We start from the raw sequence: 144,179 nt of genomic DNA, 5'->3' as shown, positions 1-144,179 counted from the left end.
CTCTTCCACAACACATCCCTTTCTTCTCTTTTAATCAACTCCCTCTCTCATACCCCCAAACTCTCCTTTATCTGTCTCCATCTCCATCTCTCTCCCTTCTCTTTATCTCTGTTTCCTCTCTGGAAGCTCGTCTGAAGCACAGCTACGTCTCCGGGGACTGCAGGCCTCTCCGTCTCCATCAGCCTCTTCCCTGCTGTACGTCCTCCTCCTCCTCCCTGTCTTTCCTCTCAGAGTTGTCAAATCAGCAGAAAGAGCAAGCGGCTGCTCTGTTTGCCAAGTCGCACGTCCGCTATGTTGTGACCAGAGATTCATCACAGCGGTGACAAACGGCTGGAAATTACAGGATCCACTGCAGCAAGGTTCCGTGTTAAACCTCCAGTCGTTTCTTTCAGACGTTATTTGGTTGATTTGCAGTTGAGGAACAAACACCCAAAAAAAAGTAACCTGTTGATTAACTTAAATAACAAAATGTGAACGTCTTCACAATTCATTTAGCACATGGACCGTAAACCTCTGGCTCAGGTGGAACAGCGGGTCTTCCTCCAACCAGAAGGTTTTCCGTTCAAGCCCAGTCTTCCCCATTCCCCATATTTTGGTCCATGTCCCATCCACGAACATAGAGGAGGAGAGATGACCGATACTGCAGCCTGTGCTTCATTTCCATTTCCCTCACACTCTGTTTGCTCCTCGCACCTATTACGTCTGAATCAGTTTGACGGCTCCCAGCTTCACCCTGACTTTTATTTCACACACAGAAGAAGAACATCAGGATCGTTTCTGTGACGTTTCTAACATTTTAAAAATTCCACAAACTTCAACCCCGGCGCTGCTTCTGGTTAACTCTGAATAATTCATATGTGCTCGACACGGAGCGTTGCTTGTGTCTGGTCCTTGTCAGAGCAGGATGATAGAGATGGCACATAAAGGCAGTGGTGTGTGGAGAAATAAACCAATAGCCTGCCAGGAGGCAAAAAAGCCCCAGTGTCCAGGGAAACGCTTTCATCCAGTCCCGCTCATAAAGGACGATTTACAGCCGCCTGGGGCTTTGACCAAGGCTGAGGTGTGTTTGTGGCCATATGGGAGTCTGAGTATAGTTTTGTTCAGAGGGGTGTGACCAATGTGTCTTGTAAAATCAAAGTTGATTTGTTTGCTTGTCACCACACTCAGTCACTCACTCAGTCACTCACACACAGAAACACACTCAACACCTGACTCCCTTGTTAATATCTTTTTTTTTATATTTCACGTACAAACTTCATCCGATTGTTGAGAAAAATAAATCTTGTGTTTCAAACTACAGACTGAAAATGCTCTGCTCCTCGTGAAGTGTATTAAATATTAGAAATGGCGTCTCTCTGTCCTCGGGGCCACACTCTCAGCATCTTGATAAGACAATCGTCCTAAATCACCGGACCTCATGTTGTTCAGCAGCAGGTAGGAAGACACAGTGAAACAATAATAAGCTTTCTCACTATGAAATATATAATGATCATCCGTCAGGTGAACTAATGTTTGCCTTCGTCCACCAGTGTTACAGATGTGTTCATTACCTTAACATTAAAAAAACAAAGAATCTGAGTTGTGGCCTGCGGCAACACATCTCACACACGATGAACCACTTCCTCCGTTGTTTTCTGGGAACGTGCGAATCAGAGGATCAGGAATCACCCGAGAAAACCTGAACACGAGGAGAGAGAGAGAGAGAGAGAGAGAGAGAAAGAGAGAGAGGAGACGTGAACGCCACCTCTCTCTCTCCCCGAGCTGATAAACAGAACAGCTCTGTGGCTTTTTAAATAGAATACACAGACGTTCAGACACACACACTTACAGACGGGGGGGGGGGGGGGGGGGGGTGACTTGATGACAGGGTGAAAACCAGCGGACGGATATTTGTTCATTATCTCAAAACAGTGGTGACACAGAGCAAACCACGAAAGAGAAATGTTCCGACGCAGCAGTTTCACCTGACACATGCTGACACATGGTGAGTGACGTGATTACATTCAAAATTCTACTCATCACTTTTTTTTTTTTAACGCAATAAATGGCGTCAGTCCAAACTCCATCATGGATTTATTAACCCCCCTGCCCCCCACCGGTGTGTTCGCTATGGTTCCCAGTGACCACGCTTTTTTTTTGCTCGAGTCCCACGAACTGTGGAGCAGTTTGAGATCAGACCATAGACTGTAAATAAAGATGGAGGACGTGTCCCCACTCATTTGTTCGGTAGAGATTTTGTCTTTTTATTTGGTCCACTAACACGGAGGAGGCAGGGATTATTACCCATACTGCAGTTCACCAGCAGGGGGTGGTTGAGACACTTTGTCTACACTTTCCGGGGAGCTGTCATGTCGGCCATCTTTATGTACAGACTGCGGGACGGACAAGCGACGTCCTTACTGTCCTCAGAAGTTTTTCTTTCTGTTCAGCACTTTGCGACTTTGTCAGTAAAAGTTTAAGTTGAGGTTTAAGTTTATTATATAGTTAACTTCATAAAAAGATCTGATGTAGATTTTCAATCCTTCTTTCTTAAAGTTCAGGAGAACAAATCTACTGCTGTGATTTTAAAACTGCTGCTGTCCATGGTGCTGAATAAAAGACAGTTTTACAGTCACAGCGTCACAACTTCCACCTAGACTGTGTAAAGAAAGGTCTCTCTCTCTCTCTCTCTCTCTCCCTCCCTCCCCCTCCCTGCGCTCCACCAGCTGCATCCCATTCTACAAACAAGGCATCTGCAAATACCCAGCTCCACCACTGCCTCGCTGCTTCATCACTGGAGCTGCACAGTCCGTGTGCGTTCAAACCGTTCGCTCCTTCGGTCCCGTCTGCTCGGGTCCCTGTCTCCCACCATTCCCCTCCCCCTCACTTCACTCCCCTGCTCAAGTTCCAGTTCATTTATCCTCATTAGATATTCTGCCGTTCCTCTCCAGTCCTCCTCCCTCTCAGTGTTGCACTTGGTCTCATCTGCCTCGCCAAAACAAACATGACTAGTTCAGTGATCTGAAAGCTGTGTTATCGTATTTTACTACACATGGCAGCGCAAAGTCCAGAGTTTCTGACAACAAATATGACGATGGGGGAGGAGGTTGTAAACGGCAGCGGTCCATCTTAGCAACTCTCAAAGTTTCTCCTCACAAAGTTGTTGAAATGTCCCGTGTCCCTCTGTGGCGTCTTAACTTGTTAATGCCTAAATATAACTTGGTTAGTGTTACTGGCAAAGACAAAAAATAACCTGGTAGCTTTACACACTGTGCCTCATCTCTGGTTTTGGATCGTGACGAAGGCGACAATGAGACACTTTCAACAGGCTCAGAGTCACCAGCTGCTTCTCTTCTCCTGCCAGGAGCTTCAGTGTTCAGGTTTCTGTAGAGAAGAATCTGACTCTGACTCTCATTTAAAATGGAGATCAAATACGCCCCTTACACACCCAGTGGTTATAAATGCTGAAAGTCACTTTTATAATCATGCTGACTGAGATAAAGCCTCGGAGAAACACCTCCAGACTGATACCATGCTTCAGTTTTTATTAGAAGGAGAAGTTTATCTACCTCTCAGCCCGGCCGTCCCTCGCTCCAATCCCCTCGTCGGGGCAGCAGCAGAATGAAAATGGCATTGTGGGATTTAATTGGCGGCTGTGGATGTTGGGAAGGACCTGCACAAACACACAGACCTGCTGTCTCACACTAACAGGTAGAAGGACGATAGTGAGAGAGAAAGGAAGAAACTACAAAGCTCAAGTTGGTGCTTTTGCTTTGGTGTGTAGCCAAAATGATCTATTCTATTATTCCGTAGCAGACAACATATTTATACATGCTAATTTATGCAAACATTGACTCAAAGAGAAACATAAAGTAGAACGCAGCACATCCATAAAGTATTTTTACTATACACAGACACATGCACACGTAAGGACTGAGGCACCTGCTTCGAATGTTATCACTCCATTACGCATCCGTTATCGGTTTCATCTCCATAATTGAGCTTCAGAGGAGGAAATCTGCTCCTGTGGGTGGAACAGAAGGTGCATATAATCAACACTGTGTAGGTCACCTACCCAAGCAGCTTGTGATGACCCATAAGTACATTTTATAATTAGGCGACCTCCAGCAGCCATAATAATTATGAAGGGAGCAAAAGTCAGGTGACACTGGTCATGTCATACAAAGAGCGACAAAGTCAGAGGCAGGAGGGGTCGGGGGGGTGGACGGGTTCTTGGTCCAGTCGTAGATCCGTCGCTCTCCCTCGGTGGCAGGGTTGGTCCATTTCCAGATTTGGAAAATGGGCAGACGTCTTACTACGGAGTCCGATCTGACCAAATCTCTGAAGGTGTTAGAGGCTGTTTGAATGGTTCGAGGTTGTAAGTTATTAGTCCATGTGGATCATTTTCATTTTGGATTATAACTTGAAAATGTTTACATGCGCTGATGTTCAGAAAACCCATCACTTTCCTCAGACTGTCCTCTGCTGCAGCGCCTCTTTTCAGCCTCTGTCTGAAACGATGGGTTTTAGGTCCACATGTATAGACTGTATATAAAGATGGACGATGTGTCTCCACTTCCTCTTCACAGAAACAAGTAGGCAGAGGAGCGAGGCCCTGCAGATACACTTGCTCAACCAGTTGTGAGTCAGTTTCAGTTGTCAATCATAACATTTTCCCTCAAATTACTAATTAAAGACAAACTCTCTGACAACTTGTCGAACACGCGTGTAAACAGAGTGAACAACCTGAAAAAGTTATTAATTCGTTTGACTTGTAAATTGACTTTTTACTTCGGTCCATGTCCCATCTGCTAACAAGGAGAAGGGAAGTTTATTAACTACACTGCAGTGTAACATTATTATCACAGAACAACTTAGGTTTCTATTTAATTAGAAACGCAAGTCGACATTGATGTGTGTTGTTGTTGCTCACACACACGCACACACACACACACACACATCCACTGGGAGATGCTTCAAAGCTGTCGGCTGAACTGCTTTGTGTTTCATGTGTCCTCTATTTTTCCACCTATAGTGCCCTCCCTCCCTCCCCTCTCTCCCTCCCTCCCCTCTCTCCCTCTCCCCCATTGTTTATTAATGGCCCAGATGTGGCGATGGCACACAGGGAGCTCATTACACAGAAGACAACACACAGCAGTTGTTTCCATATTCAAACATTTCGGGAGGAGGTGCTTTGATGTAACATGGAACCGAACCAATGTTACAGAGTCTTAAACTAACAGTGTCGCTTGTCGACAGTTTCCACTCTGTGTTTGATTAAGTGAGAGAGAGGAAGAGGAGGAAGAAGAGGAGGAGGGTGAGGTGAGTTCATGCTTTATGTAACGTTAACGCAGCTGAGTTTCAGCTTTGTGTTTTAGGAAGAAGGAAGGAAAAGAGGAGGAAGAGGAGGAAGTAGGGAGGGGGAAAGGATGCACAGTGAAGGTGGACAAGGTGAGAAAGAGGTGAGTAAAATAAGGAGGGGAGAAGTTGGAGGTAAAGAAACAGAGGGGAAGAGGGAAGGAAGGAAAAGAAAGTGCAAAGAACAATGGTGTGAGGGTAGAAGAAGAGATGAAGATGGAGGAGATGTAAAGGGAGAAGAGTGGAGAAAAGAAAGGAGGACCAAAATAAAACAAGGTGAGAACGATCAGGAGGTGAGGAGGAAGACAAGGTGAGAGAGGTGGTGGAGGGGGCTGTACATGAGAGAGAGGTGAGGAGGGCTATATGGTGAAGAGGAAGAATAAAAGAGGTGAGGGTGAAGAAGAGGAGAAGGTGCAGAGGATGGAGGTGAGGAAGGGTGAAGACGACCAAGCTGCAAATCTAAAAAGAAGAGGAAGAAATGGAGGACAGGAACCTGAGAAGATGAGGGTGGTGGAGGAGAGAGGGTGAGAGTATAGGATGAGGCGAGGAAGGGGGAGAACAGGAAGGAAAGGAAGTGCAAGAAATGAGGAGGAAGAGTTGACGGAATTTGGAGAAGGGGTGAAAGAGAAGAGGATAGCGGAGAACAATAAAGGGCGAATAAACAAATGAGGTGAGAAGGAGGCTGACAGGAGAGAGAGGGGGGAGACTTTCTGAGTCACGCATTTGGGTCCGTCCAACTCTGAGCCGTGACACGATGGAGTGAAGAAAGAAGGGAGAAAGAGGGAAGTGAGGAAAAAGAGGTGAGGAGGAGGAGGAGGAGGAGGAGGGCGTCAGGAGTCAGACTCACTTTCATCACAGAAAATTTGTCGTGTTGATTGGATGTGTGAACTCAGCAAATCTGACAAATCTCTCTCAGACCAAAGACACGAGGCAACTGTGTGTGTGTGTGTGTGTGTGTGTGTGTGTGTGTGTGTGTGTGTGTGTGTGTGTGTGTGTGTGTGCGTCACACCCAGGGGGACAGTCAACCTTTCCAGAGAATAGTCTTTATCAGACTCATGTTTGGGTTTGTATCTCCGTCACATGATCTACGGACCAGAGATCCTCATCCATATTGTTATTTTCACCTCGCTGACGCTGACACGGTCTAATAACAACAGTCCTGCAGCAAAATCTACCTGCAGAGGTCAACATCGAGTTTAAAGTGTTGTAGCGAGCTGTGGGTTTTTATTTGGATCTGCAGTCTCCTACATTTGCCTGATTTCTCTCATTTAGATATCTCACGATGTTGAAAGTGATAAAAAACCTTTGTGGATCCACCCACTGCTCTGGATCCTCACCAGACTGTCATGGGTTCTTCCCTGAACCCCGACGTCTTGATTCCACCAAGTTCAGAGGTAATCTGTCTTTGTTGCAGAACGGAAGAAGAAAATCAACGAAACAAACAAACTAGAATTACAGTCAGTAGAACAAAGTCCCCTTCAACACAGTCGAACTATAACCAAGCTGCACACACTCTATATATAACTTCCCTAAATATGCCAAAATCTATCTAACCAATTATTTTCCTTTCCTGCTCCAGTTTTGTATTTCAGCGACTTGTTGTGTTGTGTTAAGAGCAGAGCTACAGGAACATGTGTCTGGAAACATACGCCTGCTGCTGCCTGGTGTTTTGGCTCCAATCAACACGAATCACTTTTGACCGATTTAAAGGAATAAATAGACATTTAACAGTTTGAACAGTTGAAGTCGTTAAATTGATCTAATTTGTTCATATAAAAATCTACATCGAGTCAAATTTAATTTTGTTTCAACGCTTTTTGCTTCATCTCATCTCCCTGTTTCCCATCGGCCACCTCGAGCTTCCACTGGCTTTGTTTAGGTGTTATGTGCGTGTGTGTGTGTGTGTGTGTGTGTGTGTGTGTGTGTGTGTGTAGTTGTGATGAGGGCCTCAGTGGCAGCCGCTGTATTATCAGCAGATATGAGCCGAGCAGATCTGCTTGTTTGTTCAATCTGTGGCTCCACCGCTTCAAATCAAATCTCCTGTAATTAGCTGCGTCATGTGTTCGAGTTCATGGTGTTCTCAGTTGGCTGCGTGTGTGTGTGTCTGCGTGTGTGTGTGTGTGTGTGTGTGTGTGTGTGTGTGTGTGTGTGTGTGTGTGTGTGTGTGTGTGTGTGATCAGAATAACCATATTCATGTGGTGCTCCTCTCGTCCCTCTGGAGGAATATCGACATCATGAGCGATGGAAAGCAGCGATGAGCAAACTTCCCTCAGACAGTGAAGATTGTTGCGTGTTGGTTGTGTGGAGATTTAAATAACGTGTGTGTCTAACTTTAGCAACAGATGCACTGAGAATGTTTTATTGACCTTTATTTCTTCTGTTCATTGTAAAAAAAGAGGATTCGTTGTTATTCTAACGTTTAAAATCTATTTTGTTAAATCTAATTTTCGGCTGTTTTTTCCGTCTCCTCTTATCCCGGGCTCATCAGAGCTGTGGCAGAGGCGTCTCTTACCAGCACATTCATGCAAAACACGAATGAGAAAAGCCACAACACAACAACACAACAACACAACAACACAAGTCTGGTGTGAGACGTCTCGGCCACAGTACATCAGTGAGACATGAGGCACTAACCTGTGAAGTGTTCGAGCTGCGGAGGAACACTTTTAGATTTCTTCCTCAAACCAACTCACTCACTTTCTACATTCAAACCCTCCCCAGAGTTCGGGCGGGGGGTGGGGGGGATTTAGATTCTGTGATCCTGCTTCCTCCTCCATTCTTTCCTCGTCTTTCCCGCCCCCTTTCCGTCTGTTTCTCTGTTCTCTCGTTCGCCGCCCCTGCACTCGTCTTGGCCTTGATATCAAATAAAGATGAAGGTGTCGCTCTAATCGACATTGTTGCCAATGAATCATTTAGCAGTGCTAGTCTAACATCCCAGATTCCAGGTCAGTGCGTCTCACTACACATCCCGCTGCCAGCAGGGTTTAGCCTGGTGCGTCCCGCCGGCTGCACACTGGCAGCGCCGCGTCTCCGCTGTTGCCAACCAGTAAACGCCAAAATGCTTTTTTCTTTTTTTCCCGCCCGGGCCATCCCCGGGGCACTGAGCCCTGATGTGTGCTGGCATTTCCCCACTGGAGGAGAAAAACTGCTGAGGGAGTGGAATATTTAACAGAGAAGAATTTTGCCCCTCAGCTCTGTTTGGGTCAGATTATTTACAAGATGTTGTACAAATCTGATCCCAAATTATTTCCGAGCGCACACACGAGATGATTTGGCCAGAACGTCAGACCACTCGGAAATGGAGTTTGGAGTTTCAGAGGATAATCAAACGTGGGGGAGGAGCAAACAGTGTTCTGTTTTGCAGCTAACAACAAAATAAGAGAAAAACTACGATGTATGAAGTCATAGATGAGAAGGCATGACTCGAGCTAAAGGTGAGTTGGAAACGTGTTGTTTTTATTCGCAGGTGTACAAGTACACAACAACCGGTTGTCACCTCGCTCTCGGTTTCGGTCAGAGCAGATTAATATTAAACATGTTTAGGTTTGAGGCTCCGACTCACTAAGATTATTTTTCTTCAGGATTATTTGAGCAGATAATCGGCACAGACTGACCTTGACCAAATTGTGTCTAAAACCGTCCCCATTGTCCTCGAGTGTGCAGCGGCCTGAAGCTGGACTTAATATCTGTCTTTCTGATCCTGCAGCTTGTTTTGTTCCTTGGCTCAGAACATTTATAATGTTGTTATCTTTTCTTCCTCTGTGTCTGTGGGGGAAGTTTTTGTTCATGTGGGAATTGTGTATTTAAGAACGTATGATTTTATATATGTGTGTCAGTGTGAGGTCTAGGTGTCTGTTGTTTGGACCCAAATCTGGTTACACACTCACATTATGGTGACTCGTCTTCCTCATGGGCTCGTCATAACATAAATCATTCAGTGGATCAATAACATGTTTTGAGGTTCGGCTAATGTTAGGTTTAGTTTAGGTGAAGGTCAGGGTTAGTAGTTATGGTTAAGGTTAGAATAAGTCTCGAATAATAAGTGTGTGTGTGTGTGTGTGTGTGTGTGTGCGTGTGTGTGTGTCTGTGTCTGTGTCTGTGTGTGTGTGTGTGTGTGTGTGTGTGTGTGTGTGTGGCAGCCAGTAAAAGTAGGTCAGGAGAGAAAGGCTCCGCTAGAAGACGATGTGAACTTGTCACCTTGAATCGCGTTAGAAGCTGCTGAGGGAAGAGCGAGGGAGAGACAGATGTGAGAAAGAGGAGGAGGAGGAGAGGAGAGGTAGAGGTAGGGTCCCGAAAGAAGGAGGAGAGGCTGAGAAGGAGGTGCGGAGCAGGAAGGAGTGAAAGGGGACAAACACACAAAAAATGAATGGCAGATGAAAAGTCACATGTTGTAGGTTCCATCAATGGCTTCATATAAGCTGCCGACAGACATTTAGAGAAGTCCCAACATTTTCCTGAAGTATTTGCGGAGGAGCTGTTCCTGTCAGTCTCGTGGGGAAATCTCCGAGTGGTTCCACGTGAGGATACAGTAACAGGAAAAGTTGAAAATAACCTTTTTCTGATATGAAAAGCAGAAATAACCCATCCATCGAAAACATCATCAGAGCCGAAACAACTGTGGGTAAACAGGGAGAATAATATATATAAACATTCAAGGTCATCATCGACATCTTTGAAAACCCTCGGTGAACCCTGACAGCACTGAGGGGTACAGGGATGAAGGAGAAACAGATGGAGGGATGAAGGGAGGTCGAGTGAGACGTTGACTCTCATCTTATCTCAAACCTACCGAGGACGCGGTCGAACCTTTCGCTGATGGGATGCGTCGTGTAAATATGTCACAGGAGTCACTCAGTCCTCGTGCACAGCTAACTAGGTTTTTTTTTTCATCTGGCTATGAACATGGTAAATCCATTAACATGAAGGTCACTGGGTGATGGACACACAGGAGAGCTCGAACACTGCAGCCGCCCTCGGTGGACGGATTTATAAAAACAACTTCCACGATGTTATTCAGCTGGTGAGAAACAGAACGATTTCTTTGTATAAAAAACAAAGTGTTTGTCTCTGGAATAAATGATTGTGTCAACAGTGTTGAAAGAATCACAATAATTTGAAAGGTAGTTATTACAAATCAGGAAAATATGAGATACTATCTATAAATAAGTAATTTAAACTGAGAGAAAACAAAACTGTCTCTTACTGTTCTGATCAGTCACATGTGGACTGGGCTGAAACAACCGTGCACGGGGAGTCTGACGAGGACGACTTCTCTCTGCTGGGTTTAGAAAATTGGAGCCTCGGTTGAGGCTTTGGACTAAATCCGGGATTAGTGAGGCCAATGAGGAAATGGCTAAAACCCATTCAACCTGCTCAGCTGCGAATTTAGTGTTGGGAGTTGGAGAAGAAGAAAAGACAAGAAAGAGAAGGAGGGACGACTTAAAGAGAAAAGAGGAGAGAAGAACAGTGAGTTATTCCTTTGCTGTGAGGAAAGTTAATTTGGCGTTTGGCTCAGTCGCCCTGATGGTTTAAAATATCAGAGCGTCGGAATAAAAGCATGAAGGGATTGTTTCATTTATTTAGCTGCAGGACCGTGTGATTGTTTTCATTTAAATACATGCAAATGTCATTTAATGTAAATAAATGTAGTGAAGCCTTTTTTCGAACATATAGAGCAAAACATGCCACACACAACCAATGAGCGAGTGACCGTACAAAGGAACAAACGGACAGACGGACGAACAAATGAGTGAATGAGCAAACGAAAAGAAGGACAAACTACCAAACAAGGATTTAAATGAAGGAGCGAGTGAATGTACAAACAAACAAACAGACGGATGGATGGATAGACGGACAAACCACCGAAAGAGCGTCTTAAGAAAGTCTCTAATATAGAAAATACAATAAAATAAATGGACTCCCAACTTTACGTTAGTTTTAAAAGCTGTAACCATGTTCAGTACCGGTTACGTAAAAGTAAAAGCACACAGGTCATTTCAGGCAAAAGCTGCCACCACTCATCGATCCTCAGCTCTGAGCCACGATGACATCCTGCGATAAAACTGTCGGATCCTTGTTCTCCCGTCAGGATTAGATTTTCATTTCAGTGATGTTCAAAACTGCTTATAAAACAAAACCGTCATCCACATAATACGAGCTTACAGCAGGTTTCTGAGGAACGTCAAGGTTAAGGTAAACAAATGTGTCGGTGTGCACAGAACGTATTGAGCCGAGGATGAGAAACAAACCCTTAAAAAATGTAATAGTCCATATTTCGCGATAAGAAATTGCAAAGAAAGTGAAAATAGAAGGTTAGAAAATAGATTTAGAATCAGTGGGAACAGAGACGACGAGAGTGAAACAGAAGAAAGTCAGAAAGTAAGAAGCAACAAGGAAGATAGACAGAAATAAAAAAACAAAACATGTCCAGTGTTGTTGAGAAGTTGTACAACAAGATCCGACATGATTTCCTGACTGGGACGTTTCAGGTCTCGTTGCTCTGAGCGGACATGAAAGATGATGCTGTCTGGACACTTCCATCAAATCATACGACCAGAGCGTCTCACTCAAAGACAAAGACCAGAGGAAGCAGCTGAACACTGGGAACAAATTCCACCTTGAATCTGCTCCAGCATGATCTGATAAGTCAGCGTTCGTGCAGCGATGTCATATCCAGTGCGGGGTTCACCTCAAACGTCGGGATGATCCAAGCGACTTTGACTGTGGCATGACTGTCGGTGTCAGACGGGCTGGTCTGGGTATTTTGGAGACCGCTGATCTGTTGGGATTTTTCACGCACGACCGTACGTCTCGTTGATTGAGCGAGTTCGGAGGAGAACGGTCGGACGGGTCGGAGCTGACAGAAACGGTAAGTGAGATAACCTCTGTTTACAACCGCGACGAGCAGAAGAGCTTCTCGGGATGGACCTCACGTCAAACCTGGAGGGGGATGAGTCTAAACAGCAGAAGACGTCGGGTTCCACCAGCAGTCTGGTGATGGGCGGGTCCGAATTTGGCGTCAACGGCATTAACCTATTGACCCAACCTTCTCTGTACTGACAGTCCAGAGAGGAGGTGGTTGTCGAGATGGCGTGGGCGATGTTTTTATACCAATCAACGATAACGTAGCTCTGATAGCATTGGTTACAGGAGTTGTGGGAAAGTCGGGTTCTGATTTTTCCTCCTCTTCCTGCAGATCTTTGTTTGAACATCCACGACTTTGAAATAAACCTGTGATATTCATCCAGTTTGATCAAAGTCTGGATGAAAGTCGAACGAGGCCTGAAAGGATCGTCTTCACCTGCAGAGAACATCCTCGGTGGACCCGGCTGGAGCATCCAGCTCGTCTCATTTCTCTCCTCCGGTCCAGGAAGGAGTCATCGGAATCAATAGGAGGGAACCTGTTACTTCCCATTAATGATGCCGTGTATGTGCGAGCGCTAATTAGCCTCCATTAGCTCGGACAAGAGAGGAGAGCATCAAAATTTAATGAGCCTCTTGAAGCCGCTCTGAATATTTGCTGTGGTTTAAGTGCTGCATCTACCTCACACACACACACACACACACACACACACACACACACACACACACACACACACACACACACACACACACACACACTGCCAGTGCCATCAAATAAATAGGTGAGTTAGTCAGTGCAAGTGATATTAGGTCAAGGGAAAACATCATGTCCAATTAAAGGGAGACGCTTGTTTCTGGCTGTGATCCACTGGTTGGATACGTTTACTTACTGGAACAGTGAACGTCTTCTGGATCTGTGTCTCCAAGAAAAACCGTTCTCAAGTGACCTTTCCTTCAGGTTTATCTTTGGCTCACTTGAAAACCTTGAAGACACAGTGTGGACGTGGAATGACCTCGTAGAAATCAATGAAGTGAAGCTTGTGAGCCGGTTCAGGCAGCGCCGGTCCAATCACGTGACACCCTCCCCAATGTGGCGGCCTATCTAAGATGCAACCATTTCCCATCGCTCCCTCCGCTTGGCCCCTCCTCTGCATCTTCATTATATATCAATACCAGGATTTTTTCTCTCATGTGCGTATTGTTTACCGAAGAGTTGTGTGTGTAAGTAAAGTTAAAGATAAAGTTGCAAGAAGAAAGTTCAGTTATTGACTTTCTTGTCGAGATGATTGACATCAGGGACTTCCTGAAACTGGTGAAGGACGTGGTCAGTCTCATAACGTCCATTGAAAGGTGAGTCGGTAGTTTTACACTTTATTTTGTACAGAGATTTATGAATACATGAGATAATTGTTTTCCTAATTCCAGTTAATTCAAATACTGTTAAATAAATACATATGAATTCTGTGTGGTGAATGTGCAACGATATAAAACTGAGAGAAGCAGCAGATCCTCACATTTTAGGATCTGTAACCAGGATGTTTGTGTGATTAATAAATTATGAAAACTAATGTTGATTTTTCTGCTGAATTACAATCATTAGAATTGAGTGGACCATCAATATTTTCTTTAATTTAAAGCCTTCCAACCAAAAAAATACAGAATCATTTATTACATCAGTGTTTGCTGCAAATACAAGAGGATTTGTTTTTCCTCATTTGTTTTATTTTTAAAATCGTATATTCCGAACATCTGAAACCCCGCCCCCCAGATATCACAGCATCCTAACCAGCGTTAGCCGACTCTTTTATTTATTCTAACCCAGTTATGACACTTTTATCGACCGACGCTCAGGTTGTTTTAAATCACCTCTCGGAGAGTCCATTATAATAGTAACGTTTTCCATGTGAGGCCTCGGCTGTGGGGGATTGAGCTGCAGCGTTTGATGAGCTTCTGATAAACCTTCATACAGACCCACACACACTTCAGACAGACAGAGAGTCTGCCTCCTGGGCCACTAATGGACACGATCAATACGAGCAGACACACACACTAACACACACACACACACACACACTTACACACACTAACACACAGCTGCCCGACAGAGGGAGAACAGACACATGTTAATGGGCTGGTGGCTGATGCTGGTGGCTTTAGTTTTAAGTTTGAAAGGGCAATTAGACACGTGTACTTGTGTGTGTACATGCACTTTAACACGTGTTACAACAAACTACATATTTCTGCAGTCGTCAGCTGTTTGTAATGTGCTTTTCTTTCCTTTTCTTCCGCTGCAGCTCGACGATGGAGTATAAGAGCCCAGATCTCGATTATTTGCAATCGCATTGTTTCTTGAGAAACTATGAAACATCTTTGAATCACAGACATAAAACCAAATTAAATCATGAAACTGATGTTAATGTTCTGATGAGACAAAAGTATTTTAAGTATAACAAAAGCTTCATTTGATCAGATTCTCCATTTTCCTCATTTTATGCAGGGGACACGCTGATATTCTGATATTCCCCTTGTAAAGTGACTCGGAGCCAAACACTATGACTGAGGAAGATTACCTGGTTTTCTTTGTGTAATGTTACAACTTTATTCTCTAAAATCTTCTTTGAGTCGCCTTAATACTTTGTCATACATGTACGTGGTCAAGATAAAAGTGTTGAGTATAAAGCAATGAAGTACGAAATAAGTCCCATTATTTTATTACAGCTTAAAAGCAAACTCGTTTCATTATGAATGTGTTAGAACCATGAAAAACATCGAGTTTATAAACTTTGATACATTCAGTCTATTCAGTCGACACTGATGAAGCTGGACAAACACATCACCGGACACATCTCTCCACACAATGTAAAGAAATATAACTATAAATGAAGGAATCTCCGTCTGTCTCTCTGTCTTCGATTTCCCCAACAACATCTCATCAGATCAACTTCCCACTTGGCGCCGAGGACCCCAGGAAGTGCGATGTTGACCGTGAAGTTTTTCAGACGGCCAGTTGTCGAGAAAGCTTCAAATATCGCTTCTCGACTTGTTACTGGATGTGAACGCAGTGCGGGACCAGGACAATTTCCAGCATGAGGACGCCAGGGTTTTCTGGGAGGCGTAACTAGACTGCGACGCCACTTTTTACATTGTCACCAACTCGCCACCGGAGCCGCGGAGGGAATGATTGTTTACTTCTTATGGTAGAAATACACAAGGGAAATGGGCCCAGGTCTCATCCGTCCACCAAGATTTGCTTAAATTTACAAAAAACAAATATAATAGCAGAGATTACCTACCGGACTAAAAGGGAACGTAGATGTGGTTCCTGTCTCTGAAGTCTGTTCAAGCGTTACTTTATTCTGTACATTTGGTTTTAATGAGTTAATTGATTATGTTTGTGTGACTTCATAGACTCTTTGCTTTCTGTTGTCATTTGCAATAAGTTGTTTGAACTTCACGTCGCTGCTGAACTTTTCAAAAACTAAACTTGTTTTGAACATTTAATCCATCAGCAGAAAAAAAAAAAAGAGAGAGACTCTTAGATTACCTTTTTAATAGGTTGCTCGCTCCCTAATTTGATTTGTTCGGGGAGGAGACAGAATTCTTGTCGCGGCGCTGAAGCTCGGAGCAGCGATGACACGTACAGTTCAGCGGGAGTTTCTGACCACTTTGCTATTTTCCGTGGGAGCATTAATTATGTTCATATGCCAGCGTCCCCTCCTGTTTGTCTTATCTATTACTATCAGCGAAATGGATGAAAGTCATTACACTGAATGATGAGTTTGTGTTGCCTGGTTTATTTACACAGGAGTTCAATTACAGCTTATGGATCTACGTTCAGCTAATGTTTTCTGAAGACAAACAAACCTCCAACTTAATGAGGAGCTCGCTAGAACAAATTTGGACTAAATTGAATTAGACCTCGTGCTGATGCGGCCCATGCTGAGTATTCTGCAGACTGGGTCATTTGTCAGTGCCACAGAAGTGACGATGTTTACAGGACTTAAAAAACAAATCTCGCTGTGTAACGAGCCCGGGACCCGGTTATGAAATGCATGATGTGATTACGAGTCATTTTAAGTCTCATAGCAATTATTGTTGGCTATTATCAGCCACACAAAGCAGCAGCCACTTCAGTGACGGACCGGAGACCGCTTCCATTTGTCACTGTCACACACACACACACACACACACACACAAAGAGAAACACACTAATACACACGTATACACAACCTAATGGTGCTTGTTGTGATGAGAGCAGCTCCTCGTTCACTCATTACTCAGAGACGAGGTCATTCCAGGTACAACTTTGATGAAGTTGTCTCTTTTTTCAGTGACTGATCAGATCCTCACGACGTGTTGCTCACACATTCATGGTCCCCTGAGGATGAAGCTGACTTTTCATCCAGTGGCTCCAGCAAATAAACATTTTGATCCGTCCAATATTCGGGGTTCAGAAAAAAAAAAAAGACTTTTGTTAAAAACGTGGTAAAAGATTGTACCTGCTACTCCAGCATGTTAGCGTTAGCGTCATTGTCAACGTGTTAGCATGCTAAGCTAGCAGCTGACGAACGTGTCCTTTCATCCCCATTTGCTGAAGGCTCGAAGCGGCCCAACCTTTCCCAGAATTCATTGTGCTTCATGTTTTTAAAAGGGGCAATGGTGCCAGAAAGCGAAGTTCAACCAAACAGAACACGAAAAACATTTTCTCGGCGTGTCCAGCTCCTCGGTCTACGTGTCCCATGAAGGATGCGGTCTTCATGGGACACGTCCTCTGAAGGATGCGGCTCCTGAGGTAAGACACAGCTACAGTTAATCCTCAGCTCTGTGTCTCCAGGCTCAGTATTTACTCTCAATTACACAGTTTTATATTTCTGTGGATAAATAGATGAAAACTGGGATTAACAGCCGCTCATAAACCTGATAAGAAAAACATACACCGGTCAAATCTCTGTTCTACAGAAACACAGAGCCGGAGAGACGAGGGATTGATCCATCGGTGTGCAGAGAACCTTTTTATTTTCCTGGTTGTCTCGTCGCTGCCTCTTCATTAACGGAAAAGAACATTTAGAGCAGAACAGCAGGAAACACAATTTGCTTCCAGGTGATGTCAGCGTTGGCTCGTCTCAGTCTGAGATCACAAAGAGAAATCCCTCCACAGACATGTTTAGCCGCATCCATGGATACTGTCGGCTCGGTAACAGGGAAAATGCTTTATTAGATTACTCTGTCGTACATTGCAGATGAGACACACACACACACACACACACTGGAATTGAATGGAAAACAAATATAAATAGATTCTAGTCTGAGCTAAGAGTTATATTCAGAATTCAAGACTCATGTTTATCGGAACAATTCATAGTTTCCAGATTGGTTTCGAGTGCCGGTGTCACGGAACAAGAATATTTCTTTTTTTTTTTTTAACCAAAATAGAAAAACATTTTGAGAGTGACCTCTCCTTCACTCTCTGGGCTTCCTACAGACCTCCAGTGTGTGTGTGTGTGTGTGTGTGTGTGTGTGTGTGTGTGTGTGTGTGTGTGGGTGTTTTGCAGGGGCACGTTCACCTTCACTCGTTTCCTTGACCCAGTTTCAATGTTGTCTCTGCACATTTTTAAAGCTGAAGGAAAAGAAATCCCATTTAAATCCCTCCAACATGTCTGACCTTCTCTGCTGCCCCTACACACACACACACTCACTCACACACACACACACACACACACACACACACACACACACACACACACACACACACACACACACACACACTGCATGTTGTCCTCTTTCTGCTTCACTGCAGTATTTGGGCAGAAGAGTTGAATTATTCAGTATCACTCCTCCCTCCTAAACACTAAAAACAAAACGCATGTAATTTCATTTCACACAGACCCCTCCCTTCTTTCCTTCTTTTTCTTCGTCTGTTTTGTTTCCACTCGTCGCTGCTTGTTTGTTTGGATATTTTTTTCAGCAGAGCTAGCGAAGCGGTCTGAACAGAACTCGGTGGAGTTACTCAGCAGAGCCCTTTAACCACCACCAAGACCCGACAGTCTCTTTATGAAACCACATTTAAAGTCATTAGATCTCAGTGTGTGGTCGTACGTGCTGACAATTAAAATCTATAAACCAGTTAAAATCTTTCATTACGTCTTTGGACTCCAACATTTTAAATCGTCCAAGAGTTGAAAACCACTGAGTATGTACAGAAGGGATCAGTCCTATTGAGAACTGTCACCAGTTCTAGTTTCAAATCCACTTTACTGTTTAGTTCAGGTCCTGTTCAGTGTTTAATCTTGTAGTTTAAGTGCAGCTATTTGTATTTTTAATTGTATTTAAGACCCTTATGCAGATTTAAAGTATCTCATTACAGTGATGCATTCACACGAATATCGGCTACAAGCGAGACGTGTAGCTCGCCGGAGCACCAGAATGCCTCCCCTTGGAAAAACTAAAATGCAGGATTTTAAACAACACCCAGAGCAGAGGCGTCGTTAGCTACGGTTTGACATCTTTATACAACACGGTGCAGGGAAGGTTTGACACTCAGTTATCTGCTGAACAGGAATCCACCTCCCGCTGTATTTGTGTGTCTCCTCTAAATGGGCCACAACCCTGCGTTCAATATGTTTGACACACACACACACACACACACACACCAAACATGTTGCCAGAACAATTAAACAACATCATAATGGGAAAACAGGCGCTGCTGAAAGAGACAGATTGACCTCAGCGTCTGAAACTGAGGAAGAACTGAGCTGTGATGGAGGCGAAGCATCTGAAACAGAAAACAGCGCCGAGCCTGTAAAATTAAATTCTGTGCAGGGGAAAAAAACCAAAACGAGAGATTTTGGGCCGAGCTGTAACTGGTGCTGTTGTGCCGTGTTGTCATCTTTGTCCCTCGACAGGCTTTTCCCTTCCTCGACAGTCGAGCTCTCTCTGTCTCTGGGTTGTTATTTTGGTTTTCTTTCTCCCCTCAGGCAAAGCTTATCAGACAGACCCTGAAGTATTGACGCCAAAATCCCAGTCTAGTTTCAATGTGCTGCTCAGCAGGTGGCTGCACACACACACACACACACACACACACACACACACACACACACACACACACACACACACATCTCTATGGTAAAGTCCTGAGGGAAAACGGTGGAGAAAAAAAAATGTAAAAAATAATACCACGGCTCGGCTTCCTCGGCTCGTACGGAATTAAAGAGCTTTCCGTCTTCTGTTCCTGCTTCTTCTTTAACCTCCAGCCATCCTCCCAACAAGACAGATTTTGTAGCCTGTGGTTCATCACAGCAGGCGTACACACACACGCACACACACACACACACACACACACACACACACACACACACACACACACACACACACACACACGCTCTGCCAGCTTATAGCTCAAATATAATTACACTTATTTTAGTCATAAGACCTGATGATTGGAGTTGACCACAGACGGTGAGAGCTGGAAGGTGAAGTCAGGGACCAAATGTGATGCTGCGTCATCTTAAAGTGGAACTGGAGGTAAAACCAAATGATAAGAAAAGAAAAGTTATTTGGACACTTGATGGAAAAAACCTTGAGACTGCATCGCTGTCTTTGTTGATCTTTTGTTGGACTCGTTGTGTTTCTGGACTTTGAGCTTGTTGTTTTTCTTGTGCTTCGAGTTCATTATTTCCTGTTTTATTTTGAAACTTCTGCGTCTCTCTTACTTTCCTTTGTCTGGTCCCGGCTCCGCCTTAATTAGTTTCACACACGTCTCGTTAACTTTGTGTATCTCGCCTCTGTGCTTCTCTTCTCTTCATCGTCAGATTGTTTGTGAGTTTTCTGATGTTTTTCCTCGTGAAAAATATTTTTGACTTTGCCTTCAGCTCTTTGAGATTTCGGACTCTGCTGCCTACGTGTTCGCCCACTCCTGAGTCAAAATAGTGTTCATTGGCTCCGTCTTCGTTTTGGCATCTGCATGTGGGTCCTCACCTGATTCTAGACGCAACACACTCTACGTTTGCGGTGTGCGAGTGTTCGTGTGCGTCCGGGGCAGAGCAGCAGATGGTTGTTTCATGTTGTGATAGTCTGGTCCTCAGAGTATCAGACATGAAGACTCAACCCTAAAGACCTGTGGCAGATATTTAGGCAGCGATATGAAAAATTCAAGCTAAATACCTGTGGCATTTATTCAAATGAATGACAGATGGTGCAGAGCAGATAGCGGAGCGGCTGAGAGGAGAGATAAGGAAACACCTCAGTGTGAGGACGGACACTTCAGATGGATCCACCTCAGATCATCTGGAATACATTTCAAACTACTGAGATTATTTCAGTTTGAAGGTACGACAGCAGTTTTAATTTTTGATTTACGGTGAACAATACAGCCGGTGACTGATGACTGAGGAACTGATGTGTGTTGTCTGGAAACTGCTGGATCTAAACGAGGATAATCCAGAAGATGATGGTTCTGATCAAGTAAAATGGTTTCAGTGGTTTCACAGCAGATTCACAGACAAACCATCAGAGGTCGTGAGGTGACGGACTTGTAAATCTGTTCTTGTACCACGACTCTGTTCTGTTTCATCAAGAGGCCAAACCAGAATCGAATCTGTTGTGTCAGGTTTCACGGAATAACAAATTTAAACCAAATTAATCAGGAAGCTGCGTATCTGCTCTAACACTCTCCTGTGAGCGTCTCGAATTTAAATGTGTGACTAAAGACTTTTACGCTGCTTCTACGTACGAAAAACACAGAACCAACACGGCCGCTGTACGACCTTGCATCCTTTACAGTGTTAGCATAGCAATACATCCACTAGAGGGCAGTGCGGAATCACAAGTTTTTGGCAACAACAATGAATCTGATAATGTCGCTCAATACAAAGACAAAAGCGACGGTTTGTGTCCCGGTGAAGAAACGTCCTTTAGTTGCCTGTAGGTTGTTAAACTGTTAAAGTCTCTCCTCAAAAAGTTGAATGAATACAGACAAAATTAACGCAAAGTACAGATCTCCGTCTGTTTCCACGTACAAATGTAACATTTGGAATAAATGAGACTCAACAGTGCCGATAAAGTCCCTGTTTATATATTTAAACCGTTCCTTTGTCCAACCAGGAGGACTCACCTGTGCCGAGGACACGACCCCTCACCAGCCTCATGATCTCCGATGGTTCGGTGGTAACAGTCAGAGCTGCTCAGGCAGATTGTCACGGTGCAGAATCACTAAAATGTAAACAGATATAGATTTTCAAAAACTGTCAAACTGACTGGATCCATGACTAAACTCACGTCTGCCTCAGTCAGAGCATGACACGTAGAAACAGCAGCTCAGGGGGAAATGAAAATATATTTTGGTGTATGTACAGATCTGTATCTGTTTTTAAATGTGCATGTTTATGGTTTGTGTTTATCTCCTTCACTCCTTCACTCTGTTTTCCTTCCACATTTAATAGAGGCAGACTCACACACGCAGAAGTTTTTTTTTATTGCCAAGTAGTGAGATTCTCGAGCCAGTACCTCGCTCGCAGAGAGAGAGAGACAGAGAGAGAGAGAGAGAGAGAGAGAGAGAGAGGAGGACAGACGACGAGGGATGGGAGGATGGAAAGAAGAATCGGGGAGATGGAGGGAAAGATGGACACGGAGAGGAGACAGGAGTTGAGGAGGCGGGAAGCAGTTTGGGAACTTTCAGAGTGCACGGCGGAGAGTTTGGAGGGGCACGACGGGCATGTGTGTTCACGTTGTGTCTGCCCATGTGGGAAGCTCATAGCTGGTGTGAGTCTGTGTAGGTGTGTGTGGGTGGATACAGTATGTGCGATGAGGTTTGTGGTTCACAGAAGTTTGGAGAAAATCACCAGAAGCACAAACTGTTGAGGATTTTAAAAACTCAGCTCCACACACACACACACACACACACACACACACACACACACTCTCTCTCTCTCTCTCTCTCTCTCTCTCTCTGTGCCCTGAGCCTGGTTTCTGCTTCACAGGACCCTCAGTGAAGAGAGAAGAATGATGTCATCTCTGAATAAAACATGTTAGAGTGGAGCGAGACGTCTCCGCTGCAGGAATGATCTCATCGGTTTACGGGAAAAAAATCTGCTCCTGAGCGCAAAAAGATTTGAATGTCAGTGTCAGCGCATCAGATCTAAAATGATGTCGTGGCTTCATTTAAACCAGGCCACACACACACACACACACACACACACACACACACACACACACACACACATACACACACACACACGTTCACATGACTCATAGTCCGTCATTAAATCTTAAAGTTGTGGCCTCATCCCTGATTGTGTCAGATTGTTTTAAACAACTATAGTTCCTGGAAGTTTTCGTCCCACTGGTGAAGTTTCAAATCTCAACCATCCAGAAAATTCTGTCCAGACTTGAAGCTGGAGTTTAAATAAAAAAACATTTAAATATTGTGAAACTTTTATCAAATTACTTTCAAGTCAATAATCACATATGAGACGAGTCTTGAGTCGCTGGTTGGTGGCAGACAAACGACCGCCTGACGGACATTCTGGTTTCTGTCTCATGTTCTTTATCTGGTTCTTTGCACCATCATGTGGATCCTTGCTCCTCTGAATAGAATCTCAGAGCCCATCGGTTATTGTCTGACATCCAGGACGGACGTCAGGGTCGAGACTCTGTCGTACACTGTTTACAATCTGATTGGTTTCTCCTGTCACAGTCGTTTAGAGTTCTCGAAACACAGTTACACTTTTTTGTAGGTGTTTTATGTCCACATCACATTTAGGCAAATGTTTATCGACAGTTATCTGCAGATACATTTTACTGGTCTATGTCTCCTTGTCTCTTCTCCTCTCCACACAAACACAATCGGTCAAACCAGAAACAGAAACCAGAAACATCCAGCACCCGAAATCTCAGATTCTCTCAGATTCCTCACATTCACACCCTGAATCTGTTTCTAGAGATCAGTGTGAATAAAAAATCAAATATCTAATGAAAGACTGAGCAAAGATCCGTGTGTGTGTGTGAGAAACTGAATCAAACCACAAAAACTGTCATCTACTGATCGCATCAGTCAAACAATCAAACCAATGAGAGCAAAGATGAGGAATCAAACAAGCGGTAATTACTGGAGAACATCACGACCTCCTGCTTACACACCCCGGGCACAGGAAGGGACACGTGAGAGCAGACACTGGTTAATTACTATCGGCCCTCCACCGCCGTCCCACCAGGCATCAGCCTCGGTCGCTCCTGGTGCTAAAATAATTAATGCCGTCATCCCCGCTCCCTGTAGCCATGGCGATGAGAAGATTTCCCCCCCGAGGCCCCCCTGGTTGTCAAGCAGCAGTTAGCCAATGAGGAAAGTGTGTGTGTGTGTGTGTGTGTGTGTGTGTGTGTGTGTGTGTGTGTGTGTGTGTGTGTGTGTGTGTGTGTCACGTGATTTAAGACATGGGCTTCATGGTTCCAAGCGTCTCTCCTTTGAATCAAAGTCATCGACATCAACCTTAAAACCAAATTAAATTTTATTGTGTTGACACTGAAAATCATCTTGACTTTGAGTCGGTGGGTTTTTTAAGACCCGAACATTTTTTTTAAATTAAAAACCTTAATCCAGGAGATTCTTTCTAAATACATTCACCTTTGTAGATTATTAAGATTTAAATGATTGACTGCATGTTGGTAAACTCTTCAGATCCAGGAAACTCTCAAACAGTAGCTTCGGTTTTGCTCGAGCTCCAAACTCAACTGGACGACCAGAGGACAAAAAAAAAACGCTGTAACGTGTTGAATGAAAATATGAGAGTATGTATTTGACATCTTTCTGCTTTTTCATTTTCGATATTCTGACAATGATAAAATAAAATCAAAACACAGTGAAACATGAAAAACTGTGGGTGTCTCGGCACAGGTTTTGTTCAAAGACAGAATTTGATGAATGTCTTTGTTCAGCAGGAGCAGCTTTAACGTCTCTCAGCAGCATCTTTAGTTCCTGAGTGGCTAGAATCGCTGCGAAGGTCCTGAAGGTGCCATTGTGTTTCTGTTGAATAACAGAAGACAGAGAGGATAAAGAATCGTGTATAATTGTTGCAGCAGTTCCAAGGTTTGTGTGAGACTTCTCCATAAAGCTTCCAGGACTACGAACCGCAGCTGGAACTTTCAGGGGCAGGAACGACAAAAGACTAGATTGACACTCGGTAAAGTGCAAATCACCGCTAAGAGCCCTCTGAATAAATGGAATAGTCAACTGCAATATGTCTTTTCATCTCGTCTGTTCTGTAAATTCATTGTCATATCTGCATCGTGCAGAAGTTCCAGTTTAGAAGTAGAAGTAAGTTTAAAAGTGGTGTTTTAAATGTGACTCCATGGTCATACCACGCATTTAAAACTTTATTCCTGCATATTTTCTTGTATCAGTGTAAAAAGATTTGAACACGTTATTTCCCAGAAACCGGTGAAAATTAATGAAAAAAAAAAAGATGTGATAAATCCCCCCCCCCCCAAGGTTTGTAAAAATCAGTTTGGAACCTTTTCTGTAATTCTGCTGAAAAACAAGCAAACAAACCGACCAACAAAAACATAACCTCCTCTGTGAAGATAAAAATCTCTGTGCACTCGTGTCCCTGCAGAACATGTCATTCCAAAACCTCTGGCATTAATCTGCTGCCTCTGCTGTTTTTGGTTTCCACCAGATTTGGAACCAGGCTGCAGGGATCTGTTCCCGCTCGGCCACAGGAGCATCAGAGGGGTCCAACACTGATGGAGGCTGATAAGGTCTGGCTCACAGTCAGAGCGCCAGAGTTGGACGGGGTTTGAGCTCAGTGCAGGCCGGTCCAGACCAGTCACACCACGCTGGCTTTGTGCACAGGGACACCGTCATGTCAAAGAGAGAAACACAAACTGTTGCCGCAGAGTTTGAAAGGATGAAGAAGAAGACAAACAGTCTGTGAGCACGTGGCGGCTGGCGTCCACGCTGCAGAACGGTATCACTTCCCTGACGGAGCGTCAGCCTCACGAGCCACATTACAAAGCTCTTGTTCTACACGCGATAATCTTGCACCACTTTAGGTCACATTGATTTTTATGGTTTTGCTCTCCACAGTAAATCTCTCACACTCCCCACGCGCCTGTTGACCTCGTCTTCCCCCTGCTTTCATTCCTGTCAACCGCGCTGTGCTTTTTACGGATTGAATCGCGACGACTATGGGGGCAAACAATTTGCAGCAAACCACTTGAACAGGATTATGCGCGTGCGTGCCCGTGTGCATCAGGAGGCGTCCTGGTGGTCCTCTGTTTTCTGTCGGACCCTCTAATCCTTTTAAATCAGCTTCGTTAATCCCACTTTCTTCTCACAGCTGCCGCGTCTTCGTGCAGCCTCATTCAAGCGCTCTCTGCACGGTGCTGCCCGTTCAGCCCACATCTCAAGAAACGCTGACATTTCTTTGAAAGATATGCTTCTGCGCTAATCACACAGAGCCCACATCAGTTTCCCCTCTGAGCCTCGATCTGAAACACTGAGACTTTTAACTGGAAAATAGTTTACAAAGGAAAACACAAGTGGAGCTTGTGGAGATTTGCTGGTAAACACTTCCCCCTCACTTCATTCAATCAATCAATCAATCAATCAATTAATCGGGGGTATCTAAGACATCTGTTAGCCTCGTAGCTTCCTCTTGCTTCAGCCACGAGCCACGGGGGTAGTTTTTTTTTTTCGTCCTGCAGAGTTCGGTATCCTGATACTTTGATTTCTTTAGAAGGAAGCTGCAATATGAAGCTAATTGTTTGCACTGATTTAGTCGCTTTCAGGAAACATCCTGGTAGTAAACAGAAAGAACGGTTTAGAAAACTGTTTAATTGTGTTGTTGTTTGTGCAAAGACTCTCAATACTCGTTGTAAGTCACCACCTGCTGCTGTTTTTGTTGTAGGAGCTCCTCATCTGTCTGACTGTCTGTTTTCATTGCCGTTTGTCACTTGAGTTTTTTTGTCTGTCAGCAGTTTTACTCAAAGTTGGAAGAACACATCACTATTCTGAGCAGATTCTTTCTTTTCTCTAACGTGGTGAGATAAGATGGAGGTTTGTTTCTTTTGAACAACAGTTCAGTCAAATATTCTGATCACATTTTAAAGTAGGGTTTACATTACATTACTTTAGTTTGATCCTGTATCAACTCTGTCACTTCCAATCACTTACTGTCATCTGATATCCTCCTTTTATTTGCTTGTCTCTTATTCAAATGCTAATATAATAGAAATATTTGGCCAAGCAGACTTTCAGCTGATGTTAGCATGTAGCCAAATCAGACATCAGCGTAGCCTGCGTGCTAACTGCCCCGCAGTTACCGGAAGATTTCAAGTTCATGTTTATTTTGCATTCAGATCTTTATGATTATTTCAGTGCATCTCTACAATTTATTAAGTTCCTCACACAAATGTTCTGTCTGTTAAATTAGAAGATGAATCGTGACATCACGAGAGAGGAAAGAAAAGTGGGAGATCCAGAAGCAGCTCTTCCCATGGTGCCACTGGGATTCTGTTTTGTTTTGCAGCTTTGCCCTTTTTCTCCTTCAAGTACTCGCTCGCAGACTCCTTCCCAGAGATCTGTTTATGGAGGCAGAGTCTCTGAACCCCTTTATACTGTAGTTCACAGGCTGCGAGGTGGAGGGGGGGGGGGGGGGGTTAATGTCAATGCTAATTATGCTTCCTCTGCTGCTCCGGTTCACAGGGTCCAAGGTGGCGACCGACCTGAGTCCTCACTTTGGAGGAGTCAGGACGGGTGAAGGGGTTTTGGGGGGGGGGGGGGGCGGCTGCACCAAAGTATTTTTCTTTTCTTGAGGAGCTCGATCGTTGTATTCATGGAAAAACAAAGATGAATGAGAAACTGACAAAAGTTGCTCAGCTTTCACAGAGAGCAGCTAGAGATGCGCGTCAACACTGAATTAGCGATGCAGCCGGAAGCTCCAGGGACAGAAACACTGGGACGCCCCTTTATTTTGAAACTGAGGAGGTAAACAAAGCTGCGGAGGAGAGAGATCACGACGAGGCCTGTTCTTACACAGCGTCTCAGGCTGCGGCTGGACGACATGACAGCTTCCTGAAAGTGAAACCAAAGTGTCTCCCCCTGGTGGCTAATGCAGTATTGTTCATAAACCATGCCTGCTCCATGTAAGTGGATGGGACGTGGACAAAACTAAAATGCCAAAGTACACATTAAGTACATTTTAGGTAGTTCTTATTCGAAGTTCTCTTGTTTTTAGTTCTTTTCTACTTAACCGGTGTTTTCCTCCAGCTCCCACTTTACAGATCACTCGGTTCAGGGTTCTCTGTTTTATTACTTTTTCCCCGGATGATAATTTGACACATTAAATCTTTAATTTCCATTAAAAGTTTTTTCTTAAGCTCAGCTGATGTCCAGTTATCTCAGGTTTCTAAATTCAACTCAACCACCCTCTGTGCGTTTCTTGGATTTATATTCATTAGCTCATATTCATATTTATCTTCTGCCAATTTACGCTGCGATTTTAACCTAGTTTTCTATTCCCCTGCTTGCTCCACTGTTCTTCACAATTAGAGTCCAACACTAGCTGGCTGTTAGTTAGCAATTAGTGTCCTAACCCACAATAAAACACTGCAGTAATAACTGCTCTTCCCTCTTTCCCATAAACACATCAAGGCAATTCAATTAGGTGCCCACAAAACAGAGATTATACTATTAAGCAAATGAGAACGCAACGAGAAACGGAGCTAAAGTGAGTTAATGAGAAACAGTCTGGTTTGGAATGAGGATCTAACACCAGGGGGCGTTAACTACGAATAATAAGCTTTAATTTGTGGCTCCCTCAACAACAAAGTATAACAGTACTTTGACAAAGTATGTTAACCAGTAAAAAAACTAGAACAAGTCAAAGTAAATCTCCAGAAGGTAAATTTGATAAAGTTAATTTCTTATTTGATCTTCCTTTGATTATGTGGTTGCTGCCTCCAAAATCTCATGTTTGTTTTCTCCTTACAGGCAAAATCATTTCACTATAAAGTGCAGAGAACATAAAGAATAACAAATAAAATAATGACTCAAATAGGCACAAAGATCTGTTCCAGGCAGAACTTGACAAAATTGAGAGACTGCAAATTAACGTGAGAAGAAGAAAACACGGAGCCGAGTGTTTAAAGGCTGCTGAAGTGAGAAGAAAATATAAACAGATTTACAGCCGCGGGGCAGAAAACCCAAATGAAGGGCCACAGTCTTTTTTATCTTCCAGTGCGAAACTCAAACACTGCAGCAGTTGGCAGTTGCATAGCAATTAGAGGCAGGATAAATCGATACCTCCCAGGATATGACACAGTGGAACGGCTTCCTTTCACAGATGAAATGTATTAAGGTCGGTGAGAAATAAAAATAGTGATGAGAGATGGAGAGAGATGAGAGCTGGGTTGTGCTCTATAGGCAGCCCAGAGCCAGTGTGTGTGTGTGTGTGTGTGTGTGTGTGTGTGTGTGTGTGTGTGTGTGTGTGTGTGTGTGGAGCTGTTTCTATTCAGCGAGTGGGAAAATAAATATGTGCAGGAACAAGTTTGATGCATCAGAGGTTCACGTCCTGTGTCTGAGCACCAACTTCTTCTGGCTGTTAAATATATATATATATATATATATATATATAGTTCTTTCTCTTTTGACTTGAGAAGCACCAGGACAATCTACAGCTTCAAAATACACATTAGAGGTTAATACAATCAATAACATCTTTAGGGGCTGAACGTCCTTCAACTCGAACGTACTTTAACTTGTGATGCTGCAACTTTTAGTCCAGTGGAAGAACTGAATCGCTTGTTCAGCCTCTGCAAACAGTTTTTATAAATAGGTGAGGAGAGCAGCAGAGGTCTGGAAATGATCACCCTCTATAGGCCACATTAGCATCACATTAACCTTTGGGAAGTGTGTGTGTGTGTGTAGGAGTGTGTGGTTGTGTAGAGGACAAAAAGGGTCAAGTTCTTTCTCTCATTTCCTGCAACGCCGAGACGTTCGTTCTCCCTCTCTCTCGTCTCCAAGCTTTTCTTTGCTTCTCTTCAAGTTTCAAACACATTTATCTACAATCAGCTGTTCTCAAAGATTCATCATGAATGAGTTCCTTCATAAGAATTTCACAAATCTCTAATAATGACTCAAAGATGAATGTTTGATACGCATGACTGTTGTGTGAGCACAAATGTTCTGCATCCTAATGAGCAGCTATGAAACTAAAACCTCACGCGAACACCCCTCTGCAATTTACTGCAGTGGACTAATCCACTAACAGAGGTGTTCATGATAAATGAACAGATAAATAGACGACGTGGCCAAACAGATATTTGCTTTTTGTTTGATTCAGTTCTCAAATCAAGACGCGATCATAGAACTAAAAACAGAATTTAATTTAAAATCAACTGATCAAAAAGAGACGAACAAATCTGGGCCCCCTCTCCTGGAAAGTGGTTCAACCAGGAAGTTTAAATACACATCAGATCCTCTTCAGATCCTTTTGCCTCAGGCCCAGAAAAACAGGTGAAAAGCACTGATGATGGTCCTTTAACTTATCAAGTGAGTTAGCATTTAGAGCTAATGGAGAATAGTCTGGGCCTCACTGCTCTGTTATCTGCTTTGTTCAGGTCGGACTCTGACTCTCACCCTCAGATCTGTCCACACACTTTGGGAGGATCCTGCCGACGAGACTCTCAGTCCCTGAATCTGGTAAGAAATACTGATCTGATTCTTTTTTTTAAATTAATGAGTCACTTTACACATCCAGTGAGCATTAACAGTTGTGGAGGAATGAGTGACTTCGTAGTTGGTTTATATTTTAGGCCGCGCTGCTCTGAAATGTTTGTATCTTTGCTCTTCTGTGAATAAAGGACAGGATCTATAGATGTTTCTTTCTCAGCAGCTGCACTGGATTCTTATAGACAACCAGTGGGTGGGGGGGGGTCCATAGAAACACATCTGTGGTTTGGAGCTAACTCTGTTAACTCTTTCATCTGTCATTCATCGCCAATGCAAACAAACACACTGTGTATATATTATATTATATTATATATATAAAAGGTTTAAAGAATAAGAGGGAGGACTGATGAGTGTTATCTCTTTGTTGCTGATCCTTCTTCTTGCGTCTCACTTCTCTCCACATGAAACAGAGATGAGACGTCTCCTCTGTCCATCAAACCCCAGACTGACACGTACACTCACACGTACACACACACACGTACACACACACGTACACACACACGTACACACACACGTACACACACTCAGCAGGGGGAGGTCGTTGTGTTTCTAATGGCGTGATGAACTGTCCTTGTGTGTGTGACTGACAGCTCCCTCGCTGTCAGTAAATAACGGATTCATGAAGAATATATGTTTATACATGGTATATATACTGTATGTATGTATATATATATATATATATATAAATATACAGTATATATGCAGCCTGAGAGAAATCCTGGACAGTTGTAATGTTCAGTTTTTACAGCTGAACTTTATGGTCACTTTAGATTTTGATGCTCATTAATTGTATTACTTCACAAACGGGTCTATATCTACATGTTCTTTTGTCCGCTCACTTTATTCTGACGAGGAGAAGAATGAAACGCGTGTGTTGCATCTGTGTAACGTAAAACATACTTGATAGTTTGATACAGTTTGATATCACAACTTGTGTGAAATCATACAAATATACACACAAACTGAGCTCTGCTGCAGTGAGGTTCACTGGCTGTCATTTTTAGCTCCAATCCGAGTAGAATTTAAGAAGCGTGTCCATGGATGTGTGTGTTTGTGTGTTCATGGATGTGTGTGTTTGCGTGTTCATGGATGTGTGTGTTTGCGTGTTCATGGATGTGTGTGTTTGTGTGCGCGCATGTCCATCTCTCCTCCTCCCTCCCAGTTTTAAGCCCAGTGCTGAGCTACTAATGGAGGACAAGCCTGTTAGAGCAACACGCCACGCTTTACCAGCAGCACACCAGGGACACACACACACACACACACACACACACACACACACAGACACACACAGACAATATATACACAGAAGACAGACTGAAAAACTCAGACGTATTCCTGCAAAAACACAGAAATGCACCGAAAATACAAAACACATACACAGATGAATACTCAGGAAAACAGCAAGCATTCAGTTCCATAATAGGAAACTCACAAACACACAGCAAAGACTAAACACACCCTCTCACATACACACACACACACACACACACACACACACACACATCCCAGTAGAGTACACCGCCATAGCAACAGCCTGCAAACAGCTAATCTATTCAGTGATGCAGCAGTCGTCTCTCAGTGTGAGCAGAGCCTCCAATTATACCTTCATTTGTTTGTCAGTTGTTTTGGAGGGGAACATGAAAACCAGCAGAACTGTAGCTCTTCACTTTACAGTGTGGAACCTTTTCTCTCGTCACGTTACGCAAAATTAATTCTTTTTGAACTAAAATGCTTCAGGACACAAATGTTTGAATTTGAAAATGTTGTATCAGAATTGGTAAAAGCAGCCACACGATGTGTAATCGCAGCTCGCAGGTTTATCGCATCATTTATTTATTAGATTATATTGCAAACATGTATCTATATATTTTATTGTCCCTCCCATTCATATCAATGAGGATAAGAATCAAACACATCTGCTTCTAAAATGCAAAAATAGAAATGGATGAACAATCTGAGTCAGGAGGGTGAAGACAAAGCACAAGGGCTTGAAATCTATGTTCTCTAGAATGACCAGCAGAGGGCGACTCCACTGGTTGCGAAAAGAACTTAAACTAAAAAAAGTCTGAGAAAATGATTCTACTTCTCACTTGAGTTGTAACATCAGTAAATATTTATATAAATTAAAGTATAGTTGATGTTCTCACTCTCTAGTTTCTAGTGTTCTTCGGTTCAGCATGAAGCTCAGTTTGTAATTTATGATCAGATTTAGAATCGAATTAAGACGATTAATCTCAAAATGCATTGCCAGTGTGATCGATGGTACCGTCCAATGGGTGCAGGTCGTAGGGGTAAGTGGGCGGGCAGGGTCCTCGAACTCTCGGTCAGGCTCCACCCCCTGCTCCTCCAAATATGGTTACATCTGGTTTCAAAAAACCAAGATGGCGCTTGACTGAGGATTTGCGTCAAGCAGCGAATTACTAACTTTGGGATTCTAGAGAGTTGCCTCATGTCATTTTATTTTCAGCATTGGTAACATGACCAGATGACGATGGATAGTTTCTGTGATATCCTGGTGGAAACCTCAGCTGTAGGCTGCGATGAAGGAGGAAACAAAAACAACATTTCTCAAAGAGAAACCTTTGAAACCTTTGTCAGGTGAAAGTTTCATTCTGCTCATTGCTCCGGTTATGACCCTCGTGTTTCACCACACTTGCATCACTCAGATGTTGGAGACTAGATGTTGAAAGGGGCGGGGGGGGGGGGGGGGGGGGTTGACAGGAGGAGGGAACAGAAGAGAAGGAGCAGAGGATGTGAGAAAGGAAGGAAGGAAGGAAGGAAGGAAGGAGGGATTCAGAGACACAGCAGCGTGTTAGCTGGAGCCAGGCATGGCAAATTGGACTGAATTTTCCGCCTGTGCGATTTCAATACACAAACGCAGGCGTACATAACCATGCTTAATAACTGCCAAGCTAATGCATTGTATAATCTCCTCTAAATTAATATGTTAGACACAATTGCCTGGTAATTAATTCCTCTCGCAGCATATCCAAATGAGGAGATTTATTCGAATCTGTCAATCATAAAAAACCCCAGCGCCCGGGGCAGATTATTGCCCGGTGTGATGTGGCAGGGTTAGGATGATGATGATGATGATGATGATGACGATGTGCTAGTATATGTCTGGTATGTATAAACATCCATTACCTGGGTCTTTAAAGAGCCGGTGACGAGGGCTGGTCATCAAGCGAAGGTCATTGTGGCGAAGGGAAAAGCAGCAGCCTTTTGTTTTATGGCTTCATAAAGAACATTATGTCTCCAAGGGCTCTTCAACCATCCGACATCCACCCACCATTCAGTTTCATGGCTTTTCCTTTCCCACACTTATTACTCCCCTTTGGTGAAAGTGCAGCAGCTACAATCCACACAAAGAGCAGCTTGAAAAGCCTCACGGTTTTTATTTGTGGAGTCGAAGTCTGAAATGACTCGTGTCCTTCAAGCAGCAGGACGAGTGAAAGAGTGAATACAGCAAAGACTGAATGAAGCTCAAACATTTCATATTTAAATCTCTGAGATTCATGAAGCTTCCTTATATTTTTGCAAATGTACAGAAACACTACTGGTCTCTTGGCGTTTTTCCATTCACGTGCAGCTTGTACAGGAGATATGTGATGATCGTGATCAGTATTTAATGACAAAGAGACGCGTTCTGCTCACGTTCAGGTCGATAATTCAAATTACTACTTTAAAATGTTAACACACGTTCAGAAAACGCATCACTGTCCTCATATGGTCCACTGCTGCAGCTCCTCTTTTCAGCCTCTGTCTGAAACACTTCCCAGGCCTCGCTGGGCCGCAGCGTGTCACGGCTGCGTCACGTGCACGTCTGCTGTGTGTTCACTGCAGAGCGGCTACGTTGCAAGTTCAAGGGGTCATGATCAGCAACATCAGAGGGAACTTCAGCGGACTTTAACGGGTTTCAAACCAAATAATTTGAACAAACAAACACATGGGTGCTTTAATTTATAACCCCAGCACAGCTCAGGTACGTTTTCTTTAGATTCCAAAACTCCAAACCAATATGTCATATTAAATCTTGGCTGCTTTGACAGTTTGTTTCCAGCTCTCTCCCTTCGCTCTCTCCTCTGTATTCTCTGCTATAAACAACGGTTCATAGTTTATTCTTTCTTCTCTGATTTATGAGCTTGTCCGCCTGCAAGAGCTGTGTAAATGATTTGCTAAGACAAACACTGGTAACCCACATGTAGCTCACGAGCAGTTAGTCAACAGAGTGACTGTGCTGCAGAGGCGGGATAACACGCTCAGAATTCATCTCAATCAATGCACCAGGACACTTTGAGTTTAACACTTAAAGGTGGCGCTGAAAGAAATAGTGAATTAATCGATAATATAATCAGGGGAAAGATAAAACGGTCCAGCGGATCTAAATATTCCAGCTTCTTAAATGTGAGGATTTTTACTCCGTTATCAGTGTGAACTCAAAATGTTTTTGGTTTTTAACGGTTAATTTAACAAAGAATAATGAAATTGTAAAGTTGCTTATTCAGTATCAAGTGAACGAGAATGGGGAAAAGGTCCCTGATGGTCACAGTCGCTATTTGTACACACACACACACGAAGCATGGGATATAATTCTGCACACACAAAGCCAAGAGGTATTTCTCTTTTCAACTATTTGCTCATGCCTGGTGCGGCAATGAAAACACACACACACACGCACACACACGCGGGCCTGCAGGCATGTGGTTTTTCTTTATTAAAAAGCAGAAAGCGCAATTAGCTGCAGAATATGCTTAACCCTGTATCGCTCCCTCAGCTCCAGGATATATTGCTTCTTCCTCCCCATTATTAAAAATATCACAGACATGAGAGGAGGAGGCGAGCAGACAGGAAATATCACAGCTACATGTTTAGCGAGTGGAGGCTGGGAAACGTGTTGTGTTTAGTGGCAGGAAGGCGGGTTTAGCGTGTGTGTGTGTGTCTGCGTGTGTGAGAAAGAGGAACAACAGGCTGAGTACATCTTAATCTATATAGTTTATTGTCATTGTCTGGATATAATTGCAATTTTATGCAAAATGTGACACTAATTGTTGGACTTGTTGGATGTAATGTGACCGACAGCGTCACTCACTGACGTATATTGTTGAAATGTCTGTGCGTCTATCATGTGACATGTTTTTCAGTCTAACGAGGTGAACATGATCCATCCGTCTGTTTTTATGGGGTTTTTTTTTTTTTCAAACTGCAAGAAAAAAACAAACTCCTAAAACAAGATCCGTCTGTTTTAATGTCGTCAGTGTTTCAATGACCTGCCAGTGTTTGAAGGTGGAAACCACATCAGCATCTTGTTAGACGACATCATGAATGTGTTGTTTTAATCATAGCCTGTTTATGAAATGGACGACGCCTCTCTGCTTCCTCCCGCTAACGAGCACGGAAGCCAAAATATCCCAGAAATGAAAAACTGCCCACAGTCACCATCTTTGACGAAAAAGTATATTTTTAGTTTGGTCGGCTAAGATGGAGGCGGGGCTTTATGACCTACACTGCAGTCAGCCACCAGGGGGCGAGGGAGATGCTTTGGCTTCACTTTGTGTCGACCATCTTTATTTACGGTCTATGGTTATTGTAGTGACCACGTTGCTCCCGGCCGTAGCTCGTTCATTATTAACAGAACCATTTCACAATAAAAGTTCACTTCCTAACTTCCTCTCTATGAATCCAGCCGGTGTACTTTCACAATAAAACAAACATAAATGGCGCTTGCAGCGATAAGAGCCTCTGTTTTGTCTTGACGACTGATTCTTCTTATTCCTCGTGCTTCTCAACACAAACTGCATCCTGACGTCTGCTTCAGTGATCTGACTCTCAGAACATGGAGTCAGTGTCGCCTCCCTCGGTCGGAGCCAGAGCGACAGAGTTTGTGTTGTGTGGTTCTTCGTCCACCTTGATTCAGGGTCACACATGAGGAGGAGGAGGAGGAGGAGGAGGCCTTTGTTTGTTGTGTGTCTCTGGAGACAGAAGAGCCTCAGGTCAGCTCCAGGGTTCTTTACAGGATGAACTTTTTCAGACTTCTTGAATTTGACCTGTGATCATCACTTTTTTCTTGTTTCCGGGACGTTTACATGCAAACAACATCTTCAGCCTTCAGGAACAGTCGGAGCCTGTAGTCGTGAAGTGGCCACTGTCTAAACAACTGTGTTGTATCAGTCGGTGGTGGAGTTGCAAACATTGACAGATTTATTTCTTTGGCCCGAAGCTACCCATGGGATCCTTCATTGCTTGGGAAAGGAAGGATACGTGTGATGGAGCCGTCTAAATGGAGACAGCCTAGTTGGCCTGCAGTGACACAATTGGTTTTCAAATGAAGCCCTTCAGTTTCCACTGCCACCACCAGTTCTCTGCAGAGTTCAGCCCATTTCTCTACGTTAACAGCTCTGTTCCCGTGTAAATGACATCATAAATTAGACGGACTAACCCTTTATGATGGATGTCTTTCTGTTTTCATAAATGTGGGGATACAGGGGGTTGCCTAGCAACTTGACACTACCTATTGTCGAACGTTGTCCTCAGTTATTTAATATGAGCTCCTTTCTGACCAGAAAATCAATGGATATTAATGGGAATGGGCTTTTATGTGCGAGGTGTGTAGGTTACAATCATCTCCAGGTCTGTTCCTTTGAGCTCAGAGTCGAGCGTGTTCAGTGGCCTTTCATTATTAATCTCCCGGACCTGTCACAGTCTGACTGATTATCAAACACACAGAAGCTTCAGATCTCCTCAGTCCGTCTCGCGTCTATTGTTTCTATAATATCTGTAAATATCGACCAAGACTCTTGTATGAGTTCTTAAAGATTAAATAAAAAGCAGTGGAGGGACGATGGATTTCATGTATGTCATAATATAGATTTTGTCTATTTGTGAGGATATCTTGAAAAATTAGTTATTTGGACTTTATTTTTGTTGACGTTGACCTTTGACCTATCATCTCCTAAGTGAATCATCTGGAGATTCCCAATATCAATACTGCTAAGTTAGAATCATATTAATAATATTAACAATAAAATGAATTTATACAACATGTTTTATGACATAAAATGCATCTCAAAGAAATTTACTTGAAAAAGGAAGCTAAAACAACAGAAGTGTGACGACGGTACATGTTAAGACAATAAAGGTTGTTGAAACAATTAAATCTTTATGGCTTAAAGCGATGTTAGGATTACAATAAAAGATGTTGCTGCGCCTTCTGCACAGATCCGTACAGTAGCAGATGCTCATCACACTCCTGAGGAACATGTTTATGTGCCACTGATCTTTTCTGAGGAACCAAGTCTGCAGATTTCTCAAAATCAGGAAAAAGGACATTTCTGAGATTTGGAAGCAAATGTATTACATGTGAAAACCAACATGACATTTAGTCTTGAAAGAGTAACATCTGGTTATTTCTGCCAACCCCATCATCCTGCCTGGGGTTCTTTTACAGGTGTTCTTTTCTGTGTTGACCCAAGTGCCACCGAACAACTTGACTTTAAATCCCAGCCTGAGTTTTCACATCCTGAAGTTCCAGCCCTGATTAGATTATTTAAAAGCAGCGATAAGAATCCTTCCCTCTCTCCTCTCACCAGTTCTCCTCCTCCTCCTCCTCCTCTTCCTCCTCCTCCTCTTTCTCTCCCTCTAGTTCCTCTCTGTGCCAAAACAATACAATAATAAGATTACAACACTGAGTGTGTGTGGAGCTTGGGCACCAATGCCCAGATTTTAAAAGGTTGTGTGGTTTAGAAACATGCGGCCCACACACACACACACACACACACACACACACAGAGAGAGAGAGAAATGCAGCTTTTGTATTTTCTCCTCTTATGGTGTTCGGCAGTTTTAGCCAGAAATGGAATTACACTGGAGATTCATTTTACCATGAAATTCTTTCTCTCGCTCCTTTTTAGTCTGTTTCTTTTTTCCCCGTCTTAATCCTCTTTGTCTTTTTAATGATTTCTCTCATTTCTCGTTTTCTCTCTCCCTCCATCTTCATACAACAAAGGCACATTTGTAGCAGTACTTACAGAAGAAAGAGTGGAAGTAGTACTAATGGTAGAATTTGAAGCAGTACAATAGCAATAGTTTGAGGAGTATTAGCGTAAATCTGTAGTAATACTCATCCACTTTAAGACCGGTAGAACTGTCTGTATTACTAATGAGTACGAGTACAGTGGTCATAGTAGCATTCATTCTTGTTTAAGTACTAGTAGGACAACGGCTCACAGTACATCAAAATGGTAGTAATAGTACTGGGAACAGTAGCATTAGAAAAACATTCAGTCTTGTTACAGGTTGAAGTAGTTATAGATGAAGCAGTAGTATTTTTTATCATAGTGGTAGAAGTTGAAGTACACGTAGTTGCATTCATGGTTTTAGCAGAAGAGGACAAGTAGAAGTAGAAATACTAGTGTTATTAGTATTAGTGTTTGTGTAGTTAGGAGTATCAGTAAGAGCAGATAAATTAGCTGAAGTATTATCAATGGGGTGGAAGTAGTATAAGTAGTTATCATGTTAGTAGTACAAGCTCTAAAACCAATAATTATAGGTCAGGTAGTGGTTTTACCATTTATTATATTGCTTGGTTTAATCCTGTCACAGCCAAAAGACGTGGGAGTAGTGTGAGTAATAGTACAGGAATTAAAGTAGATATAATAAGTTGTAGTTGTAGTATCTAGTACTGGAGCGGTTGTTTGGGAAAATGCTGACTGATTTGCTCGTTTAAAAATAAAAGGTGATGATAATGAGGATGATGCTTTATTCTGTTAAATGTTGAATCTCACCAAGATGCTGCATGTGAATCTGTTGAGGGTCTTACAGGCAAGCAGTAGTATTGATCCATTTTCACTCCACACACAAACACACACACACACACACACACACACACACACACACACACACACACTGTCTTCCTCTCTCTCCTCCTGACAGCAGCTTCCTCCTCCTTCCTTCCTCTGTCGCTCCGGTGGCCGACTGAGCTGTAAAAAATCAATGGGGAAAATGTCCTGAAAACAGCCGATCCAGAAGCCATCTGGCTCTCGAAGTCCTCCGAGACCGACGGGACGTCCCCGAGGGACGAGACGCATGCAGGAGAAGCTCAGGGAGAGGGGGAGAAAGAGAAGAAGCCCGAGCACACAACAACACAAAGCCAGTATAAACTCAATAACATGGAAATCCTCAGTATCATGTGGCTGTTACATAACAGAAGCTCTGGTAGATACAGACTGGTCACAATAATACATTCTACCAAAACAAGTTCCTCTGTCGACACACTGGACCTCTTGTGGTTTTAAGTTGTGCCAACAAGTGAGTTAGGAGACAAGTTCACCAGTTGTCTTGTATTTTGAGTTTTCTTGCTCCAGACCTGTTGCAGGAGTTGCATCAAATGAAAATAAATGGTATTATTATTTTTTAACTATGTTAAATATATGTGTTCATTCAATCAGAGATGTTCGCTAAAAATCTAAGAGACACAAACATGATCTTTCAACTTTGACCTGGAGGTGGAGTAGTTTCTGTATCTTCTTCTTCTTCCACCTCTTCTTTGAGTATCTCTCCTAAAACAAAGTGCCAGAACGCATCACTCTGCAGGTTTTGTCCAGATTTGACCCGTGTGGCCCCGGACGTCACATTTGAGTTTCAAATCTTGACCTTTTAATTATTGCACCCTCATTTAGTCAATTAATGTAATTTGCAGGATCAACTGGACGTGCGCTGCGTCAGTCACACACAGTGTCCAAGGGAGAGATGCATATGAAGTGAAGGTTTCTGGAAAAGTTTCTAATGTCAAAACTATAAAACTACAGAAAACTGTGACAGAAGCTAAGAAACAAACTCAATAAATAAAAGGAATAATGACATTTGATGAGAGATTAAAGGAAAGAAAAACGAGAGTTTAGAAACGGACGGAGAAATAAAGCGAGTGGATGGAGGAAACGTGAGGAAGAAGCTGAGGCTGTTTGTGTGTGTTGCCGTAACGACAGTCAGTTTATTGTGACTCCGCCGCCATCAAACATTTTGAGAGGCTGCTGGAAGTGATTTCAGTCATCTGATCCTCTAAAGGGGTTTATGATCGCTATAACAACCCAGAGGAGCCGTCCCTATCTGTGCCCATCAGGTTCACTCAGTCATGTAAGTGTTAAATAAAAACTCCGTCTTCCTCTGGTCTCATCAAATGGTTCACTTCAAACTGTACATGTTTACGCCGGAACACGGGTCTCTATTAAAAGACGGGTTACGATCAGCATGAGTTCACCTGTTTTAGTAAAAGATTAAAATGAAATAAATCGCTGACACTGATCACCGTTTCATAAATCAGTGAGCAATAAAAAATCAATACACACACACACGTATAAACAATTTACAGCATTGCTCATCACTGTTCCTAAACTATTCTCCCAATTTGGTTTGCTATTGATATTAAGATTTTCAGGAATCGATTGACAAAATTATTAGTTTGATTTTCTCTGAATATATCCACGAAGGCCACGGTCCGTTCTAATGTTCCTGAATCTGAACCCCTGAAATCAAATCTGCTCCCAAAGTTAACGGCTTCTTCCTTGACCCAAACCCCCAACCTTCTAATTCTGCAGTTTTTGTGTAATCCTGGTGACAGACCGACAAATAGGAATGAAAACACAACTTCCTGGGCAGCGATAACTATTTAACGGGTTGTGACAGGACGTTTGTTTGCCCTGTGTTTTAATTGGGACGTTGAGATTCATATGTGTCTTAACTTTGTTTTACTTTCAACCAAACGATGACTGTTTACTTTGTGAAAAATAGCTCTGATCCCCATCTTAGCTCGTGCTGATCATGGAAAGCTTTGGGTCAATCGCTGCCTGTTAGCAAAACAATGCTAGTTTGGATGGTTAGCCTGCGGATCCATAGTTCAAACATGAAGTGTTGTCGTCATGGCAAAGACAAATGAGAGAAATCAAAGCTGAAAATTAAGCTGTAAGGATAGAAAATGTCTGGAAAATTGAGTCTGGACATTTTCCAGAGTTTGCTTTTCGTGTATGTGAAGAAATCAGCGGGAGATTGTCGAGGTCAGTCACAACAACAGCTGCATCGAGGTGGGGGTTACCTGGGTAGAGCAGCAGGACATAATGTTTGAATTCTGCTGAGCAGCATCGGCCTTTATCGCCATGGATTCGATCATCTGCAGAGGAAAAGGGTCAAAGCCTTGTACCCACTCACCCACACGTGTCTGTTGCAGAGGTGGCGGGCGACAGCAGTCAGTCGGTTGTGTCTGTCACGTATCAACGAACACAAGCTACAGCCACGGAGAGATTATCCACTTGCGTCGTCAGTCGGAATCAACACTGACGGGTGAACCTCCGGCGCCGCAGAGCTGCTTTTACTAACGTAGAAAAACGTGAAACTAAAACGAGTCGTACACTTAAATAAAATCCCACTGCTCCTTCTTTGTGCAGCTTCCCGGCTTTTCTCATCAGGACGGAGCGGAACACGCGATTATACTTTATTTCCTTCTTAATCTTGAGGCACATTGAGTCTGCAACTGTTGTATGAAATGTGTTATATAAATAAACTTGACTTCTGACATTCTGTTTAACACTTGTCTGTGTTTTTGTGTTGTGTTGAGTTGTGTTACGCCCCCACAACTAACAAACTATCAAGTTATTAGATTTATTCAGTGTGTTTCTACTTTTAACAGCTTGGTAAACAGATAATTAAGTAAATGAAGAAGAGAAAAAAATCTTCATTTGCAAGTTCCCATATTTTAAAATAGCTTTTACATGTGGTATGATACTTTCGATAAAGTAGAACACGTGAAACCTTCCTCCACTGCTGTTTTTTTCCATATGCAGACTTTTATTAGTTTACACAGTGACATTTGGTGGGAGTGAGTTCAGGTCTGGAGGATGTATATTTATATTGAGGTAATAAAACCTGCTGAGGGGTGAATGTTCAGAAATAAAAAGGAAAGTGGGTTAAACTCTCCTGAACCGAACAGGTGGGCGTGTGGAGCTCTCCTCTGCCTCCTTGCTCTCCGTCACCACATGGAAACCACATGGAGGAGTCTCTGCGGTGAAGTGGTCACATGCCACAAAAAACAAAAACAACAACAACAACACGGCAGCTCCACTCCAACGACTGTGGCTGAGGGGGGGGGGGCAAGGTTCGATCCCACGGCCGCGTGCCGGAGCGTGGGATCGAATTGCCCCTCATGGAAGAAGTACCTGCACTGTGTTGACGTGAGTGTGACGTGGACGTGGAGTGAGGATGAAGCTTCACCAACACATGGACCACGCTCTGGTCCTCACAGGCAGCAGCCCTCTGGTCTGCCTCCTCTCCTGTGCAGCCTGTAATGACTGGAGCAGGAATGCTGCAGCTTTTATATACCCCTCTAAAAATAACTCACCCCCTCGCTGCCATCTATGGGCCGGACTGACAGCTCCCCGCAGCCAATGGTCACCCCCGCATCCCTGCCTGCTCCTCCCACTCCCTCGCTCACGCCGCCTCCTTAATTGGACGCCGGTGACATCATCAACCCCATTTACCTTATAAGGTCACGCATGAAATTGATTGGCAGGTGGCTCCTCCTCCTCCCCCCCCCATAACCACCCCCTTTCCTCCCCCTCGTGCGTCCCTCCCCTCTCTCCCTCTCTCTCGCTCTCTCTCTCTCTCTCTCGCGCTCTTGTGTCTGCAGCTGGAGGAGCAAACCTGGCAACCGGGCAGCTCGACTGGCAATGCGGAAATAGATCTGGCACCCCCCGAGCGCGCACCGAGGAGAGGAGCGAGCCGCGAGGAGAGAGGAGCCACAGAGATAACAAATAAAACACAGCAACTCCTTCTTTCCTCTCTTTCTGTTTTTCTTTTTCAATTGACGCGCTCAGGTGCGCTCTCCTGCACCAGCTGGGCTCTTCATCCAGCATTTCTTCTTTTTAAGTTTGAGAGGAAGATTTTTTTTTTTTTTTTTTTATCGTTTTGGATTCGGGACTTCTTCTTACCGACTTTTCTTTTTTCTCCCCCCCCCCCCCCCCCCCTCCTGCATCAAGCATGGATGTGTTGGCGAATTACAGTATTTTCCAGGAACTCCAACTCGTCCATGACACCGGGTATTTCTCCGCGATGCCTTCCCTGGAGGAGAACTGGCAGCAGGTCAGCGCTCATGCGTTTCTCTCTCTTCTTGTTTTCCGGGGAAACTAGAGGAGGAGGAGGAGAAGGGTTGGAAACTGGAGCTGGTGATGAAAATGTCACGAGATGCGATGGTTCTGATGTTTTTCTGATGTTGATGTTTTCTGAGTGTGTGTTTCTGTGTTTGCATCAGTGGCGCGCACCGGAGCGCAGCGCAGAGCAACGCGGCAGCCCCGTGTAGTTGCGTTTTTTTTTTTTTTTTTTTTCGCTCACATGGAGCACGGCGAGGTCCGCTGACAGGAGGAAACACACACACACACACACACATACACACACACACACACACACACACACACACACACACACACACACACACACACACACACACACACACGGGAAGAGGGAGGAAGCAGGAGCATTACGCACAAATGGCACAGATGGATAAAAATGCGTAAAAACATTCTATCCATTTTTATATTTACGCTCCCCTCCCTCCCTCCCTCCCTCCCTCCCTCGCTCTGTGAATTAACACAATTAATGCTCCTTAAACACTTAAGGCCTAATTAACCCCCTTAATCGTTAAAAGTGAAAGCAGGAGCACGTGAAATCCCCACCTCATGATGAATGACCATCGAGGATGACCGTCTCCTGAATGACCTGGGAACATCCACCAGGAGGATATTCTGATGTAGGACTCCACGTTGGTCTCATGAGGATTAAATTAAAGCTTTTATTCGCCCTGTTAAAATGTCTATTTTACGCACATGTCAAAAATGGAAAGTTTAATTTGAGATGCAGGGTTTTTTAGAAAACAGTCTTTTCCCTGTAACTTTCCATTAAGCTCTGGATGCTGTTATATTGCATGAAGTGCAGGCTCCGTGCTGTCATTCTGCTAAACTGGCAGCTCAGATTCTGAGGGAGACACGATTGCAGGGGAGAGTGGAGTGAGTTTTGATTTTCAGTCAGAGCTGATGATGGAGAATTTTGAGTATTTGGATCCTGGAGGTTGATGGTGTTTTTATATCTGCTCTGATCGACACACACACACACACAGCCATGGAAGATGGACACATGCCTAATAGCTAGTGACTTGTTCTTAAATAATATATCCGTATCTGCCACTGTTTGTTTGCAGATAATCCTGCTGAATTATGTATCATCACCCACTATAGAACATACAGTACCCAGCAGAGGAGCCCACCAACTGTTTTAACCTTTATCTCACATGTTAATCCTCGTTTTAATGGTATATCAAAAAAACATAGAACTACAGTGATTCCCTCTGTGGATATGTGGAGTGAAATTGCCATTTTTCCCAAGTTTCAATGTCTAATTTTAGGTTTTAAAAAACAATTTTGAAGCAGAATTGAATAAGAAAGAATTTAAAAAAAAACATTTCTGTCTTCAGTTTCCCTTGTGAGCTCGATAAATGCAGCTGTTAATTGGAAGTCATCTCCAGCGTCATGTGTGGGTGTATGAGTGTGTGTTGCAGTGTGTTATCACCTTAATATGCTATTAAAAGTCTCCCAGTGAGTCCCTGCATGGGACAAAATCTACCTCAGATGGTGCTGGGTCGGTCCATTGTGCTTATGCAGAGAGGGGGTTAGACCATGTGGTCTTGAATGAAGCCCAGACTGCGTAGCTGCTCTCTGACTGTCTTACTGACACAAATCCACACTGTCTCGTCCTATTTTTAGTCCCAGCGGCTCGTGCAGTCGTCCCCTGTAGTCTAACCTATTTTTTTGTGCTCTGTAATTATGTTGCTAATTGATTGAGAGGTGTTCAGATTTTGATGCCGCGTCTCATTTTCCACACAACGGCTGGAAAGGCTGTTGAAATTGTTGCCTGGAGACATGACGGTGGAGCTTCTCTGGGAGAAATCAGTTCCACTCAGTGTATCCACACTTTTATTCTCACAGAACAGTTAATCATATTACAGATATGAGAGCACGCTGTAGGTTATCATTCGGAATTTGACAGCCAGGCCATTGTGACGCAGGACATAAGTGAATGATTGCACCTGTTTTGTGTGAGTGGCTATAATGACATATGAGCGAGAGAGTTGTTGTGTATTAGACTTCCCGTTTGTCGTTGCCCTGGCAACAACCAGTGGCAATGAATAGTAATTGGAGGCAATTCCAGACTTTTCGAGGGGACACTCTGAAATGTTCAAATGTGGTTGTTTGTGGTGTTACCAGGAATTGGACGAGAAGACATATATATATATATATCTATATATCACTTCCATTGCTGCACGTCCAGCACATAGACTGGTCCTAGACATGTTTAGCCAGAATTAGCATGTAGCAGAGGGAGCTACAAGCTAAGCTCCACAGAGGTTGTCGTATATCAAGTTTTAAGAGTCAACCCCCCGCTGGTTTGGGATCTGCTGCTTTGAGACAATGAGTCTAGTACTTTGGCCGGAGCCATCTTTGTTTTTAATAGTCAGATGTTACCATGTTTGGAGGGACTGAGGGGGGGCGGAGCCTGACTCGGAACAAAAGGGCTCACCTACACCTGCCATCTGCACCCATTGGACGATATCAACTGTCAATCACTATTCTCTGATTCATAGACACGTCCAGCGACATGTATTGTGTCAGGAGACGAAGGCGGAGCTAAAGAGAGATTGAATTATTATCATAATCATCACGTGGACACAAACACGAATGAATTATAACATTGCTACATTCGCATGTAGCAATGTTAGCTAACAGCTTAGCAATGACGTTTTACGAAGCCGCGAATAGTTAAGGTGTCTGTTTGCGGTGGATTTATTGAGCGAATGCATTCGCTTTATCTTTTGATTAGCTTCGACTTTTTAAGTTAATAGCTAATTACAGCTAGCTAGCCACATAGACGCAACAGGTAAATAAGTCTGATGTGAAATTGATGGAACTTTTAAAAGATAATTTAAGAGCTAGCACTTTTCCCCTGCTTCCATTGTTTGTGCTAAGCTAGGCTAATAATATTTGGGGACTTTATTTACAGCGAGGAAACAAAAGTATCTGTAAATCTAACGTTTGTATTATTGTCGTTTTGTGGACGTTTGTTGCGTCGTGGGGACGCGGTGTTAAAAAGACACAAACACACACACTGAGACCAGACACAGCCATATTTTTTCCACTCTTGTTTCTTCTGTCTCCCTCTATCCCCTCAGTCACACACACACACACACACACACACACACACACACACACTGGCTGCCCTAATGGAAAGCTATGGTCTGGCAGGATCCATCCCGCCACTTTCGACAGTAATTGGCCGTTTGCTGTCAGACTGACAGAGAAAAACACACACGCACTCTCAGACAAACACACACATGCTCACAAACAACCAGATTCATCTTTTCCTTTCTGGTCCCTACATCGAGCTGCTCTCGGTCTTTGGTCTCTTCGTCTTTTTTTATCAGGTACTTTGCATCGAGGCTGAACACGTGGAAGCACCCGCCCCCCTCTCCTTCCTCTCACCTGTCCATCAGTCTGGCTGCCTCTGACAGTTGGAGCCCATGTTGTGCGTGTAATTGCTGCATCCATGCAGGTTTAGAATGATGTGATAGGCTTGTGTGTGTGTGTGTGTGTGTGTGTGTGTGTGCGTGTGTGTGGATGACATGGCAAACCGAGAAACTTCCCAATTAGAAGTAATCCGTTTATTTCAAAGCACGGCCAATCCAAAGTACGATGATGGAAAAAACAGGAGGATGAATGAGGTGATAAACGAAGAGGAGGTTAAACTCTCTCTCAGTGTCTTTCTCATCTCATCTCTTCATTTACATTCTCTGTGTGTGTGCAGTCATTTTCAAACCGATTGATTTATCTGCTGTGCTGTTGTTTGGCCACTCGACCAGCCAGCTCTGCAACCCACCGCCCTGCATTTTTCTCAAGAGGGCACTTTGTCAGTGTTGCATCTCCTGCACGTCTCGGTTGCTATAATGAAGAATCAGGCGTTCCATCTATTCCTGTGCGATCGTCAGTGTTTCCACAGAGGAGAATCTCACAAATCTGAACGAGCCACTCTTCTTCCACAGACAATCCTCCAGTTAACTGCTGTTGGATTCTGTCTCTCCTGCAGAAGCAGAACTTTCTGACAGGTTTAGTATGAAACCCAACAAGCAGCAACATTTCAGGAATTTGCTTTTACGATCTCTAACATTCACATACTGTGTTTAAACCGAAGCCTCAATAACTCAATCTGAACATTTGACTCACAGACAATGTTCCCTCCATGTTTTCACCCTGTTCAGTTTTTTTTATTGGTTTGCAGGATTAAACTTGGTGGAAGAGACAACCCATTAAATTTGGTGGCAAAACCTCAACCAGCTTCACCTCAGGCCAAACACACAGGCAGGTTTAGAACACGCGCTGCAGGCGTAGTTTAAATTCAAATAGCATCAGAAAATTATCTCAAGCGTTGTTTTATGCACCAGAAGTTTATTCTCACTTGAAAAATGATGCTGTCACTTCTTCTAGATGAAGAACTCGAGATACTTTTACTTTATTACCTATCACACCTACACCTTTATTCTCAATATATGAAACAAGGTACTGATCATGACCATCACTCTCCCGGCCCTTTCTTCGCTAACCTGTTAACCCTCACCACGCACCGTTGGATAAACTGGTTTCAAACATCTCTCTCTCTCTCTCTGTCCCTCTGTTTTGTCCCTCTCTCTCTCCACCCGTGGCATGACGCTGGCCCAGGGAAGTTTGACAAGATAATAAATTGCTATGCATGCTGCGGTTTTTCACATTTCACAGCCCAGTAACTCTGTGTGTAGGACGGCAGTGGGGCGGCGGCGAGGGGACAACCGGAGGAAAGGATGAGAGCGAACGAAAACACCAGCCGACACAAGAAATGAGTCCAGATGAACAAATGCACACGAAAGTTAGTCAGGAAAGGGAAGAGCTTCTTTTTTTTTTCTTTTCATTCTTTTATCACTCCATCCTCCTTTTGTCTGTGCTGCCATCCGTCCTGTACCCCCCCCCACCCACCCCCTCCACACACACACTGTGTTATGTAATTGTCTGTGGAGCACAGCTGCTTCCTCGTAGTCACAGCAGTTGGAAAAAAAGAGGAAGACAAGGCAGGAAAACAAAGGAACGAAGAAAAAGGGAGGAGAGACGCAACAGAGAAGTGACAGAGTGACAGAAAGAGAGAGGGATGAAGAGAAGGAGAGATGTAGCCGTTCATTATGTAATAAGTAAACCAAGTATCAGGAAACACAAAACTGAATAAATGCATCGAATGACTCGGCTCAAAAGGGAAGCAACATTTAAAGAATAAAATTAGTTTGAGCAAAAACAAAACAAGTGAAGGTGAACCTTATCTAACCAGGGTAAAAATAAAACCTACTGACTTCCTGTTTCAAGAAACCAAAAACCGCAAACATGGCACCCTATTGCCTCATCGTCTAAATACATATTTTCAAACCAGATAGTTAATTGCATTTGCTTCTCATCTACAGTCGAGTGACAAATACAAATCAGATGAAGACTTAATGAAGCTATAAAAAAGTAATATCTCTAAAACTTCTCAAACGCGCTGCTTCACTTCTTACAGTGTTGAAGCTTCTGCCAATATTCTCTATATGAGCCACTGTAATCACTGCACTCATTCATTTTCTTTCTTTTTTTAAATTTTTTATCGTGCTCCCAAACACACACAGTTATTGTCTTTTCCCTCATTATTTGAAATCACTGGAGTCAAACGCACACACGCCCGAGAGCCCGTAATTCAGTAAGTGAATAAGGCGTTCAGTGTACGGCGGCAGAGATTAGATAAGAAAGTGAGCAGTAAGACTGCCACGGCAGGAAAGCAGAACAAATGAACTGCACTCGTGATGGAGAGAGAGAGAGAGAGCTTATTCTGTGGAAGCCCATAGCCCTGATCTTTCAAGACGAGTGGTTTTCTATGGAGGGCAACTCTCCAGCACGATTCACCACGCAGCGCGATTACTACAGTTTACAAGGAGATTTCCCCGTTGATCTCTTCACGCTTCACGTACACTCTGATTATCACTGTTGTAGGAAACACAATCTACATCATGGTTTGCATATGTATAAAAAAAAAAAATACATGAGGAAATGAACTTGATGGCTTTGACTGATTAGTTTCGTGCGTCCGGTGAGATCAGTCGAAGTCACAGTTCAACTTTAGCTTCGAAAACAGTGAGACACGAATTATATATTTCACATTTATGTAACTCGAGGAAAAAAACTACGTGAGTGGGCTGTTAACAAAGAGTATATATATCTATAGATATAGATATAGATATAGATATATATACATATAGATATAGGGAAACAATAGAGAGACTAAAAGACTCACAGCAACAAACCATAATCATAATTTGAAGGATAAGAGGACGGTAAAGGATGTTTGTCTGAATGAAATTAGTTGTACAGGCTGTTATTACACACACACACACACACACACACACACAGCACTGTGTCGTGTTGTCTGTGTGTGTTTGTGTGTCCTGCTGAGCCAGTGTTTGCAGACGGATTGGCTCAGGGATAAAGCCCTGTGACCTGGCGAGTGTCCAGCTCTCCCATTCTCCTCACCCAGCACTCTGCCCATTTTTCTTTTCTTCTCTCCCTCCTCCTCCTCCTCCTCCTCCCTCCCTCTTTACTCTCCCCCAAACTGCCTTTTGTTTATGCACATTTCAAAATGTTGCGCATTCAAGAAAAAGCCTAAATATACAGTGGAGAGTTTTTTCCTGTGGTCTGAGGTGAGGTTGATGTGTCAGCGAAGAAAAGAGGCAATAAAAGCTGAAGGAAACACATTTTACAAGTAAACATTGACATTTTAGAAGCCTCTTCTTCTTCTTCTTCTTCTTCTTCTGCTGTTTTTTTTTTACTGCCACAGAGGAAAACTGTCAGATCCCCCCCCCCCCCCCCCCCCGCAAAAACAAGGAAAAATCAAAGCTGACAAATTGTTTGTCCAGAGGAGGCAGAAATAATTAATGGAAAATAAATAAGTAGATGCACCAGCAGAGCTACCGCTGCTCTTTGTTGTTATGACAACAACAGCTGTCACACTGACACGTATTTTACTTTGCAAACTTTATTTTAAAAAGAAAAACACAGTCACTTCCTGTCTCTGTTCAAAGCTCCTCCGCTGAGCTGCTCACATGAACTGTGTGTTTTGCTTATGACATCATTCATTCTGCAGAGGATGTTGACAGTGGCAGAGGAAGTGTGTGCATGTGTGTTTGTGTGTGTGTGTGTGTGTGTGTGTGTGTGTAAAGTTTGACCTCGTTGGTAGTTTTGCTCGTTGGTCCGTTCAAAGAAAGTCAGGCGGCTGCACAAATACACATTTCTGCTACTTTTGATCTCAATAAGTCTCCACCCCGTCCTCAGGCTGTCTCATTATCCACCAACCACCTGACAGCCGACAAAAAGATAAAAACGCGTCTCGATCTGTGGTTTGTTAGAAATAAAAACAGTGTTTGATGAGTGTGGTGGAGGAAACTGAGCTGAGCAGCTTGAAACCAGGTTTTCAGCTTCGGGAAATTAAGAACACAATATACACCTGCAGTTCATCTTTTTAAAAGATGGGGAATTAATTAAAATGTTCTGCTTTTCATTTCATACAAGGAGGCGGGGGGGGGGGGGCAATTAAAGCAGTAAAGATGGTAACACAAACCCACTAAATGACACCATCCCCCCACATGTGGTTTATAGTTGTTGTTTAATTTACTGTCAGCAAATTAGACGTACTCAGCAAATGATGAACAGAAGAGAAGACTATGCATTTAAACATATTGTAAAATATGTTTTTCCGATATAAATATGTATATCATAAGTAGAAAATCAGGGGAAATGTATCTGCCATTGCATATAAAGTACTTACATTGATTTTCAATTCAACAATAGTGTCATGTCTAATATCCGACAAACCTTTCTCAGGTTTAAGCCCCAAACTTTTTTCTAACTTGAATAGAATCAATCATTTAGATGAGAAAACTTTGAAAATTGATCGGTGAGTCTCTTGAACATCGATGTAAGATGAGGTCGGAAACTTTTATCCTGTCGATGCCAAATAAAACATCTTGCCGGGGCCGTACTCCTCAGCAGAGGATAATCCTCAGGGATCAGAGCAGACAGCTTTGAGTCTGTGGCCCAGAGGTTGGACTTTCAATGCCCCTGATGTAAGATAAAGCTGAATTATTGCCCCACTCAGTCAAAGTGTGTCTGTGTGAAACCGTCTCCTCGGCTTCATTAGATATGTCACTTTGTGTCAGAGCATGTGAGCAGAATAATACACTCAGTGCAGTTTAGGTGAGTCTGTTGCCTTTTGTCGAGATGGAACGAGAGACAGAGTTACAGTGATGACGCATTTATGTATGCATGGTGTGTGTGTGTGTGTGTGAGTGTGTGTGTGTGTGTGTGCTCAGACTGGGACACTGTAAATGGGTCAGAGGCAGTGGAGGAGGATGACCTTGGGAATGTGTCCTGTTTTTTCTCATGAGTCTGCCGACGCACTTCTTTGTCTCAGAGAGAGGAGGAGAGACGAAGACGGGAGAACTGACAGTCAACAGTTTCAGCCAAATGATGATTTGGTGTCAGAAAGTAGGAAGCATAGTGAAGGCACTGAACTTTGGACTCTGTGAGAAAGGAACCCAGACGATGAAGTATGCGTCCAGGAGATCTTTGACTTCCCAGCAGTACATGTTCGGAATGTTGACATACATTTGTTGTCCCTGTCGTGAGCTCAGAGCGTGATACGCTCACGTGTGGTGCAAAAGCAAACCTTGTGTCGGGAGTTCAAATGTCCTCATATTTTATAGCCGCTGTCTTAACTTCAGCGGTGATGTCATTCCTCCTTTCATGTTTACGCCAGCTCTCATTGGCCCGATCCACCTGATCACACGCACACATGCAAACAGCTGCAGGGTCAGCAAAGGTAAAACGTCTGAGTCACTAAATGAATCCACATTGTGTCATTAACTCCTCCCTGCTGCAGCTTCGAGTGATCCGACTCAGTGGCTGGGATCAGACTAACGTGTGGAACTGAAACACACTTTGTGGTGTTTTTTAAAAAAGATGAACTACTCTCTTCTACTTCCCTTCACTTCCAAATATCTCTTCTTTAAGCCTTCCAGCCTTTTCTCTCCCCTCCTGTCCAAACACCGGATATCTATGGAGACGATACCTTGTGTAAATATATTCATCGTGAATGTTTGAGTTGAGGATATGAGGTCACCGTTTTTGGACGTGTGTCACTCTTGTATTTTATGTTTGGGTGTTTCTTAATCAGGCCGGCTGTGCTGCTGCTGCATAAGAACAAATGGTTGTGGTGTCTGGCCCAGCAGAGCCATGATGCCTGCTATACTGGGATATGTGGGTCGTCAGCTATTTTAATCCACAATGTTGCCTGGAACACCTGAGGGAATAGACAAGTGCTGCAGTGTGTGTGTGTGTGTGTGTGTGTGTGTGTGTGTGTGTGTGTGTGTGTGTGTGTGCGGGGGGGCTTTTGGGGGGTGGGGTTGGGGTGTGAGTGTGTATCTGAGGAATATGAAGTGAGAGAAAGGTGTGTCTACAATAATGCAAATAAGGTTTGGAAAATGTTAACATGTCAAACAGAGTTGTGTCATTTTCTAAAGATGAAGAGAATCCGATAAAGAAATAGTACAACCTGTTTTTTAGTTTGCAAACATTTCTCATTAGAGACCGTCTGTATTTTTAGATCTGAGGTTTTAACTTGCTGTTTAGAATTTATGCTGCTTCCTTTGTTTCACAAGCAGGCATAGACGATAGACCGGATCTAAATACAAACCTACACGTTCTCCAACTGTCTAGAAATGAAGCTAAAATACACCGGTTACAAACACTGCCATCTTGTAGCGATGACGTCTGAGCACCAGCGATCATGGCGTCAAGCCACAGCGTCTGAGTCGAGCCAACACGTGAGCTCGAGCAATCATGAGTCACTCTCCGCTGTCATTTTACAACATTTTTATAGCATCAAATAAGTCATTAAAACCAATTAGTTGAACTACTTTAAAACCATAACTTGAACAAACATCGACGTGATAAGAACAACCTTTATATCGCTGTTGCTATTCATGAATCGATCATTTAAATAGTAAGAGCAGTTGCTCTCCTGCAGTTTTCTTGTGATGTGGCTTGTTCTCTAAATCCACATGAGACCAGCGTGGCCACTGTGGACTCTGTGGCTGGAGCCCAAAGCAAAGACAAAGAGATGCTCTTTCAGATTTATGCACATTAGTATGGACATGACCTCAGTTTCCAGTTGGATGAAAAGAAAACTCCACTTTGATGCCAATTGCAGACACTGTGTGTGTGTGTGTGTGTGTGTGTGTGTGTGTGTGTGTGTGTGTGTGAGGGGGAGACGTCTGAATTATTTAAGGGTGAACTGCAGGACACAGCAAAATGGAGAAAGAGAGGGTGTTTCTCTTTTACCCCCAAGACAACTTTCTAATGCGTAGACGGCCTCATTGGGCTGCACTCACACAGACACACACACACACACTCACACAGACAGGCAGACACACAAAGACACAGACACACACAGACACACACACTGACACACAGACACACACACACTGACACACAGACACACAGGGAGAGACATGCATGAGTCATGCGTCCACCTGTTTTGCTTTCAAGCAAAATAAGATCTCTGGAGGTGAAGGAGTGAGAGAGGGAGGGAGAGACCCTGGTGTAAAAAAGAAAAGGTGTGATGACAGTGGAAGCTCCCTGGAGTCATGCACACACACACTCACACACACACACATACACACACACACACACGATCTTGTCCTTTTAAGGGCTCTCTACTGTCTAGAGTAAATCCCTTGTCATCATATAAAGTCTTAGCTGAACATAAATCTTCAGTTATTGTAACATTTTCTTTATTTATCATTATTTATCATTATTTTGTCCTGATTCTGTTCAAGTTTCTGTTTTTTATAGTAAGATTTTTGAACAAGAGCCTTGAAATGTGCAGCAGGAAATGAACCTTCCTGGATTTATTTACTGTTTCATTTTTGTTAATTCAACAACATACAGATGAGTAATGACACGTGGGAGGAAAAAACCTCAAACTTAGACCTTCTGCAGGTTTTTCTCAAGAGAAGGCCAGAAGGTTTCAGTTGATGGATTTAATGAGGAGTGTGGAAAAATATGTGGATCATGTGCTCTGGTCTTCACGGTCACCAGATTTCAAAGCAGTTCAACACCTGTGGGACATTTTGGAGACAGTTGTTTTCAAGAGAAGTAAGAAGGGACGAGTTTCTTCATATCTTTCACCAAATGTCTTGAGACTTGATGGAAAGGTGGAGTTTGAGGCCGAGGAAGAACTCATCAACATTTTGAGAGGATTCAATTAATTTTTTCACCTTCTGAGAAACGTTGTGAATCTTAAAAAACTATTCAGAGACCAGGCGTATGTTGCTAATGTCTCTGAGCGGTTTGGATTTGAATAGAACTCTAGAATAGTATTGTATTTGGATCTGGATCATGATCTGGATTTAAATGGGGGTTAGTGGCGTATCTCATGGATCTTATGAGACACATCAAGATACATTTTGAAGGGCATGCAAGGTGTTTTTCCACCTTGGTGGAGGCAGCACTCCCCCAGTGCCCTTTCTAGTTCTTTGTTTAACTGGTTAAATCCAATCGAAGAGCTCATGTGTGAGGGAGATCTGATCGATAATAAAAACAAGTTTTGGGATTAGAATGAGAATGTTGACTCCAGACTCCAGGTCATAGACTGCAGCGATGACCTTCTTACAGTCATAGCATGTGACATGTTTTAAATTATTCAGTGTGATAAAGATGTTTGGGTTTGAAGCTTGGTGATGCATTAATTCTGTGATTTGATTTCCTCTTATGGACGATGCTTAACAATATAGTAAGAATCTCACACACACACACACACACTTTCTGAAATGGTTTTACATTGTATTGATGATCACATGTTACTGTGCAGAACATAATAAGTCAATTTATCAGCCTGATGTGATTTGGCTCTCTTTGATAAATTCTCATTACAGATAATGAAGTGAATGAATTTAAACGAGTGGAACATAAAGGAAGGGATCAGCTGCTGTCCCGTCTTAATGGATTGACCCTTTCTGTGTGTGTGTGTGTGTGTGTGTGTGTGTGTGTGTGATGGGGTGGAAGAGGGCTGAAGTGAGGGATGAGGTCATGGTGTAGTGTGAGCATGCGTGACTGTGTGTGTGAAACAAAGGCCGGTGTAGGACTGAGTGTGTGTATAAGTGATGACTTCACTTGTGCATTTATTTATGATCAGTGTTGCACGTCAAGCAGTGTGTGTGTGTGTGTGTGTGTGTGTGTGTGTGTGTGTGGGTGTTTTCCACCTTAATTGGATTTTTCTGAACCTTAGCGTGAGGCTCTTTTCACTGACAGAGACACTTCCTGTACGAGGGTAAAGGGGAAAATGTCATTTTGTTAACAAGGAACAGAGAAAAACTAATTCAGACGTTTCTTAATGTTCGTAGTTAAACAGAACTTCAGGAGATCATGTCGGCACAAGTCATAGTCTGTGCATGAAGATGGACGATGAAAGAAAAATCCCAGATACGATCACTGCCGTTGGACATTTTGGAGCTGGAATCTGTGCAGTTGCAATCAGGGGATTGAGCCTCGGCACAGCGGTACCGCCGTTACACGCGCTTGACCAATCACGAGTCAGACTCAGGTTTCAATCATGACATCACATAACTAATTGAGACACTTTTCGGTGTGAAAAGAACTACCTCAAATAACAGAAACCACCAAATGTCCCGTCCACTAACACGGAGGTGGAGGTGGACATTATAACCTTTACTGCAGCCAGCCACCAGGGGGAGATCGAGAGCCATTCATCTTTAAATACAATCTGTGTTGCCACTATCATAAACATCGACCAAGCAGAACTTTTCAAAATGAACATTTCCTAATGAGCTGGACGAGTTTCGTCCTGTGCAGCAGCAGCAGCAGCAGCAGCATGTGTCTGCCAGGTGATGTTGTGTAGTGAAGCCCTGGTCTGAGTCAGGACACAGATGTGTGCACAGATTGTGTTTAATATATAAAATGGAAACATTTGCTCAGACAGAAATAGGACGATTGCTTTCGGCGTTTTATTTCTCCGCCTGTGGAAATGTCTCAGTGACGTCTCTGTCCTTCTCTTGTTTGCCTTGAAGTGATAAACTGAACTGAAAGCAGCTGAGTGGTCCACGATAAGATGTTGTGTTGATTCCTTCTTCTTGGCTCGAGTGTTGACTTAACGCTTCTCTCTCTCAGCTTCTCACCAAACGACATCATCAGCCGGTCAACACTGATGTTGACTCGGCCTCTGATACACATCAGCGGGTCCTCCGTGCGCTCGCCGCTGTAGCTCGACAAAGTAGTTTTGGGAGAAACGACAGCACAGAGCATCATGGGAGTCTCCCTGATGGCGGTAAGGGTAATAAACCCCGCCTCCTCCATGTTAGCAGATGGGATACGAACCGAACACGAAAGACAATTAGTTTTTACGTAAGAGATGGTTCCTGTCGTGTTCAGTAAGTTTGTTTTTCATTTGTTATTTGATGCTTTAAAAACTTGTTGAAACTTTGTGATTGACATCTGAGACTGACCTGCGATTGGTCGAGCCCGTGTATCTGCGGGACCTCAATACTGCGTCTCCGTCCCTTCTTCATTACTGCGCTAATGCACTAGATGGCAGTGTTTGTATCCTGGATACTGAGGCTTCTTCTCTTGATAATGGAGACATGTATATGTTTATGATACAGTCTATGGTGGTGACCGTCTGGGCCAACTGCTGCGGAGAGACGGTCTGAAACTGTTCTTTACTGTGAGCTTCAAGTTCTCATGTGATTTGTTGTGACAGAGACGAAGACGACACCGAGGACACAGCTCAGTGACACACACATACACACAGAGTCAATACAACCTCACAGAGGTGACAATTTCTTCTTCTACACTATCATTGCTGCCTGAGTGCTTCTTACTCTATCATTTTCTCTCTCTTACTCTGTGTGTGTGTGTGTCTGTGTGTGTGTGTGTGTCTGTGTGTGTGTGTGTGTGTGTGTGTGTGTGTCTTTTGTTCTCTGCCATTTCTCTCTCTCCTCCCGTCTCTCGTCACGTCTTTGTCTCAGTGTTGTTCTCACTGCTGGCTGCTTTTCTTTGGCCCTCTCAACGCTCTGAGCAATGAAGATTAGTTTGGCACTCGGGGCACATACACACACACACACACACACACACATGCGCACACACATAAACACACACATGCACACAATCCGGCTTCTTACATCAAGCTGTTAACCCCATTTATAAGTGTGGCCTTTGAATCAGCTTGGTGAAAGTGTAATCCCTGCCGGACTATTTAATGGTAATCTCCATATCCTGATTAGATTACACACAAACACACACACACACACAGACACACACACACACACACGTTATCTGCAGCGCTCCTCGAGGACTGAAGTGAAAACCTGTCCGTTCGGTTCTGTCTGTGTTTCTGGGCGACTCACAGTGTTGGATGTGTCTTTTTTTTCCCCCTCGTCTCTTTTTGTCGTGTCTTTTTTTAGCACTTTTTCCTTCACGTCCGTTAACTGACAGAGCCGAGAGACAGGAACCATGTGGAGAGTCTTTGATGGCACCAGTCGAAGGAAGTGGAAAGTGCATCCACGCCTTTTATATATCTGCATTCAACTTTATTTTTGGAGCTGTTTTACTTTAAAAATCAAATTCTGCAAAAACAGTTTTAACCTTGATGTTGTCTCTTTGTACTTGGGCTGATTTCTACAGTCACACTCGTCACACTCGCACGGCTTCAGCAGTCCGTGGGACTGCATGTGCAGATTCTGGCACCGAGTGTTGGCCGCATCCAGACGGACGATAGCCCCGAGTCCAAAAAAATAAGAAATCAAAAATTTAAATGCAGCCTCTCACTGCATTGGCACAGCATCCGTCCTAAAACACAGAGCTCCAGCAGAAGAGGGGAGAGTTGGACCAGACTCAACTTTCACTGCAGCACAAAACTTTAGTCAATGAAATATGCACAAGCCCAGAGATGACTTTGACTTTTTCTTCCATGCCGCTGTCCTCTTCTTCTTAAAGTCATCAACAATAACAATCCTTCACTCCAAATGCTGCTGTTCTCGCCGCCCCCCCCCCCCCCCCCCCCCCCTCCACGATAGCTGCCTCCTGTGTTGGCCACCGCCGCTTCGGCTTCATCCTCATTGGTTGTCATGTTTGTGCGTGATGAGGCACCCAAGAAATAAAACATACCTCCTCTCAAAGAGCCTGGAAGATGTTTAATGAAAAAGCCGTGAGAGTGAAGTTGAGTCATTTGTCAGTGTTAGTCGAGCAAGTCTGACTTGAATCCAGTGATATGACCTGAGTCTGTGCTGGTGCTTTATTTCTTATAGTTTTTGCAGTGAACAAAGCAGCCACTCACAAACACTCACAAACACAAGAGACGTTTAAAAATAGTCTCGCTTCCAAAATAATTGTTTAAATCATCCCAACGGCAACATCCATAATTCTAACCGCATGGTGAAATCTGTGGTTAAAGGTAAACAGATGTGTTTTTGTCGTTTAAATCAATGCATCTGCCGTCTTTATTAAATTTAATCACCTCCATCTGTTCTCCATAAAATCCATGATCACAAAAGTTGGTCAGATTTTTGTGCTGTGACCTGTGCACATGGACCGACTGACTCCTGTGAGCAATGAGGAGTTGTTGGTACACAAGCAACCAGCCAAATGCTGACACACACACACACACACACACACACACACACACACACACACACACACACACACACACACACACATTACAGTTATTTTATGAATGTATTCTTCAGACTGCAATCTGTCAGCAATATGCCAAGAATGCATCATGGGGCAAAAGTCAGCATGTGTGCTGTAATACACAGTCTGTCCTCACACACACACACACACACGCACACACACACACACACACAGTGCTGACATATACACTATCATCGTGCAGAACATCATTTAACAGCTTGTGGTGTCTGTTTGCGTTCAGACCGATGTGTGGGTGATAAAGTCAGACTTGTTGTTCAGGGTTGAAACCATTTAAACTAAACGATCGTCGACAACAATAACCTCATTTAACCAGAATGAGAAACGGCCGATGAGCGTCAGTTCACCAAATAACTGCTGGGTGAGCTAATGAGCTCTCTGCCAGTGTGTAGAGGACAATAAGAATTCAGAGACGCAACTGGAAAACAAGGATTAATAATGTGTTCCTGCTTTATTTACTGAGTGAAAACACTTTGTGTAAGCGTGTGATGAGTTACGCTGAATTTGAAGGTTGTAAATACAAATGTGGAAATAGCAGCAGCATCACTTAACTTTGGAAGGTCAGTTGAAAGTCATTGTTTTCTGCTGTAACTCAGTTCTGCTTTTTAGAACCAGACAGATACAATAACTTACTGTAGCCGGATTAATAAATGTTCAAATTATGAACCGATCTCTCTGCAGAAACAACACGGTTATTTAATATCATAACAACATAATAACGTCCATAAATATATTTCTAAAATACTGGATTTATGTAAATTGGTTCATAGTACAGACAGGCCTTTATGCCATTTAAATTTAATTAATCTAAATTTAGGAATAGGCCTTTCTGTGTTCTGCGCAGTGTTGCCAGATGGGAAATGTTGAAGGATCGTACCAGCGGCTTAAAATGATCGTATTTTGGAAAAATTGCTGGATGCAAGTCTTAGTAATAACAATACATAAAACACAAATAAATTGCTTTTGAATAAAGAATACTGTGTTAATTAACATACAAATACGATAATTATCATACATCTGGCTACTTTATTTTATTCTCCTTAATGATTTTCTATCATTTGTTTGCTTGTGATGTTTCAACTGAGGACTCGCCTGTTATTCCAGCAACATGTTTTATTTAATGATATACACGCCTTCATAGTAACAGATATCAGTATAAGTAATATTTGTCGTTCACTGGTTTATTTCTACTCCATTCTTCATAACACCATCGTTTTTACTTTATTACTCCTGCTTGTAGAAGGTTTCCGGGTTCTCATAGCTCAGATGAACCCACCCAGCAGACTCTGGCTCCATCTCTTCGGCTGCCTGCAGTAGCATAAATAGTTGATGTATCCGAGGCGTCCACACAGTCAGCGGCTCCGAGAGCAGCAGCGGGACGGTATATATACGGTCAGCATTGAGGTTGAGGTGTTGGGTGTTAGGCTTTGTTACATGTAACGCTGGTTCTGGCCTCTGACAGCATCTGCAGGACTCAGGTGGCACAGCCCGAGGCTTTTTTTTTTTTTTTTTTTACTGTGACACCAACACAACATAAAAAATGTCCGTGAACTCAGTCACGCAATGCAAGCCGCCCTCCAGGACCCTCCACGGGGAGACGGGATGGTAAAGGCCAAGCTCAGCACAGCTTGACTGACCTTAAACAGGCTTCTACCTCATCTCACACACACACACACACACTCACTCACACTCAGTTATAGATGGGCTGTCGTACTGTCACACGCTGGAGAAAATGCAGCAGTGATATCAGCGTTTTCCAAAGCAGGACTCAAAGCAGTGCTACCTGCTGACAGCAGCTGATGCTTGAGTAAAACTCACCTCACTCCACAAAGCACGAGTATAAAAGTAATCAAACGTGAATTTGCATACTTATCATGATTGGACCAGCTGCCGTGCCACTCCGCAGCACGTCTTTCATACTCTAAATAAAGCCACAGACCCCCAGAGTGTGTGTGTGTGTTTGATTCTGTCTATACCTTTGGGGGATGCATTGTTGTGTGTGGTTAGCTTTGTATGTAAATGTAAATGTGACCTGTGTTTGATTGTGTGTGGTCCAGATATTACTAATGTTATGGGGACCTAAATCTGTTTATACACTTACATCATAGGGATTTATCTTCCTAATGAGGACATTTAAAGGTTTAAGGTTAGGTTGAGGTTAGGGTGAGGGTGAGTAGTAACTATGGGTGAGGTTAGGGGAAGTCTCCAGGAAATGTCAAGTCAGTGTAATGTCCTCTGAAGTCCTGGAGACGTGACTGTGGCGTGTTTGCATGTTTATTTGTTCTGGTTAAGTGAAGTTTGGGGGTAAGATGTGAATCGTAGTTATGTTAAGTTCAGGATTAGGCATTCATTGATCATTGGTTTGTTGAGGCTGATCACAACGAATGAACGTCAATGTAAAGTCCTATAAAGCACATCCTCTGTGTGTGTGTGTGTGTGTGTGTGTGTGTGTGTGTGTGTGTGTGTGTGTGTGTGTGTGAGCAGTCACCAGCGATTGTGAATAGTGTTTTCTTAAGTGCACGTACACCCGCATGAATGCTACCTCCTCTCTGGTCGGGCTCCTTGGAAGGAATGCAGTCTCATATCTCAGCATTAACATAATGTTCTACTTCAGTGGGTTCAGTGGGTTCAGTGCAGGGAGCTCAGTGCGGCTGGTGGAGACAGAAACCATCTCGGTAGGACACTGCTCTCTCCGGGTTTGTGTTTTTAATGTTGTTTATTTTGTTTATGCAGTAACAAAGACAACGTCCTATGGAAATATATTGTCTTATATTCTAAACATCTACTTCATATGCTGTACATACACTTAGGTATCTATAAATAGAGCTTGTACAGTGTATATATGAATAAGCTTTGCGCGTCGTCATAGAGTTTACACACGAGGAGACACAAGAAGAGAATCCTTTGCATCTGTTTGATCAGCACTTCATTGAAGCGATGTGGTCTTTACATTGAACTGAATGTTAAAGCCCAAGAGGGAATACTGTAGTTTTATGGCCGCAGCGTTCGTTTACATGGAAATGAATGAGTCGTTTACATGGAAATGACTTCTGCATCATTTCATACCATTTTCCCCTGAACTCACACGTGCTTGACATGTTTAGCACATATGTTTTAGAACAATGGGTTGAGAAACCAACAAATCTCTTATTGTGACAAATGAAATTACAAATTGTTTCACAGATGCATGAAAGGATTGATTTCTGTGACATCAGGGATTTAAAACCAGCAGATAAAAACAATACCTTTATGATATTTTACTCAAAATTAAATGGAAGCGCTGCCAAACAGTCACATCGCATCTTATAAAAGACGCCTGGTTTCCATTTTGTGCTGTGCCAATATTCCTCCTCAAGACATTTCCCAAAACAATAATTTCACATCTGTTGGCAAAAAGGTGGAACGGCACCAGTTGAACCGGATCAAAGTGGAGCTAAAGGGCAGATTTCAGACCTGCTCCCCGAGTGTCTTGGCCCTGACAGACAGTGGAGCAGACAAATGAGACAGTATCAATATTGAAACAGGTTAATGGGCTAATGAATGTGGAGAGTTCTGCCTAATGTTCCCAACAGAGCTCCTAGCAAAACCATTAAAGCACTTTTATATGACTAGACAGGCACAATGCAGTAACTCGATTTATGGGGTACTTTCATGGTCAATTAGGAAGGGAGAGAAAGGCCTGATAGAAGAGGTTAGGGTGTGTGTGTGCGTGTGTGTGTGTGTGTGTCTGTCTGTGTGTGTGTGTGTGTGTGCCTTTGCCCTCGCCCCTGTGTGACAGTGTTTGTGTGTGTGATATGAGCTTATTAGCTTCAGACAGGGTTACGCCAGTTTTTGTCGATATCGTCCCGACCTACACTTCTTTGTGTGATTGTGATCGACACGTAGTCCGACGGAGAAACTGCACAATAAAGACGCTGTCAATCAAACGTCGTCATATCAGGGCTGGATATAAGGGACTGACCGACTGGACAGCGACTAATAACAATTCAAATAGTCACCTGGGAATCCTCCAGAGCTCGGTGTGTCAGACTGAATAATAAAGTTTGACATTACTTTTATGAAAGCAGACGCTCCCAATGGAACAATCTCATCACCTTCTTTATTACCTTTTTACACAGCTGAGTGCAGGTGTGGCCAAACGTCCTTTCTTCTCCAACATTTTTTCAGATGCCTCTGCCCTCGGGGGTCTTATGAAATGACAAAGATCAGACCTGCAGAGACGAAGCCGGCCGCAGGAATGTCAACACAAGGCAAACCAAGGAGTTAATTATTGACCTAGAAGGAAATATCGGGGCATTCCTGTTGACATAAGTTGAACTTTGTGTGTTTTGGAAGACAACAAGACCCCGAAGAGGAAATGATCTCGAGTCAGGTCACAAACAAATCGGTGCAAACCATTTGACGCGTCTCCAATTCCTCCCACATTCTGGAAATGAAGCCAAACCGCCCCGGATACGAACGCTGCCATCTTGTGAATTTGTGCGATCTATATTGACCCAGCTACGTGGTGCACTACCTCATCGCTAAATGACCTCGTGACAAACTGGTTTTCCTTCTTGATTTATTACGTGAACAGACGACCTTTGGGACTTTTGTACTTATTTTCTCACTTTTACCTCAGAGTTGGAAAAACCTGCAGTGACACGTGGTACAGCATAAAGTGGTTGTGGACATATTGTCTGTTTTTGCTTTTTTGCATTAGTTAAGATCTCGTATTAAGCTTAATGAACGATTCAAACATCAGCCCAAAGAGGTTGAAGTCCATCAACCAACAACCTAACATTCATAAAATCTTTATTGGGTCTCAACGTAGAACACAACATGACACGATTCCCGTCTCTCACAAACATACTCTCTTATATTCTGCTCCTGACACAGAGAAACACTCCACGCTCTCCACTCTCTCTGTGGCATCACTCTGGACCTCCTCAGAGAATTGTCGCAGCACACTAAGTGAGTGGAGGATATTTTTAGTCTTGCAAACCTGAATCGGATAGTGCAGGTCCTCTCCTCTGCTTCTCGGGAAACATTCAGAGGAAAAGGAGTTTCGAATTAGAGCAGTTTAGCGTGTTGCCCTGATAACATAGAACCCAGACTGGGGTTAAAGCTATCGTTTTTGTTTTGTAGAAGTGACTTAGCATGACAGAGCTCAATGGATGTTGCTAGTAAACCACCAGAATGCTAATGAGCACTCGTAGAAACCCTGGTTCAGTGTGATGGCAGAATAATAATCTTAAAAATTTGATGGAGAGGTTGTGTTGTTTTTTGGCTAACATGGCCAAATCCAGCTAACGCTGAGCTTTATCACAATGACTCATGAATCTGCTCCAACAGCCGATTGATTATAACCATTACTTCCGTCACTTCTACTTCACTTGGTAACATTAGCGATTTTGCATTCATGATTAATTAGGCACCACACTTCCCTGTAACCGGCTGGTTGAGGAGCCCCTCGAATCTGCCTTGTGCTGTGTGAACGTTAGAACCCAGTGGACCCGGAACAAGAGGAGGATTTTCTTTTTAAGCCGCCATGTGATAGTAACCGATGTGCACTGGTCGGTCACATGGTTGACTCGCCACAGCAGCTCACATCCACACCATGTTATGTTAGCACGACGGCTAGCTAGCTGGGTCAGCTACCCACTCGTAACACTTCTCATTCATATTTCCACGAGTTGTACTGCACGTGTATACAGTGGACATAGTGACAGTATTTGTACACATCGCTCTGGTGTTTACCTTAAACGTCATCACGTAATCGTACAGTTTGCTTGTAGCTGCTGTGCTAAGAGCTAACCGTGTTTCGTAGTGTAGAAGCAGAGATGTTTTCTCGTTTTGTTGTTCTGATGGGGCCGGCCAGAGATGCTACGTGCTAATTTGCGACCAATCATTTCTATACGTATATATAATAGATATCTTGCAGTCATTTGATTTAGCATTAGGCGCGAGAAGAGAACATGTTATCTTTCACGAAACAAAATGTGCTGTTGCATATTTGTTCAACTTTTTTTTATGAAAGCCAACAAACAAGTCTCTTGGTGAAGCACGTTTTACTGTGTACTTTGTTACTGTTAGATAAATTATGAAAATATTAAGTATTTACACTTTTATAGAGACATCTCCCAAGACACATAAGAAAAATACTGAGATTCATATTTCTCCTGTGGTTCACTGTGTTCCATTGAAGGGATTCTTTTCTCTTATTTATAGCCGAACATAACATTTTGAGTCAAGTGTTTATTTTTTCATTTGAAATGTGAGATTGTGTTGTGAAGATTAACAGTTTGTGTTTATGGGTATTAAATATCAGCTGTACTTTTAATTCACTACAGTGGGTGAAAGTATTTGTACAGTATCAGAAGAGGTCTTTTATTAATTTGAACAATACTAATTTTTATTTTTTGTTAAAGAGCATTGGCCACCATTCCTGGGTGGGTATAAAATGTTGTGCTTCAAATTTAAGAATAATTTTCTGCTTTTTAGAACCACTGGTTTGATAATAAAGCTTTACACGTGCAAAGAAAAACCTTATTTCATCCTGACGAGTCCTCGTTCTATTAAATCCATCACGACAGATCCTGATTATGTAATTTATTTTGTAGTTTAACCAATATTATTCAGCACACAAACTGTTTTCCTCATCTTCTATTGGTCTCTTTAGGAAAGACTGCAGCTGTAACACTAATTGCCTACAGGTGGCGCAAGTGCTGCTGATATCATTTACCTGTAGATGGCGATGTGGTGCGTGTGAGATTGTGAATTACAGGATTCACGAGGTGCAGTTTCATCCAATTTGCCCGTCGTGTTGTTTTCTGTTCCCGTCATTCTTCGGCCTCTGTCCGGAGAACTGCAGCAGCTTTTATCACATCACTCGAAGAATCTCTTTACCGCTCACATTTACTCTTAAGGTTCGCAGTCAACTGTTTTGCAGAAGTCAAGCGTCTAACATTCAGTTTCATTCTGGGGCTCTCACAGTCTGGTGTGAATGGAGGCACTCAAAGTGAAAAGCACTCAGGACTCACATATACCACGGCTGATAAGAACTGTAATGACATTAGAGCTCACACAGATTTATTTGTTATGTTTTATTGTCAAATTAGATAAGACCGAGTTTTAATGATCCCTTTGGGGGAATTGAACCATTGTAGCAGAATTAAACCGTAAAGAAGAACGTAGATAGTGTGGGGCTTTAATTGTATTACATTAAAATATTTTTAACACATGAACACGTTAAATCGTTTAATTACCGCGTCTGCACAGCAGCAGGAGTAACATCGGCAGAACATGTTTGGCCAGTGAAAAAAGACTAGAGGGTAAAAAGACATATTTTCCTTTTCTTAAAGTAATTACAACATCACATAAACTGCATTTTGTCTTTCTATGTTATAAAGTGAGACTCCGAGTAAAACACACAAAGATTACCCAAAATTTAAAAATTAAAAATAAAATCAATTAATAAGAGGCAGTAAGGAGACACTCAGCGTTCATAGAAATACCCATTCATGTAGTGTGACTCAAAGGTTAGACATTGTCTAGTGTGTGTGTGTGTGTGTGTGTGTGTCTGTCGCCGATGTGATGTGTGGACAACAAGCCCATCATTTTTCTAGCCTAGACAAATGCCTCATGGTGGAGGACAGGCCGTCCGATATGAAAAATGACCTGCAGACAGACAGAGAGAGAACAAGCGAGAGAGAGAGAGAGAAACAGATACTCACAGACACACACACACACACACACAAACACACACACACAGAGAGAAAGAGATATTTAAACACACACACACAGAGAGAGACAGACACATAGAGAGAGAGTAGCTTCATTAACAGAAAGCACAACAGACAGGGGAACAGATGATTCTGCCACCGATTTCAAACCCTCCATCTCAGCCAATTAATGAAATAGCTAGGACACACACACACACACACACATTGTGTAAAGGGACAAAGAGAGAGAGAATGGCCATAAGCCTGGTTAAGCAGTATTAAATTATTCTCCAAATTAAAAGGCCGTACCTGCCTTGTCCTTTTAGAGCTGTGTGTGTGTGTGTGTGTGAGTGTAAGTAATTAAGCTGTTAATTAATTTTATGTCGCTTTATTTAATAACCGTGGACAGTTAAAATGGAGCATGTGTGTGTGTGTGTGTGTGTTAGAGAGAGAGAGGGGATGAGTTAGTGCGTTGTGACTAATGTCTATTGTGACAGTTTTATCAGAGCAGGAGAAAGAGAGAAAGAGCAGAAAACCACTGGCACATATTTCCTGACTGGTTTGTGGAAAGTTTTAAATCATTAGTGTGACAGAAGAGACTAATTCACATTTATACAAATGTGTCAACATCTGGCGGTTTTGTTGAGGATGTTTGTTTCAGCCTCTCACTCGTGCTCATGAATACATTTGGCGAAGGCTGGGAAGAGACGTGTTCATGTTTATTGACTTTGCTTCAGACGTGGATTTCACATGATGGTGGAAACCGTGGGGATATGTGTCAGTATTTAAAAACATTCTTATTATATCATCATTCTATAATGCAAGGACTCCCTGTGTGTATCATAAACTGTACATGAAGAAGCGACAGCTCCGCTAAAGTCAATTCAAAGCGTCTCTATCGCCCTAAAGACTCTGCATCCATCTTTATTTACTTTATAGTCTACGAAGCCATATATAATCTTTAAAATCTTCGTCAATCGTTAAAAAGATAACGGAGCTTTAGTTGCAGCTTTTCTGTTTTCCGGAGAGCATCAAGTTGGATTCCATCACTTTCATTCTTCTTCTTTCATCTTATTCATTTTTATTTGATTGCGATTGGCTGTTTTCAGTGCAGCCAAAACCTGCGACTCTTTTTCTGTCTGGCATTAAAAAAAGTTCCGGCTGAAATAATGAGACACTTCAGGTGTTTCAGTAAGAAACAGGAGGTGATGAAGAGGAGGAGGAGGAGGAGGAAAAGGAGAAAGTGAAACAAACTGGAGAGAATGAAATGAGAGAATGAACAGGAAGCAAGAAGAAAAGGAGACCGAGGAGCAGGTGACCTTTGCTTTATGAATTTGGAGGAAGTGACACGTGTGCGACGAGGAGAGAAAGAGAAGGAGGAGGAGATGATTATAGAGGTGAGAGGGAGGGAGGAGGACGAGGAGGTGTGTGTCTGCTCAAAGGCACTGGAATGGAGGGAATACAGAGACGATAGAGAGACAGAGAGCCAGAGAGAGAGAGAGAGAGAGCAGTTACACAGCAGGAGAGTCTGAGTGCTCTCCCCCATCAGAGACTCTTGATTAAAATTTCATTGGCTGAGACTGGAGGTCGGAGGTGATGCTGTGTGTGTGTGTGTGTGTGTGTGTGCGCAATAAAAGCTCAGGAGTCTGCTCTCTTGATGCACTCACTCACTCCTCTCCTCCTCCTCTCTCTCTCTCTCTCTCTCTCTCTCCCTCCCCCTCCCTCATCCCTCTCTCCTCTTATCTTTGTCTCTCGCTGTCCAGAGCTCTCTGCTCTCTGTCTAATTGGCTCTAGACAGTTAAAATTTTCTCCGTCTCTCACTAGTCGTCGTTAAAAACAAAGACTTTTACTCATTATTAACAAGTCACTTTCGTTAACATCTCAATATGCAGCCACACCACATAAATCCAGCTTCACTTCAGGAATAAATTATCTCCAGGATCTAATTAAACACAGAAATACACACGAAGAGATTTATTGAATCGCATCAGTTGAATGTAAATCAAAGTTTTATTTGTAAAGATTAAAATTTGACGTTTGTAACACCTCTCAGGACTCAACGTTTGTTTGTTGCTAGCAGACTTTCACAAAAACTTAATCCAGTCAAAGGGGTCGATCCTGGAATTTCTTTTTCAGGACGTGTTTTAAAGATTTTCACAGATTTCTCAGAGAATAATTCAGGGATCTTGAAATGGGACTGATTTCTTGAGATGTGTGCTTCGTGATCTGACTTAGCTTCAAGGCTTGATTGAATGTAGGGGACCATTGAGGTTTACGATCTATTGAGAAATATTCTAGTTTGAGATTATTCGATACTCGTGCCTATAGTGCAAATTACAGAACCAATAATGAAACGTTTCCTTTTCATAGGAAACATTAACGTCTCATTCATTTCACAACAGCTGCTAAAGATTTCAAATGTAACCTGTTTAAAAGAAATCCTGCCTTTTATAGTAATTCAGAATGAATTCATGTGATTCTAAATCCAAGGAGATATTTATGTTGTGAGTGTGATTCGCTGCAGCCTGAGCCTCGTTCCCTTGTCTGCAGACTCACCTTCTCTCAGACGACTCAGTCGGGTCTCGTCCCTCGTAAACCACGTTTAGTGGAGCCTCCTCCTGTTTTTCAAATCAGACCCCGTCAGGACTTTCTTTTGTCGTGCTGCTTTTTCAATTAAAGGCAGGACGAGAGGATACCTGAGCGAACTGACAGCGCACACAGGTGTTCACACCGACACAGTGTCAGCGCTGTCACTGTGGCAGCGTTGTGTTGTGTCAGCTTCTTTGTCGCAGCTGTGACACTCATACAGGACTGACGGCATGTTGCTGTTTTGTGACTGTCAGAGTGTGTTTGTGTGTGTGTGTGTGTGTGTGTGTGGATTATTATTCAGTGCTGTTGTTGTATTTGATGGGGCTGTGAGCTTTATTTTATTTTATTCTTTGTTTTCATTAGAGGACATTTATTGTGAGCAGATACAAACTGTGGGAGGATCTTCATACAGGAACAGTTTATTCTACAAACTATAATTTGTGCTGGTATAAAATATTTTGGAGAGAATCTAGAGATATCGGAGTACTAATAGTTGACATGTTTAGAACAAGACATAGGCTGTTTTTATTATGACAGAATAGTTCTGACTGTGGGCGGCACAGCAAAAAGGTTTTTGGTTCGAATCCCAGTTGGGCCGGTGCCTTTCAGTGAGGACACGGACCAAAAACCTGCAGAAGGATTGGAGAATCTAAATTGTAGGTGTGAATGTGAGTGTAAATGGTTGTTTAAGATGGACGGAGGAATCGCACCACACGTTGTGCACCAGTCAACCCCCCCGTGACCCTCAGAGTATAAGAGCAGTACAGATAATAGATCGATGCAGCTCTGACTGTCCTTGTGTGTTGAGTTGCTCCACTTCCTGTGTCAAAAGTGCAACCTCACAAGTTCAATCTGAAGTCAGCAAATAACAAGATGCTCAGATTCCACATAAGCTTATCTAGGATTTATCATTTACATGTTTCCCTTCAAAAACAGTGAAGCCGAAGAGATTTGCTCTGCGTGTGAATCTGACTGCAGATTTCAAAAAAAGAAGAAGATGCATCAGAGCTGAACGGTGAAGACACTGAGCTTCAGTTGGTCTGTTTGGTTATGATGAGCTCAGTCCACCAGTTCCCTTTAACTCCGCATCACCGAGTTCCTTTGGATTTAACTACGCAGCTGCTCAGACGCTGGTTTTACTGAGTCTCACCCCTTCGACCAGAGGAGGCGGCTGAACATCGCAGAGATGAGATGCTGCAGTTTTTATGTGGAGATGTTCTTTTACTGCACAAACCGAACACAGGTCATTTTGGAGGAAAAATATGTTCCCTCTATTTCTTTAGTTTTATTGTAAAGTCAGTGTTCAAACTGAGAAAGGAAAGATAGAAGGAAACAAATCTATAATGAACCATAAAGAACTGCAGATAGAAACAGCCAAACAAATGAATATTTACATAGTAAGAAAGGATTTTTGCAAAATCTTCAGGGAATAATGCACAGATCTTGATTTTAAACCTTTTTCTATGATAAATAAATACTTGTCCGTGACCTAAATGTGTTTAGTTTAAAGAACCTGTCATTTAAATGTGGTTTGGTGAGTTTGCACCACATCCAGTTTCGAGCCGTTTTGATCCGATTGCAGGATGAACGGTTGTGAGTGCCTGTGACTCCAGATCCAGTCGACTCTGCTGCAGTGACTCAAACAGCTCCAGCATCTTCACACGCAGCTTCGCACAAACCGCACTTCAGTCTCTAACAAAGCGCACACTCAGTCTGCAGCGCCGACGCTCGCTCAGACATGAAAGAGGCAGCTCGCCGCCAGTGGCACCCGTTTGATATTGTACACACTCTCGAGCATGAGGCATTATATATTCACACACATCAGTTAAAAGTCATTATGCTGTTCTCACACTTACAAACACACACACACACACATCAGTGAATTAGCTGAATAGAGAGCCTCTTTTCGCCTTTTCTTTTGAGTGGTTAATTAGCCATCAGAGCTTGCTGCACAGAGAGAGAGATCCATCAAGAGGTGGAGCTTCAAAGAGCAGTTTATGGAAGCCAAAGCACTTTAATTAGGACCTATTTGTACGAGAAAGCAAAGAGAAAAACATAATTTGAAGCAAAAAGCTGAATAATGTGGAGTGAAAATAAACACGGAGATAAAGAGAGACAGGAACAAACTAAAGGGATTAAACTGGAGGAGAAGAGATGCTCACGAGGAGGAGAGAGAGGAGATTCATTCTCTCCTCACAGAGGTGCAGCGGTTTGAAGTCGCCACGACGAAACGTGAACTCACGCTATCCCTGACCTTCAGACCGCTTCTGTTCATCTGAGGATGTGCGTTGAAGATGTTTAAAGCTTTTAGAGGTTTCAAACAAGTCAGACTGGTAAAACATGAGCAAACAGTTAAATCATCTCCTAAATACTCAAGCCTGAATAATTTATATCTGTTGGTATCTACTGATATCTGAATTTCTTTACTCCCTCATAATCAGTGTCGGCTTTGGCTCGCTCTCTGTTCATTACCCACACTGCATGTGGGCATTGGACTTTAAATTTAGATTTAAACATATCGTCCACGTCTGAAGGAGGAACTGGTTCATAGAACTGGGGATTTGTTTAAGTCCTGAATGTCATGCTGTCAGTGATGGTGACGCTGTGACTGTTGATGTCAACATGGATTTCTATTTTTATAATTGATGAGCATGAAAGATAAAAACAAGATCCAGAGGGTTTTGCTGAACGGAGGCTGGTTTTTCCAGACTGACCTCTGTAGATTTACTGAATCAACTCTGGGATTATTCACCAGTTTCACGAGAACATCTTTGAATCGTCCGTCGTCTTCTTCACCTGACGTTCACATCGACTTGTTTCTCACTCGTGTCCCTGAGCTGCCGCTGCTTCATCCGTCTGTTGTTACATCGACGTCTTAATCTTAAAAAAGTCACACAAAAACAACCATGAGCAAAGAATTGACAGTGAAGCAGGTGAGTGATTGTTGTTGCAAGTCACTTTTGTCTGAATCGTCTCTATATTTAGACGTTTGTGTGGGAGTGAAGAGTTTTAATGAGACTTGTGTGTTGTCATTGTCATGAAGCTCAGTAGATCGTAACTTTGCTGTGATGTGTTTTGTTTAGAGGCAGTCACACACACACACACACACACACACACACACACACACACAGACATCATACCCGTCTATAAACTCAACAGCATCATTTGGTCTTCGTCAGAAATGACATGTATGATGTCGGGACGTTAGAGCCGATCCTAAGACGTCCCAGGGGGACACATTCAGGACACCACTCAGGACGGATGTTAATACCAGTTCTGAACAGGTCCTACATGTTGGCCCTGTGGCACAGCGGCGACCCGTCCAGGATGCAGCCTCCCTGTGACCCTGGAAGGTTTGAAGAGGCTAAAGGATGGATCGTTTGTTCATCACCGTTTTAGAGGTGTAATTTCTCGACATCTGTATGTGGCAGATGTTCGCTGTGGTCCTTTGGAGCTCCTGTAAGACTTTGTTTTGGATTTCACCGATCATACACCTGCTCAGTTTATATTCTCTTCTTGAATCCGAAGAGTCTGAAATTTCATGACAGGAAAGACGTCCATGTGCCAGATGTTGCTCAGTCACTTGTTTATGTGGAAGGAACCACATGTGAAGCGGATCATTATAGGAAGTGTCACTTTACAGAATCACGTTAATGGCTTAATTTCACCATTTTCCTGTGCTGGGAATAGTCCCATTACTGTGCGTGTGTAAACACAGACGGAGCATCTCCTGCTGAATCCACTTCACTCTGTTTGCGTAGCTTTGTCCTCAATGATCCTTTGTCTGTCAAAAGCTCTTAGCACTTCCATCCAGAGCCCTCTGCTCTCTGCATTCATTATTAATGGACCTCAGTGGGCTGAGAACACACACACACACACACACACACAGGACCTGCACATCATTGGTGGCTATTTTAGATGAGATATTAAATCAAACACTCAAAACATAAAGGGGGGGGGGGGATAACATTCACTGAGGGAGCGAGGGATGAAGGATGTCTTTGTCTTTTTAGCTCCGTATCGGAAAGTGTCACATCACATATGTCCACGAACTAATGTTATTGATTTTACCAGTAAACAAACATTTGGAGATTTTCAATAAAGTGACAGATGCTGATTTCAGCCGTGACCCTGTATTTTGCTTTTGCCCTTCACCTCTGACACTATCATATAAATCAGTCATGACATCTCCCGTCACAGAGTTTGAAGCTTCCTGATTGGATGTTTCTCATTGACATTGTTTTGTTTACAGTCTTGTACATTTGGGACTTTTCGTCAGTGAAGCAGATTTTTCTTCAGCTCAGTGTTTTTTTTCTAGCGATGATTCGATTGGAACGATTCCGTGTCCTCGTGTCCATCCAAGTGTTGAATTGCTCAAACAGTCACAAAACAGCTTCTATGAGAAAAATGAAGTCGCTCCACTGAGTGTGTGTGTGTGTGTGTGTGTGTGTGTATATATGTGTGTTATCCGATGTGACCTTTCTCCATATGGTGTGGGACTGAGCAGGGGGACAGGAGGTGAGCCCTACACATGCTATCAGTCTGAGATGTTCGCCAGCAGCCACTGACACACACACACACACACACACACACACACACGCTGCAGGCCCTACATGTCATTGTTACCTGATATTCATGGTCGGCAGGAGAAACAGACGAAGGAGAAGGTCGGGTGATGTCAGAGACGGTGCATTCACTGCCGGCCGTGGGTTTGATTGCCGCTCGCTCCTTTTCCACAGCCTCGGGCTCCCTCTACCCTCTGTCCTCCACGCCCACAATCCTCAGCATTAGTCCAGCCCCCGCCAGGAGACACACAGACCTTTCTATTTTTGATTTCTAGTCCAAGTGCAAACAATGGTACAGTACGCCTTAAGAAATAACTAGCGGAGCTTGTGTTCACTGTAACGGAGAGATCTAATACTCATGGTGATATAATTCCACAAAGCACTGAAAAGGAGAGAATGGAGAGAAAAAATCTGATTTTGTTTTCTTGGAAAACATTCTTTATAGTTTAAGAAATATTTTCCGCAGCAACAGCCCAAATCTTTCAGAATAAAAGCATCATCTACCCTAACTTTAATGATCCAGAAAATGTATTCCTGTTTAAAAAATATTTTCCCTCTTGTCCCGTCCAGGACTCCGTAACATAATGAATTATTTTTATTTTATTTTTTCCAGCCTCAGTTGGTTAAGTGTAGTTTTGGTCAATATTCCCATGAGTTGAGACAAAAATACTCTCGTGACTAAGCAACGAAACAAATAGCAGATGAGGTGAGGCAGAGTTTCCTCCGGGCTCTCTTGAAGTGTGTGTTGTCGGATGTGTTGGATGTCAGTACGTCATTTCCATCAACCTCATGCAAACAAAGACATTGACGAGCATCAAGCCAAAGTTTTATTGCTGTTATGAAAATGTTTGTAAATTCAAACTTCCAGAAAAGACTCATAAGTGAACTTTGAGTTCAGAATATTTCAGCACAGCTTTTTATTCCTAAACAGGAAAATGAGTTGTTGTCGTTATTACACATTTAGAATGAAGTTTTTCAGTTTGGTCAAAACCATGAAAAGATGGAGGACATGATAACACCCCCAAAGAGATGCTTAACAATCTTGATCGCCCCCTGTTGGCTGGCTGTGATATTGGTCTTAAACCCTACCTCTTCTATGTTAGTGGATGGGACATGGACCAGATTAAAAAGTAAAATTCCATGTTTCTCAAAGATGGTTTCTGTTGTTTCAGGTAGTTCTTACATCACTCTGATAGTTTGTGTCACGTCACGTCATGATTGACAGCTGTAACCGACTCATGTTTGGTTGATCAAACTCAAACAATCACGTTTTTCTGATGTAGCTCCTCCCCTCTAAACAGTGCAGCTCCGCCGTCGTAAAACAAAGCGTTTGGCTGTTGAAGTCCCAGATCATCTCCAGCGTTGTTTTCCGGATACATTAGCAGTGACTGATCTAATTTTAAAAAGAGCTATAATGACCCCCTTCAGCATACCCAACTAGATATTACGTTACACACAGCAATTACTGCAAGGAACACAAACGCTAACGCATCGCGGCAACAATCTGGACAAAGTCTAACCAGGAGCTTTTCCCCTCGGCTGTAGGATCAGCTTTACAAAAGACTCCGCTGCTGGTCGTCATCTTTGTTACTTTACATTCTTGCTTATCGTTTTCAAGTTTTCTTATAAAGCATTGTAACCCCTCCCCCCCCCCCCACCCCCCGAAGAAATATCTTTGATTTAAATTCATATGCAAATAAGCATCCTTAGGAAAAGGGCATTTTTTTTAAAGGGAGAAGAAAGAGGAGAGGGAAGTTCAGCTTATCGCCCCTCAACAGATATTCAGACTAAATGTGTTGGTTTGGTCTTGTCTCGTCACTGAGGCTGAGCGGAGTAAAGCTGCAGTGCTGGCGTGTCTGAATGGACCGAGTCAATGAGCTGCAGCTAAGAGAAAAAAAACTCTTGTATAGCTGGTTGTAATTTGCTCCAGTGACGGAGGAGGACAGTGGCGAGGGATCAGGGTGAGGAGCCAAAGTAACGACACGGTGCCGGAGGACGGCGCCAGAGCCAGGTAGCTTAAAGAAAGAGCTGAGCGGACGTTACAGCTGTGGACTCACCTGCTGCCTTCTGACCGAAACAAACAGACACGAGACTATTTCAGTATCTTGCTTGAGTTTGATTCCAGATTATTTTCCTGTGATGGAAAAGAGAACATTTAATTAGAGTGAAACAAACAAAAACGTGATATTAAAAAAAAGAGAAACAGAAAACCATATAACAGAAATGGACCATGGCGACAGCAGTGATAATGTACTGTAACAGCACTGCACTGAAACTGAGTAATCAAACATCTGGTTTGCATCTGTTCTCTGTGTAAAGCATCCACAGATTATAGGAGCACTCTTTAAAAACTTTTAATAAGACTTGCTTTTAGTTTACGTTTTATATTCAACACCTGTGAAAACTATGCTTTTATAGCTCTAGGTATCTTCTATAGAGGCTGCACATGTGTTATTCTACCTGTGGGAGGACAGAGGGGATTTCCATGTGTTGCAGGTGGGAGAGAACAAAGCAGGATCAGGGTGAAAATCCCAAGTAGACCTCAAACGTGCCGTCCTCATGAAATTAAAGGGAGCCAAAACACTTTAGAGAGAAGAGCTTAGGAAAGTGGATTTGTGACGGGGAGGTTTGGGCCCGAATCCCTTGAAATAAAGTGGCAGGTCCCTTTGAGCAAGGTGCTGGACAACTGCGCTGGTGCTGAGCTGCTGCCAGAAGCTGGACGTGTGTAGTAATTGGAAAAGAAAGCACAGATGTCTCTGTTATCTGTGGGTAAAGGTTGAATCAACAGTTATGGAAGCACTTGCTTATTTCTTTCTCTTTATCTCCCTTCCCACTCCTTTGTTTGACTTTCCCTCATCATCTCGCTCGCCTTCCTTCCTTCCCTCTATCTTGTGATATAACTTCCATGGCTGGTTGATTTGGGTGAGCAGAGGGAACAGGGAAGGCTACCACAGTTCAGGACTCCAGAGAGCTCAGTCGGGCAGCAGCAATCAGTCACCGACTAAATCCCTCCTCTCTCAGGACCATCGCATGCCAGGTGACATGGTCAACAGCTGCAGAGAAATAGCCGACAGCGTGTGTCTGAATTTAAAAAGACCGGCAGACAGAAAAGAGGAAAATCGTTAAATTCATTGTAAGAAGGTAGATTTTCCTGACAAGCGCCCAAATTCACTGAAAACAAAAGGTGAAGGTCACAGGAGGTTTTAAGAAAACAGCAGAACTTCTCAGGGTGTGTACAAGGTGTGAGACGCAGTAAATGTCAACCCCGTCAACATTGTCGTCTCCCAGTCAGGACAAAGGTCTTTCTCAAGTCTTTTTTAGCAGAGTAATGTAGAGATCTGTTGGATTATAAAGAGCTGTGCACCTGTATGAATGCGACTGGACATTAATAGTCAGCTGGTGGTCAAAGGAGGCAGTGTAAGAAAAGCTAAATACAATTTAAACCTTTTCGTACGAACCCGGTTCAACTCGAACTGTCAGGGTCACTCTAGTGTACGAGTTGTACGAAATCCTTAGTCGACTGAAGTAAAGTATATTATGTTTGACTCTGGATTTGTTTGTGTCTTGCAGACATGTCTCGAGTTGGAGCGGTACCTACAGACGGAGCCTAAGCGACTCTCAGAGCTGTTTGATGAGGAGCTGGATTGTCTCTTAACACCGGCGTTCATGCAGGGCGGTGACAGCGATGAGGACCTGATGGACCCCCTCCTCCCCACCCTCCCTGACCAGCCCAGCCCGCCCCCACTACTTGTAACTCTCCCCAAGGTCCCAGCCAAGATCCTCTATGTGCCCAACCCCAGCAAGACCCAAGCAGAAGCAGGGACTGAAACCGTCACGACCAAGGAGCAAGTCCTCGGAGGAGTCAACGCTGCACAGCTTAGTGCCGCCGTTACATCCCTAACGCCGCCGTCGTCACCAGAACTCGGCCGCCACCTCGTCAAACCCACACAAACACTGACTGCGACGGCAGACGGTACCTTAACACTCAAATTTGTGGCAAAGAAGGTGGGATTAGGGGCCGCAAAGCTGGTGGCAGCACGAGCGTTACCGTCCCCGCCGAGCAGGGGAGGGACCGTCAGTGACAGCGAGCAGGGAGGAGGAGGAAGTCTGGGAGGAGACGTACCGGAGAACAAGAAGAGAGTCCACCGGTGCCAGTTTAATGGCTGCAGGAAGGTTTACACCAAGAGCTCCCATCTAAAGGCGCATCAGAGGACCCACACAGGTAAGACCTTCAACAGATTCTGTACTGGTTCCTTCGAGTACTTTGTATTAAGATACTAACATTTTAAACCACGACATCTCTGCACTCCTGCTCCTCGGATATGAATTGCAGCAGTGATGGTGAGGTAATGGTGCCGTAATTATGTTATTGAGATTTATACACCACAGATTTCGTAGCCTTTTGTGTACCTGAGGCTTTTGAACAAATTTGCAACATGAAAACACTGCACGAGATCTCGACTTCTCACAAATCAAAACAAACACCATGTTCATGACCCGTCCATGGACATCGATCAAACCTGACGATGGTGTCATTACTTCCACTAAGGAGGTTTATTTGACTGTTTGTGAGTTAGACACTAAGTTAGATCACATATTGAAAACGATGACTTCTAATTTATACAAGTTTTCTACATTTTCAGCAGCTTTCACAATAAATTGAGGACTATATATAGAAATGGCTGCAACTCCTGCACTGTTAACACACAGATAGTAGATAGTCAGCATTTCTTCTCCATAGTCTGTGTTCCCCCATTATGCTGTCGTTAAACAACATGCAGGATAATATACTCAAACCTGGAGCTTTGATTGGGATCCAGCAAACATTGATCACCCACCTTCTGTAGAAATCTGCAATATATCTGATATTGTCTGATGTTTGAGATCATTTAAAAAGAGACCGCGTCCTCGTCATTTATTCATTTTCTCATCAGCTCTGTACCAAAAGGCCCTGCCTCAATAATTGCCTGATGATTACTTGACTGGTAGTAAATGACCTTGTGAATCCAGCCGTGTCCAGCTGGGTCTGACTTGCAGCTTCAGCTGCTAACCACAGCTGCCCCGTCACTGACCCTCAGACTGAACACACACCAGGCTAATGTAGCTGTGAGCTCTCTGCAGTGTGAGCGAGTGGAGACGGCCTTTGTGTTGATGAAGACGTGTTTGACCGAGGCAGGTTTGACTGAATACATGATTAGCTTGAGCTTAAATAATATTAAGTTCCCTGAACTCAATCCTACTTCAAATCAGTCACGATAAAGAATATCTGGCGTATTATTTTAAGCAAGCGCTGTAAGGGGGGTTCTTGGTTTGAATCCCATTTCAGCCAGGGTCGTTCTATAAGGAGTTTCCATGTCTGCATCAGTTCTCTCTAGGTTCAGCTCCTGCCGTCCTGTCCAGGCTGTACCTCGCCTCTTGCCCAATGTCAGCTGGGGGGAAGTACTACAGAGAAAGATGGATGGATATTGTTCTGAATGAGCTAGAGCTCAAAACACACTGAAGCAAAATCTCCAATCACTGCAGGAAACTTTCACCACAGGAAAGTCTGAGGACTCAGCTGAAAAAGGTCTTTGTTGTAGAAATGAGTCCAGAGGAAAACAACACTTTCAGATGCATTATAGGTTCAATATTGTTTCAGGCAGTAATGTGGTACGATACTAAGATTTTACTGTTTCTCAATCCATCATGTGTTGTAACAATCAGCAGGTAGACTGTAGAACTAGGGTGTAAATTCCTCCAAAGAAATCAATGTGTTGACACACACACAGCCTGAGTCGGGTTCAGCTTTATTGCTTGATGATGGGTCTGTTTTCTGTCTCAACGTGACCTAAAGACTCATTCTGATTTAATTTCACACGTGAAAATGTAAATGACTGTTTATATTACATACACATAGTTTTGATTCACCGTTGTCTCTCGGAGCTACAGCACAACTTTAAAGTGACAGTGTAACACAGATTTTTACACTCTCACAAATCCATTTATCTGTTTTTTCGCTGCTCCGCCTTTCGCCCAGTGTCAGCTAGAATTAGCTCCCCCCACGACCCTTAAGGATAAGCAGTAAAGCTAATGCATGGCTGGATGGATTTTTCCAAGTTGAGTTTCTGCATTAGACACATTTGAGCCATAAAGTACCTGAGGCTGAATCCATCACTGATCTGCAGCATGAGGCCTGTGCACACTTGTACCTCCTGAAGCTAGCATTATTCAACTTTAGCTCTAACCACAGCAATATTTAGAGCATCTGGAGGGGTTCATGGCCTCAAGTTGTCGTCTTCCACTGTCGGCAGTTTCCTCTTGTGTTCACCGGGATTACACTACATACCCTGCAGACCTCCGCTGTATTAATACTGGCAACCTTGGCATCATTAATCCAGCGTGTTACAGGATTATATGATCCCAGTGACCATTGCATGACTTTAAGTGTAGCATTACATTCTGGGGCAGCACCTACCATAGCCGGAGGTGGGGGCATACAGATGTAGCTTTATTATAGCTAATCCAGAATGGGGGGAGCTAGCTCTCTGGTAGCATGACTGCTTGCTGCAGCGGTGTCTTTTAATCTTCACTGTCGAGTCATGCTAACCAACAGTGAGCTTTTAAAATTCGAATCATTCGAAAAACGAAGTAGACAACCTGAAGACGCTGCAGTGTGTGGGTGGGTGGTTGGGTGTATAGACGTGGGGGCGGTGTATTCCCCCCCGATGTGTTCATTACAAGCGCAGTACTGTGGTTTAATTAGCTTAATCCTCTTTTTGAGTTATTATGACCATAAATCATTGAACATACATGTAGGGAGGGATTAACGTAGCGGAGACACCGGGAGGAGCAGCTGTAGAATGCCTGCACAGCATCAATACACTTACTGTCACACCGTGCACACCGGAGGCAATTAGAAACACCATTAAAGAGCATTCTGTGAGGAGTACGCTGAATATGTGCTGCAGCTCACCGCTACGTCTGCGATTGTATTCCTCTCTTCGTACCCAAACAATTTCTCCGAGCTGCGGCTCCGATGCAAATTCAAGGTTTATTCTACCCTTTTGAAAATGCTCAATTAGGGATGAGTTGTAACATTAATAGATGCATAAATTAATTCAGCAAATCTCGACAGTCCCGAGGCAGAGCTGCCGTGAGTGTGAGCCAGGGTTTTCCTGGCTCTCTGGCTGTTCTGTGCTCCAATCTCTTGGATCTGTAAAAACAGTGGATAGCTGTATCCTCCTCGTTATTCAAGCCGCAGTCCAACAGAATATACTCAACCACTTATTTGGCTCAGAATACCAGAGGAGATAAGCGTTTTTGGATGGAGTGTAAAATCATCTTTTTAAAAGTATTAGTCACACCAAATGAAATCTTTGGGCGGTGCAGGATCTCAGTGTGCGGGCAACTTTTTCCAAAGCTGCCAACAGACCTTATAAAATATTTTGGTGTGCATATGTTAGATGTTAGTTCATAGGAATTAAATGAAACAGAGATGTGTGTAGTCGGAGTTAAATGGAAGCGTAACACCTCTAGAAGTAATGAAGGGAAATGTGTAGCAGTGTTTTGTAGTTAACAATTTCACTTGTAATATCCAAGGACCAAAACTACTCCACTTTGCTAGATTTCGGTTTTGGTGCACTCGCAAATATGAAGCCAGGGCATCTTGACTGCCCCCTAGTGGCTGGATGCAAAAACGTCACCTCCTCCATGTTAGCGGATGGGACGTAGGCTAGCTACAAGTGAAGCTCAAGCTATGGCTTCCTGTTCTCGCCTTATTGAACACATTTCTGTGCTTGAGTGTTCAAAATCATGTACTGTCAATTAAAAATGGAAGACAACATGACAGTTCCTCCAACACAACATCAAAGTGTCTTTAACCCCACCTCCTCCATGTTAGCCGATGGGACGTGGACCATGAACACACTCACTCACTCACTCCTGCATGTTCTGGACTGTTCTTACACATCGTTGTGAAGTATAATTATGAGATGTGTAGTTCAGGGGTCACTTCAGCTTGAGTCTTGACTTTCTATGACCTCAACCTCTGACCTGACCCCACTCTCAGAATATGTTCCACCACCCACCAGAGCTTCATATGGAACACACACACACACACACACACACACACACACACACACACACACACACACACACACACACACACACATATATATATATAACTCTATACTCTACATACACTGAATCCAACCTCCAACCTGCTCTCTCTCTCCTCTTGCTCATTCAGTTTGGGTTGCCAAGCAACTGCATCACACTCTTCCATAATTGGTTGGTGGCTGGTGGATTGTCCATGCCTGTTAATCTCTCTCTCTCTCTCTCTCTCTCTCTCTCTCTTTCACGCTCACCCACCCCCACCTCCCCCTCTTTCTCTCAGTTGCTAGGTGACTTTATCACGCATCCTTGCCTTGCCGTGCTATAATTGGCTGGCGTCATGGTTGCCGTGGCGTCAGGCCCGAGCTGGCCTTGCTTCATTCCACCAACACTATGTGTGTGTGCTTAGGGGGGGGTCCTATTGAAGGAAGATGGGGTGCTCTGGCCAATAACAGAAGACGGGTGTGAAACGGCCGCCTGTCTGGCACCTGCGGCCCCCACTCATACCCCGATATCACACACACACACACACACACGCACACACAGGTTGAGAGTGTGGTATTCCTCCAACAGGCCCGCAGGATAAGCTGCCAAGTGGTTTGCTATTGTATGTAGAAAATATTGGTCCTGTATTCAGGCCGGACTGTGGAGGACTCTGTGCCGTGAATAGGAGGATTCACACACATGCACAAACGAACCCTGAACATCCAGCAGGAATCATTTTGTGGCTCTTTACAAAAAGTACAAATAATCTGTTGCAGAATCGCACAGTTCACACACACAGCTGCGCCAGAGGATTGTGGGCCTTAACAAAGATGTGGAACTTCCTGTTATGATTTCAACGAAGGGTATGTATGTGGATTAGAATGGCACGGCCGCACAACTCCGCAAAGGGTCCTATCTCACAATGTTAAAGAAAACAAAAGAGAAAATAAAATTCCTGTTTGTCCACATCCCAGCCCAAAGTGATTGCGTTCTTTCTTTGCTCGTGTCCCATCGTTCCAAGTTTGATGGAAATCTGTTCAGTGGTTTTTGCGTCTTCCTGCTGACAAACAAACAAACAAACAAACACATAGGGATGAAAACATAACCCTCATGGGAAAATTCATCCATTAGAGGAGTAGACTCACACTTTCAATTCATCGCTCGGCTCATAGGAAACCCTCATTACTGCAGCTGATGTGTTTAAGACAGTCACGCTTCGGAACCTTTTCTAACAGCCCGTTATGGTTGTTTTTATTCTGTCAAAACCCGACACCTACGTTACCCACAATGCAGCTCAACCGGTGACAGTTTTGTCTTTGTTTTCCATGTGATGTGCCGGTAGCAGCTAATGTAGCCTCAAGCAGAGACGAGGAGTGTTGTGAGCTCACTGCTGCAAATTTTCATTGAGATTCAAAACACATGCAAATGGAAAAAAAAATTTATGTAAATATTTTCATGATCAAATTTGTTCTATTTTAAATGATTAAACTTTATATGTTATATATTCACACATGCAAATGGTACCTGTGACCTGTGGATTCATAAAAAACAAAACAACTGTGAACAACTCTAACGAGGAAGAGGTTTGACTTCACTTTCCTAAACCCTGGAATCCTCCGTCGTCTGTCCAACACATTCTCATCCGCACACAGATGATGAAACGTAGACGAGCTGGAAGACGAAGGTCTGTTTCCCGAAAAAACCCCACAATGTTGAGACAGAAACAAAACCCAAATCCCTGTTGGTGGAAACCAGCAACCAACTGCACGAGATTTGACTGGAGGATTTGAATATGCAAATCCTGGAGAGCAGAGCGCATGATGTGGAATTCATTTAGTCCCAGAACGAGCGCGTCACCCAGCAGACATTCTGTGTCTGCGGATGAAAGATGACTCCGTTCAAAGAGACGCAGGAACCAGGGGGGAAATACAGGGGACGAGGGCATAATTCACAGCTGGATGTTCTTGTAGCACATCATCTTTTACTTGTCGTTGCATCACCTTGCTCTCAGAGCTGCACCTGTGAAGGTGTTTTCTGTGTTCTGCTGGTCGGCTTCTTCCGGCATAATGATTAAATTAAAGTTCAGAAACCCATGTTCAGCCGTCCTGTTGGTATGTGATGGAGAAGTTCTGCACTGTGGTGTGACTGGGGATTTATGGGGGAACAGAGAGAAAAATAATGAAAGTGAAAGCAGGAGGCTGCATCTGTTGATATGATATGTTGTGTATAAATCAGGAAATTACCAAAAAATTAAGTTTCATTCCTTCAACTAATTCATTAAACTGTCTGATGAGATCTGTTTAAAAATACAGCAGAAATTATTTCACTTCATTAGATGTCTGACATTTTTTTCAACTCTGCTTTTCTCAACTTATCTGAATTTCCCTTTTCAATTAAAAGCAAGGGACCGAGCTATCAATTCATGTCAGTCATCTAGCTGTTGAAAAAATAATAAATGTCCCACGAGATGGATGTTCTGACTCCGGATAAACACGTTTTCAGACATTGTGTTCCAGAGTTTGCCCGTGGCATATGAAGAATGCAGCAAGAGACTGTGAGAACCGTGACAGAGAAAATCATTTTTCGATTTTGTCTTTTTATTGTGCAAATTCAAAACGTCCCTAATATCCGAAGCACCTGTGAACACGTGCTTTTCTGATGTGTCCTCTGTGTTGTGAAATACTTTGTGTGTGTGTGTGTAATCTCACAAAGACAGGAGTGTGCTGTGATAGGAGTGAAGGGGCTGCTGGGACATCTGGTTAACTGACTGTAAGCTGAAGTATTAGTCCCCATTAAGAGTCATTAAGATCCCAATTATAGTTGCCACCCCTAAGTTCGCGCTCACACACACACACACACACACACACACATTCTAGCGGTCGGCAATCAGGTTTGGCCACAACACTGCAGAGAAAGATCGGTTCCAACCTGAATATGAGCACAATATAACATTTGTAATATCCTGTGAAAAAAATAAAATTTTTCCTCCAAAAGTCTCTGTGTCGAGGCAGAAAAAAGGAAGAAACCAGCTTCAAGTTTTGCCTCAACTCAGTGTGAGGTCACATTCCTGTTAGGTTCATTTGAATATTTGTACAATTTCAGTTACTTTCAAGGTGCCTGGTGAAGGGGTGGGGGGGGGGTCGGGGTCTGGGGTGGACACAACTCTGGCAGTACGGTACTTTTACTTCAAATGTACAGAATGTTATCTTTAAACAAACACATTTCTGCTCGTAGCCTTCATCTGGTCGGAGCTGGTTTAATGTCATCAGATTACTCTGCAGCACAAGTGAGAGTAAAGACCGTGAGTGATTGGAGCTGTAACAACTTTCCAGAGAGAGACGTGTCTGTGCCGTGTTTTTGATAATCTGTCAAACTGGACTGCGTCTCATCTTCTGACGGGCGCATGCAGCGACGCAGCCACACCAGTGCAGTCTCTCTATAAACCCGGTACGAGACCTCCTGCTTCAAAATACAACACGGTAAAGAGGAGCAGAACCGTAGATGTGTATTAAAAACTGCTTGTATTGCAGTATTTAATCCAGAGATTGTACTGCTTGGTGAGGCCCAGGTTCAATGTATGTGGCTCTTTTAAATCAAACTCTTATACTCATCAACTCATTGATGCAAAGTATTGTAGTATTATTGTTTGGGTGGTGTATCATGTGATGGAAGGTCCCTACACACACACACGCCTTTTTCAAACAGCCTGTTCAAGACAAAACTGTTGCACCTTTATTCTGCATCATGTTTCTGTATAAAAGCTACAAACACGGGATGGTGGCACATCGTGGTTCCACGTCACAGAGCCAGATCCACGTCTGTGTGTAGCCAGGTTAGCAGGACAGACGCCAACGTCGCACTTCTGATTCCTCAGCAACAGCGAACTATCTGACATCACACACTGCGGCGGCATCACGCCAACTTAAACAAGCTCAGGCGGCGTAACGAGGGGTGTTTTTAACGGCAGTATATCTGGATCGCTCTATAAAAGATGCTACAGAGAAACACACTCTCATACAGGCGTTTACACAGTCAGACATCATCAAGTCCCATCTGAAGACAGGCTGCTCGCACACACACACACACACACACACTTCTGACTGAAAGACACACACACAGCTGGAAGGCTTTCTATCACAGAGAGATAACTACAGGCTGAGAACAATAGACCATCTCTTCTCCCATCTGGTGAACTGGGGGATGAAACTTCATTTACATTTCAGATCCCACCACCTCAGGGTGTGTGTGTGTCTGTGTGTGTGTGTCTGTGTGTGTGTGTGTGTGAGAGAGACAGCGAGCGTGTGTGTGTGGGCGGGGGAGGAGGGAGTTGGTGATGGAGGTGAACAAAACGAGATTCATTTCAGGGTGAATTTGGGATTATGAATTAACACGGCGCAGAGCTGAAAGACTTCATTTACAGTTAATTGAGTGTATTGGCTCTTTGAAATGGCTGTTGTGTTAAAACTGATCTGTCTGCCCGGCCCCTGGTGTGTGTGTGTGTGTGTGTGTGTGTGTGGGTTGGAAAAAAAGCCACGGGGTGCTAACCTATATTAGTGAACAGCTGTAGTTTGGAAGTGTGAAATTACATGTAGAAATAAAACGTGACGCCTCTCTCTCTCTCTCTCTCTCTCTTTCTCTCTCTCGCTCTCTCTCAGGTGAGAAGCCCTACAAGTGCTCATGGGAGGGCTGCGAGTGGCGTTTTGCCCGCAGTGATGAATTGACACGACACTACCGCAAACACACCGGAGCGAAGCCATTCAAGTGCAACCACTGCGACAGGTAAACACGCACGCAGGCGACAAAGCCAATGACAAACACACAGTGAGTTTTTATATTTGCAGGACACCGAGGCCGCCTTTGTGTGTGAAGGACGAGCGTTGAACTTGTGTTTCCCAACGAGCAGAACCAAACAACTCACGACTCACTTTCATGTCAAATAAAAAAAAACTGAACATCGGCACTTCAGGGGCCGATGTCGATTTCACCCGGGGCCAGTGTGCAGCTGACCTCTGACCTGATTCATACTCAACATTAGATACCGTATGGAAACGGACAGAGTCTGTGGGCAGCGAAGTTGAGTTGGTTTTGTTTAAAACGTAAATCTTCTGTCTCTCAGGGACAAAGGAAAGAATGAATGACTTTATAATCTCCTCGTCTCACACAGATAATCAATGATCAAAATGATAAAGCAACAACAGACGGACTTTCCTTTGCATAACTCGTCCTTGTTTCTCATCGGAGCGATAATAAACAACAGTTGGCAACAGAACCACAGGAAGACAAATATATATTTTCTATTAAAAAGAAAAACTCGCCTTGGTGCATTGTGTGGAAATACATCCAACACAGCAGGGAGTCACAGAGAAGCTCCGACAGATGATGAATAAAACAACATTTTTCATTCAGCCTGGCTCCACATGCATCCACAGACAGTTATCTACCGCACATTTCACAGATCTTCTGTTTTACAGGAATCAAATCCATTAAGTCAACAGTTTAAAGACAAATAGCTCGTTGTGAAGTTAAGAAGAGACGTACATGAAGGGTTCAGCTGAGTTTATCTGTCGGGATGATTAACGTCCAGACTGTAGCTTGTTATGTAGGTAGTCAATTTAATGATAAGGATGATTATCATTAAATTAAGTTTTTAATGTATTCACGTTACGAGGCGGCCACGAGAATTTAACATACAAACATTTAGTTTGTTCTCAAATGGAAAAATTAAAAAGGTTTCGAGTCCCGTTTCCTCTGGTGGAGGATGTTCTCCCAGATTCACACTTGATGTAGTTTTCTGATCCTGTCGAAATACAGAGTCGGGCATCGACCCTGTGAATCTATATAAGACCTCACGTTATTTAAAGTAAGGAGTTGTGGAGTGTTGGGAAAATGCTATTGAGACGTCTCTAGCTGTGATCACGGTGGAAACCAAAGAGTAGAGAGAGGATGAGACGTTGTGTCTTTCAAACTTTATCTCCCTGTGGACAAAGGCCAGGGAGTCTGGAGACAATCACATTGTCTCTGTCTGCTCAGTGTTTGGTCCTCAAGGTGTGTGTGTGTGTGTGTGTGTGTGTGTGTGTGTGTGTGTGTGTGTGTGTGTGTGTGTGTGTGTTTGCACGCCCGCTTACTCATTCCCCTGTACTGGCACTTAAAAGGATTCTGGCTATTGGCAGACTGGTCACAGCTAATTGAGTGGCAGCAGATGCCAGCTCCACTTTAATATACACTGTGTGTGTACGTGTGTGTGTGTGTGTGTGTGTGTGTGTGTGTGTGTGTGTGTGCCTGCACTACCTATCTCAACCACACACACATGAACACTTTTGCCCTAGAGACAGTGTAATTGGCTGTTGTAGGTTCCCTCTAGTTTGGGTTTTAGACATTAAACCCTCCAGAAACCTGCTGGAAGCTTCTAATCCTGGCTGAGAGCTGGGACTGTATTAGCTCCTTTCTGGCACACACACACACACACTCACACACACACACACACACACACACTCACACACTCTCACACACACATATATGCACAGTATGTAGAAACACGTTTTCAGAGCATGGAAGCACGTTAAGATCCAAAGTCACATTGACTCACATGAACATTTAAACGCTCAGATGTAACAACGACACTCTTGAATAAACAACACTGACGTAAACCGTGTCACAACCGAGGCGCTGTCGACTTCAAAGCCTGCGTGAGGGTGAGAGACGTTATTCTGGGTGACAGACACGAGGACAGACATTTCTGTATCAGTAGACCAAGTCATAAACCCACTCCATGTTAGTGGACGGGGACATGTCAAAGGATTTTTTCCCCCCCAAAGATGATTCAAGTGTTCATGATAGTAAACAACTGATTGACAACTGAGCTTGACTTGTAATTGGTCGAGCCCATGAACTGATGGGACGTCCACACTGCAGCTCCTCTACATCATCACTAATGCACAGACTCCAAATAACGTCACCAACACAAGATCAGTGCCCTGAGACGTTTTGGATTCGTCTCCTGATTGAATCAACGCTGCAAAGACTGAACGTGTGTGTTGTTAAAGAATAGAGAGAGAAGTGAACTACAGCTCCCATGAGGCATTTCAGAGAGAACCATCCAATCTCAGAGCATCAACAGGCCAATAAGAAGCTGACACTATGAGACAGGTTTGATTTGGACTTTCCTCTACAGCCACGGCCGCTGAGGCTCATGGGTATTGTTGTATTCAGAGCCAGTTTCCACCTGTTTGATGTCGATGTACTGTACGACTTATTTTAAACTACTGTACAACTGTTTCAGTTACTTTAGATGAGTTCACTCTAATTTAAAGATTTAAAAAGTTTACAACCAACACACATTCTCCCAAACAACTGGATTCTTCATTTAATATAATATTTATTTGAATCTCTTTCTTTCTTTATTTGTCTTTTCTTTTTTATGCCTGAGCCGAGAAGAACACATTATGACTTTTAAATCAAAATCATTAAAAATCAGAAGAGTAATAAAAAGGTAGATGGAAGCGTGCTTAACACAACCACTGTAGTACACACACACACACACACACACACACACGTACACACATCTGTGGTGGGCGGAGTTCAACGAATATTAACATGAGAATGGCAAAAAAGTGGCAACCATGGAGAGGTTAACATTAGATAGACTGTTCAATCTGACAGTATTTCTCCTGGGGAACACACACACACACACACACACACACACACACACACACACACACACCAGTCTGTCATTAATCCTGCCTAATCAAGCGGGGACCCCCTGATGTTTCCATGGAACTGGAAGGAGGAGAAGGACAAAAAAAGAAGTGAAGAGGAAAAAGGAGAGTTTAGAGGAGGAGGAGGAGGAGGAGATCGGGAAGGAGGAGTGTGTGTGTGTGTGTGTGTGTATTCAGTGTGAGATGGGCGGTGAGGGTGGGGGCGGTACCAGCTGGTCTGGCTGCTCCGCCCTCCAACAGTGACACAGTAACTGGCATGGCCATCTGTCCAGCAACACACACACACACACACACAGATTGGGGAACGTACAGGATCCACACGGCCGGCTGAGAGGAAACACTCCGACAACAGAGCAAAGTTCAACTGTACATAAGTTGAATTTAAAAAGTTTACTGACGCAGCGTAAAACATTTTCTTTACCAACCGAGCCGCATCCGTCCAGACTCGTCCCGACGGGCTCAGCAGAAATAATTTAAAGGTTCAGTGTGTAAGTTTTAGGTGAAAGGATCTCTCAGCAGAAATTGAATATAAAGTGATCCTGGTGAGGTTTTCACGAGTGTTTCATCTAAATTGTATGAAGTTGTTTGAAGTTTTCTTTACCCTAGAAGAAGCTCATTACATTTAAATACTTTATATGTACATCATGTTTTTTACAGTAGCTCCGAGTGGACAAACTAAACCTTTCGATCTAAAGAGCGACAGGAAGAGAATGAATCACGGTGAAGGCAGGAGAGAGGCGGTGGACTCTGCTGAGTGTTTGGGCTCCGTCTGCTTGTATCTGGATACAACAACAGCCCGTCTGAACGCACACGCGCTCGCAAACACAAGAGTGGCCTCGGATAATTAATAATGAATAGAGCCTCTGGCGAGTTGAATTTTTAATTTGTCTCCTCCACATTTTGTTTAGCCTCTTCTTTAGTCATATCATTCATGATTAATCTTATTGTGCGTGTTCGGCTTTAATGTCGTCACGCTGGTGTAATTAAATCAGAATACTTCATTGTGAAGACATGACATGACATAGTGAGTCTTACATTGTGCTTCAGCAGCACCTGGTTTTTGTGTCTTATCTCTTACCAGGTGCCGGCGCTGCAGAGTTTAATGGCCCGGCATCAGACAGCGTGGCCAGCCCGTCTGCATTAGTGTCTGTGTTCACAATACATATCTAATTAGGTTCCACAGTAGTATTTTTCTCTGAGCTGGAGGAGTGACTGCAGAGCTGTGGAGCTCTGGCTGTGATTCATGGAGGTGTTTCACTTGTGTTCGTCTTCGCACGTCTGGTTCCACTGGTTTGTCATAATGAAATAAGACTGTGAGTGAAACTCACTGTGGACGTAAATGTTAAAGCTGGTTTATTCCTCCAGATTCTGTTTTTTGAAATACTCTTCTTACTTCTCCTCATTCTATAAATCTAAAAACGACTGTGTCTCCTGGCTGAGGTCTGCAGACCAGTGACTTCCTGCTGTCCTGAACTTCAGGCTTGAAACCAAAAGTGACCGAATCAGCTAAACCCGAACACACTGTGGTTTTGTCCAGCGAGCTCGGAACTGAAGAGAAGTCCCAGCAAACACACAGAGCCAGTGATGGTTCAATGGGCCCAGCGGTGTGGAGCACTTCCAGCGAATACACACAGACGATGTTGAGCGCGGCGGGCTGGAAGTGTGGAGCATTTCCAGCAAATACACATTGCCAGTGGGAGGTTCAAGGGGCCTGGGATTATGGAGAGTTCCCAAGAAATACACAGAGCCGGTGGGGATTTAAAGGGGGCAGGGAGTGTGGCACACTCGCAGCTAATACACAGAGCCCGAGGCACTAATCAGCAACACTTGCCAACCTGACATATTATGGTTATTTAGTGAACATCTCCAGCAAAACGGGATTTATTCGGCCTTTGTACACATCTATTGTCAGTTGTATAAATTTACATGTATTTACATTCACATGTTTGTATTTTCATGGCTTTTTGTTTTCTGCTGCAAAAATTCAGTTTCTACATATTAATAGCTTTTCCTCTTGACTTTTTCCTCATTTCATATATTTTTCATGTAATTTCATGCGTACTTTGGATGGAGCATTAATATTTCTATCACGGTTTCTTTGTTCCTCCCCGTAGGTGTTTCTCTCGGTCGGACCACCTGGCCCTGCACATGAAGAGGCACATCTGAGGGTGAACACAAAATGAGCGGGAGAGGGGAAGAAGCAGGGGGAGGAAGAAGAGGAGGAGGAGGAGGAGGAGAGTTCGGAGGAGAGAGGGATGGGCAGTCGAGCTGCCGACCGCCCGCCTCATTCACCCCATCCAAAAAAAACAAGTCGGCAGCCATGACGCCTGCAGGGCAGCGCATCCATCTGAGAGGGCCGCAGAGATCAAACGGGCCGACGGCTCTTCCATCGGAGAAGACGAGGGTGAATGGAGGAAAACGAGGAGTAGCTAGATTGTTGTTTTTCTTAAAAAATTACACACTCACACACTTGCAATAGGAAACAGTTCACACACCTGTCTTTGAACGCATCATCCCGGTGACCTCCGGCTGCGGTCACGTGGCTCTGGGGGATTGGACACTGCCAAACCAACGACGCCACCTTTTTTTCTTTCTCTGTATTCAGTGTTTAAACCACAAAGGTTCGGGTGAGGAGTTAGTTCAGTGGGGAAACTTTAAATATCCGTATAGTCAGTCGTTTGTGCTTTACCAGCTTCTGAAATCAAATACTCAACTTTTATTCCTTTGTTTTTTAACTGTTTTTCATACACGGACTTTAAGAAACCATCATCTGCCGCAGTCAGCTTCAGTAACTATGTGAGGAAAACAACAAAGCCAAATCTGCAGGAGAGAGACTGATACAGATTGACTTCTAGCATGGCTGACAATCGAACCCAGGGCTCGGACGCTGGGTGTTTCGGTGCACCCATGGGGCCTCGGTCAGCGGGCGCTTCTGCAACTCTCAGGCTCTCCTTCAGCGGGTGTTTGCATCTCACCCTAACCGAGACGCCTGCCGCCTCCGCAGGCTACCTGACAGAAATGCGCAGCGACACTTTCTTCCCTTTTTTTCTACTAAGAGGACAATAATTCTTCTCGTTGTTATTACAAAGAATGATGCTCTGTTCTTCTCTCTCGGAGAAAATGTCTTAAAACTCACTGAATTGTTGTTAGAGAGAAAAAAAAAAACTGAGAATCTAAGATGACTTCAACAGAATGTGTGGGATGAGAAGGAGAGCGTTGTTGGTCTTTTAATCCCCATGTGCACTGACTCTGCCTCCGCGGCCTCTGAGCAACCAGAGGATGAACGAAAACCAGAATCGCGCCGACTCTCGGAGAAAATGGATTCGTATTTTTTTGACTGAAATCAAAGAGGGGAGCAGAAATGTCTTCAGTTCGTTGAGCTGCTCTTTCTGCCGAGCGATTCACGAAAGCTGAAAAACACGACCTTGTCCTGACCCTCCGTGGAATCACTCACCACTGGAGTCAGACTCGCTGAGAACTGGAAATCTTGTTTTTTGGTTTTCCATGATTCTGGAAGTCATCCCGGAGCGCTCTCACAGACTCTCACATCTCATCTCCGTACTGGAAGGCAAGAGACGAGGCCGCAGTGCTGCTGTTTCACGTGGGACGGGAAAAAAAACGCCAACCAACCTCTGCGTGGTGGAACAGACGGGGTCACACCGGCCCACCGGCCCAGTTTGCCTGTTTCGTATCCATTGACTGCACTGACTTTTTTTTTTTTTTTTTCAATGTTATCTGTGCTTTTTTTTTTTCTACAGCAAAAAATATGGAAAAAAAAAAGAAACACGATGGAAAAAAAATCATAAAAAGGCTTGAAAAAATTCACTACAAAAACAAAGCTGTCTCGCTCTACACTTTGCATACTGAACAAACACACACACACTCACACACACACACACACATACTGCAGTTTCTTTGCTCACGGCTCTTCTCCAGATAAGACTAATAAGATTTAGGAAAATTATAATTAAACTAATGAACGGAGTTGGAAAACAAAACACTGCATGGCAGGCTTTATTGCAAATGCACACACACACCAGCTCATGACAACACACACACACACACATGCACACTCTTCCTGGAATTATATGTTCTGCTCCCAAATCTTTTTTCACAGTAGGAATTTAGCGACTGTTGTTTAGTAGAAGAGAATCTTCGCTCTCAGCTGGAGGTAACAAACGATTTCAAATCCTTTGAAGTGAGAAATCAGCTTGTTCCCAGTTCCAACAATCACCCACACATCCTCCGCCACAGTGTGTGCCTCTCATTTAATCAGCATTTTTACCTCCGACTCTGGTTACGTCGTTGGTTACGATCGAGCGCTTGAGCCACTTTTTTTCAGCAAAGAATAAATCAGAGTGAAACAACTGCAGCGGGTCTTTAAGCCAAATTTCAAACATGTTGACAATTTCAAAAACCCTCATATCCTGTCTCATGGGGATGAATCCTCTCTCTTGATAAAACATTTTTTTTAAAACTCCACTTTCCTGTCATGGATGAAAATAACTAAATTGATTTTAGGCAAACTGTCACCAGGATCACAAACACTGCATATTTTAAACCTCCAAATAAAAATGGACGACTTGTGTTCACTTCCTCCTACTGTCCAAAAAACGAAGCCAAAATGTCCCAGAAACAAATTCTGCCATGTCGCCTCTGATACTCGCTCGGTCTCAGCTGTCAGTCCAGACAGTTCACCCTGTTTTTATTCCATCAGATAACTCATTAGAAGGTCGCTCTGGGAGCTCATACCTCCTCCCAGGCTAATGCCCTGACTCGTCATGTCAAACCAGTGTTTCCCATTAATTATCTAGACTGTGTCATATTCTAATTTGTCCCGCCACAGTTCACGTCCCCCCCCCCCCCCCGTTACTGTCATGAATTGAAGTAATTGATAATTAATTCTTTGTAAAGTGCCACAAAGAAAGTTGATGAAAACAAACCTAAACTGACAAAATCTTTAAGAAAAATGTATTTGGCTTGTTCTTTGACTTTTCAGTTTGGTCCATGTCCCATCCACTAACATGGAGGATGTGAGGCAGCAAGCCAGACGCTTTGGCTTGACTTTTGCACAGTGCTCATGTCGTCCACGTTGTATATACACTCTGCTATTCACAGAATCACGTCCTCACATTTATGCTTTGCTGACAAACGTTGCTCACTTTGGCGAATTTCCTGAACGCAAATCAAATAACATTAAAAAAAATAAATAATCTCAAACGTAGAAGATAAAACACGAGAGGTGGAAACTGGAGCGAGCACGTATCCACGCCACCTGCTTCCTTTGCGCAGTGGTTGCACGGGAAAAAAAACTTAAAGTAAAATAAACCTGCCTCGCAATCAGGGCATTCCTGACACAACCAACATCAGCAGTAACACTGACACCGCCGGTCCGTCCGCCCACCACCACCTACAGGCCGTGTAGCGCAGGCAAACAGTCTGATGCTGCTGCTGACTGGTGTAGGCTGGGTGAGGGCGCAGGGTTCCTGAAGCTGGCAGGAGATTTCACATCCCGTCGTGCCCGGTCGCCGTGCCAGGTCGCCGTGCCAGTTGGCCTTGCCAGCCCTCATTAGGTGAAACAGTGAAAACATTCCCCTTCAGGGGGGGTTTATGGTGCAGCTTCGAACAATCGATACCAAAAACCTCCAGCACGGAACTGCCCTTTAGCCACGGGCAGAATCTCCCCAGTCAGGAGAGATCAGCGGGAGACCGCCTCCGTACGAGGCCTCTGTATCCGGCGGCAGCTTTCTCTACTAACTGTCTTTCTGCTAAATATGACACAAATCAACCCACGTCTGAGATGAATCCAGTGTTTCATGTTTGACTTCATTTCATCCGTTCCGTTTCTTTGTTTTTGTTTTTTTGGTGAGAAGATCTGTATCGACGGTTGTTTTCTTCAGCTTGGACGATGCAAGGTCACGCCAAAACGTTGAGACACGCAGAGGGATGTAGAAGGACGTACAATCACAGAGGGATGGGGATCGTAGCACTTTTGATGGCATGAATGTGTATTTGTGTGCGTGTGTGTGTGTGTGTGTGTGTGTCCCATCGGGCAAACTGAGAGGGAGGCAGTGATTCAGCAAAATGGTTGATACCAGATTTTTAACGGTGCGACCACGTGGGAGAAATGTTGGGAAATGCTTTTAATCAAAGCAAAGGCCTACAGTGTGTTTATGAGGTTTTTTGCTCTGACCGTTCATTCGTTGATGTATTTATAGAAGTCATGGAGCCCGATGACTTAAGTCAAAGAGATGCAAACTTGCACTTAATATTGAAGCACGTTAAAAATCAGACAGATTAATTGAAATAACTATTTTCTTTTTCTCCTTCCCCCAAATCTCAGGATTTGTTAGTAGTTGTTCTGATTGTTCAAAAACTATAATAATAATAATAATAATAATAATTCAAACATCCAAATGTAAATCAGATCTCAAAAACTCTCCTCTGCTGCCCTGTAGTTTGACCTCTTCATTAACAAAGGAAGTCAGATGGAGAATCAGCCCGTCATTTGTATTTTGTACTCGTTTTCCCCGTCACTTTGCGGACGCGTCCTCTAAGCTGCTAATATCCCAAAAGAACCTGATGTACAGACGAGAGGATCGGCGTCATCCTGCAGCGGGAAACAAACGTTTGCCTGCTCGCTAAATTACAATTAAAGTTGAAAAAAATTGCTTAAATTGATCTGCTCCTTTAGAAAAATGACATATTTTTAGATGAAACACCGATAAATGGTGAATCGAATGAGCCTTAAGTAGAGTCTAAAAAGAAAGTGAGACTTTCTGCACATTTCTGTGAAACAAACGTCCCCGAACTGTCTAAATGTACCAGGTTGTTGATTTCAGTCACCGTTCAAAAGCATAAATTCAATGCTACGTTGAAATCGTGTTGCTGGCCAGACTGAAGCAGCTCGTGGTTCCTCTCCTGTTTAATTAAAATCCCTCTCGACGTGTGGCAGATCTCAAAGTCACTTTCGATAAGAACTCACACTTCCCTCCCTTCCGTGTCTCTCGGCCTGTTGAAGCAGATTTTCTGGTCCCCGTGTTTTGCTCGGGGTCTCCTGTCGTCTCTCGGCCCGCTCAGGGGCCCGTTAGCGGCCGTCACACCGCTCTGATTAGCATGAAGCACTTCCAGGTCCTGTTCTCCGGGTGCAGTTCAGCTAATGAGTTATCGCTCTGGGTCACAGGGAAACTGAGGGGTCTGGGAAAAAACACACCAGTGACCTTGAGCCGGGTCTGTACGGCGAGGACGGAGCGGACGTAGGAGAAACAGACGAACCGGTTGCCAGGAGACGATATTTGTCAAAGATTCATTTTGATGAACAAAAGGATTTCAGAAATAATTTAGTCGTGTGCAAATCTTTAAATCAGCCCTTTTCTCTTTATTCCTGTATTGCAGATGAGATAAATTACGATTTGTCTCCATCAGATATTTAATCTTGAATCCCCCGTCCCTCCCTCGTCCTCCCCACTTGAAGTGCCGCTCGTGTTTCCCTCCATCCTGACCCCCATCGCTCCCTCTCTGTCCACAGCAGTTGTCCATGCACTATCAGCTGCAGGACTGCTGAATGCACACTTTACACATTTTGCCCAAAGATTTGCATATTTGCAAGTTAACTGCTGTGAATGTAGAAGACGTAGAGAGAATGAGCCGAGAGGCAGAGACGCAGAAAATTAGCGACGGGTGGAAGGTGTGAGGAGAGGGATTGTTTTTTTTTTTTTCTCTCTTTTCTTACACGCTCGTCTCATTAAATCTTAATTACCGGTTTGCTCCGAACCTTCATGCTCCGTATCATTCTCATTCTCTCGTCCACTGTCAGCTGGAGACGAACTCATTGTTCACAAATGTAAAATAATGTTCTCATGGTCTTATAGGGCGCCCGCTATAGAGGCGCTAGCAGCTTAAGCAGGAGTGAAGTAGCTTTAGTTAAAGTTAGTTTCTTAGCACGCTGCAAATAGCACTAATCAAGTCTCATGTTTCAGGGTGAAAGGTGGACTGGAGTCTTTGGGAAGAGTTCATCTTTCTCATGCATCAAATGGTCAAGAGGAATCTCCTTTGGGACTAAAGGTGTTTTCACACTGGTGGGTTTTTTCCAAATCTCGGAACGACTCGTTTAAAAGTTCGATAAAAATCGTTTGTTTTTCAGAAATCGTACAGAAGTGTGTCAGAACTCAGCTTCAGATGAATCGATAGGATTCCTGAGCAGTTCATACCCCACAGGGCAGAAACCAGAAGCCTGAAGAAGAGTTGGGTCTGAAGGGTCTGATCCCAGAGACCAGACACCAGAGTGAAAAACAGCCTTTAGACGTCCTCCCTCTTTGACCACGGTTGTTTTGGGCATCGTTCTTTTAAGGAACCAGGCTTCAGTTTCCACAGTTCTCCACCATATCCACCACGAAGTAGGATTGTTACTTCTGGCAGCTTTTGTAAATAGCGTGAGATCTTACGGACCGCTCTGTGTGAAACCACCCAGCACCGTCTCAGACATTTCAGCATTTCTATAGGTCGACTTCAGTTCTCGCAAACATTGCACTACATGATCATACTTAGCTTTTGCACTCACCACGTCCACTGCTAGCATAGTCTGTTGGAGCACTCAGAAATCCACTTAACATTTGTTACACACGTCCAGGATGCACTTTGCCACCAAGAACCATTTACGATGGGTCCACTCGCAATAGATCCGACTGAGATATCACAACCTTCCAGTGCAATGCCTTGTTCATCACCGTCAGTCTGGGGGAAACTTTACACTCAGTCCTGCTGTGACTTGGTTGAACTTTCTTGGTATCACTCGCATCCCGGAGTGTCTGTCTGTCTGTCTGTCTGTAATACTGTGTCTGTCCACGCTTGATGTGTCAGTATATAAGAGATTCACAGATCCTCTACGCCTCCCTTTGTGTCCGTCTTACCTTACCCCCCTCACCCTACCCCTCTCCGCCCGGAGCCACGACCGTCAGAGCCCCTCAGGGGCCCAGCTCGCCAATAGTCCTCAGATATCCAGCTCTACTTCCCAAGAGCAATGCACCTTGGGAGTTGCGAGCAGTTCTTTGGTGAAACTGCAATAACTTTTCGTGCTGAATGTCCTCGGTCAGTTTGTTTAACTTCAGTCGGTGCTTTTCCATCTGTCAGTTCGACTCTGCTGCCTGAGGCTTCCTCGTTAAGTTCTTGTAGAGGGAGACTTCTGGAGTTTGGCCCATTGGTTTATCTCTGTCTCTCTGTACGTGAATGAGGATTGGCACCAAACTATTCTGTTGTTGAAAACACACAGTAGCTCCGTCATGCAACAGATCACAATGGTCACTAATGGAATCTGTCTCAGTTTCATCAGGTGATTAAATTGTTCATGTGCAACAACACAAACAATTTTAAACTCAACATCTTCTGCATCGGGAAATTTGTTATTTTTATTTTCTGTTTTCAACAAGTCTGAAATGTTTTTTCCACCTGTGTTGGAAAGTAACATCCTACAAGTTATTATTTTCTAACTTCGTAAATGAAACACAAAAACGAATCCTCTCCTAAAAGCTTAACGTCCGCCTTCACTTGTAGATGTAGAGAGAATCCCTTTAATTCTATTGAGACTCACCTATGGGATAAACCATCATCTCCCTTCTACCATAAAGTCCCGGTGACAAGTGTGTAGGATGAAATCTCATTATTATAAAGAATCCACCAGGTTCTTTATTTTCTTCATACTTGTTAACTTTCATACTCTTCTAGGACACAGGAACCGTTTTAATACTTTGTGCCAAACAGAATTTGTAGATTTTAAAATCATAAATTCATTTTTAGACCAAAACCTCTGCATGTGATCATGCTGCAAGCAACATATCATCATGATCAACAGGAATAAGAGACGAAAGTGATGAGGCAGAAAAAAGATTCAAGAGATTTTACGTACATGGCCTGAAATTCTTACTTTGCTTCTTCTCCGTTAAAAGATTAAACACAGAAAATCAAAGTTTGTTAAAGTTATTTCAGTCATTTAGCTTCAAAGTAATAAATATCAACCTCCACATCAACTCAAACAGAAATCAGAGTTTGGTGCCAATTCTCATCCTTCATATTTGATAAAGTGACCGATGCGCAGATGTCGTAGGAGGGAAAGCACCTTCATATCCAGCGTGTGTCCATAGTCTGTCAAAGAATCACAACTGTGTGTTTCCTGGGATGAATAAGACAAAAGTGCAGAAGATGGCAGACGTGTTTTCACCGTCACGACATCTCCGGGGGCTCTGCAACCCTGACACCTCTCACATCCACCCGTGATCGCTCTCACCCGCCGTCCTCTCCTCCGTCACTGTCACATCTGTTGAGTGTTCGTCTTTATTTTGTTTCATTTTGAGTTCTCTTACGATGTTTTCCTGTACAAAGTGTTTAAAATATTATTTGTATTATATGATGTTAGTATGGTAATGTTCTTTATTAAGGAAGAAGAAAAATTTATTTTTGTTACTGGTCTGTTTCATAATTCTTTTTCTAAATTGGTATTGTAAGATATCTATGCAAGAACTGTTAAGTGGAGCATTTTTATTTAAGAATGTAATATGTGTAATAAATGGTAGAATCTGGACGTGGCTCCTTTGTGTTTATTTGGAAAAAAGACGTTTTCAAAATCCTTAGTGAAACTTAAAAACTGCAAACTCATGACCTGTTGAAATCTAATGTTTTTTATATCAAATGTGGAAAAACACTTTCACGAGATGCAGATGCATCTTCCTCCTTCATTTTTAAACTTTTTAAGCTTTTCACATATGAAGAACGCAGAAGAACCGGGTCACACATGTGGGGCTCACTCTAACATTATCCAGAGTTAAGAGCTGCATTCCTTCTTGATTATTTCCAGTATTTGTCTTGAATCATTTATTCAGTCAATAAAAACAAACATGCCCATCACATTTTGTTTCTGCCAAAGGAGACATCTCATTATGGTTTGTTTTGTGGAGCCACAGAAATCAATTAACCTTGGAAATGTTGCACTAAAACATAATGTACTCAAATTAAATGCAGAGCCTCTGTAATAGAAATTAAATCAACTTAATGTATATTTCCCTTCGCTCTCTGATCCATTTCAAGTTATCTTCTTGCGTCCCTTCACTTTCGCCCGAGCTGACGGAAAACTCCAACTATAACCTTCGGAATGACTGAAATCACCCCTGTACGGACACCCAGACGATTAAATTACGAGCGACACGACGGCACATTATTCCTTGTTAACGGCCATTTAAAGCAGATGGAAACACCCTGTCTGGCCATTGGCGAGAGCACAGACGTACGGCGCTGAGAGCCGCCGCCACATAACCACCACAGAACGGCTCATATTCTCAACACCGGTGGTAATTTGAGTCTTTATTACAAATTAAAACAATCTCATGAATATCTATGGCTCTCCCCTGCCTGCAAATGGCTGCTGAGACTGTCCTGCTCTTTAATTAGAGCTAACTTGTCACTGAGCGCGCTGACATGCAAACCCAGACACGCGGGCTAAATGAGGTAATCAAATAATTAATGGCTAATTGGGGATCAATTAAGTGGAGGAAAGGGAGCTCATGTGCAGCATATCTGCTCTGTAAGTTTGTCCTCTTACATAGAAATTGCTAATTAACTAATTAAAAGGGACCAAATTGTGATTGTATTTCTCTGGAAGGACAGACATGATATTCGCTCCCTCGATTTAAATCATCTAAACTGGTCTTTTAAGGCTTTTCTGTAAATACGGACTTTGCATTTTCACACATATTGTGCACGCGGAGGATTATTATCGTTCCGCAGCAGTGGGCTGTGTCGGCTGGAAACTGGACTTCACAATGCTGATTAGCGTGGGGGCATTTTGAAGTTGTGCGAGCTTACGGTCGCCTCTTGTCGGAGGTGGAGGAGGAAGACGAGTGAGCTGTTTATAATCGTATTCAGCAGCATTAGCCTGCTTAGTGTCGGCGAGTGTTTTTTTACAGAAACAGCAACCATCAGCTTCTCTTAACAGCAGAAATAAACAGAAATGTGGTGGAACTGCCCCATTGCATTTTCTATGGTTTATCTCCCAGAAGGCCCGTGTCAGCTCGTTTGAGTGACTCAGTCTCCACCACCATACTAATACTACACTTATACTGTACTTATCCAATACAGGCCTTTAATGCTGCTTTGTACTAACACAGGAAAATATCGTGGGCACAAAACAGCAGCAGCTCAGAAACGACTCCGTGTGTTTTACCTCATGAGCTGAAAATAAAGTTTATGATTTTCAAAGTTGATATCGACAACTTAAAAAACTAGATTTCCTTTTACACACGAGGCAAAGCAAGTTTATTTGTGTAACACTATATTTGTAACACTATAATAATTTAAAGTGCTTTACATAAAATATTAAATTCGTAAGATGACTTGAGGAAAAATTAAAAAGAGAAATAAGAAATAATAACATACAGAAGTTACACAGTGATATTAGTTTTCAGTAGCATTCTGAAAACCAGAACCTTGAATTTGATTCTGGTTTAATATCTTTCGTTATTGAGTCGGTCTCGTAATTTCCTTTTGTTCAGACATTTTCCGTTACTTCCTGTTTTACTCTGGAATTAATTACCTCATGTGTCTTTTCCTTGCCTCACTTCCTGGTCCTACTTCCTGTTCTTGTTCTAATGTGTGTCACCTGCTTCAGTTCCTTCCTGTTTCGTCAGTTCACCGTTTCCTCGTGTTTCCTGCCTCCTGAGCTTCACCACGTTTCGCTGCCTGTGGGTTTAAGTGTGGGATCACCTGAGTCTCTTCTGTAAGTCACAGGATTATTGAATTCTACAGTTTGTACAGTTTGTATAGTTTGTATGGTTTGTATGTTCCGCTCAGGCTGAGAGATGAGCGTGAACAGAAACAGTTCGAAACGGAGCTGGATGAGTGAAATGGGCTGAAAATAACAGAACACTGCGTCCGTCCCTGGTGAAGCGGCCTTTGTTGCACTCGTGGTGAATGACGAGCGTGTGAGCTCCCACTGTGTTGCTCTTGGACAGGTGTGTGTCTCTGCTGTTGGTTTCCTGGTGTGCGGGCTCGTTTCAGGCTGCCAAACTCAATACAGCTCCTGCCGGATTACGGAGGTGGGAAACCTGATTAGTTGTGACTCCGTCTTCCTGAATTTCAAACAGCGGCTTTAAGATTGAGTCAGTGCTGATAGCGTTCGGCTGCGCGTCTCCTCCCGACCAGAGTTCTGCGGCGCTCTCAATGAAAAACACTCCAGTTTTACCAAAAAGATTTGGAAGCGCTGTTTTTTAATTCAGCTTCTATGAACGGTTCGGACGTGTGGTGATGTTAATTGAGGGGGAAAGGGTGAACGGACTTTCTCTCGGACCCCGGAGGCTTAGTCTGCAGAGGTCAAAGGTCACGAGTCTGGACTCCCAGGGCTCAGTGGAGCAGAGAGAGGTGGTCTGTGTAACTTCTGTCTTTACACGTTCAGATAGATGAACTCATTACAGCGAGTGTCTGCGGAGCTCCGCAGACAATCAAGTCTTTAGCTTATCTGCTGCTTACAGCCACTCAGGAGGTCAAACGCACATTAGCCTGCTATCACCGCTAATCTCTCGTCTCCCTGTCCGTCTCCTCCGCACTTCAGGAGCTGTCGTCTTTTTTTTTTTTTTTTTTGCAGGAAAACCGATTTCTTAAATCAAGACGGAAGTTTCATTCACTAATATTCAGGAGGAGCTCTGTTCAGAGAGGGAGGCTGCTTTTCTGTCAGACAGATGTTTGACAAATACTTCAGTCGTGCCAGAATTTTATCGTTATTGTAGGAATATAAAGTAAAAGTCTGATAATATATATATATATATATATATATATATATATATATATAAGTATCTCCTCATTAGGACTAACACAACCAGGTTTCACAGGAGGAGCACACACAGCTCAGAGCAACATGATAAAGCATCAGCCTCATCAAAGTGACGAGGTGCAATCAGGTAACATTAGGTTTTTATCTGCGGCAGTAATCTAGTAAACCGCAGCGTGCTCTGCTTATCACCGCGAGTCGAATATCCAGCAGTGGTGTTTCTACCATCGTCTGCCTCTGTCTCAGAGCTTCTGCCGTTCGCTTGACTTTATCGCTGCCTGAGCTGTAAAGCTTTAAATTATTCAGTGGCTGCACAGATTGAGAGAGAGAGAGAGAGAGAGAGAGAGAGAGATTATGTGTGGCAGCAGCCTCTTCTTCCTCTTTCGTCTCACTACGCACCGGTTCAGACACTGTTTACCAGAATAAACACGTCCTCCTCCTCCTCCTCCTCCGTCTTATGGATGTTTATTCTTATTCTGGCCAGAAGTGTTGAATTTATTCAGCAGCTGTGGATTATTGCGGAGTCCTGCACGGTCGTCCTCAGTCGCACACAGCGAAACACCTACACCCGTAAACACACCCGGCCCCCCCTCACCTGAGACACGGTTCACTGCAGGAGAGAACTCGTCCTTCTCAATGTCACAGGTTTGAGACCTGAAGACGTCACACTGCCCCCCCGACAAAACACTTTGTGTGACTTTTACATGATTTAAATAATGTCTGATACCGTCATTGTACAGTGTCCTAGTGTTGTGTGTTATATAATTGTCTAGAGTCACACGGTGTCATTATATAAAGCCATATATTCTGTTATTGTACTTTCTATACAGTGTTAATTTATTTTTTTTACTGTGTGTTCTATGGTTATTATTTAATGGATCCATTATTTGACACTGATTCTGTGTATGAAAGATGAGAAACTGTTAAACATTTAAAATTAAAATCATCTCCGATTAGTTCTTAACTAAACTAAACTAGATTAAAAGTCTTTTAATCAGTGAGTCGGCTCAAACGTGCAGAAATGTAAAACTTGCTTCAGGCCAGAATAATGAATCAATATTTTCTTGGGTGGAGTTTTTCTTCTTTCTCTTGTACTAAAATATATTGTATCCAGGAAATGTTCTAGGAAACTCTAGGATAATGCTCGTGGGGCTTTCTACGTCATTAAATGCAGAGCTTCAGATCGGTGGATTGACAAAGTGGTTGATTTTTAACTCAAAGACCTTCAGTCCCAGTGACGCTGCGGCGCTGCGAGCTGGTTTGTGATCTGCAAAGTCTCCTTTTACCTCTGAGATCAATCAAACACGTCAGAGGAGCCGCTCGTGCGCTTTATAGACCCAACCTGCACGAACGGGATCCATTTGAAGGACATTTAAACTCAGAGATGGAGAAACACCAGACACAGTTTTGAAAAGCTGTTTTTCCTCCCGCTCTCTGACGTCCACCTCTCAGCTGGTGGAGCTCTGTTCAGATTCTGCACATCCACAGAAGTGAATCTGTGCAAACCGACACAATCCTCTCTCCCTCGTTCTGAGAACATAGATTTCTGCTTTAATCAGAACTCTCCTCAGATGTTTCCTAATGGTGCTCTCACCTTTCACAGCAGACCTGAAGGAGCGTCACGTCCGTGCCGCTGAAAGCCTCCAGCTCTTTCTGTCAGTCTGTAATCCTCACACATGAAACGCTTAGAACACTGGAGGGTCCCGTCCCTCCTCGCGTTCACACGTGGAGAAGTGATTGATCAACATATATATATATTTAAAATATTGATGGCTGTTGGCTGAGGACGTTTCTCGTTGTGTTTGAGTTGTGTTTACAATTTGCATTAAGGTGCACAAGTGTCAAAACAAGAAAAAACATGGATACGAAAGCACAGATATGCTTCTTAGACGACTCCTACTCAATAAAGTGCAATTATATCACAGGTTATTAATTCTGCAGTGTGATATAATTGCACCTTCTGTAATTTAATAAACTGTGTGTGTGTGTGTGTGTGTGTGTGTGGGTGTGTGTAGGTCCAGCTTCCTTTTCCTCTTCCACAATGGGTGACTGTAAAATGCATCAGGTGCAGAAAACACAAAGGGAGGCTACACACACACACACGCAGACACACACTTGTTCACAGTTGAACACAATCGCCGTCTCCTGATTCAAGGTCTCAGGTCGTCATTCTACGCTCGGCTCTGATGGAACTGGAACAAAGAGAACAACACATCGATGACTGTGTTTCACAAACTATGAATTCATCGTGATTCCTTGAGACTTAAACTGCAGAGACGAAACGTACATCGAGCAACACAGACACACAAACTGCTCCCTCTGTTTGGACTGGCGGTGAAGGGATCACTTGCAGAGAGTTCAAGTGTTTTTTAAAGTTAGCGATGGACACGATGTGACGACATTTCAGGGCCATTAGGTTAAGGAAAGAATTTTACGGGGGGGGGGGGGTCAAAAGAAAAAGCTCCGTTTCTGACACTTAAATTATAAATTTATGAGAAATAAATATTCTCTCAGCAGCAACTTTATCATTTTACATCGAGTCATTCTGGGATCGTGTCAAAATAAATCACTTCTTCAGTGGTCAGAAGAAAAAATCTGTGTGTGTGTGTGTCTTTGTGTGTGTGTGTGTGTGTGTGTGTGTGTGTGTGTGTGTGTGTGTGTGTGTGTGTGTGTGTGTGTGTGTGTGTGTGTGTGTGTGTCAGACTGTCCTTGCTGTGTCCAGCGGTGACAGTGGAAGCTTTGGTCCTGTCACTGCTCATCGCTGCTTCACATCCACAGCGCTCACAACGTGTCAGTGTTTCAGTTCCAAATGGAGGCCAGTGGGGCATCATTACCATCTGGCTATAAGGCTACACCCATGTCAAATATAGGCCAGTGAATACACACACACTCGCTGACGCACACCAACACACTGATCGTCCGCACAGTGTGCTGTTAGCACTTGGAGAGCAACAGGGGGAAGAAGGCAACGTAGACATGAGGCGAGCCGCTGTGACAGTCCGTCCAAATTGACCGCCAGCGCTCTGGTGGCAGTTGGCCTGGTTCCTTCTCATTGCCCTGTGACATTCCTTCAATCAGCACTGTAACACACACACACACACACACACACACACACACACACAGGCTCATGCAGAGTGATACCCTCCAGCCGCCCTCATTGTCTCACTAGACCATATATATGAGTCATTTTTCCCATGAATACAGCTTCCAGTAAAAATATGCACGTACACACACACACACACACACACACACACACATGGTGGAGATCAACACATGATGTCTACTGGGACAAAAAGAAAATATCAGCCATTCAGGAAAAGGGTTTCCTCACTTCCCTCCATCGCCCCAAAAAATAATTAGTTTGATTCTTTAAACAAAATTCAAACACATTTATTGGTTTTAACAGGACAGAAAGAGATAAACATGTGTACATCGAACGATAGCACTGTAAACACAACCCCCCCACCCTCCTCCCATACTGGTTTGAAAAGGATTTAACAGTTTAATTAAATTCAGAATGTGATTCTTCTTATTGTCTCAAAGGTTCAGATGAGAAAGACTCTGCAGCTCCGCAAGGAAAATAAACTTGAGCTCCAACTTTGTGTGGCGTTTGCAGCTGCTGTTGGAAACGAGGTTGATGAGACGGAATCTAACCGTGTGAAAGCAACATGCTAACAGAGGCTTAAAGTCTCCACGGATTTTTGTCTTGGATGGATAAATAGATTCTTTATTTGCCCCCCCCCCCCGCAGTGAGAACAGACATAACCAACGCTGTGAGGCCGCTCTGGAGAAAGATGTGTGGTCCAGACCAGATCAAATATTCCCTTCCTGCCGTCTGGCGTATTTATTTTGCTGCGCAGGAGAGTTCAGGGGACGGAGCCCCAGTATCGAGGTGCTGGACCAATCACGAGTCAGTCTCAGCTGTCAATCAATTGCATCAAATAACTTATTCAAACTTACTAGAAACATAAACTGAACATGATAAGAACGACGTCCAATAAAAAATGATTTGACATTTACTTTTTAGTTTTTTAGTATGTCCCATCCGCTAACATGGAAGAGATGAGAGTTTATGGCCGTGTCGTCCATCTTTATATTCATGTCTGTGGTTGTCACTGAATTCACCGAAAGACGCTGATTAGTGGGTTTGTTTGTTTTGAATTTGCATATTTTTCTCCTGACGTTCAGATTCTCCGGTCGTAAAGCTCCGTGTTCTTTATGTTGCTGCTGCTCTGAGACGATCACACGTGATATTGATCAGATCAGAAGTCAGGAAACGACACAGGCGTCGCACATGGCTGCAACGCAGACGTGGTTTTTTGCATAACGTATAAATCTGCGGCTCGTATCCCTGGAGAGCTTCACCTTGCCCAGCAGTCTTGTGAGAGCTGGGTCTCATTAATCTCGTGTTTTCTCTCCCCTGCCAGCTTTCCTCTCCTCTCTCTTTTTTTTCCCTCCTCCATCCCTCGCTCCTCCTCACTCCTTTCCAGACAATGATCCAATTAGCTGTTAGCTGCCATGGCACCAGTTGCCTGCAGATGTCAGATGTGTGTGTGTGTGTGTGTGAGCGAGTGTGCATGTATGTGTAACTGCCTCAGTAATTACCAGTGTGATACTCCTGCAGCTCTCTAACCTTGTTCCGAGCTCTGACTCTATATGCACTCTCACTCTGCTGCTGTGTGCCGCTGTTTAAAGGCCACATGAAGCTGTGAAACAGTCCTGTGGCTTTAATCAGCGACGCTGCTGTTGAAGTCACGGATGAACTCGCTCTTTGGTCGAGAGCGGAGCGACTGCAGTGGAGCCGCAGTCATGAGCGAAGTCTGCGCTAATGCACAAAGCACAGTTTATGTGTGAGACTTGTTCACGCAGGGCGGCTCTTAGATTGTTTGTTTTTAAAGCTCGTCGTCTGGCTAAGACGAAATACATGCAAACAATACAAAGCACACATCCTGGACTCCTCCTCTATTCTTTTCTTTATATTAAATTAAAGGATGTGGATTTTGTTCATAATCAGGTTCATCACTTTAATTTGTATCATGAGTTGAAAAGGTTTAGAAGCTCTAATGTTCATAAAACACATCACGTGCTGCAGCTCCTCTTTTCAGCCTCCGTCTCTTTAAGGCCCCTCCCTCTCGATAGAGCCCACTCTGCTCTGATTGGCCGGATCGTCCGCTCTGTTGTGATTGGTCTACACCTTCAGGCTCGTGAAGGGAATGTCGGACTCCGCTGTTGCGTTACCGGGCTTTGCTGGAGAACAAGCTCGACTACAGCTACAAGGTGTATATTCTGCAAATGTCGGGGGTTGTGATGTCACTATTTCAGTAAAAAATAAAACTTTTAAAACCAAATTTAATTTACTTTCTGTTAATAAATATGTTGCAGTGGTTAAATTGTGCTTTTCTGGACAAAGCCTGCTCTCTGAAGATGAGGCCGAGGCGCTGTGGCTAAATCAAAACTGATTTCTTTGTATGTTGCTTTTTTCTGTCCACTCAGTTTTGGATGACGTCGTTTTAATGCTATAAAAACAGGGTGATTGATTGACAGCTGAGGATGACTCATAATCGGACGAGCATGCGTATCGACAGGACGTCACTGATGCAGCTCCACCCCCTCGATCTCTACTGCACACATTGTTTGTAAGATGGCAGCGTTCTAACTGGGATAACTTCATTTCTGGATATATATATATATATTTATATATAAACAGATTATATCCACATCCAGGGCTGAAGCAGGAGCGCTGTGATGTTTCTGTTGCACAGCGAAGAGGAGACTTTGATCCACATCTTGTCTCTTACACTCGTACTCAGTGTTTTTTGTGTGTGTTGTCTTTGTTTTTCGATTAAACCACGAGTGTGTTGATGTGAAGGTTTTTTTTTTTTATTTTTTTTTTTTACAGCTTTAGAACATTGTTTTGAAAAGCAAGGCCCGCGTTTCTGAAAGTATTCCCTGCGAACAGTGTTTTTTTGAAAAGCTCGGAGGTGGAATCAGCTGGCTGAGTGTGGGCCGAAGGCCGAACCGGAGAGAAACACTATTCAAATATCTCTGCACCGTTATGACCACGGCCGTGATGAAGGAAGGTGAACTGTATTTCTGCTCATCTGACGGTGAATTACTGATCCGTCTCTCTCTCTCTCTCCTCTTTTTTCTCTCCCCTCGTTGTCCTTTGTTCTCCTCCGTCCTCTGAGACTGTCTCATCAAGGTCGCTGGGTCAAAGCAGCAGCTGCCTGAGGCTGTTTAGGATCCTGAGGGTTCGACCTCTGACCTCTGTGGAGATAACACCGTGCCGTCCATTTAGACTCAATTTAACACAGCAATAAGAGTGAGGACAGAGCAGAGCGGCCAGGATCAATGAGGGAGCATGCCCGGAATTTAAGCAGCGGGGTTTCGTCTCAGTGCACAGAGGAGGGGTTCAGTTGATGGGAGCTTTTATAGTCGCATGTTTGGGGAAGTTTTCAATATCAATAGATGTCATGTAATGTTTTATTCATTGTTTTTATTAAGTGACAGAACGATTATCAGAGATCAAACTGTGAGACGCTAAAACTGAAGGAGTAATAGTCGCCACACAACAGAAACACTCCTTTTTATAATAATCATAGATGATATATAATCATATTTAAAATTGAACTTTAGTAAAGGTACATATTATTGTCAAATATACTTAAAGTCAAATTGTATGTTAATAATCTGAATCTCTAAAATAACTAAAGCTTTAAGATACAAAATCATCAAGTAAAAAGTACTGTATACTACTGTAGTACTGTATAGTATTAAACTTAATTTTTGTTTTGTATTTATTTGTTAATACGGTTTAAATAATGTTGAATTATTTAAAAATGTTAATTATTGTCCACAAAGACAAGAAGCGTATTATTGATTTAATGATTTATTGATTTGCAGGGATTCTGATAAATGAAGTCAATTGTCATTAGTTAAAGGAAGAAAAAACTTGTTAAAATGTTAATTGGCTTTCTTATATAAATTTATAAATCTGAGTTGCGGAGTGTCGTTAAGAGCAAATATCTAAAGAAAATACTAGAGGACTTATCGCTGATCAAGAACCTACATGTTGGCAGATCTTTGAGGTTGTAGGCGACACAAACAGAGCTCTGCAATAATTAGTCATTTAATCATTTATAAATCAAATATAAAAAACTGGTCGTGCATCCAATAGAGAGGCTGAACTGAAAACCAGAACAGTCGACCTCAGATGAATTCGTAAAGTCTTGAAGAGGTAAAACTGCAAAGATTTGAGAAAGTAAAACAAACTATTTTTGAGCGGAGTAAATGTCTTATAAATCACCTGACAACCCTTCAGCCCTCAGGGGCCCCCGACCCCCACGTTGGGAAACACCGCCTGAAGTGAATCTGCCTCGGGCTGCGGTTCATATTTGGCTCCATCACCTTATCGGAGCCCAGACTTCCATCAGGTATTGATTTATTTCAAAGTAAATCTCCCTGCTTTGCATTGAGATGTCAAATTTTCAGGCAGCTGCTGGAGAAACGTACACAAAGGAGAATCAAGCACCTCTCAGGAATTCTGACAAACCCGGGGAGATAATATATCTGTCAGATTCAATTTATAAACCAGGCTGAACTTTGGAAACGGTGAAAGATTAAAGTGGTGCTTTTGTTAAGCTCGTGTAGTGAAGGTGGTTGGTATTCAGGTCAAGTACGGACGTGATGTCTGTGCTGAAGATGGACCACAGTTATGTCTGTGTTAGAAATATTTACTTTACTGACAAATTCTGAAAACACGCAACTGGAACTGTTTTTACATTTAGATTTCTTCATCAGCTTAAATCTGAAACTACTAAAAATCTGTTAATGGTAACATCAGCAGTTGTGGCTGAGCCGGTTCGTTGGGTCTGTAACTAACAACTAAAATCACTCAGTCGAGTTTATCAACTCCGACCAACAGTCCCCTCATGACGCCAAACTTTTATTTGTGATAATCCGTCCAATCAAACAGGAGTGAATCCATAATTGACCAAACTGCTGATTATTTTCTAACTTAGTAGATATTGTATAAACTGGAAAGAGTGATGGTTCTTGAGTGTCTTTGTCCAACAGCCTTAAAAATTCAGTTGAACATGATAGAAGACAAAAGGACGTGTGTGTGTGTGTGTGTGTGTGTGTGTGTGTGTCCATGCAGGTGCATCTACTCTGAGTCTGTGTGTGATTAAGGGGGGGGGGCGGGGGGGTTGGTTACCAGGTGTGGATCATGCCGAGATGCAGGAAACACACAAACATGCACAGATGGCCAAAATCTCCAGAGTCTTTCATATGCACATGTGTAAACAGACGCGGAGCAGCAGGGAAACCTACCGGCTGAAAGATTTCTGGAAAAATGTAGAAAACTTTGTCATGAGCCCGGAAAGATCTTTTGTGTTCGGCTTCGTCTTATTTCCTCAGGATGAGTTCACGGTTTTAATACCGGGCGTCGACGTGAATAAAAGTTTTCCTCGCCGTGATCCTGGTCCCACACTGAGCGTCGATAGAGCCTAATGTGCTTTCAGAGTAAGTGATGGGACACAAAATCCACAGAGCTCATTCTGTGCAGAAATGTATTCAGAGGTTTATTTGAAGCTAATGAGGCTTCAGCAGACTGAGGGAGACGAATCAAGTGGGTTTTTGTCCCCATCATTTACACTGAGAGTGCTTTAGGGATCTTTTAATGACCAATTTAAACAGAGGAAGCGATTGGAACAAAGAAAGCCTCTTTCAATCTTCACAAAAGAAACTCACTATTGTTTCTAAATAGACTTGGAACTGTGGACCGATCCATTCTGTTCATTTTTCTAATATTTCTCCCTAAATCTCCGGGAGTGCCGTTGTGTTGTGTTGTGTTATTGTGCGCAGCGGCACAAAGACGATCTTCAGTTAACTCTCTCAGGTAACGCTTTGGACGTATTTGTGAGTGAAGCCAAAGCATCTTGATCGCCCTCTGGTGGCTGCCTGCAGTATTCTACTAAACCCCGCCTCCTCCATGTTAGCGGATGGGACTAAAAAAGTAAAAGTCTACGTCAAACAACTTTTTTTCAAACATGATTGAAAAAGCACAAGTTTGCTGCATTTGACTTCAGCTCTGGACATTCTATGGTAACTACACTCAGGTGGCAGTTTATTAGGTACGCCTTGTCCTTCAGCTTTATAACTCCATCAGACGGAGAAGGCGATCCTGCTCATCACCAGCAGCATGTGAACCTTTTGATTGTAGCTTCAGTTCAAAACAAGTGAAGTCTATCGCCTAGCAACAGCTGAAATTGTCTCTTCAGCCATGAAAATTAATTTAGCTGTTGAATGAATATATCAGTAGCCTATGTATGGGATGGCTGTGGCTCAGGGAGTGGATCAGAAGGTCGGGGGTTCAATTCCCCCGTTCCACGTGCTCCAGTGTCCTTGGGCAAGCTGCTGAATTCCTAATTGCCCCTAACGGCAAAGCGCTGTATCTACAGACCGTTTGAATAATTCACTGTTTAATTAAAACCCATGTTAGCGCTACAGCAAAGTGGAGAGTAGATGCCCATCGCCTCTTCGGCCTCTTTCTATACGTACACATCCGTCAAACATGAAATCATAAGAAGTTCATATGCACATGCATGATTCAAAATATCTTACGTGTGACATGAAGCAGGTCTTTCTGGTGAGAGTTCAGTCAAACACTCGCCGCTGATGCACATCGTCAGTGAGCCTGTAACCCTCAACCGGGAGCTCTGATTGGCTCCCAGTGCCGTGGTCTTTAATTAACATGTCTGCGTGACAGTAGAGTGTGTGCGTGTGTGTGTGTGTGTGTGTGTGTACGCCGCAGAGGAGTGTGAAATTGGTTAATTAACGTGACCTCCCTTTGATCCAGGGAGAAGACACATATGACATCTGAATTGCAGTGAGCCGGAGGGATGGGAGGATTCCTGGAGTGTGTGTGTGTGTGTGTGTGTGTGTGTGTGTGTGTCTGAGTTTGCTTCAGCTTTGAAAACTTGATTTAACCCTGCGTTAACCGTGCGAGCTCAAACACTCAGATAAGAGCAGTGGGACCGGTCCGGCTCACATAAGTTCAAGGTTAACTCTTCTTCTCATCAAGTTTTTAAATGAACCCAAAGATCGAGTCTCACACTCGTTGAGTTTTTAATGTGAAACTGAAGGTTGAGCAAAAACAAAACCTTAAACTCTGAGCACACGTCGTCTCTGTGACCTTATTGTTGTAAAAACTACACGGAGGCAGTTTTTCTCAGCTGCTCACATATATGTGTTGACATTTTTCAGGGTTAAAAAATAAATGTTTTCGGCGATAAAAAGAAATACCGATTAGGGATTTGTACCCACGGCCAAGCCTCGGTCATGGTCAGAGTGAGTGTGAACATTTCACATTCAACCTGTTTGTAAAGATCTCGGGGGTGAGGCAACAATGAACAGAGGAAACCATGAATTAGCAGTTGTGTTAGTGGAGAGCTGCACCAGATGGAGAGAGTTAAGCACAAAACAGATGGACAATGAACTGCTTCATCAAACCAATATTTAAGGAGCATATTCACTTCTGCTGTGTTTCCTCCACCGAGATGTTGTTGGTGCACGAAGCCCGACTGAAGTGTTACCCAGAGAAAACCCTGTCGCTCCCCGCGTCGTTATCATCTCGTTTCTATCATTTAATCTTACGGCAGTCAGATAAACAGGAATTAAGAGAAACTCACAGAGAACGGGGGCTTGCTCGTGTTTCCACCGTGGTCAAGTTTAGTAAAACAAAACATTTTGTTTGGGCAACAGTGCAAAATATTAAAAAACTCTATTTTAAGGTATTCGATTGCAATTTAAAACAAATATTTTACCAGTTGTAACTTTGCTACGCTCTGTTTAAATAACAAAAAATGCAATTCATGATAAAAGTCCAGGTGAGATCAGAGACTTTTCACTAAACTATTGTGCCTCTTCATCTATTTTCCTCTTTTCCCTCAACGACCACATCGCAGTCTGTCCATCCTCATCCTGTCTCACCGTCTCTGTCACATCAGGTCTTTTCTACAGTCTCTCAATGTCTCCGTCTGGTTTCTTCACCTGCGACTCTGTCACACGGAGGAGTCCTCTGCTCTTTCCGTCTCTTTTCTTCCTCTGTTTATCTCCCCTGTCTTCTCCCCTTTCCTCCGCCCTCCCTCCTCCATGTCCTCCTCCCTCGTTTCTCTCTCTGTTCCCCTCCATCACCTCCTGGGTAATGACAGGAGGGACAGGTGGAGACCAGACCATCACTACCACCAGTCTGTGTGTGTTTATGTGTGTGTTTGTCCGTGTCATTCACACACACACACACACACACACAGATGGTGGACAGGGGTCCCTGCCGGCCAGCCTGTCTGTCTGGTGATGGGGTGTTGTTGTTGTTGAGTGCACTCAGCCACACATGATTAGCTACACAAACACACACACACACACACACACACACACACACACACACACATATTCACTTCTACGTCGCACATATGGGGCTCAGCACCAAAACAAGTCACCTGCTATTCCAGTCACACACACACTGACCAGAATAAGGATCACAGGGCTGTGGGACTGTCGTTACTGATTATGCATCATTTCGGTTTTATGTGTCTCTTTATGTAACATTATCGTTACACGAACACAAAAAAATAAAAGCTTATATGCAACCCTTAGGAAAACTTCACAAAATTATAAACACTGTTCCCTAATTCGCTGCCTGATTTATGTTTTGTGCTTTTTAATGAAGCTGCCGTTACCGTGTGGAAATATTTAAACTCATCCTCGCCTCAAGGGCTGTGAAAGTGACTGTGGACGGGGCCTAATCAGATGGATAAAGATAGCCCGTGTAGATGAGTGCGTTTACTTGCACTTAAGCAGATGGTTTGCAGTCGACTTTCTCCTGTAAGCTGATTTCTCAAAGGTCGCGCGGACGAGAAACTCCGTAATCGGGCTAGAAGATTACAGGAACCTGATTTCCCCAGCTAGATTTCTCCCGGAGAACATCGATTACGCCGCCATGTAGACTGCCAGCCAGGTTTCTAATCAGCTTTTTACAAGTACACATGCAGGTCAAAAGATTTTATGCAGGAAAAGTGACAGTGGATATAAGAAGTAATAACAAAGTCCAACTAAACCTAAAACCTAAAGAAAGTCTTACTATTTAAAACCAATATCATAAATTTGAAATTTATCACAAAGGATCTAACACACAAATCCTCTATACGTCCTGAGACTCTTTATTCAGATAAGGAAAAACTCCATACCAGGGGAAATATTGAAGAAACCTCAGGAAGAGCTGCGAAGATTTACAGCCAAGATTTACAGCAGACGGCCGCGACAGGACATGCATGTTAACGCACCATGTGATTACTTGTATAACCCGGTCTCTCTGAGTTACCTCCTCCACGCAGACGTACGGCTGCATTTCAGACGTGTGCCCTGAGTGAACACAACCGAACGGGCTCATCGGTTTGTTTCCTTCACACAACAGTGGAGAGAAAAAGTGGTTTGACAGGAAGACGAGGGAAACAAATGAGGGGGTAACTCCATGTGTCTCTTCACCGATCTGATGACTCGCTTCATCGCATTTTTGCAGAGCAATAGAAACGATGATGTTATCATTGAGCGGCGGCGGAGCGAGTGCACGACACGAGACTGCACTGCTGAGTTTTTCCCAAAGTTTTCACTTCTTAACCTGCGGGGACGCTGGTTGTAGTTTTCTTTCTTGAAACTGCACAAAGGGCTGTTCACCTGTTTATGCAAAGTTCAGTGAAGCTCGAGTCAAATCACAGAACCCTGAACCGCAGAATCAGTTTTCATTGTCGCAAAACGCACTGTTGTCATGATCTACAACGTTGATGAGTCCCAGTCAGAGCACCGGTCGTCTGTTTGTTTAAGTTGTATTGATATCGAACGTATTGTGGGTCCAATGTGAACCAACGCTGCACTAAACAATACACAAGAGTGTGAAGCCGACAGACAGACTGACTACTGGATAACAGATAGATCAGACTGTTGTTACACTGGGTAACTGTTCCTGGAAGACTATTCCTCTGTGTGTGTGTGTGTGTGTGTGTGTGTGTGTGTGTGTGTGTGTGTGTGTGTGTGTGTGTTCACCTGGGACTGTCAGAACAACGGAGTCAGTTCTTTTGAAGCTAATTAGCCTCATTATACAGTTAGTTAGTTTGATTTCCTGGACGTGTGCGCACTGTTTAATTAGAGGCTGGTGTTGGTAAGTGACTTCACAAACCATGAAATTATTTTTACTCATGAAATCGTCCAATCTGTCCTCATCGGTTTAACTTCGTTTTTTTAGAAGAGACGACAGAACTCAAACTAGTGTTTTTGACTCCCTGAATAATGTAAAATTCACTCTCAACTATTTCTCTGACATGTGTAGTTGTACTTGTAGTATATTAAAAATTATAAACAAACTCCGTGAACCATCCAGCCAAGAGTATAGGCAGATATAAGAGTCTTTTAATGTATTTGTCACCAGTGAAGCCTCCTCCTGTGGGAACCCATTAGTGGAAGCCTGTGTATACTGCATAGAAATGCTAAACAGAGGACCTTAAAATAAAGTGTTACCCAGCAGGGATTTGAAACAGTTTTGGAAAGCACTGACAAATGAGGTCACGCTGCCGACGGAGGCTCCACGTTAAACCATTTCTTCTTGTCATTCTGAAGGGCAGTTACAAAACCATGTATTTTGTCTTTCGGTGTGGAGGATGTTTAAATACTTCTTCAGTCGGTGTAAAATTAGGATTTTAGTGGAACATTCAGAAATCCTGAAATGTCTTTGGGCGCCACAGAAAAAGCATGATGATGGTGTTGGTTGGTGTGTGTGTGTGCGCGCTCCTATCACTCCTCGCCACAGTACATCAGCAGGAGCTGTCAGATCAGCATCAGGCCTTGCCAGTCAGATTAAGGATGTTACAGCAGCAGCAGCATCCTGTCCAGCAGCCGAGCGACTGCAGATAGACTACACACACACACACACGCACTCTCTCGCTCTCCATCTCTCTCTCTGCCTCACTCTCTCCGTCTCCTGTGTGCGTCTGCAGGAACTCTGTCTGCTGAGGTGAAGCGAGGGGACGGGTGGGACCACGCCAGGGTCACCGATGATGCAAAGGTAAATTAAATGAACAGCTCAGAAACGGTTGAAGAGGAAAGTGAAACGTGCATCTCACTGGTTTATGACCGGTCATAAAGTGAACCACTTACTGGCTCCATCCTCCATCTGATAGTGTGTCTAAAATTATGCACAAGATGTTCATAGTCATAGGTTTATACTGTTCAGTTTTACTTTCAGTAAAATGTTGCAGCAAACATAAGATTTACGACGGTTTCACTGTTGTAATGACGCCTTAAAAACTGCCACCAGGTCATAAACCGACAGAATTTTAACGCAGGTGAGGACGGTTCATCTTTTTTACTGTTTGACAGAAAAAAGTTTGTGCGTTTTTTTTCAAATTTAATCCTGTTTTTCTGCCTCATTTTGTTTTGTTGTGTTCAGTTGTTCAGTTTGTGTCTCATCAGTCATAAAACCAAAAACAGTATTTGTGTTCCCCAGTCTCTTTCACATTCCATGACCTTTTTTGGATATTTCTTATATTGGAAGTCTCATTTATTCTTTCGTTCCTTGAAGCAAAAGTTCAGCATGTTGTGAAATATGTTTATTTAACAACATGCTGAACTCAAGTTTGATAACTGTCCTGCTGGTCACTACTCAACATGATAAAACTTTATTGATCCATAATAAAGTATGCTGTGGCTCAGCTGGTAGAGCGGGTCATCCATGAACCAGATGGTCGGCGATTCGATCCCCAGTTCCTCCATTCCCTGTGCTGAAGTGTCCTTAGAGTAAGCAGCCTGTAGAACAGCTGTCCCCGCAGTGTATGAATGTGTGTGTGAATGGGTGAATGGCAAAACTCTACTGTGAAGCGTTGTTCGCTGTTCACAAGGAAGTGAAAGATTTCATAAATCATTTTTCCGCTATGTTATCAATGTCCAAAGTGTGGATACGTCCTTATGTTTATTTTTATGTCCCCCTTGAGTATATATAATATTGTGATATTAATATCAATATAATAATAAATTGCGTCACATGAGGAGGCAGAACTATTTATACCACAAACCCACAGCTAAACCCCCGTCCTGCGACTTTAAGACTTCAGTGTGTAACTTTAAACTGTTGTGATTCTCGAAGCTTCACCACGAGAGAACACGATCTTCGTCCCAGTTTGAGAGAGCGAGTAGACGGCGGAAAACTGTGCCCAGTTTTACTGAGTGTGACAGGACTCCATGAAGGTCACTCATCCGTGCAAACAATATGGCATCCACGAACAAACGCACACTGACAAACACACACACACACACACACAGCGCGGGACAGTGATACGAAGACACACAAGGATATCAAACACGAACATGAATAAATCCATAAACTTGATGTGAAATATGAGTCGCACATATATGACCCAAGAGAAACAGTTCATGGTCAAAAACACACTGAAGTCTTGAAGAGTTGAACACACGCACAGATACACACGCACAGATACACACACACAACAATGATGAACACCAATACCTTAATATTTTACTTTCATTCACAAACGTTGTGTGTTTGTATTTACCTGGTGAATATACGTTCTAGCTCTGGTTTGGTCTCCACCGACTCCAGGGAACATTATTGAGCACTTTAGCTGCTGTAAGTTTCACCTTGACAGAGTATTAGGGCCATGTTGAAGGGAATAAAGAAGATAAATAAATAGAATCAAATCATAATATAATATAAAGTCATATCAGTCATAGTTTCACAGGAATAAAGTTGTAATTTTACGTAGATAACAGTGTGAGTGACGCCTTTCACATGATTTGTTCTTGGTGTCTCAATAGAGGAGCTTCAGTTTGTAAAATCAGTGACATGGCCCTTTAATGTTGCTGGGCAGGAAAAGTATCATCTCAATGAGCGTCCTCACGAGTTCATAAGTACAAATGCGTGTGTGCAGGCAGTGAAAGGTATCCCAGCCGCCGTCCAGCCTCCTCCAATGGCTCCATGAATAATGAATTCACATTTTCATACCACTTCCTCTTTCCCTCCCTCCATCCCTCTTTCTCCTCCCCCCCCTGTGCCATAGTAAAAATAGCACCGTAGACCTGCAAGCTTTCACTCTGGTGTTTATACCATCGTGACCCTTCCCATTGCTCTCTCTCTCCTGACAGTGGGGTTATTGCTCTCATTCATCTCAGCCTCTTCACGCCATCCTCCACGGGAGCTGGAGAGCAGAAACAAGAGAGGAGGTTGTGGGGCCAGACTGTGAGCAGAAAGAAGGTCCTCCGGTAGCGTAGAGATGCTTCATCTCCATATCTTTATTATGTGCCTCGTAAAAATAGCCCTGTTTAGGCCTCCGCCGCCGCCGCCGCCTCCCCTCACCTCCCACTCCTCCTCTGCATGCACTCAGTCTCTGCTCAAGGGAAATGAGGAACCGCTCTGCCCAGACATTAAATGTAGAAACTAGGAGGCGCAGACAGAAAAAAATGAGATGCCTGCTCATTCTCTGTGGATGCAAAGCAGTAATAAAGTTCCTTGTCAGTACATGAATATAGTTATCAGGAAAGTAGGATGTGGAAAACCAGCTTGAACTAGATTTTTAGTAAATGTGAGTGGGCCCAACTTTTAACAGTGTTGGATATTAGTCAAATTCATTTGTACCACGTGTCATGGTAAATGAACTGGTTAACAAATTAAAGTCAACTCAACCTTCCCCAAGAGGGAACTGTCCAACGCCTGCTCTAATGAAAGCTAACAGTAGCATGCCTGTGTACCTCTACAGCTTTGCGTCTATGAACCATTGTAATGAGGCCTCTGGTATTACGCTAGCACACTTCGCTCAGCCTCGGCTCGAACCAACTCTGAATGGAACTTAATTCCAGAACTATGGCGAACATGCACAGCCGCTGTGCCTCAGTGCTCACAGTGGCCATAAAACAGGTTTCTAACGTAGGTGGAGGTGGCGCTGCAACACTGGCAACGTCTACGTCTTCCCCCACATCACACATAATACCCATAAGGCCACCTTGTTCAAGCGTCAGGCTTGGCTCGTAACACCCGGCCAACAACACAGAAGTAATCTAACGTTATTTCCATGGCAGAGAGTTGACATACTATATGTGAGGGGTTCTGACTGTGGCTGTAACCATGGTTGTGCATTATTGATGATAACTACACTAGCTATGCTAACAGTGCTTACCATGCAGACTTGCTAACTAGACTGTGCTGCACTTGGACCTGCAAGAGTGAGTTTACTCCTGAAATAAGTTTTTAAAAACACTTTTACTGACATAAATATCTCACACAGATTCAGTAACCTGAGCATGAAACACATACGCACAAAACTTGACATAGACTCTGTAAAATGAAACCAATGCTGAAGTGCCTGAAACCTGTATTCTCTCAAATATCCAGCAGAGGCCGACTCCACTGGTGCAAAGGTTTCTATAGACTTCTATGAGAAAATGATCCTACTTCTTTTCCTCAGGTCTCAGTTGCTAGTTCCAAGTCTTCTTCAGTAAAACACGATCTTCCTTTTTTAATTTAGTGCTATCCAATGAGCACAGTTCACAGGTGTAGGTGGACATGTAGCGTCCCTGCGCTCTCAGTCGTCTCGGCCCAAGATGTCTGTGCTAGTGCGACATCTAGTGGCAGTGAATATCGCATATATATACGACCTTTAAATTTCTATCTGATGTTCTTTATTATCACTTTTTCTAAACTTACTTATGATCTGACATCATAACTGATGGGCTATTTATACAGTGAATGGGATGAAACAGCTTTTACACACCAGGGAACATCTAGTTAGTGAACTCCGACAGGACATTTTAAAGGGAGACAGACAAATTGGGAAACCATGAGATAAGGACACACTCCATTGATAAAGGACTTGCTTCTTCCCCTGTCTCCTCCTCCACTCTTTTAAAAGGTCACAGTGGAAATAAGGAAGAGATGGATGAAGCAGACGAAACAAGTCTACTGGAACACTGATCCTATTCTCCGTACTGAAGAGGCTCCTGCTACGCACGATTTACTCAACACACACACACACATCATAAAGTATGACAAAGTGAACGTCAGACTGTGACTTCAGGTGTGTTGGTATAAGATGAGGGTGTCTGCATATTGTTAAAGAGTCTGCTAATATTAAAACCTAGGAATCAGTTCAGATTCAATTCATTTCTGTTCCATTTCAAAGGCTCCTGTAAATGTGTCCTTCCGTTCCCGAGAAACGAAGGATCCAACCTGTGGATCCCTCTGAGGCCAACCTATCCCAGGATTCATTGCACACCAGTGCCGAAGCCAACAAGCTAGCTGTGCGGGCGGGCGGCCGAGCTGCAGTAAGTGCAGCTGCTCAAAGTAGCTAACGATCTAACAGTGAGAGCGGAACAAGCTGGTGAAGCAAATAGAAATCCTCTGTAGACCAGACCGTCTCATTACGGTTCAGCCTTCAAGGTCTGCTCGGTTTACGAAGGCTGGGCCCTCGGAGTTGGGACTCAGTCACAGAGAGAGAAATGATAATCTATGGGCCAGAGACACATAAATTATCACGATGTTTTCAAGGTGACTAGTGTTTTAGGTATCGCTGAGTATTTGTCGCTGTTCAAGAAGCAAATCCACCGACTTCTTGGTTTACAGGTTCTTTTTATGATTTATTTAACTTATTTAATTATATTTTGTTGACTGTTTTGGGTTTTGTTTTGTCCTCATTTTGAATCTGTGGGACGAACACAACCCTATTGGGCTGAACGTCACTGACCTATGTCTTTCCACTGTTTTTGTCTGGTGGTGTTTATTTCAACACTATGACAGCGAGGAATGTCACAGACTCAGCACGACAAGGACAAGTAATATTATTTATAGCAGTGACATAAATTTCATCAGTCTCTCATGTCCATAAGTGTCAGCAGACAACAAGCAAGCTTTAAGGCTGTCACTTTACACATAATTTATTCACCTCACTCTAATTCAAATGCTGTCCATATCGTATAATCCTGAACTAAACACTGTTGTTCAGTCTGTTCTTATTGTGCCTCCACAGTCTCAGATTTGTTGGCACTGAGGGACTGTAAGGTAATTACATTTTTCAAGATGCAGCAAACAGGTTTAACTGAATCTACAACTTTTCCATATTTATGGCGCTGAATGCAAAATGCCTCCACGTTAGTTTTCAGACGACTTTTCATCTGTCCAGCATGACTCGTTAGTTTATGTCCTTATCTGTCAATGAAGAGAGCAACAGTAGTTTAGTTTATTGTCAGGGCAGTGGGGAAAACCGTACATCAGATTGAAAGGCCTGTGTCTGGTGTCTTTATGCCAGGAATTTATTTTCCACGTTCAAACTAGAATTATCATATTGCAGTTGAATGCTTCCAAGTGATAAATGGTCAAAATTATAAGAAAGAACAAAAAGGAAGACGTGAGATATAATGTTTAGAAAAACCTTTAACCTTTGACCAAATTCTAATCAGTTCATCCTTGAGTCTAACTGAACGTTTATACCAAATTTGAAGAAAGTCCCTGAAGGTGTTGTTGACATATCATGTTCACAAGAGTGGGACAGACAGATGGACAACCTGAAAACAGTCCTCCGGCCACTCGCTGTCACGGAGGCAGAAGAAATACGTTAAACGTGAAATAATGTACAGTGACGTGGAACATGTTCTGTATGTGTACTGACCCATGTGCATATTCTCTGTCTACTGTTTGAATACGTGACTGGTTCAAAGCTCTGGACACAGATGTGGATTTGAGTTGATGACATTTATATGATGCTGATCTGTGCTTTGCAAATGCAGACAATAAATATCACCAGAGCTTTTAAAGGGATTCGTTGAAAATCTCTCGTCATGTTTTTCACTTTATTTTGCTCCGTTTGTTTTGACAAAACAAAATCAAATATTGATCATAAAAAATATTTCCGATGCGAGGCAGCGCTGAGTTTGATCCGTCGGCTTTTGTTCTTTTGTTCATTCCTTGATATTTGTCTGGACCCTTGAATTAAAAAACCTTGCTGTGTTTTCCAGGGATACAAATGACAAACTGTGACCAGCTGAACGGTTTCATTGTTGTTGAACGAAAAAAGGAAGCTGTGGTTTGAAGTGGTTGCTCCATTCCTCTGTGAGAATATAATATTTACATTTCACCCCTTTTTTTCCCCTCAGATTTTTGAGAGGATCAAAGTGTCAGAGCAGAAGAAGAACGACAGACCGATTCAAATTCAGGCAAGTTACTGTAGAGGTGCATCTCCAGCATATGTGGCTGTACAGAAAGTGTGAAGCAGCAAACAGACGTATTGCGAGGAGTCGACATCTGTGGCATCGTTTGAAAGGCCAGCGACACACAGTCTGTAACACTCTGCACTGACGCATGCTGATACAAGCGTTGCGAAGGAATCAAAGTGCTGTTTTCTCATCCTTTGTGAATATGAATCATATCACAGATATACTGTCACACCTTCTCTTTGACCATTTACCATGGCAGGCTTTTTCCTTTTTTCAAATTACCCCCCGGACATCCTGCCGTCTCCAAAGCTTTTCAAAGAGCCTTTAGTTTGGCATTTGATTCCCTGCTCTCCTTCTCTTTCTCTTTCATGCAGAGCACCTTGGCCGCTGATGGGGAGCGTTGGAGGAGTCCACGTTCATTCAATGTGCAGAGACATGACGTGAGGAGAGGAGATAAAACAGACTGGATAAAATAAGGACATGAAAAGAGAGGAGACAATGGGAAAGGAAAGGATATAGAGAAGGAGAGGAGATGAAAAGAAGAAAAAAAAACGAGGTGAGGAAATTAAAGGGGAAAGAGGAGGAGATGGGTGAAAGAAAGGAGGAGAGGTACCAAGGAGAAAAAATTGGAATGTAAAAAATGAAAAATAGACTTGCATGAAAAAGGGGAGAGGAGATGAAAGTAGAGGAGAGGAGTGAAAAGAGGAAGACGGAAGGAGAGGACAGACGGAGAATGAGAAGCCAGTCGTCCTTTACCCAGGGGGGGAGGCACAGCGTGGGGCGGGGGTGGGGGGGGTGAACGGGGGAGGTAGGCTTCTCATCCTTCTCTCCTCCAACTGAGCCTCCTTTCTCAAGGTCAATCACGCACACAGACACACACATGCACACAAACATACACACACACATGTGTCAGGTTGGCAGACATGGCACACACACACACACACACACACACACACACACACACACATGCATGCACTCATGCACACGTTTTAGTCGAGCTCAAGTAGAAAAGACGCCTTCTGCCTGCTTTTCTCTCTCTGACTCTCTGTACCAACCAGCCAAGTCTCAGTCAACCATCTGGAGATAAAAACACCATTCTTCACACACACACACACACACAGACACACACACACACACACTGTGTATTTATGATAATAGACCAAATGCCTCTATTGATTCTTTCTCTTTCTGTCTGTGGTCTGTGTGTGTGTGTGTGTGTGTGTGTGTGTGTGTGTGTGTGTGTGTGTGTGTGTGTGTGTGTGCGTGTGGATTAATTTGGTCAAAAATGTAAAACCTCTTGATTTTCAGAAGTCATTCACTGTCTCTTACGTCCCAGGAAACTTATTTTCACAGTAATTTCCACTCTCTCTTTATTTTAAAGACAGATGTCCATAGTTCCATGACAAAAATACACCTACGCTAAATTTTAATAGTGATAATAGAAAAAAATTACTGCATCTTCCCCAAAGTATTAACACTTGAGTAACTCAATGGATCTGAATATTGAATCTGGAAAGGAAAAATGTATGTTACAAAAAAAAACCGCAGTGAAGCATTGCAGTTCGATATAATTGGGATACTTGCCAGAGACACTTTTAAAAAAACTAAACTGGCACTCGAAAAAGAACACATACCTTCGCCAAGGCCCAACAGTCCCTTAAATTCGATTAAGTTGCAGCAGATTTCAGACACTCATAGTTATCAGTTCCCTAAATATACCAATTTATTTTAGCATTTTACCAGGTTACAGTGAAAATGTCAAAAAACTACCTCACGATCTTACAAGGTTAAAGAAAGCGAGTGGATTGTATGGTTTCCTTCTCGGCCCATCTCACATCCCTGCTTAATCCTGCTGACAAACAAACCAATGGACGGGGTCAAGAACAAAGCCTCCTTGGCGGAGATTACAAACTGAATGAATACATGTGCTCCCATAACATAAGAGCTCATTGGATGATTAAAATCCTCATTTGGTGTAAATGGAAAGTGTCCAAAAGAGTCTTGGAAAGTTTGTGTGTTTGGAAAATGACGCTGCATGTTTGTGTCACTGTTCTCCAAAAGACAGAAAACACCAAAAACTTTGACTGAAGCCACTTTCAGGTATCTTCAGTGACTGATGACAGGGCTTTCAATCATATGTGCTCAAGCATGTCACAGCAAGGACGGCTACAACAACACATCAACGGTAATCACCATTTTACTTATCAATCTATATCAAACCTAGACAACCAATACGTCATGAGGAAAGGACAGTGAAGGATGCTTGTTGGACAAATGAAGACATCCTCGCTCTCTTTGAGGGGAGAGCTGGTCTTTCAGAGGGAGCGAGGAAGCAAAAGTTGGATCAGAAAATGTATCAAGGACGTAAAGATACAAGGACACAACACTCAGGAAGAAAATGCACAGAAAGTAATAAAAAGATGAAACGAGATTATAGAAAAAAAATAAAGGATATAAATGCAGCACGGTGGAGCAATCAGAGAAACCATGAAGGGGTTTTGTGCAATCCCGGTCTAATAGTCCTGCACTCTGCATTAAAGCCACACACACCAATTTTTCACATGGAGTTCAATTTACTTGTCACATGGAGCACTACTTAACAGTTGAATGATGCATTCTGCAGCTCTACAGGGAGCTTTACAAAGACTGAACAAAAAACACTGAAATCTAATGAAAGATGCCGACCGGTTGCATTACGGAAAGTGTTTCTGGAGCCTGGTCCATGCTAGAGACTAAAAGTTGGGACCTCTTGGCCTCTCCTGCTTCAACTCTGACCATTGCTAACTCTTCCAAAGAGGAGATGTTTTCAACCACGTCCACTGGTTGGTTGGATTTAGATGTCTGACTGGCTGACTGGTTGGTTATAGTTGGCTGACTGGGCCAATAGAGAACCCTTGGCACAGATCACGACAAAGGAATTTTAATCTGGCGTATTTAGCTAATATCTACAAGTGTGTACAATTGGTGCAGCTCGACTGGTGCCAGTTTCTTCTGCTTTTTATTTTTCGGTTATCCATTTCCTATCTGGTTATTTTTTCAGCTTTGTACTACTGCAGTAATCCCACGGATCATGTAAATTGAAAACTATGCATATTTCAAATAACAAAAAATACCATTTATGCAATGTGAGGTTTTTGTCCCCTGTAACTGAGTCGTGACTAATGGACGATTACCCTGCAAAACCAGAGAACAGCTGAAAATCAGCCGTGTTGAAACGTCTAAGTGCTGAACAGTCTTCCTCCCCCCTCCTGTAAAATACAAAATATTCCTCCCCTCTCCTCTCGGGGTCAAAATTGTCAACCCCCACCCCTGGACCCCTCCTCCCCCCTGTCTTTTTCTTCTTTTTTATAACTAGCTGCAAAATCACTGCTGTTCATTACCCAGGCAGGGTCAATTCCCCAAACAATGTGTTTGGTGTCACAATAAAAAGGGTGTTTTTTATGGTGCGTTGCAGTAAAATGCTATTAAAGAGATAAAACACCGGCAACGAGCATCAGGAGGATTATAAAAGGAATTGCCTTGATAAACTCCACATATCTGCGTGATGACACACCAGCAGCGCTGTCGCCGGGGAGGGGGAGTGGAGGCAGAGACAGGAGGAGCACATGGTCCAAGAGCTTGCACAGATTTACAGTGCCACCAGCTGGAGAGGTAAAGAGAGCAGCCTCCCCTCCTGGCCTGTGTCGAGCTCCGGTTCCACAAGACAAAAAAATATCAATTATAGGAATTCAATTTTTCATTCTGAGGCTTCAAAAGCATAAATTCACTTCTAGCTTCTTGACTGTGTTTTCAGGACTCACTGAACTGATTGATTTCTCAGCGTCTGTTGCTTCCACAAGCTCAGTCTCCTCTTTGTCACGATGATGCATGACAGAAAAACTGTGTCTGTGGGATTTTATCTTCGTTCTCCAACAGTCCAAAGACGTGAAGGCAACTGCAGAGACTAACTTGCTCATAGGTGTGAATGTGTGTGTGATGGTTGTTTGTGTCTCTGATGATCCCCCACCGCTCGCCCCAGTGTCAGCTCCGATTGGCTGCAGCTGCACGATGCTAAAAGGATGAACTATAATGAACGAATAAATGAATAAGTGAATTATTGAAAATGAAAATACCCACTGTTTATTTAATTGGTCTTTTGCTGCACTCTGGTGGTGACAGAGAGATCACAGCAGGTAAACAGTGCAGGTTTTACAGATAACATTAATTATAACTCTATTCTATGTCTTTCTAAAAATCACTTTACCTTGCAGCCATTGTTTATTTTTATTATTCATTCATAGGCAGGAGGAGGGAGATGATTGTGTTGAGGCTCGACACAGTGGAGACACAAACTAAATTCAGTTTGTGCTGCTACTGAAATATCTCTTTTTGTGCTAATCGGTTATCGATAATATAAGAATTGGTTTGATTATTATTAACGATGACGATAATAATAGGTATTGTTATTTCTTTCTAACCCTTTGTATGATTTGTGTGTATGGATGTGTTGTATTTTCACGTTAATTTAAATAAAGAAAACTATTATTATTATATAAAAGGGAGGATCTATCCAGTGTTAGTATGTCTCCCAATAAAATGCTCCACGACTGCGGAGGAAGTGGTTCAGATTAAATACTAATTTAATTCCCCTGCTCTTCTCACACATTCATAATCATATGAGGCAACTAGAAATAAAATAAACTAATAATCATAATAAAACAGTTCATAAAATCAAGAAATCACAAATATTCAAAGAGAAAAGACAATTTAAAATAAACAGAATCTACATGTTTAAGTTCCAGATACTAATAAACCATAACCATTATTTTAATATATACTTTATTTTTATATCATTATAAACTGCTCCTCGTGAGGTCGTGTGACCCTCGTCGATTGAGGGGGGAGGGGGGGGAGGTGTCGTCGCGGTTCGTCTCTTCTCGGCCTTTTCCGGACATCTCCGTTCGGCCTTCGTGTGTTTCCGCTCGGCGTCGCCATCTGCTTTCTCGTCCTTCTCCAATCTCCGTGTTGTTGTTCCCGGTGACGCGGCGGAGGTGTAGCCTGACGCGGGCTCTTACGTGTCGGCCGGAATAAAAGTGGAGCTCCGGAGGCCCCGGGAGTGACGAGGGGGAGTCCGTACCGGTAAGGACGGAGCGGTGTCCGCGGCTCGGGGAGGGGGGGGACTCGGGTCGCGGCCGCAGACAGTGTCGGTCTGGTCGGGTTCGGCCCGAAGGAAACAAAGAGATCATGGCGCCGCGGCGCGTTTGCAGCGGGATGGAGGGAGGGAGGCTGCGGCTGCATCGGGAGGAACCGAGCCGCTGCTCGGCTGTGACAGAGACGCGGGGAGGGACAGTTAGTGCGGGAACACGTCACTTACCGCAGACACGAGCCGCGATCACACGCTGCCGCTGCGGGGAGAGGAGGGACGCTGCCCCGCGCCGATCTGCGCCGTTTTCCCCCCCTGAACTAAAATTCGAACCAGCGGCTGCGACATTTGCATCATGTCATGTGTTCAGCTCCCGGTTCGATGTGTTTCTGACGGTGGATCCTCTTCCTCTCCCGCTCAGGGTCGTGGGGGTTGTTAATGGGGTCGATCGGCGCTCGGAGGCCTCGCTGTGAAAACATGAACTCGGGCCTGAGAGATTCAAACTAACGCACATCTGCACAGTTTGTGGTTGTTCGCTTTATCCGCCGGGATGTGACCGGTGTGTGCGGAGGAGGGGGCGGTGCCCGGCCATGTGTCTCTGCTGTCACACACACACACACACACACACAGTCACACACACACACACACACTCGCCAGCTCGGAGAGGTTTTTGAAAAGCAGAGGGAGAAATGCGTGAGGCCAATCATGCAGCACAGGGAAGCTACGCACAGTGTGAGATCACCGAGCTCGTCCCAGATCAACACAGATCAACCTCTTCGCTCACACCACACACAAGTTCAACACACTCACTGCAGCTCTCCATCAAACTTCCATTATCCAATAACAACCATCAGCTGTGGGATCAACAGTGTTGACATCACACCTCTTCATGGAAAGTCACTTTTTATTGTTCTTTCCTGACATTTGCAGTCACCACCTCAGCGTCTTTGTTTGGCTTTTTTCGTGAGTTAATTGTCTTCACTTGTCCATCTGGTGCTCAATTCTCCTTATTACATTTTAAAGGTTCAGTGTGTAGAAGTTAGTGATATCTAGTGTTGACGTTGCAGCTGAACACCCCTCACCTCCCCTCTGCTTCCAAACATGAGAGAGAAACTGTGGAAGCTTCAGTTGTTATAAAAACTCAGAAGGTGTTTAGTTTGTCCAGTCTGGACTAATGTAAAAAACATGGCGGCCTCCGTAGAGAGGGTCCCCTCCATGTAAATATAAAGTATTTAAATATAAAGGCTCTTTTCTGGGGTAAAGAAAACTACAATTCATACAATTTAGATGAAACGAACTAGTTAAAACATCATGAGGATTATTCTACATTACATTTCTGCCAATAGATCCTTTCACCTAAATGTTACACACTGGAGCTTTAAAGGGTCAGTGTGTAGAAGTTAGTGACATCTAGTGGTGAAGTTTCATGTTGCAGCTGAACTCACGTCACACTCCCCTTACAAACGTGAAGCTGAACCTAATGGCAGGCTTCAGTTCTCATAAAAACTCAAAAGGTTTAGTTTGTCCGGTCTGGGCTAAAACATGTCATCCTCCATAGATGTAAATATAAAGTGTTTAAATATAAAGGGTCATTCTACGGTAAAGAAAACTACAATTCATACGATTGAGATGAAACACGAGTGAAAACATCACCAGGATTATTTTATGTTCACTTTTTATACATTAGAAAAACATTAAATTGTCCTTTTCATGTTTTCAATATAAACAGAAATTTAAAGATTTCACACAATCGCTTTTTAAAATATCTAATTATATATGTAAGTTGTTGCAGAAGTACACACCACTAAATACAGAGAAGAACCATGAATGTACATGGGATGGATCCTTTATTCTTGAGATCACTTTGTTGTAAGATGATAAACGAGTCTTGTTTCTATTTCGCTTTGTCGTTCCTAAAATTTGGATAAACATGGGCTCAGATTTCTGAGATTCAGAAGCACTTTTGTAATAATGCAAATCTATTAAAGTAGAATGATTCAGTGCAGCTTCCACAAAGTTCACTAGTTTTTTCCTAATGTGTAGTTACACACAAAGCACACGTCCCTGAACTTGTGGCACGTGAACCGTCAATGATCCTGGTATTGAAGTTCAGTTTTAACAGCTTCTGTTCATTTCTCCTTCCTCAGCTCGGCCGATGAAGATGGAGTCAGCAGAGGCTCAGCAGGAGACTGCTGTGACTGAGACCGAAAACCAGCACATCACCTCGGCACAGATCGCAACTCTGGCACAGGTAACGTATGGCGTTAATTACCCCTGATCCCTGACGGTGCGAGTTGTGTTTCCTGAAAAACATGTTCACTCAGTGAAGTAAGGTTTTTATCTGTATGTGCTGTTGAGGGTCAGGACGTGCAGCAGTTTGAAAATACCCGTTTTTATCGTCACAAATGTTCTTGAAATATTAAACTTCACATGGTCACGTCTCTTTTTCGAATTACAGGTATCCATGGCAACAGGCCACGCCTCAGTAACAGGTCCCACGGTAACGCTGGTCCAGCTTCCCAATGGACAGACAGTTCAGGTCCACGGTGTCATCCAGGCTGCACAACCCTCTGTCATCCAGTCCCCACAGGTCCAAACTGTACAGGTAGAAACCTTCGTGCTGTAATTATCCAGCCACGGCATAAAGAGCTTTATTAAAAGTTTAGTTTGATGTGTTTGTGTGTGGTTTGTCTGTTTGTTCCAGATCTCCACTATAGCAGAGAGTGAGGATTCACAGGAGTCAGTAGACAGTGTGACCGACTCTCAGAAACGCAGGGAGATTCTGTCACGACGCCCCTCGTACAGGTATTTACTCTTTTATTATTTGAAATTAGTTTTTTATTTGCCTGTAGGCAACATAATCAGCCCTTTTTTGCCCCATTTGGCTTTTTGCTTTCTATTGGATTTATCTAGTTTACAGCAAACTGTGATGATAGTCATCTCGATGTTGGAGGTTTATCAAACTCACATAATGAAAATGTGTAGACGTGCTCTTTTAATTGTTTTTCAGTGAAAAGCAAAAATAGTGAGAATTTTCTGTGCCGGGTGTGAAATTATCATCACACGGTGGAGCTGATGATTCCACATGAACCAGTTTGACATTTCTCTGTAACTACAGCCTCATATGAATAAATCCCACGGCTGTTTTCCCATCAGGAAAATCCTGAATGACCTTTCATCCGACGCGCCGGCTGTCCCTCGTATCGAGGAGGAAAAGGCTGAGGACGATGCATCTGCTGTGGCTGCCACCCACGCCATTACAACTGTGACCGTCCCCACGCCCATCTACCAGACCAGCAGCGGCCAATACAGTAGGTGATAGTTGGTTTGGTGGAGCTGAGGCTGCAGGTTGATTGAATTCAAACGTGATAGTTGGGGTAGTGAGTATTGTTTCCATGGCAAATGATCCTTCTGTGCTTCTGCTTCCCCTTAAGACAAAAATAGAAACGTGGCGATGTCTCAGCTGTTGTTGTCTGGCTTTGTGTTTCTTTCTCGGTGCGGTGTAAGGAACTCATTACTTTATTCATTTAAGCACCTGTTTGTTTTCTCAACATTAGTCTGTGGAGTTTTTCTGGGGTCAGCATATCACACAAATCAAGTAAATATGATGCAATACATTTTGTCTGAACAAAGTGTAAGACATAAAACTCTAAATCTAAAATCAAAGCAGATCTGGAGAGCAAATCATTTCCTGGCTGCTCTGTTGTTTGCTGCTTTGGCTTTCCACCCAAAGTGCAAAAATTAAATTTGACTGTTTTTTTAATCTGAATTTAACAAGGTTTTAATTTCTCCCCGTCATCTGTCCCTCTCTCTAAATCACACAGTTGCCATCACACAGGGCGGGGCCATCCAGCTGGCTAATAACGGTACAGATGGAGTCCAGGGCCTTCAAACTCTGACCATGACCAACGCCGCGGCTGCCCAACCCGGAGCCACCATCCTCCAGTATGCACAGACCAGTGACGGCCAGCAGATACTGGTTCCCAGTAACCAGGTGGTGGTCCAAGGTGAGTGTGTGGATCTGTGTTACCTTTGATTATAGCCATTTTATTTGTAAAGTATTTCTGTCTAATCAGGGTAATCTTCTGTTTATGGCAGTAAAGACAAAATGCTTCTGCTCCTGTTTGTCAGTAAACAAGCAAATTAAACACTGATTGTTTTCATCAAGGGTCAAATTTAACATCCGCATTCCTCCGTCTGCACCTTTCAGCTGCCTCTGGTGACGTCCAGGCGTATCAGATCCGGGCCGCCCCCACCAGCACCATCGCCTCTGGGGTGGTCATGGCCTCTTCACCCGCCCTGCCCACCCAGGGAGGCACTGAGGAGGTCACTCGCAAGCGGGAAGTCCGCCTCATGAAAAACAGGTTGGAACTTTACGTGTTAATAATTTTATTTGCGTTGGAAATTTCTCTGCGTCTGCAGCTGCTGCCGTCTGGAACTACGACCAGAATAAGTCTAGTATTACACTCGTGAAGTATTTTAGTAGGAACACATGGATTTTTACTTATTAATGCAGTTATACAATACGATGTGTAAAAGCCTGCAGATCAAATGTGATCTCAGGGACAGATGATTATTGGTAACCACTCTTTACTGTGGTGAGTTGAACATCTTCAGCTGCAGCAGACCATGTCGAGTTTCTCTCATAATGAAAAACCTGGTGAGTAAAAGTAAGAAATAATAATATGAATTTAAAAAAACAATTAGTAGGGTTTCAGGTGATTTATTATAAAATTGAATTCCAACTTTTCATTGGGTATGACTGTTGCTCCTCGTTGGTTATCCATTCTGAACCATAAACTCCCAAATCGCCCCAAAACCCTAGAAACCAAACAAAAACCCAGATTGTGTCTTATCGTCCCTACAGAGAAGCAGCCCGTGAATGTCGCAGGAAGAAGAAGGAGTATGTTAAATGTCTGGAGAACCGAGTGGCCGTCCTGGAGAACCAAAACAAGACGCTAATTGAAGAACTCAAAGCCCTTAAAGACCTTTACTGCCATAAATCTGAGTAGTTCATCGTACTGAAAACACCAAACTGGGCCAAGTAGCATTTCAGTTCCTTTCAAATACTTTGACTGTTTAATTCTGCCTGTCTGGCCTTCCAGTTTACACACGGCTGGCTCTTACTGACCAAGTTGCCCTAATTCAGTTCTGCTTAAACTACTTCAGTAGTCTGTCGGCATAATAAATTTAAAACAGACATTTTTACAGCGAAAACAAACTGAAAACAAACTTTCATCCAGGTTGGACGATGGATGATCCCAAAGTGCCAAATGAAACTTTATGAAACAGTGACATCTTTTACAGGGTAGAATCAGCTGCTGGCAACAGTTAAGATGTTGCTTCACACTGATTTGTCAGTGACGCTGCGTCTAATTGTCGTAGTTTTGGTATTAATACCCACATAACTAAGATTGAACTCATCATCCAAACTAGAACCTGACTGATGCAGAGTTTTGGGGCTAATATATCAGACAAGATATTTATTTTTCAAAATAAATATATATACATCTTAGGCACCAAAATCTAATCTTTGTGGTCGAGTGAAAGTTTGCAACAAATTTGAAGACGTTCCCTCAGGCTGATCTTAAGATGTCAGCAGAACATACTTTGTGGGGAAACTTTGACCTTTGACCTTTGGCTACTGAAATCTAATCAGTTCATCCTGAAGTACAAAAGTGAATATTTGTACAAGATTAGAGGACGTTCTGTCACTGGCTGTCACTGGCACAGAGGCATAAATACTATACAAGTAAAATGGAAACTTAGATGCACGTCTTTGCTGCATCGTTTATTCTGCAAAATAAAAAATGTTCATATTGTCAAACACAGATACTGATTTGTCTGTTAAAGGCTCATATCGGCCAATTTTCATCAGCCAACCAATGAATCAGTCCGGATCTAATCCTTGAGCAATAAACCTGCCACGACATAGTTCCACTCTCCACAGTCACAGTCACGTTCCACCTTTGGTTAAACCTTTCGTTAAACCTTTAGTTAAACCTTTCGTTAAACTCTGGCATCTGTGTGCTGTAAACTGTGCTGCACTGCATAGTTCTGCATGTTACGTCAGGTAACAAGTAGTAAAGAGATATTTTAGTTGTTGTTTTTTAATCCTGTATTTTCTTTGGGTTCTAAGCGATACACAAGCCAAGTTTGAAGTCGATAAACGTTTCTCTGTTAATATGGTTTAATTGTTGAAAGGATTTTAAAAGCTCAGACTTCATTGGCCTCATGTGACTCCAGTAGAGTATTTGTGTTTTATATTGTATGTAAGCAATAACGGCCACTACCTGCTATGGTTGCCTGCAATTTGATTTTACTCACGCTATGATAACATGTTATGATTTATCATTTTACACAAATCTGCCAAATATTCGTAACTGAATATTCACGGTGGTGAGTTCAGTTTTAAACAGAATCCCATCCACAACTACGACAACAAGACGCAGCTTCTAAACAAAGTCATAAAAGATTCATTGACTTTAAGTACTGTTCTAAATTGTGATCGTTGTACATGTCAGTGTGTTCAAAAACATATTTAAGTCTCAGTTTGTTTAAAAGCTAGAACTCGTACCTGACTGCTCAGACAAGCTCAGTGGCAGTTAAAGCTTTTGAATTTATTGTCTCTACTTGATCCACGTCCGGATCCGAACCAACCTCTCAACAATGCAGCTGCTTCTAACTTGGACTCTACGACTAATTTGGCACAAAGTAATTTCTTTATCGTAACTTCTGAAGATGCTACCAACTGCCGACGGTGAGAGAAGTGACTCACAGACGACAGTGGTGTGTGTGTGTGTGTTAGAAGAAGGGATGTTTTGATTTTAATTTTTGTTTATTGCTTGTCCACTACAGAAGGTTGACGGAGCTGCTATTAAAATAAGGTTAGTAGCAGGCTGAAGCACAGTTTTTAAAGAAGAATTGTTTTTACAACCTGGGGTCTCGTTTCGATTGTTCACCAACGTTCGTGTGGGTTCAGTTTAACGTCCAGAAGGCCGGCAGCACAAGGAGCCAGTTTATATAAACAAAATGATTTAGGAGTGAAAGTAAATCTGAATGCTGGTTATTACAAATATTTGTTGTTCCAGAAAAACTTTACAGAACTACTTCCTGTTTTTCGTTGATTGGCTGAACTTACTGCATTTCTGCGCACAAGTACATTTTCATATTACATTTATTTTAAATTTTAATCAACATTCTTGTGTGTTTGGTTTTAATATCTGGAGGTTTGTTTATAACTCACCCACTGTGTTTCCCCCACACATCAGCAGTTCACTTTATTGTCTCTTCACACATGAGATCGATCTCTGTAAGATTTTTTTTGTCAAAGATGCAGGTTGTACAAAAACGCACATTCCTAAGTAGTAATGTAATTCCAGCACCAGGGACGTAGTTCTATAAAAATGTTGTTGTGTTGCGGTAAACTGTCGGCGTGGTGTCGAATCAGACAAACACAATCAAACTTTTAATTTCACAGTACGTCTGTTAAACGGTGGTAAAACATGGATTGCAACAAGGAGCCATATTTTGAATGTGGTGTGTAGCAGATTGAATTCTTTATGAAATATAGGCTACAGGAGTTTAACACTAATAATCAATAATCTGTTGGGAGGAGATGGATTTAATGGGACTGTGTGTGGTTTTTGAGGAGATGTGTGTACGTATTTGTTTATTTTTTTATATCAGTGTATATAGTCTCTACAGCATGTGTAGACCTCATGTATTTCTGTTTATTTGATATGAAAAAAATGTTCTTATGGCTTGTATGAAACAACTTTGAATATTTGTAACATATGTCACTGTATAATAGAGGACGATGTATGTGTATATCCACCAGGCCTACCACCATCATGGCAGCTAAGTGTATGAAAAAAAAAGGCCTTTGTTGGACTTGTTGAATATTTTGGAGTGTTGTACTGTTCCGGATCAACAGTGTTTTGTTTGTAGAGTTTGTTGAGAGCACTTGGGGTCCACGACTTTTTATCAGCTTAAAAATTGACAATTTTATTTGTTGGACACCTGCACAGAGGAGCCCCCCGTGGCTTCAAACTCAGCCACGTGTTTGTTTTTAACTGAAAATGTATTTTTATGTCATAGACCTGAGCAGAAACAGCTCCATCACTTGGCTTTTTTTTTTTTTTTTATCTGCTCGGTCATCATATGAAAGCACATGTTTTCTTTCCACTGGAGCCCTTCATGTGTTTATTTTTTACTGTGCATTGATTTTACTACAACGTTACATGAGATTCTGACAGTGGTTCCAGTGGTAAGATGGATGTCAGTTTACCAATCCTCAACTTAGATGGCTTTTGATTTCAAACTAACCTGAATCAAAGACAAACTAAGATATCTGATGTTTTGAGGTGACAGATTAAGTTTTCCTGTTTCCTCACTGTTAAGATTTGAAACTTAGACTCACAGAGTCTGGGTTATACTTGTAACTTCTATTCCTGCGCGGCATTAAAGTTGTTTCTTGACATCGGAAACAAGAGGTTTGACCAAATCAATGTAACTCGAGGTCTATTTATTAGCTTTTTCTAGAGCTTTCAAGTGCATCTCTGCAGATGCAGTTCACTCACTTGTCAATGAATGGAAGTGGCGTCATGTGGGTGTGAGTAATAAGCCCTGTCTCTGTTCAAAGATGGTCATCTGACAGCTAGTAAGTTAGTAAGTGGAACTTGAGATAATATTATTATTATATTGTTAGCTAAAAGGAAATTTATGGGAACTACTAGTGGCTCTAACAGTCATTGTCTTTTAAAAAATATATTTTTTCATTTTTGTTTTTCAGAAATCATCTGTTCATGGTAGCTCTTCTGGTTTTATTTTTCTAGCTGAATCATTTTGATATTGTACAATATGTACTTTATGTAGGATAATGAGGATTAAAGGGTTGAATTGGTTAAAGAAATCACACAGCACTTAATACTTGACTCTACTGACCCACAACACGTTAGCATGTACTGTAGCTGTACATGTCATCCGTCAGTCTCTAGACTCAACAATATGCAGAGTTCATCTTTTTTAATGCATTTCACTGGATGAACCGAGTCAGACAACACCCTGCGCCTCACTGATTGTAAAACGGATTTAAGAAGATAGGAAGCAGCAAGTTTGAAACGTGTCATTCCAATACCTGAGTTACTGAGGTGAAAACTTTTTAAACTTTACTCTGAGAAGAAAACATGATTTTCCACCTGTAATTCACACATCAAGTGCTGGTGCTGAATAAAATCTAGTAAGATTTTGTTTTGTTGATTTGACATAGTGAGCTCAACTTTGTGATGTGATGACAAATATCTTCAATCAAAAACCAACAATGTTTTCATTTCTGTGCCAGAATAGTTTATAACCACGGTTCTAAGATCTATGTGCATGAAAAAAGATTGAAATCATTGTGTGTAAAGTATATATATATATAGAGAGAGAGAATTTCTAGAGCACTGATAACATTTTTCTAACTTTTAATGTGACCAATTTATATATTGCCCCTTTTACAAGTTATCAATTTAAATTCTGTGTATTGTATATTATCTTGTAGAGACAAGATAACTCGATGATGCATTACATCCTGTTTGTTTCAACATTGTTTAAACCGAACCAGCCCATTAATTGAAAGTGCTGTTACTCTGACATCACTCTTTTGTAAACACTTACTATGTCGCAATAAACTGCTCTTGAAGATAATCACATTTTATTGTTCATTAATTGTGTTTGAACATTTTATTTATGATAGACGATGATGATGACTTAGGAACAGGTACTTTTTAAATCTGAAAAAGGGACAATTATAAAAAATGATTGCAGTTTTTATTATTCTGCTAGGGTTCACTACGTCTCTCGTGATGTTTCATTGTGCAAGACTCATGACAGGAAAGAGAGAGCCCCATTAATAAACTCCAATTGTGAGTTTGAAGATAAACTACTGAATTAGAGATTACATTTTAATCCTAACCTTTCATACTGTGACAAAATCCAACTGTCTGCTGTAAATACTATGAATTGAGTATATATACCTGTTAGATACCGATAAACATATTCTAGTAAAAAGTGCAAGCGAAGTCTTAAAGAGCGAAACTCAGCTAGGTACATTAGAATTGTGTCACCTTAAAGGTTCAGTGTGTAGAATTTAGTGACATCTAGTGGTGAAGTGTCATGCAGTTGCATACCCCTCACCTCACCTGTGGAAACCTTCAGTTGTCATAGAAACTCAAAAGGTTTAGTTTGTTAAAAACATGGCGGCCTCCGTAGAGAGGATCCGCTCCCAATGTGATCACCAATGCTGCGTTCCATAAAACTCAGAAGTCGGATGTTCTAACTTGAAATATACGAGTTCAGACTTCCAAGCGTTCCCATGCACGGTGATGACATGACGCCAAACATCTGTCTGAGTCAGAACTCTTTGAGTGGCGTTCCGTTGCACTTTTTCCAGCAGGAGGTCGGAAAAATTCCCACATCCCAGTTGTCTGGAACACGTGTTTAAATATAGAGTTGCTCATTCTGGGATAAAGATAAAACAAGTCGTATAATTCAACGCCAGTGGAAACATCTCCATGTTTTAATGGTTTCATCTCAACTCATCAGGTTGTTTATCACTGATGTCATGAATGAAGAGGGAGGCTTTGATTGACAGGTAGGGGGTGCAATAGGAGGCCGGCTTCAGTGAAAAAGGGTGTGGCCCAGTGACGATTTAAAAATAGCCTCGTTGTGAATGTGTTCCGCTGGTTTAAATCGTCTGTGACTGACAGCTCCTTCAGCCAATCACCGGCTCTCAAACGCCCCGGTTTCGTTTCTCCAGCCAATGGGGGTTGAAGTGAACCCCTGCCGTGGGCGGGACTAAGAGGTCTCCGCTGGTCAGCTCCGGGCAACAGATGGCGGCGGCGGCGCGGAGGACACCGAGGAGGAGTCCGGGGCAGCTGACGGAGCCGGCGGCCTGGTGAAGAGCCAGAGGGAGCTTTCTTCACCCTGACCTCCGGGAGGATTCATCAGCCCACACTCCTGGATCTGCCTCTTCTCTCTCTTCACGCCGGTTCCCCTAAGTGGAGGCCGCAGAAGCCTCGGGCTACATTTGGCGACACACCGGGGACCGAGTGCGAGGAGGCGGCCGTGGAATTGTTTGGAAAGTGTCGTGAAAAAATGAATTATCCGGGATTTCCGAATTTGAAGTCGCGACGTATTTATTGTTAAGAGTCGACTGTGCGTGTGACGCGGACGCCAGAAGTGGATTTAATGTGGAGTAGGAGGAGAAAGTTAACTAGTTAGCTAGCTCCAATGCTAGTTAGCTCCCTAGCAGCGAAAAGCCTTGTATGTTGAATGAATGAATGAATGAATGAATGAATGAATGAACGGCCGCCTGCAGTAAACTAGCCTCCGCTTGTTGTGACACGAACTCATCGAGTGTATCGAGGAAGAGGCGACGCGGACAGGGAGAGCCGAGGCCCTCGCACCCTCAGATGGACAGGAATGCGATTCCCTGGAGTCGCGCAGCGGCGGTTTAGCTCCCGGAGATAGCGCAGTGCTAACACCGAGCAGAGCCGGGTAATGCCTCTGAGGCTGTGTCGGGCTCGCTTCTGCTAGCAAACACACATTTTTTGCACTACTCGAACTCCGCTGCAGCACAGGGGAGCCCACGCCCTTCTCCCGGTGCGGGATGGGGAACACCGTGTCGTGCTGCGTCTCCCCCGAGTCGAGTCCCAAGCTCCCGTCGAGGCAACCGGCGGAGCGCCTGGAGGAGCTGCAGACCAGCACCGAGGCGAGCGACGACAACACGGTGCCCTACCTGCAGCACATCAGCGACAGAGAGGTCCCCGACGGTAGGCGACGAATGCACAGCTCCGTTTGACCACAGTGTGTTTGTTCTGTTTGTGTGTGGGTTAGGGTTCATCCTCCATCCAGCCACTGAGAGAAGAGGGATCATGATGAGAAGGAACTTCATGTGACTCCCAAACACGCACATCATGTTCACACACACACACACACACACACTACTGTCACACTACACCTCATGATCGTGTCCAGAGATTATATCACGATAACAATCAGTGTGCATCAGTTATCATCACGTCACATCACATTGCTCCTGAGTGAAGTGTGCGGTTTTAAACTCCTCTTTTTGAGCAGAGAATGATAAATACTTAATAAACTGCAAAACATCTTACACAGTAACACGTGCCTGAGGCAGATCAGCTTTGTGTTACTTCCTCTTTGTGTCACACAATGCATAAGCAATATATTGATGGTTGACTTTGTGTTGTTGCCCAGCCCTGTAACAACACGCAACTGTTTTCATATTCAGTCTTTCACAGCTGCAGGGACAACGCACACACACACACACATGCACGCAGAAAAAACTCTCTCCAGCTTTTGCCAAGTGGCTCTGCATGTTTACTTCCATCCCTCTGTCAGCAGAGCTCTGGCGATGATGCCGAGGACATTCTTGGCATTCTGTAGCTGAGCACTGTATCGTATTGATCACACTGGCTTCATATTACCAAGTCAGACGTTAACAATGAAAACAAACCACTCATCTTCTAGACGCCACATTAACCACTCAGCCATTAGCAATAAAAACAATTCTTGCTTGCTCTTTTTATCAACCTCAGTTTTTTCATCATTGCTCATCAGGGAGTGAAATCCTGCAGAAGTAGAGAGGGAGAAACTTCTTTAACCAAGATAAACAAACTGCATTTGAAATGTGCAGCTTATTGATATTATATGTTAATATCACTGTGCCCAATGTTATATATGATGATTCTTGTCAGTTATTTTTCCAATTTTCAGATGGAGGACATATCTAGCAGAAAACAAAAGAGATTTTTAATTAGATCAGATGTTTTTTTTTCTTATGAACTTATGTACCTAATCAAAAACAGCATTTTCAATGTGACTTTAACTTAACACCACCGTGTCCACTATTAGAGTACAAGTGTAAATTCCATGCTGTGAATCCAGGGTCACAATTTCTGTACCCTCAGCCCCCACGGTGCCACTCCTCACTGACCCCCAGGCATGCTGTGCTCATTCCATTCATGTTGTTGTGGACACTACAGTGTATGAGACCAGCTGTTGGCGGGGCGAGGGTCAAAATACGTCCAGCAGTCCCTCCCTCATTCCTCATGTCTCTTCTCACCGTCCTCACGTCACAAATGCTGCCACCACCTAATCCCCTGTCTTTTATGTAATGCGCCGTCTGCATGGATTTGGATGAGAAACAATTCTCTAAGTCAAGGCTGGCGGATAATCCAGTGTTCTGTTTGTGTTACAGATGGAACTGCATGGTCAAGCAGTGCAATCAGTAGATTGACTTGAAATAGTACATTTCATTGTATTGTGTCCTCTGCAAGTAAAACCTTTTTAATGTTTGTGGAGTAGTTTTACCAGCCAAAATAATGTAACACAGGGAAAACTGCATTGTCTGTTTTAACTCATCATTTCCAGAGATAGGGTGTGTGCACTCAGTGGCATGTTTGATCTGTACTTCTGTTGACATGTTGTCAGTATAATGCACTGAAATAAACTTTGTTTTATAGAGTTAGCATTGGAGTCTAACCCCTCAGACCACGCCAGAGCGAGCACCATCTTCCTTAGCAAGTCTCAGACAGACGGTGAGCGATCTGAACATGAACTGTCTTTGTTAAGAATGAGTGTGTCAGCAAGTTAACAACATTTGTGCAGTTTTCTTATTTCAATCTCTGTTTTACTGTTGTTACGATCCAGACTAGTGTTGTAACGTTCGTGACCTGCTTCACTGTGGAGCTTGATTAAGTGGGGAGTGTATCACACAGCCACTTGAGCCACAAGCATCTCTAACTATAATAACATACTTCATACTGACTTCTTCATAAGTAACCAGATGTGTAAAAACAGATCTCTCTGAACGTTTCTCTTCCTTTTACAGTTCGAGACAAGAGGAAAAGCAACCACATAAATCATATCAGTCATGTAAGTGTCGACATCCTAATGTTGATCATAAATCTGATTGTTGCTGATTATGTTTGCTAAACTGTATTATCTCAAATAACCAGAATGTGAGTATACACTGTATTTTACCAAAAGAATCATACATGACAAGTGGCAGCGTAGTATCTGCGTAAAGATGGTTATTGCATTCAATTTTCTTGGTTTCCTTGTAAGGTTATATCTTTATATACTCTCACATGCCACATCTGCTGTTGTGCAATATTTAAATCCTCAAATATCTCTGATGTTTAACACTTTATTGCTTTTGCTGGCATGTTTTCAGATGTGTCTGCAGATGTGTCTGCAGCCATTCAGACACCTGAAACCAGTCCAACGAAATCTAGCCATCAAAAATAATTCCTGTACCAAGTTGTTGATTGTGCAATTTCAATGCCTCCAGGTATCTCCTGGTCCATTGTCAAAGAAATACAGCTCCTGCTCCACGATCTTTATAGACGACAGCACCGTCAGCCAGCCAAACCTTAAAAGCACAATCAAATGGTGAGAGAATCACACACACACACACACTTACTCATATGCATAACGCTGTTAAGTCACTAATTTCACATGAGAAAATCCTGTTGCATCACAGCCTGGTAATCCTAAAGTATTACTTAGTGGCTGCGTGACGAAAACAGATGTTCTTACGCCTAATTTAGGAAATTATTCTAGAGAATCTGGATAATCACATTTCAACAGGATTATCTCGGTGGGTTTTCCTTTCTGAATGTGTGTTCAAGTTTTGTTACACCATAAACTTTGACAGACACACACACACACACAGACACACACAGTTCTCCCACTCAGATTGTTTTTATTGAAGCTATAAAACGTTTCCCTCTCTTTACTCCCTGTCTCCAGTGTCACATTAGCAATATACTACCACATCAAAAACAGGTGAGTTCACATCTTTAATTTGATTTTTTTTTCTTACATTATATCTGGCAATTTATGTCGCTAAATCATTAAACGTGTGAAAACGGATGTATGGTTTGTCGTTCAGGGACTCCGGCAAGTCACTGGACATCTTCGATGAGAAGTTGCACCCCTTATCAGTGAGTATATTGAAGAAGTTTCCACAAACACATTCCTGTTTGCCAGTTGTAGTTTCTTTCCCTGCTGCTCATCATTAGAGTCCAAAGTCAGTGTCTCACTCCAGTCGTCTCGATTCACCAAGTCATTTGTCTGGTACTTTGCCAGAACAACCACGAGGCTTTCAGACTCCTTCAATCGTCCGTTCTTCCCTCAGAGGTTTCTGTGTTGCACCATTCTTTACAGAGAGAACCAGTGCCAGACGACTACTTTCACGTAGACCCCGAACACAAACTGATCTACCGCTTTGTCCGAACGCTCTTCAGTGCTGCGCAGCTCACAGCGGAATGTGCCATCGTCACTCTTGTGAGTTCTCGAAAATTCGCTTGAAACTGTTTATTGGTACAAATGAGAGGCAGTTTTTAACAATGCTCGAGTCTGTAAATGTATTTGATATTAATGCAGCTGCCCTGAAATGTAATAAGATATTATGGGAGTTTAGTAAAGTGCACA

The 144,179-nt window shown here is 43.2% G+C and overlaps 3 protein-coding genes and 2 long non-coding RNA genes across 5 annotated transcripts in view; all 5 read left to right on the top strand.

Moving 5' to 3' along the window:
• Positions 1 to 29,804: 29,804 nt before the first annotated feature.
• On the top strand, positions 29,805 to 42,237 carry LOC109640882 (uncharacterized). Its single transcript, XR_011244411.1, has 2 exons — positions 29,805 to 29,890; positions 37,368 to 42,237. It is a non-coding gene; the product is annotated as an uncharacterized lncRNA (long non-coding RNA).
• Positions 42,238 to 42,572: 335 nt separating this feature from the next.
• Positions 42,573 to 94,691, top strand: klf7b (Kruppel like factor 7b). The gene is made up of 4 exons (XM_069532932.1): positions 42,573 to 43,045; positions 77,261 to 77,912; positions 86,422 to 86,545; positions 91,596 to 94,691. The coding sequence occupies exons 1-4, from the start codon at positions 42,944 to 42,946 to the stop codon at positions 91,645 to 91,647; spliced, it is 930 nt and encodes a 309-aa protein (XP_069389033.1). The 5' UTR covers positions 42,573 to 42,943; the 3' UTR covers positions 91,648 to 94,691.
• Positions 94,692 to 102,119: 7,428 nt separating this feature from the next.
• LOC138411793 (uncharacterized) lies at positions 102,120 to 124,901 on the top strand. Its single transcript, XR_011244293.1, has 4 exons — positions 102,120 to 102,241; positions 117,334 to 117,401; positions 123,491 to 123,550; positions 123,925 to 124,901. It is a non-coding gene; the product is annotated as an uncharacterized lncRNA (long non-coding RNA).
• A 3,652-nt stretch (positions 124,902 to 128,553) lies between these two features.
• On the top strand, positions 128,554 to 138,362 carry creb1b (cAMP responsive element binding protein 1b). Its single transcript, XM_020105101.2, has 8 exons — positions 128,554 to 128,668; positions 130,820 to 130,923; positions 131,131 to 131,277; positions 131,377 to 131,477; positions 131,829 to 131,983; positions 132,497 to 132,679; positions 132,883 to 133,036; positions 133,540 to 138,362. The coding sequence occupies exons 2-8, from the start codon at positions 130,828 to 130,830 to the stop codon at positions 133,682 to 133,684; spliced, it is 981 nt and encodes a 326-aa protein (XP_019960660.1). The 5' UTR covers positions 128,554 to 128,668; positions 130,820 to 130,827; the 3' UTR covers positions 133,685 to 138,362.
• Positions 138,363 to 139,501: 1,139 nt separating this feature from the next.
• The window catches only part of ccnyl1 (cyclin Y-like 1), an 8,389-nt gene continuing 3,711 nt past the window's right edge, over positions 139,502 to 144,179 (top strand). The window contains exons 1-7 of the mRNA XM_020105100.2: positions 139,502 to 140,488; positions 142,205 to 142,279; positions 142,573 to 142,616; positions 143,035 to 143,135; positions 143,496 to 143,531; positions 143,638 to 143,689; positions 143,913 to 144,032. Of these exons, the coding sequence (XP_019960659.1) occupies positions 140,326 to 140,488; positions 142,205 to 142,279; positions 142,573 to 142,616; positions 143,035 to 143,135; positions 143,496 to 143,531; positions 143,638 to 143,689; positions 143,913 to 144,032 (591 nt within the window). The 5' untranslated portion in view covers positions 139,502 to 140,325. The remainder of the gene's footprint in view (positions 140,489 to 142,204; positions 142,280 to 142,572; positions 142,617 to 143,034; positions 143,136 to 143,495; positions 143,532 to 143,637; positions 143,690 to 143,912; positions 144,033 to 144,179) is intronic.

Source organism: Paralichthys olivaceus, chromosome 10 (assembly GCF_024713975.1).
Source record: "Paralichthys olivaceus isolate ysfri-2021 chromosome 10, ASM2471397v2, whole genome shotgun sequence".
Classification (NCBI taxonomy): Eukaryota; Metazoa; Chordata; class Actinopteri; order Pleuronectiformes; family Paralichthyidae; genus Paralichthys; species Paralichthys olivaceus.
The sequence above is the reverse complement of the archived record's forward strand: the minus strand, read 5'-3'. Positions and strand labels throughout refer to the sequence as shown.

Coding starts and splice junctions, on each gene's coding strand:
- klf7b (XM_069532932.1), top strand. CDS start 42,944: ATGGATGTGTTGGCGAATTACAGTATTTTCCAGGAACTCCAACTCGTC. Junction 77,913..86,421: donor GCATCAGAGGACCCACACAG/GTAAGACCTTCA, acceptor GCTCTCTCTCAG/GTGAGAAGCCCTACAAGTGC. Junction 86,546..91,595: donor AAGTGCAACCACTGCGACAG/GTAAACACGCAC, acceptor TCCTCCCCGTAG/GTGTTTCTCTCGGTCGGACC.
- creb1b (XM_020105101.2), top strand. CDS start 130,828: ATGAAGATGGAGTCAGCAGAGGCTCAGCAGGAGACTGCTGTGACTGAG. Junction 131,278..131,376: donor CACAGGTCCAAACTGTACAG/GTAGAAACCTTC, acceptor TGTTTGTTCCAG/ATCTCCACTATAGCAGAGAG. Junction 132,680..132,882: donor TAACCAGGTGGTGGTCCAAG/GTGAGTGTGTGG, acceptor TGCACCTTTCAG/CTGCCTCTGGTGACGTCCAG.